General features: G+C 42.7%; 9 protein-coding genes across 24 annotated transcripts in view; 4 read left to right on the top strand and 5 right to left on the bottom strand.

Moving 5' to 3' along the window:
• Positions 1-2,408: 2,408 nt before the first annotated feature.
• Positions 2,409-8,271, bottom strand: OOSP3 (oocyte secreted protein family member 3). The gene is made up of 5 exons (XM_070564018.1): positions 8,199-8,271; positions 6,758-6,936; positions 4,903-5,000; positions 3,265-3,418; positions 2,409-2,781 (listed from the first exon to the last, which is right to left on the bottom strand). Exons 1-5 carry the CDS (start codon positions 8,269-8,271, stop codon positions 2,701-2,703), a joined length of 585 nt encoding a protein of 194 aa, XP_070420119.1. The 3' UTR covers positions 2,409-2,700.
• A 7,292-nt stretch (positions 8,272-15,563) lies between these two features.
• On the top strand, positions 15,564-27,401 carry TCN1 (transcobalamin 1). The gene is made up of 9 exons (XM_070564017.1): positions 15,564-15,727; positions 18,051-18,230; positions 19,089-19,229; positions 20,322-20,477; positions 21,705-21,886; positions 24,012-24,201; positions 25,508-25,688; positions 26,891-27,009; positions 27,174-27,401. Exons 1-9 carry the CDS (start codon positions 15,649-15,651, stop codon positions 27,233-27,235), a joined length of 1,290 nt encoding a protein of 429 aa, XP_070420118.1. The 5' UTR covers positions 15,564-15,648; the 3' UTR covers positions 27,236-27,401.
• A 4,563-nt stretch (positions 27,402-31,964) lies between these two features.
• Positions 31,965-46,088, top strand: CBLIF (cobalamin binding intrinsic factor). The gene is made up of 9 exons (XM_008509895.2): positions 31,965-32,196; positions 32,839-33,015; positions 33,975-34,088; positions 34,524-34,664; positions 36,331-36,512; positions 40,257-40,434; positions 41,851-42,052; positions 44,534-44,652; positions 45,862-46,088. Exons 1-9 carry the CDS (start codon positions 32,118-32,120, stop codon positions 45,921-45,923), a joined length of 1,254 nt encoding a protein of 417 aa, XP_008508117.2. The 5' UTR covers positions 31,965-32,117; the 3' UTR covers positions 45,924-46,088.
• A 7,678-nt stretch (positions 46,089-53,766) lies between these two features.
• MRPL16 (mitochondrial ribosomal protein L16) lies at positions 53,767-58,010 on the top strand. Its single transcript, XM_008509893.2, has 4 exons — positions 53,767-53,985; positions 54,307-54,372; positions 56,302-56,450; positions 57,306-58,010. Exons 1-4 carry the CDS (start codon positions 53,931-53,933, stop codon positions 57,789-57,791), a joined length of 756 nt encoding a protein of 251 aa, XP_008508115.1. The 5' UTR covers positions 53,767-53,930; the 3' UTR covers positions 57,792-58,010.
• A 267-nt stretch (positions 58,011-58,277) lies between these two features.
• Positions 58,278-101,198, bottom strand: STX3 (syntaxin 3). Of its 12 annotated transcripts, none has more exons than XR_011523897.1 (11): positions 101,064-101,198; positions 86,179-86,262; positions 75,330-75,429; positions 73,221-73,295; positions 72,049-72,116; positions 70,479-70,587; positions 69,505-69,578; positions 69,175-69,309; positions 67,110-67,452; positions 60,548-60,630; positions 58,278-59,993 (listed from the first exon to the last, which is right to left on the bottom strand). XR_011523897.1 is itself a non-coding variant. In XM_070564008.1 (11 exons), exons 1-10 carry the CDS (start codon positions 101,091-101,093, stop codon positions 65,846-65,848), a joined length of 870 nt encoding a protein of 289 aa, XP_070420109.1. In that variant the 5' UTR covers positions 101,094-101,198; the 3' UTR covers positions 61,147-63,061; positions 65,816-65,845. The 12 variants fall into 12 exon arrangements, 6 of the variants coding, with proteins under 6 accessions (XP_070420109.1, XP_070420112.1, XP_070420114.1 ...); XR_011523900.1 differs by lacking the exons at positions 58,278-59,993; positions 60,548-60,630 and adding exons at positions 61,147-63,061; positions 65,816-65,929; XR_011523895.1 differs by lacking the exons at positions 58,278-59,993; positions 60,548-60,630 and adding exons at positions 61,147-62,982; positions 65,816-65,929.
• LOC103564925 (uncharacterized) lies at positions 100,827-106,220 on the top strand. Of its 5 annotated transcripts, XM_070564015.1 has the most exons (7): positions 102,007-102,117; positions 102,531-102,595; positions 102,735-102,840; positions 104,621-104,718; positions 105,401-105,419; positions 105,547-105,681; positions 105,807-105,950. In XM_070564015.1, exons 3-7 carry the CDS (start codon positions 102,812-102,814, stop codon positions 105,811-105,813), a joined length of 288 nt encoding a protein of 95 aa, XP_070420116.1. In that variant the 5' UTR covers positions 102,007-102,117; positions 102,531-102,595; positions 102,735-102,811; the 3' UTR covers positions 105,814-105,950. The 5 variants fall into 5 exon arrangements, 2 of the variants coding, with proteins under 2 accessions (XP_070420116.1, XP_070420117.1); XM_070564016.1 differs by lacking the exon at positions 102,007-102,117 and having other exon boundaries at positions 102,469-102,595; positions 102,738-102,840; XR_548184.2 differs by adding an exon at positions 104,429-104,517 and having other exon boundaries at positions 100,827-102,840; positions 104,621-104,674; positions 105,401-106,220.
• A 3,660-nt stretch (positions 106,221-109,880) lies between these two features.
• LOC139074362 (olfactory receptor 10V1-like) lies at positions 109,881-111,140 on the bottom strand. Its single transcript, XM_070564006.1, is given in 2 exon segments — positions 109,881-110,318; positions 110,321-111,140. Coding segments are annotated over 2 exon segments (936 nt in total). The 5' UTR covers positions 111,102-111,140; the 3' UTR covers positions 109,881-110,163.
• An 11,308-nt stretch (positions 111,141-122,448) lies between these two features.
• LOC103564929 (olfactory receptor 10V1-like) lies at positions 122,449-123,439 on the bottom strand. The gene has a single exon (XM_070566063.1). It carries the CDS (start codon positions 123,404-123,406, stop codon positions 122,468-122,470), a length of 939 nt encoding a protein of 312 aa, XP_070422164.1. The 5' UTR covers positions 123,407-123,439; the 3' UTR covers positions 122,449-122,467.
• Positions 123,440-139,234: 15,795 nt separating this feature from the next.
• The window catches only part of LOC103564928 (olfactory receptor 10V1-like), a 4,612-nt gene continuing 1,108 nt past the window's right edge, over positions 139,235-142,738 (bottom strand). Inside the window, 3 exon segments of the mRNA XM_070566102.1 lie at positions 139,235-139,521; positions 139,524-139,685; positions 142,637-142,640. Coding sequence (XP_070422203.1) covers positions 139,235-139,521; positions 139,524-139,685; positions 142,637-142,640 — 453 coding nt within the window.

Genomic DNA, 142,738 nt, shown 5'->3' with positions numbered 1-142,738 from the left:
TATCTCCATTGCTGAAATAAAAACTACTGATTAGTTCACTATTTTCTGAATTTCTTAGCCCCTGGTTTCCATTCTGGAACTAGTGGGGGTTTTTTTGTTGTTGTTGTTTTGGTGGGAGTAGAGAGAGTCTGAATATAATGTTGATATTTAAAGGATGATGAAAATGGCAAGAAGAAATATTTTCTATGAAAGTAACAAGGATTCATTTGAAATGAATGCTAGAAAGGAGAGAAGGTGGGGAAGGCAGAGAGGGAGGGAAGGAAGGAGAAAGATTAAGCAAAGAATAACAACTTTAGCCCTAATATAGAAATCCTTGCCAGAACCCATTACTAAAATAGACAGTAGCAGCTCTGCTGGCCCAGGAAGCTCAAACGTCTGTTCTACATGTTGCCTCAGATCCACACCTGCCTTTCTCTGCCCTGCATTATTGGAGCTGAGAGTCCACAAATTAGGTTTTTCCAGTCTCCCTTTCAGATTCTGACAGCAGCAGGCACTGTCAGTCACTTTCAAATGACACACATCCAGACTCTCTATTCACTAAGTTTTCCTAGTATTAAATAGGGGACAGGATCACATAGACAAGACTTGGCCCCTAAAAGGTTCTATTACAAAGCTCTCAAGAAGATCCCCATGAGCATGTTAAAGAATTTTGCTGTTACTGACCATGGAGTAGTAACTGATACAAAGAAGGGTGGTCCTAAGGGATCTCTCAAGGTTTCGTTCCTAGAATGCAAGAACAAAGACTAACCTCATCCACTTGATCTTGGAGAAAGGTACAGAAATGTTCTACAACAGCCGCCCCCAAAAGCTATAGGCCTGCAATATAGTCAGCTTTCCTCTCTGTCTCCTTGTTGACCCAATGGTGTTCATTTCCACCATGGCTACTAAGTTTTTCTTAAATCAGGAGCTACCAACAGTAAGGGATCACTGTGTTTCTACCGAATTTAAAATATGACGTGCACAATTCAGAAAACTGCTAAACAATAGAACAGTACTGCCTGCATCTGCCAATACAATAACGTCTGTGGGAGATTAGAGTATAAAAAGTACCATTCAGTTCTGGCTTGCCTCCAGCTAGCAAAGAGAACACAGCAATTTGACTTCTTCGGCTTTGTTCTCTTATTCAGAAGATGAACTTGGTAAAGAACACTTTGTAAAGGTGTAGACTAATACAAATCAATGTTACTCAGGCTCTATATCCAAGGCATAATTTAGAAGAAAAGAATATTTCAAACAACTGGTAGATTATAGGGTATCACATTCATATGCCCACCACTCAGCTTTAACATATTTTAACATTGTATATATTTGTTTCAGATGTATTTTAGACCCAAAATATCACAGTGGAGACCCACCCCCTCTTCCACGTGTCCTTACTTAATTCAATTCTCCTTCTTCCTTCGCCTGAAAGAGTAACCACCATCCCCTTGTGTGGTTTTATGCTTTTACTAAATACATACATGTAGCCAGCATTAGTTTTGAAAATTTGGCACACTGCATATTTTTAAGACTTTACAAATGATGTCATACTGGATATAGCATTCTGCAACTCATCTCCAATATTAAATTGACAGACAGAACTATGGCTTATTCTTTGTATCTGCTACATAAAAGTTAACATTTAAACATGTTGTTCTAGGGGCTGGCCCAGTGGCGCAGCAGTTAAATTCACACGTTACGCTTCGCAGCAGCCCAGGGTTCACTGGTTCAGATCCCAGGTGTGGACACGGCACCACTTGGCAAAAGCTGTGGTGTAGTAGGCTCCCCAAGTATAAAGTAGAGGAAGATGGGCATGGATGTTAGCTCAGGGCCAGTCTTCCTCAGAAAAGAGAGGAGGATTGGCAGTAGTTAGCTCAGGGCTAATCTTCCTCAAAATAAATAAATAAATAAAGTGTTGTTCTAAAAGTTTTTTATAAATTAACTCATTTAGTCACTAAAACAGTCCTAGGAGGTAGATATTTTATTCCCATCTTACAGATGATCAAGTGATACATGGAGGAGTTAAATAATCTGCCGATTCACAAAGCTAGTGAGTGGCATGTAATCTGAACAGAATCAGGCTCTGAGACAAGGATTCCAAGTCCAAGATTGGTTTTAAAAGAGACTAATACAGTAGCTAATATTGAGCAAGGTTCCTGGCGTGAAGGTGTGCTTAATTAAGTGGCAGGCGTGAATCACTCGCTTACCTTTCTGAAAGTCCTTTATCAACTCTTTTTTCCAACCTCATCTCCACTCACCATAAGAAGTTAAACTAAAAGAATTCCAACGCATTACCAGGCGTAACCAGCAGTACCTCTGTAAGCGGTTTCTTGAACAGCTACTAACAGTGGGGTGGGTGACAACGATACTTCCACACCAACCTCTCAGCTTAGGCCCTATTCTGAGGTTATTCCTCAGACATCAAGAAGTATAGCCACAAAGACACAGCAGATTTTATTTGTAAAATTATCTCCACATAAAAATTATATACAAATGTCTTATCATAAGAGAATGTGCAAGGGCTATATTGCCACATCGCTTAAAAGAAACACTTCCTAAAAACACGACACATTAGGCACTGTCTCAACCCTAACTTCTAGGTGGCGTCTCAGGAGGTGGCACAGGAAAGTTCCAAAATCTATAGCGATTGGTTTAAAAATTAAATTTAAGAATGCTTCAGCAACCGAGTTGTCAAGATTATCACAGAATCACCTAGAACACCTAGAATGTAGCCACGTTTGCACTCTCATGGACTAAAGAATGAGGCATTTTAGGTAGAAGTGACTGGTAGGATGGCTTCGTCTGCAGAAGAAAAAGACAGATCGTTAGCAAACAGCTGCAGTGCAGCTACTGACAAACGTGGCACAGAAAACACATTGATTAACACTTTGACCAATGAATTTTGAGCATCTAAGTGCCAGGGATTGGAGGAAGATGTTGAGCAGATCTAGACACTTGGCAACTTTTATCTAAGTGACCGATAATTAAAGTGAATGATTTGATTATCAACCCAGATTATGTTTAAACCCAACTGGAGACTTAATTACTCTGACATGATGATTGTGGTGAGGAAGACTTGTCAATAAGACCAGAACATACATAGATATGCGGAAGTCGCATTTTTTTTCCAAACACAATTGTAATTAGTGTAAGACTCATCACATAGCTAGACATTACTTAAACCAGAAACAAACAAACAAACAAACAAACTTATTAGCAGAGACTTAAGCTTTAGCCTTCCTTATATCCACATCATCATGTTCTGTCTCTTCTAAGGATCCTCACCGAGGAGTCTTGGAAGTATGGGATCCAAGGCAATCCAAACAGGCAAGTGTTGCTTAAGGTCCAGGAAGGACAAGAATTGTCAGAGGGAAGACCATCCTGGGACTTTGTGAGATTGCTGTTGGTAGTGCCTGGAGTGTCATCTAAAAATGGCGAGCTAAAAGTTTTAAAGAAGAGAAAATGTGCATATCAGGTTAAATTTTAAAATAACCCATTCAGTCTTGTTTTGGCTTCACCCGTTGCTGTCCACCTGACTTTAACAGGAGCAGTGTTACCACCACTTCCACTCTTCCCACTACTTAATTTTTTTTTCAGGAATAACACTATTAATGGTTCCCCCCTTCCCCTCTCAACATTCTACCATTGGGGAATCTATTCCCCAAGATAGAGTTAGCTCTGATGGCCTTATGAAGAAGTTCCCAGAGACAAGCATAAAGTAGGAGTCCTAGAATCTTTTACATTTTCCATTCATAAACTACTAGGAAGAAGGAACTGGCCACCATTTTCAAAAAAATTGACCTTGAAAATCTTATGAACAGCAGCAGGGCATTATCTGATATAGCGCTGGAAGGTGAGAAGATGGTACAAAAGACCAGGCAGGGTTCCCTCTTGCTGTACACAGCGTCTCCAGGAGTTAGAATTGACTCCATGTCACTAACAACACAAAAGTGTTATTTTACTGATCCTTAAGGTACAAAAAAGTTTAGGTAGTTTTCCCAAAAGCCATAGGGTCAGGGTATCTGTATTAAACAAGCACCCTCATTTCTTTTTTCTTTTTTTAAACTGTTTTTTCAATCAAATTATGCCCACGCAAGCGTACAGGATTTATGTAAGTCACAAAAATTAGAAAACATTAGGTCTTGTATAGAATAAAGAATTATACAACTTAGGTCAGAATTTAATTTTCAAAAAATGTTTGATCTTAAAGAGTAGATACTCAATGCTTTCTCTCCAATTCCTGTTTTTCCAAGCATCTCCTGATCTTCAGAGAGGCAGCTATGTGAGAAGGTGTGTTCAAGTCTTGACTTACCGTTTCTTAACTACCTGATCATGAGCACATCAACCTCTGAGCTTTATTAATCCATTTTAGTATGTCTTAGTAGGGTTCCCCAAAGGCAGAACCTGACAAGGAGAGTTATAGGCAGGTGATTTATTATAGAAGTGTTACCAGTAAGGGAATGGAGCATGCATAAGAGGAAGACAGAGATGACAAAAGAGTGCTATTTCAAGCAAAGTTCTAGCCTCAGTAGAACCTGCAAGAGAGCCCCAAAGTTAAATCCTGCCTCACAGTTTGTCCTTAGATCGGGCAACAGAGCCAGGTGTTCACATTCCCACACCACTCGATGTGAGGATTGGGGGAATTTTGTAAACTCCCAGGCCCAGTTGGGGTCATTAAAAGCCAAAGTCCAGAGAAGCAAGGAAAGAGGCACACAGAAATGGTAGGGGTGGTCCAAGAGGATCCGGGCAGAGCATCTGCAATGACCGAATGACATGGATAAGTATTTCATTGGACTGAGGAATCACACAAAGCGACATCATTCCAAGACTCAAACCAAGCTGAGCTTCACTTTCCAAATGTTTTACTTTTAACAAGTAGTTCTTAGAAAGTAAACTGTGAACCAGCTGACCCATTATACTCACCTGGAAACAATACACGTTAAAGGAATTTTTCCAGTGACTCCTTTGTTTATTATGTTATAATGGAGGGCTGAATAAAATATCACTCCATAGGAGAAAACCTAATGGGACAAAAAGACCTTTTGAATTGAAGTATAGCATCTCACACAGGAGTTTTAAAGAAATTTGAACTAGAAACAGATCAAGATGTAAGATCATACTAAAGTCTCTCCGCATGGATCCTGAAGAGACTGTTTTCACAGAGACCAATAAGAAAATACCAAGTCAGGGTCTTGATCATCAGTGCAACCAGTTGGCATTTGTGGCAACTGAAATCATGAAATTGGAATCATGAATTGCCAGGTTAGAAACAAAGGCTACAACTTCTACTTAATAAATTTATTCTAAGATTTTGCCTTCAAACGTTACCACAGTGCTGGGTCCCAGGTCTCTGGAAAGATTAGACAGAGAGGCACTTTTAATTTAAAACCATAATTAGAGGTTTGTGTCTTCTGAATATATGCATGTTGTGGAGACATATGAAAATTCTATGTTGTGGCAAAATAAAAATCTCCATAATCCTAACACAGGGATAACTTCTGTAAACACATTTAGGTGTATATTTTTCTATTACTCATTCTTACAAAAATAGCATACTGGATTACCATTTTTCAATCTGTTAATTTATACAATAAATATTCTCATGTAAGTAAACTATTTCCAATGACTGTTAATAGAAATATAACATCCAATAACATGGTTATAACATGGTTATTTGTGCACTGTGTTGCTATTCAATGTTGTTTTAGTCAAGAGTCTATAAGTTGTATACGAAGTGTGGAAAATAGATACTATATGCACCTTACTTCTGTTATTAATAGAAATATATTCCATAGTCACTTCCAGTATGATAGAGTCAAGGTCACCAAAAACCCACTTCTCAAACAAAGAAAACTGGCAAAAACTGTCAATTAAATTTTTTCAAAACTCTGGAAAATAACCAAAGGCTTGTAACAATCTGAGGAGCAAGTGTTCAATAAAAATGGTGGGCCTGGTACAATCACAAGAAATACACCAAAAAATCTATTAGAACTAATAAACATCTTCATAAATGTTGCGGGATATAAGATACATAGACAAAAACCAATTGATTTCCCTACACTAACAATGAACAATCTGGAAATAAAATTAAGAAAACAATTCCATTTATAATAGCATCACAAAAGAATAAAATAGGAGAGTGACATCAGCAGATGCAGTGTAGGAGTCCCCAACACTGTCTACCCACAGAAACATCAGTATGAACTATCCACACATGCAAATACCTTCATTAGAGCTAAGGATTCCAGATAGGGATTATAGCCCTTGGGTGGAGCACAGAAATGAGAAGACACATTGAAAAGAGTAGGAAAGACAGTTTCACATTACCCCACTACTGCTCTCCAAAGTCCAGGCCACCCAGCATGGAGGAGACATCCTCCCATTGGAGAAAAGAGAGCAAACACAGGACTTCACAGTGGACCCCAGTACCAGGCCCTCACCAGTGCCACGCCAGCCCCCAGGGACTCAGCCTCCAGAATGGCTCCCAGCCTGCCTCAGTCTCTAGGCCAACCCCCTGGAACCCAGGCTCAGGCCTACCCCCTGCAGGAAATAACATATAAATTAGATTCCCTCAATGGGCCATGAGCTCTGCAAGGCCAGTTCCTGGGTCCCACTGGTCTTTCTACCCTAAAAGTACCAAACTCTAGTGTCATAAAAATGAGCAGGTTCCTCATCTTTGGCCTTGGCTGCCCCTGTCTTGCACTGACTCTAAGCATAGCACCACTGCGAGGTAAGATCTGGGGGTTAGGTTATTCTTCGAAACAGTCACAGCTCTTACCTCTTTCTGAATCCCACACTCGGTGACAAGGTAATTAAACTCATACCCCTGAGAAGTTATGTTCGTTACAGGGCAGCCAATTCCCAGAGACACTTCATCAGAATGCAGAAAGTGACCTTGACCGAGTAGAGTCGGTTCCACCACAGCCCAGAACATAGAAGAGGTACATCCTACGGACACTGCTGGAAGAACCGAGAAAAGAAAGATTCAGATAGAAATTTGTCCTAGAGGACACTCAGAGAAAATTTGAGCATAGACTTTTATAAAAAAAAAAAAAATACCCCCGGAACACCCTTGAGAGATGCAATGTGATCATTCAGATGACGTTGTCACGGTTGTGAGTGAAAAATTAACACCAGGCCAGGCTCATGCAGGCCCTGGGGACAGCCTCCATCTCCTCCTCCCAGTACCATTTCCTGAAAAACTACAGAGTTAAGCTAAATGTGGGATGTTGTCTCTCCTTCTCTTATCGTGTGGGACTTCCCCTGGACTGCAGGAGCCTCAAGCTGTGTGCTGGCCTTGAGTCTGCATGACTAGACCAGTGTAAATGATCGGTGGGACACTGAAGCTGCAGCTTCTCTGTAGCTTCTGGCCCTCATCCATAGCAGACAAACACATCTTTTGTGAGTGAAGGGACAAAGGGAACCACATACTTGGGCACCTGCTGAGTCTGCCAATGAAATGAAGATCTGTGCCTGGTATGTACCCTGCCCTGTATCCTTTTATAAGGCAAAAAGAAGATAGTCTTAGAGTAAATATATTCACGTCTGATACGTCTGTCAACTCAAATCATTATCCACAGTTCTGGTGCCTCATTAATTCTACTACCAGGAGTAGATCCTAAGGAAGTTTTTAGATAGATAGGCAAAGACATGTCCTAGAGACAAAGCTATCCATCACTACAATTTCGTGATAAAGAAATACTAGAAATAACAAAATGTTTATTTTCTAGGTAATACTTCTAGCTAGTGACTTTTTTAATAAGGAAAAAGATATATAGTCTAGGTTAGAAAAGACTACTTTAATATAAGCCATAGGTAGGACACATGGACAAAGTAAGTGGGTTGCAAATAAAACAATAGATATTACAAGATAACTTGATGACTCAGGAAAAATAAGAAGTGAGAATAGAAAAAATGATGAGCTGTTTCCACAGCCTGATTTAGAACAAACACACGATCACCTAGGGGGAGGCAGGTGGCTGGATTATGAGTAGATCAGGGTGGGACATGGAAGAACAAGCTGAAACTTGAAGTAGAGAAACCATTTTCCACAGGTAGAGTGAAGGGAGTGGAGAGCTACACATAAATTAGATAAATCACTTGCTTTCAGGGGAGGCAGAGGGCGAAAGAGAGAAAGCAACACTTCTACTCAAAATAGCATACAACAAGAGGCCCACCAACCTCCAAGAAACCACACCGTCAAACAATAAAACACATACCTGTCTTTTGCTCAAAAAAAGCCAAAATCACACACAAGAGTAAAGACGATTGTAACCTCACAAAATCCTTCATGATGTCAACTGCCAATCAATGACCTCTGAAAAACAAGAAATAGGAAGTGCCCGGCCTGCTCCACTTAATTTTATAGTCAATACCACATCCAGCTGTCTGTATTTACAAATCACTCTTTGCTGACTCTTTTTATCTTCCAGGAATATGTGTGGTGTTTTTTGCTGAGCCAAATTGCTTAATATTTGGAAAATATGGAAAGTAAAAAGAACAAAACAAAAACTATTTATCTATTCAGAGAAAGACTTCTGTCTACCTGCTGAATCTTGACATTCTCCTGCTCACTCCAGTACCAAAATCAGGGGCACAGATAAAGTACCACGAGCAAATCATTGAGAACTGTGACTTCTCCAGCCCCTCCAAAGTTCCTGGGAGAACAAAATGTCCAGGGAGTGTCAATGCATGTGTATTGAATTGTGGGGAAGGATATTTTTGAAGATATTTTAAGCCAGGGGTTTTCAAAATTCAGCAGCATAAGAATCACCTGCAGGGCTTGTTAAAACACAGCTTGCTGGGCTGTGCCCCAGATTCTGATTCACGGCTGGCAGGCAGCCCAAGAATTTGTGTTTCTAAAAGTTCCAGGTGATACTGATGCTGCTGGTCGAGGACCACACTTTGAGAATGACTCACTCAGCTACTATCACTTTAGAGACCACCTAGTTCAATGGCTCCCAAACTTTAGATTAATTATCAAAATTATCTGGAGTGCTATTCAAAAATACTGATGTCTTAACCCCACTCCATTCCAATGGGGTCTCTTGTGGCTGGAAGCTTTAGAGTACAAATGAATCACTGCAGGGTCTTGTCAAAAATGCAAATTCCCAGAGTCTAACCCAGAGAGACAGGGCCCAGGAATCTGCATTTTAAACAATTGCCCCAGGTGATTTGTGGAGGTTCACATTTTGAGAAACTTTGGGCAGATGTCCTCAGGACTGCTGATGAGGGAGGGAGGAAGGCAGACCTCCAACTCTCCTTCAGTTTTTTTTATTTCACTTTCATCTGTTTTACATTAGAAGCTTTTATCTTTTTTTTTTTTTTGAGGAAGATTAGCCCTGAGCTAACATCTGCCGCCAAGCCTCCTCGTTTTTTGTGTGTGTGTGTTTTTTTTGTTTTTTTTTTTTTTTTGCTGAGGAAAACTGGCCCTGAGCTAACATCCATGCCCATCTTCCTCTACTTTATATGTGGGACACCTACCACAGCGTGGCTTGACAAGCGGTGCCATGTCTGCACCCAGGATCTGAACCAGCAAACCCCGGGCCACCAAAGCAGAACGTGCAAACTTAACTGCTGCACCAGTGGGCCGGCCCTAGAACCTTTTTTAACCACCAACATTATAAATCCTCTGCATCTTTTGATTTTAAGCATAAGATCATAATTTCAAATGAGAAATCAGATGTTACTAGGGACTACTCAATAAATATCATCTTTGATAACTCAATGAGGAATAAAAAAATGAATCCAAATCCTCCTTCTCTTCATACAGTCTCCCTGTATTTCCAGCATCTATGTAATATAAACACTGTAAAACATTGATGTTATTTGTGCTGGTAGTCGTGATCTTTTGAGGATCTGGAATGACCAACAAGAAAATAGAGAGAGCAGTCTGACTAGCACGACATCAGGCCAAGTTCCAGAATCAGCAGTCTGAACAAAGCCTTTCCATAAGAGGAAAAAAGACCTTCACCCAATGTAGCATTTCACTCCTCTCTCCCAGTTTTAGCTTCTTCTAGACAGCCACATTTCATAACAGGAAAAAGGAGATGGGATAAACCAGTCTGCCACCATGCCATGTGGCATCACCTTCAAATCTGGGAAGGAGGGACCTGTGCTCAGAGACCCATGCTTTAGGGCCTCACTCTGACCTTCTCCACTGTGCCCTTCGCTGGAGGAAAAAGATGTGTTGGACCAAGAGGACAGGCCACCAAGAGCTCAAACCCCCAGAATTGCCTGCCCACATGGCCCTAGTTTGCTCTGTATAAACGTCTAATATTTATTCCAATGAGATTATCTACCAACATGTGTTATTAATTTATCATTCGGCTTAGGGATCTCAGGCTGTTCCTTTCAGCAAATATTTCAAACCTCTTACTGCATTCTGCATGGTGCAGTAGGAGATACAACAGTGAACAAGAAAGACTCACCCTTGCCTTTGAGGAACTCACAGTCTGGCAGGGAGACTCAGATTAAACAAACACTGTTAAGAAAGAATGCTGCAAGTCACTAATTGCAACTCTCATAAGTGCTACAAAGGGAAGTAAAGAGTGTGAAGGGAGTAGACAACAGGGGGACACAACCAGGTCTGGAGGTACAGCGAGAGTACAGTGAGGAAGTAGTGTTCCAGCTGAAGGGTGAGCAGGCCATTTGAGGGGACAGGGAAAACAAGCATTCAAGAGAGGAAATCCACATGGGCAAATGAGCGTGAGACAGAAAGGAAGTTGGCACAGTAGAAGAACTGAAAAGAGTGAGGCTAGAGCATAACGTGCAAGATAGCGACATAATGCTGGAGAGCTGAGCAAAGATCAGAAGGTACAGGTTCTTAGAGATTTATTTGAAATATGGAATTTTATTCAAAGTGTAATGGCAGCCTTCAAGATTTTAACCAGGAAGCAAATAATCAGAATTATGGTTCTGAAGATCAATGTAGGTGTGAAACTGAATATTCAGAGCCCCAAGAGTCACAGACATATTTTCATTCTATGAGGATTTTAATATCTTTTTAAAAACATTAACAGCACAATGATAAAATATCTCTTCTGCAAGGAAAATTCAAAAATGACATTTTTATAGATTAAAAGTCTTAGGGTAGTATATGTCAAACTCTGTTCCTTGAGAATTCCTTTTCTTTAAATGAGGTCTATGGATTAACCAAGTTTTAGAAATGCTGCCCTTGGAGTTGGATGGAGAAGGACTTGGAGGAGGTACAAGTGACTAAAACAAACATTTGGAAGTTATTGTGGGGGTGTAGAAATTGTGGTAATTTAGACCAGAGTAGTGGCAGTAAAGGCAGAGAGAAGCCGACTGGCGTCTACCAAAAGGTAGAATGTTTGACCCCGATGATTGATTAGATCAGTGACTGAGGGAGACAGAAGCATCAGGCTTGACAACTAGACTTCAGGTACATAAAACTAAGTTGATTGTTATTGGTGAGATACAAGAGTTAACAATTAGGTACTGCTTAGTATGTACTAGGTACTATTCTAAGCACCTTATGGTAACTCATAAAATTCTCACAAAAACTTAGGAGATAGGAAGTATTATTATCTACATTTTACTGATAAGGAAACTGAGACTCAGAGAAGTTAAGGGACTTGCCTAAAGTCACACAGTTATTAAATAGCAAAGATGGCAGCACTAAGGAAGAAGTAAGTTAGCAATAGAAGAAAATTATTTCAATTTTGGATATGTTCATTATGAGACCCCTATGAGACACCCAAGTAGAAATGTAGAGAAAACATTTGGCTATAAGTTGGGACTCAGAAGGGACTCTAAGATAGAAATGAAAACGTGGGAAATATTAGTATATTTGAAGGCTTCAACCTGGATGTGAGAACACCTAGAGTATGTAGCACGAGAAACAATAATAGTTTAATACAAAGCTCTGAGGACATACAACATATAAAGTTTAAAAAAATATTGGTAGTGAGTATAAAGAAGGAGCAGTCAAAAATACTGGGAGGACAATCGGGGTGGAGGTTGATGCTATTGTCACAGAAGTCAAGGAAAAAATGTAACAAAGTAGAGGGGAAAATCAACCATATTCAGTGCTTTTAAGAGGTCAGGTAGAAAAGACAACTCACAGAATGGAAGAAGATATATGCAAATTATATTTGTGATAAGGGACTCATATCTAGAATATATAAAGAACTCTTACAACTCAATAATAAAAAAGACAAATGACCCAATTTAAAAATGGGCAAAGGGGTGTCCCCAGCCCCATGGCCAAGTGATTAAAGTTCTGCATGCTCCACTTCTGTGGCCTGGGTTTGCAGGTTTGGATTCCAAGTATGGACCTACTCCACTCAACAGCCATGCTGTGGAAGCATCCCACATGCAAAGTAGAGGAAGAAGATTGGCACAGATGTTAGCTTAGGGCAAATCTTCCTCAAAAAGAAAAAAATGGGCAAAGGATTTTTTTGGAGTGGTGAAAATGTTCTATAATCAATTGTGGTGATGGTTGCACATATCTGTGAATGTTCATCTCTGTGAATATACGAAAGACCATTGAACCAAAAACCAGTGAAACTACTTTATATGGCTGAATTGTATAGGATGTGAATTATATCTCAAAAAAACTGGTTTTTAGAAAGTGGTCAGGTTGGGTGCAAATTGAAAGCTGTCCATTATATTTGTAACCAACTTGTCGGTAACGTCAGCTGAGGAGTTTGATACAATGACGGAGGGAGAAGAAAACTGGAAAGTTTAAGAGAGTCTTCCAGCCATTTCACTACTGTAAGAGCTATTTCCTGCCCTTCCTCTGCTCAGCTTTGAACCAGAGGGCTGATGCTGGAAACTTCTTTTCCCAGGCCCCTCTACTAACTGGCTTCCAGTTAGGAGTAATCAGTGGGAGGCTGAGTGGGAAGAATTTATAGCTGCTTCTATGGCCTATCACCTTGCTTTCAGGGATGCCTGGGGATTTGATCCTTGGTTAACTGTCCTAACAATATTAACTTAAGGAATTGTTTTGAAATTACATATACCAGGGATAACATAAATGACAGTCCAGATAAAGACTACGTATTGCTTAGTTGCTGTTGTCCTGGAGAATGAGGGCTAATCGCATACACCTGAGGGTCTGTGTAACTGGGCATGTATAAAAGGTGAGGAGGCCCCAGCACTGATGGTTCCCTTGAGCTAAGAATGTCCACGTATATTCAAGCCTCATCTTTCATGGTCGTGGCCATCTCAAGTGCAGAATGACTGGAACATCAGAAGCTGAGCCTGGGACTCATAACACCTCCTCTATGTTGATATTGTGCACGCTGAGTAGTTTCACATCCTGTATCCTTTCTTATGGTAAGTGAACTTGATCCTGGGTGAAGCCTATTTTGCCTCATGTGTTTGATTGTGAAACTGCCGCTGGTGGAGCAGACTGGACGTTGCTGTGCTACTGGCAGGAGATTGGAAGATGGGTGAAGAGGAGGATCTAAGGTATTTCTTCCCCTTAATCTCTTTAAGACATCTCTGGTGTGTCTACATCCTGTCAGACATCCCTATCTTCCATGCTTCCATCACCTCCATTCGCCCCACCAGGCAGAGGGTAGTGGCTACCCACAGTTGCTAAACTCTGGGCTGCCTCATCTTCTCCCATTTACTCTTCCACCTCTTCTAAAACCTCAGAAACTAAGCCCCCATGTTAAATCCCTATGTTGAACTACGTGGTGCATTTTCTGCCTTCCTAACGGGACCCTGACTGACACAGTTCAAAGTAAAAGTGGTCTTAGAAAATAGAGCGTTAAGTTAGAATTCTGGAATTGGATGCTCAGCTATTTTAGTATTACCTCATCGTTAGCAGAAAATGAGATATTAGTCATCTGTGGCATGTGGTGGTGTCACACTACTTAATTTGTGACTCACTGTTTCTTAGGAAGATGCGCCAGTCGAAGGCAAGATTTTTGAAGGTCAGTTAGCTTCTGCAGTTGGCTGTGATAGCAATAATAGTGTTTAAGAGGAATTTATCCTCTGACTTGGTCTCTCCTCGCCCTCTGTGTATGACAGCCAGTTTCAAGTTTCACCTGGGGAACCAACAATTGCCCAACACCATTATGGGTCCACTAGAGATTAGTGAGCATGAATTAAAGATAGGCCAAATCAGCACAATTAGTTGTTTTTGTTCAGCCTCATTAAGCTATCTGGGTTCAGACATAGAACAGGCAGAGAGATATATTTAACCAGCATTGTGCCAATAAAGCATCGGAGAGAGAGAGACTAAGGAATTGAGGGGACATGCAAGAAAATGATTATAAAGATGAATCCTGCAAAGTCAGGTAACTGTGGATGGCAGTGAGGACACGAGTGGGGTAAGGATCAGTCAAAAAGGGCTAGTACCATGGTTCCTACACCTCACAGGGGCCAAACCATGTTGAAAAAGTAAGATATGTATGACATTATCCCAACACAAAACTTAAAACTATCTGAAGACTAGAAGAACAGTTCTCAACTGAGGGATGGCAATTTTGTCCCCCAAGGGAGCATGTAGGAATGTCTGGAGATATTTTTTATTGTCATCACTGGGGAGAGAAGTGCTACTGACCAAGGACGCATGTTTACTCCCTACAATGCACAGCATAGCCCCTCAGAACAAAGAATTAGCTGACACAAAATGTTGATAGAAGAGCGTCACTTTTAAGAAAACTGGGCCTAGAGTCTTTGTTTTATTTATCTTGTTATTCCCCAGCTTCTATTGTGATACCTTATACAGAGAAGATTTTCTGTAAAGACTTTGAAAATGTTATTTCCTGAATGCCTTCTGTGGACTAGAAAATGTGCTAGGTAGGGAGATACAGTGCAAATAGTATGTCATTAAGTCATGATTAAGTCCACAGCTAAGCTGATAAATTCTTTTTTCTCAACTTTATTGAGATATGATTGACAAATAAAAATTGTGTATATCTGAGGTGAACAATGTGATTTTATATATGTATATATTATGAAATGATTACTACAATCAAGCTAATTAACATATCCATCTCCCAACATAATTACTGTTTTGTGTGTCAGGGAAGAGAACACTTAGGATCTACTCTTAGCAAATGTCAAGTATATAGTATATTATTATTAACTATAGGCATTATGGTGTACAGTAGATCCCCAGAATTTATTGATCTTATAGCTAAAAGTTTATACCCTGTGACCAACATTTCCCCATTTCCCCTAGCCCTTAGAAACCAACATTCTACCATCTCCTTCTGTCAGTTTGACTTTTTTAGATGCCATATATAAGTAATATCGTACCATATTTGTCTTTCTCTTTCTGATTTATTTCATTTAGCATAATGCCCTCGAGGTCCATCCACGTAACTGCAAATGGCAGGATTTCCTTCTTTCTCGTGGCTGAATAATAGCATGTTGTATATACCACATTTTGTTTATCCATTCATCAGTTGACAGACACTTAGGTTGAATTCATATCCTGGCTATTGTGAATAATGCTGCTAAGAAAAATTATTTCCTCATTCTCCCTGACCATACTTTTCAAGTCTTCTTCCGGGCTTATTACATTACGTGGACAAATACACTTGACCACACCTCCTGATATTGCTCAATATTTGCTTGAGTGAAAGAGGCTGAGGCCAGTTAAAGGAGGAGCTCTTATTACCCTCTGTCCATCACCTAATACATAAGCCAGCCAAGCCCTCACCATTCCAGTACATTGTTGGAGAGATGAGACAATCACACCAGCTGCCCCTAGTGGGGCTTCTGTTGTTTTCTCTTATTCCAAGCCAACTATGTGAGATCTGTGGTGAGTATGCTTTGAGCTAAAATTACTGTACTGTGATAGTCTCCTGAAGGCTACTGACAGAGGACTTTGTGTAGAGTTAACTAAGGAAAGACCCTATTCCAGTTCCATATGTGGTCAGACTCTATTAGTAATGTAAAGGATGGCAGGAGATGGTGAGGAAAGTTCCACAAGGTGTTGTTTTAAGAGGGATCATAGATTCAATGTTAACTTGACTAACTGTTCTTCCTATGCTCAAATCCTCTCTACTACAGCAACCTTACCAAGTAAATGTCTATTCTTGTTCCTTTTCAGTGATAGAGAATTCATGATCCCAGGAATTTTTCAAGATCATGGAAAGTTATCTTTTGATTTTGAGATGCAATCCATTATTCTGAAGTTCAACCCAGAACAACCCAGGATATTCTGGGTTACCACTTGTAACTACACAGAAAAAAATTATGCTGATAATCTCTTTCAAATAATGAAGACTGCTGTCTTGTGACTATCGCATTTAGATGTTCCAAGCTACACATCTCCCTCCCTTCCACTTTCCCCACAGGACATGGGTACAAGCTTCATCATCTCTCTTCTGGGTGTAGGCTCCAGAGATTGTGTGATTCTATGAAAAATACTAAATATGGAAAAGAAAAACTGAGTTCAGGTCTAGTCTGATTCCTTAGTAGCTGAATGATCCAATGTTTCTGAATATTTTTAGCTTCATCCATAAGTGGAAGATAATTGGGGAAGGGTATTGAAGCAGGTGATTTCTTGAAGTCTGATGTGGCTGTCATGTGCATGATTTCTCTTTTGTAAGTCTTTATCCTGGAATGAAGCTTCAAACCAGTCTAAAGATGACTATGTGGTACCATCTGTGACTACATCTTCCTAGAACTCCGTAGCCTACAAGAAGAGATCAACACCACAGCAGAAAGACTTGTATTCATAAAGCTAAAACACAGAATCTGCCAACTCTAATTTTTATTCCTGCATGTTATTTCCTCTGTTGGATCCTAATAAGAGGGGGTCTCTATGGAGGATTTGAAGTCCAGTTCATTGTACAAAATAATTAACTTTGTTGTTAGTGGTCAAGGAAGCTAATTTGAGTTGTTGACCAGGAACTAAAATGTATGTTTCGGTGCCAAAAAAATCTGCTGAACTGGATGCTTCCAAAAAATCTCAGGGACAACTCACAATTGTCCAATTGTGCCTGTAAAAAACCATGACCTTTCTACAATCACTCAATTCAGATTTTCTTGACTTTCTCTCTTAAAGTGAATAAAGGTGGGCAAGGTAAATCACATTTCCTAGATTCTCTAAGTATAGTGATAGAAACACCAGTTGAGCTAGAAGTAATCATATGTACAGCATTTTACACTTTAGTAAGTGATTTCTTGTGCAATATTTATGAAATAGGTACTAATATCCACAATTTTCAAATGAGGAAACCAAAGATCAGGAAGGTTACATAACTTACCCACAGTCATATGTTACGGAGCACAGAATCCAGCCAAGGTCAAGCTGAACCCAGGGCTCATGTTCTTCTCACTATTCCACTAACCCATAAGATAATCTGGAGATGGGTAGGATTTTCGTGGGATTATGGACAAAGTATGTTTTAAGTGGTAACTAACTACTCTTATTCTCTTCCAGTTCTTGGGGGGGGGGGGGTCTCTGGATTCTCTTTTTACTTCCACAGAATAATGTGACTCCCTCGATCCTTTCCCCTGGGATTTGGACATGTTATAGACTAAAACTGGAGGCTTTTCCATAGGGTGCATACTGCTGAATAATGATCTTGATGTCTGGCCAGTTGGGCAATCATACAATTCAGCTTTGGGGTCAATCACCAATGTAACATAGAATTTTGCCTTCTCTCCTTCAGTATTAGCCCAATTGAGTTAGAAGAAGATGAAGAAGGAAAGAACTGGATCCAGGAAGTAGAAAGGGCTACGGACTGGGAGTCAGAAAACGTGTATTCTAGTCTCAGTTAAGTCTCGGATTACTGAAATTTCTTTAAGGACACCCTCTCTAGGCTTCATATTCAAAATTAGGGAATGATACTAGATCTTCTAGGCAGGACTGAAATTCTGCCAGTACACAATGGTAAGGTTGAAGCAGTCGTGAAAATATTGAAATACTTCCATGCTGGGTGGTAAAGGAGTTATACCTGGTATAGCAGGGGCTCCAGACTCACCTTTGTGTTGTTCCAGAAACATAGCCAGTGACACCTGGATCGGTCTATCTCTGTGCCATGTCTGTTACTAAATATTTTACTATTACCCCTGTTCCTCACCTTAACATTTTCTGAGTGTGTGTTTCTTATCTCTTCCCTCCCCTGCAACAGAGGTAAGCAAAGAAAACTACTTCCGTCTGCAACCTCTGATAAGCACAATGATCAGTTCAAAATATACCAGAGGAATCCAAGCTTCCAATGTCCTGTTGTCCCTCAGACTTGTTGGGATCCAGAAACAAGATACAGAACAACGGCTGATCCAACAAATCGAAGAGAATGTGAAAAGCAGAAGTGAGTGCCCATGTTCTCTGAAAGATTTAGGAAAAGACTTTCCTATCTATAAAGATTATCTCCAGTGAGTCCTAAAAATTGTGGGTTTAAAGTATCCTTGTTACATCTATTCCAGCTGCATAAAACTTGGGGTGACAGAAAGGTGCCTCAAAACATCCATCCACTGCCCCTTACTCTAGAGCTAGGCCTTACTTCTTTGGGTCCTAAAAACTGTTTTCCTTCAAGAGGTCCCAAAGAAAATCAAAAGAAATTATAGAGTCTTATTTATTAATTTGTTAATATTATATAAGCTAGCTGACAGGGATGTGGACCACAACTAAGAAAGCTGACAATAAAGAGGCAACCACAGGGCAATAGAGATGTGGGTTTGAGTCCAGGCTCCACCTTGAGTCTTTCATGGCAATACTGACTCTCAACTTCTAATTAATATACGGGGTAAATACAGCCACCCCTACCTAACTAACAATACTATTGGAAGAATTGTGAGAAGCCCAAGAATTTTGATATTCTATGACATAGAACATACAAGTCAGTTATTACTAACCTGATGAGATGGCACCCACAAAGAGAGAAAATCACAAGGCTTTATTATTTATTTTCTTCTTTTTTCATTTTTATAAGGATTGCATGATTCCAAAAAGATCCATGATTTCATGGGAAAGAGACTAAGATCTAGCTTGCATTTATACAGTACTGCTAGAAAAGGCTCTGCTTTGGAGATAAAGAAGGGAACAATAAAATATTAGTATAGAGTGGAACAGAAGAAAGAAGTGGCAGGCAATATAAGTCACAAAGAAGACAGAGACCAAAAGAGTCATAAGCATGTACATTATTAAACTCGAATACTTTTCTTTTCAGGCTCAGATTTAACTTCAGGACAAGTTGCCTTGATTATATTGGCTTTGGGAGAATGTCAAAACCCTGATGAAAGATTTATATATGATAACAATCTGGTCAGCCAGCTGGAAACAAAATTCCAAGCAGAAGTTGAAAATATGGGTGAGAACCAACTGTTCAGAGACCCTGGCCAATCATGTCTTCTCAACTGATTCAAAACTGTATGAAGTTTCCCTCCACTCTTTCCTTCTCCTCTTCATTCCATTCATCCTGCTATGTCTTTGCAGATCACTTTCCCTTCTTCCTTCTTTCAACACGCATCTTAAATTTTTTCAAATTTGTTCAACTGAGCATTGACCCTATGTCAAGCACTATTTTACAAATGATAATGGACACACACAAACACACAAAAACATGTAGGACACAGTTCTCTATTCTTCCAGGAGCTTGCGTATTAGACAAATAATGAATAACACCAGAAATAGCTGAACAATGCAAGACACCATGTCATAAGTACTAAAGCATCCAATAATAATGCAGTTAGGCACTGCATTACAAAGTTTCAGTCAATGACCGACCACATATACGACGACAGTCCCATAAAATTAGTACCATAAAGCCTAGGTGTGTAGTAGGCTACGCCATCTAGGTTTGTGTAAGTACACTCTATAATGTTTTCACAATGACAAGATCACCTAACAACACATTTCTCAGAAAGCATCCCTGTGATTAAGTGATGCATGACTGTATAAGAACTAAGATGGCCAAAGTACTTTATCACTGAGAAAAATAGATTGACCATGATGGCTTCTAGTGAGGTAACATTGTTGTTATTTCAACTCCCATCCAGTATTTGCCCTATTATTCACTACGTCTCTCCAATACTATCTTCCTTTGAGATGGCCTCCAACCCAGGATTCTACTTATAGTTTCAACATACTACTATTGAAAGTGCAAGAGGTAGGAAGTCTGTGTTCTAGTGCTAACTCTGTAACCATCTGAATATTGGTCTAGTATTTTAACCTCTTTGGTGCTGGGTTTCCTCAGTTATAAAATGAAAGGTGTTGAGTTGAATTTGGTGGCCCTTAAGAGTCTTTAAATTTCTCAGGTTTGCTGATTCTATGAGTAATCTCCCTCTATTACTTACCTCTCTTTCAATGTTAAGAAATAGGAATAAAGTAAGTAGGAAGAGGTTGAAAATGTATTACTCCAGTACCACTTCCATATGTAAGGTATTCATTTTCTCTCTGCCAGGAGCACACAATTGCACTCCACTGACCAACTACTACCAGCTGAGCCTGGATGTTTTGGCCTTGTGTCTGTTCAATGGAAACTACTCAATCCGCCAAGTTGCTGAACTCTTCAATCCTGAAAATAAAAACTATTATTTTAGTGGTCAGTTCTCAGTAGGTGAGTCATTAAACCCAATTCCTTTGGTATAGAAGCCACGGTTACCAGTTGGTCTTGCCCCTTCAGTTTTTCTACCAATAAATACTTAGATTTCTTTTTTTTATATCCTCTTTACCCTAGTCTCCTCAGAAGAGAATTTTCTTTTTGAAAAGAATGGATATTGGGTGGCATTTAAGCCTTTTCCTAGATGTGTAGTATGGTAGAAAGACCTGGTTCCTACCTCACCTCTTCTTTGAGTTATATATTCAATGGATATTAACACTTGATTTTAATTTTCCCATCTTAAAATGAGGATGGATCATGGAAATCTTCATATAAGACATTTTAGGAAATATAAATATTAGAGAAAGGAAATTCAGTGGAATTCACTTATCTTAACCCTTCCTCTTTCTCTAATTTATTGAGACCATTTGTATGTGTGGTTTTACTTGAACGACACAACCTCTGCAGTGACAAGGCCCAATATTTTGATCAACAAAGTGTGTATTCACAATGGAGAAGGAGTAGAAATATTCCAGTGTGCCAGCTTACACATCCAAAAAAGAAGTCCCTTCTAGACAGCTAGTATTAATCCAGATACGCAAGCTCATCTTTCTTCAAGAAGCTCAAAGAAAATCACCATTCAGTATCTCTGGATAGTAAGGAAAATGTGAAATTTATCATACTCCTTTTTCTGTGAGAGATGGGAAGCACCATGTCTAGGAACACGAGGGGAACCAAGTAATGAGCCAGAAAAAAAATAGATCTTATCCTTCCTTCTTCCAAGGGAAGTTCTTAAGGGAAATTCTCTTAAGTGCTATTTTCTAATCAGTCTAATAGAAACCTTAAAACCTAACAAAGACATATTTTGTTTGGTGTATCATCCTGAGTTTTCTCAATTCCTTTGACAACATGGCTGAAAGATGAAAAAAATGAGAAAATCAAACAACCAAGAAGTAAAAGTAGAAGATTGTCCATGTATGTGCACCTACAAGTCCATATGTTTCTACAACCACGATGTGAGTTAGTGAGTACAAGGTACATGGCTACTCAACCTAAAAAAGGAATCTTGAAATATTTGAGCAGTTAGTGCTGGAGAGATGATTGCTATATCTGATGACCAACCATCCCAGCTTGCCCAGATCTGTTCCTCTTTTAGCACAGAAATTCCCACATACCAGGAAACCACTCAGTCTAGGACAAATTGGAATGGTTGGTCACCCTATGACTAATGTTTTTTCTTGACAGATACTGGTGCAATGGCTGTCCTGGCTCTGACCTGTGTGGAGAGGAAAGGGCAGATTGAAACAGATGGAGAGTATTTAAATCATATCAAAAAGCATAAAAAGTCACTAGTAAAAAAGATTCTGTCTGAGAAAAAAGAAAATGGTCTCATTGGAAACAAATTTAGTACAGGAGAAGCTATGCAGGTAAGTCAGAGGATAAACAGGAGACAGAGAAGGGAGTCACGGAAGAAAGCAGTATCTTTATCCTTTCTTATTGGCCTCCTAAGATCTTATTGTCCATTCTGTTTGCTGGACTAACTGTGATTTTACTCATGTGATTCCCCTCCCCTGCATGAAATGTATTCTCCTCACCTTCAATCTTTACCTTGCCATATCCAATGCTTCTATGAAGTTTTTCCTGAGTACAATTTCTTCAGGAAATTCTAGAGCCTGCTTCAACCTACCTTGTTGTTCTATCACATGCAATTTCACACTTTACCATATAGCACTGTTTTGTGCTTTCAACTTACCTCCCAAATTAGATTACTGTTGTGGAAGTAATAAGTGGTAGTGGCAATAACAGCAGCTAGTATGTATTGACATTAACTCATTAATGCACACAACTACTCAATGAGGAAAGAGTCGCTACCTGCATTTCCTAGAATAAGAACATAAGTCATGGAGTATTGGTAACTTGCCTAATATTACAAAGCCAGAAATTGATGCAGACGGAGATGAGACCTAAACAGGTGGTTTCAAAACTCACACTCAGGACCTGCACTGTCGTGCGTATGTTCCTTGAAGCCTGGGACTTTATTCACGCATTTACTCTCTGATTTACTCAACTCTAATAGACACAAGAAGAGGTCAAGGTCTACAGAAAAAAATTTTTACTGATTTTTTAGTAGGAACAGGGGTTTGCCAGGCTGACTCCGGGTGAGAGGACCTTCAAAGGGAGAAAGGACAGCAAGGACACAGACCAAAGGCACAAAAGAACACTATATATTTTAGGAAAGTCAAGGTGTTTGGCATCATCAGCATAGGCTCCTTGGGAAAAATTACAAGATGAAGCTGGTGATGCAAGCAGGGGTCAAGCATAATGTTGTTTGTCTTGTTGTAACTGTTCATGTTGTCAGCTTTGCTAAGTTTGAACCTACTATAAAACAGTCATTTGCCATTCTGGCTGCACATTTAATCATCTGGAGAAGATTTTAGAAAACACTAATGTTTAGGCCCCACACTAGCCAGTTAATACAGAAATTTACGGGTGGAGCATAGGCCTTGGTCTTGTTTAAAAGCCTACAGGTGATATTAATTCACAGCAGGCTTGGGAGCTTCTCACCCGAAAGACAGTTTCTAAGAGGTGTAATAAGTTTAATTTTTTTAAGTATACTGCAAATGCTTGTTAACTACTTGGGTAACTTTAAGAATCTTTGAGAAAAGATGAAAAGTGGAGATTGTTCTTTCCTGGGAAACTACAGAGCAATATGTTCAAGTCCAGCCTATTTTAGTCCTTGCCTGGCTCACTCTAGTACCTTCCTAACTTTTCCTACCCCGTAATTCTGCCCTTTCAATCCAGTTTACATCTGCTGCCTGGATAGTTTCTGTTCAAGAACCCATTAGACTCCCCATTGTCAAGCAAACAATGTCAGACACCTCACTGAAATTCAACCGTCAACCAACCTCCTTTCCAGCCTGCTCTTCCACATTGTCCTGAGTGCTCCCTGGACACCAGTCCTCCCAGGCCAGGAGAAATCCTCTGGGCATTTTGCTAAAATACAGATACTCTCATCATGGCCAGGCCATACCCTGGCCATTCCTACTTTAGCACCTTTGGTCATGCTGTTCCCTCTAGGTATAGTGCTCCTCTCCTTATATCACCTCCTGAAATGCCATCATATTATCAAGTACACCTTCTCCACCAAGCCTTTCCTCAGCCTCACATAGTGTTTAGAGCTTTTCTTCTTTTGAAAGTCCGTGCCACTAGATGCTTCTCTTATAGCATTCATCTTAGGGGCTCCTTTTATAATAGTTTGTCTGTTAATGATATTTCTTGAGTACCTTCCCTATGACAGTGTTGTTCCAGTATTGTAGACACAAGTGAATACAGTAGAGAAAGTCTATTCTCATTGGAGCTGTTATAGTTTGTGTTATTAAGAAATTTGCCCACCCAAACTAGTTTATACATTTCTTGATGAAAGGAAAGGTATCTTAGTGGTCTAAGGTGCCTTATATGTAGTCAATGCTCAATAAGTATTTACTGAATTACTTAGATGTAGGCTTTCCCCTTATTTGAAGTTTCTCTCATTCATTCTCTCTCTCTCATTAGGCTCTCTTTGTCTCATCAGAATATTACAACAAAAATGAATGGAATTGCCAACAAACTCTGGACACAGTGTTCAAAGAAATTTCTCAAGGAGCATTCAGTATTCCAATTGCTGCAGCCCAGATCTTACCTGCCCTGGTGGGAAAGACCTACTTGGATATTAACAAAGATTCTCCCTGTGTCAGTGATCCAGGTATAACACTAAAGAGCAAACTGTTCTGCCTTTCAGCATAATGCCCAAAGCGTGTGAGATTTAGGTGTCTTAGGGACCAAAAGTGACCATATAAACCTCTAAAGCATATCAGTTCCCAGACAGAACTCAGCCCTCCGTAGGTCATCAAAGACTATAACTACCTGAGGATTTGTTCTTTTTTTTTTTTAAGGATTGTCACCTGGGCTAACAATTGTTGCCAACCTTTTTTTTTTTTTTTTCTGCTTTATTTCCCAACCACCCCCCCCCCCCAGTACATAGTTGTATATCTTAGTTGCAGGTCCTTCTAGTTGTGGGATGTGGGACGCCGCCTCAACGTGGCCTGACGAGCAGTGCCATGTCTGCACCCAGGATCCGAACCCTGGGCCACTGCAGCTGAGCGCGCGAACTTAACCACTTGGCCACGGAGCCGGCCCCCTGAGGATTTGTTCTTAACAGGGTAGTAGATGGTGTTCTTGGTTCAAACATTGATAAACAAGGTAGGCTTGAGTAAATGATGTCTATCTCCAATGGGAGGTTTTCTGATTGCTGGACACAGATGTTCTGAGCATAATTCCCACCCTAAACAAAGCATAGTGTCTTTGACTTTCCATTATGCTCAATGAGTGATCCCTCAGGGATATAAGACATCAGTGTGGAAGGAATATGGCAGTATTATAAGAAAATTGCAGCACAACTCATTTATTCCAACAACTGATTTTGCAAGAAGGTATAAGGAAAGGAGCTATTCCTTCTATCTCCTTCATTTCCTGGTTCAGCCACTTACAGGTTTACAGACCTTGGACAAAATGTTTAGCCTCTAAACATCAGTTCCCTAATGTAAGAAATGTGAATGATTACAGTATCTAACTTAGATTCTTGTAAGGACCGGATGAGATAATCCACAGATAATGATTAGTACAGTGCCTAGCACTTAATATGTTTTCAATAAATGTTAAGAAATAAAAAGGCAAAAAAAAAAAAAAAAAAGGGAATCATTATTGTATGCTGTGCCAAAGCCAAAAAGGAGCCTCTGTGAGAAATGGGAAATGGGGCAACAGAATTGCTTAAACGGCTGGGAGTTGAGCTGGACAGGAGCATTCACAAGCCGGTAAGTCTCTGGTTTTAATTTCTGCTTTAGTCATATAAGAGATCTGCCCTTTGATGGATGATACTTTCTCCTTGTAGCAAATCCTCCTCTGCATAAAGGAAAGGAGTCCTCGGATAGGGGGTGTATAGGTGTGCAAACTGTAACATCATTTGTATTATTCTGAATAATAATTCTTCTTTGCTTTTCTGTCTCTGCCAGATTTCAACAGTCCCACTCCTAAGCCTACATCTGAGAGATATACTAACTCACCCTCAAATATCTTAGTCCATTACTCTGTGAAAATCAATAGAACATATTCCACCAACGTCGCCGTGCTAAATGGTTCTGTCTTCCTAAATGTGATGGAAGCAGCTCGGGAAAAAAATGAAACTATATTTCGGTATGTCAGGGTATAACCTAAGGTTAAGGTATTTGGTGTGACTCTGAATGACTCAGTAAGACTATATCTGCACCTGAATACGAAGGACATTTAAAACACTTCTTAATCAGGACTTTTGCTATCCATCTACTTCTCGTGGCAGGGGTTAAATAAAGGAGGTGAGACTGTTCATCTTCTAGCACATAGTAGGTACTAAATTAATATTCACTTAATGGGTGAATAAGTCCCAGGAATCTCTCTTCTGTCAGTAAAGCTATTTCAATAAATAGATTCTCTTGTATTGACAGTTTGTGTCTAGAACAGTGGTTCTTAACTATTTTTGAATCACTGACCCCTTTGAAAATCAGATGAGTGGGATGCTCAGCCCAGAAAAATGAACATATACACAAACTTGGCATTTAAATCAGAGGTTTCAAAAATACCTGGAAGCCTCTCCATGCATCCCCCCCACACCCTTTCAGGAGATCCATGGAACCCTAGATTAAGGTTCTCTGGCCTAGAGCAGTCAAATATTAAAATTGACTTTGCCTCCGAAAAATATGGTTTATTTAGCTCCTTAAACCTAATTGATAATTGTTTATTGTGTCTAATCCTACGATGTAAGATGTTAGAAAAAATCATATATGTGAAAATGTGTGTGTGTGTGTATGTGTGTGTGTGATATAAATGTACTATAAAGACTGCTCTCAAGTGCTCCCAGGAAGGTAATGTTACTAAAGAATGTGAAAGAGACATTGACCACGTCACCTTTTAATAAACACATGAAATATTAATTATTCTTTCCTATTCCTTTTTCCTAAGAGAAAGCTACTAACTTATGATGCCTCTAGGACACGAAGTGAACATTTTCTTCTACTGCTTTAGAGTCTTCAACCATCTTGGGATAGAAGATTAGAAGTTGTTGACTGAGAAGTGTCTGCTATGGAGGGAGGCGGGGGCAGAAACCATGGGCATCGTTTCTCTAATTTAGCGTGGACGGTGGACTGCCTCATCAGAACCACCCAGAGTGTTAATAAAATGTGCAGATTCCTGGTCCCAGCCCAGACCTATGGAATCAAAGTATCTAGGATAGGACCAGGAAATCTGCATTTTTTTGGTAATATGTTCAAGTGATTCTTAGGTACATTGAAGTTTGAGAAATGCCCATAGAGGATTGCCTTTGAAAATTGTAAGTTTCTGTAACCTGTTCACTGTCCCCACAGTTTCACAGTGGAGGAGAGCTCATGGGGCCCCTACATCACCTCTGTTCAGGGCCTAAAGGCCAACAACAATGACAGAACCTACTGGCAACTTCTGAGTGAGGGCAAACCATTGAGCCAAGGTAAGGGAGAGTACACCAAAAAGCCCCACAGAGTGAAGATGCCCAAAGCTTTCAGATGTGAGCGTATGAGCTTTTGTGGGGAACGTGCCAAGGAGTTGGGAGAGTGATATCTAGTATTTGGTGATTCGGTGATCTTTGACCCACCTCTCGTTCTTCCTTTCCAGGAGTTGGTAGTTATGTTGTTCATGATGGAGAAAATCTGGAAGTTCGTTGGAGCACATACTAATAAAATCGAAGCTTCCTCAGCTGTATCTAATCCTTTTGCAGTGGAAATTCCATCTGAAAATTGGCCTCGTGCCTTCCTTTTCATTTATCTCAATCCTAATAGGAGAATCAATAACCTCCCCTTCTCTCTTTACATGTTCAATAAAATATCAACAACTATACAAAAAGAGCATGTTCTAATCATTTCATTACAAAAGGGAATTATTATTAGCGAGAAGACCACCTCAGGAAGAAGTGAAGTAAAAGACATAGACCTCATGTCTACTAAGCTGAGTTCTACTCAAGGTTCCCCCAATAACCACGTGGGTGACCTTGGGCAACTGGGGAAAATGGAGACAAGGTTCTAGGTCTAACGTTGCAGCAGCAACCAATGAGACCACGTAGAAAGTTTCTAGGGAGACTGAGCTCTCTGAGACCCAGAGGCAAGGGAGGAACTAAGTGGACATGTTGGCCTCACGCAGACAGTGAGTAGAAAGAAAAATATTGCTCTGGAAAGAGAGAGAAATGTGAGGCTTATACATAAAAAGTCAGTCCATAAAGTTTCAGGAGTGGTATCATCTCCTCCAGCCATCTTGCTTGAGTCCCATTTTTCTTCTCCTACATTTATTTTCCTTTTATTTCCCCATAAAAATAACCCTGATACTCATACCATCAAAATACATGCAAAAAATTCATATCTGATGTTTATTTGGGCAGAATTCATATTGTTTTAAAAAAAAAAAAAGTTGAATCGTGTCTAAGCAGCATGAGCTGGGTACACTTTATACTGAGTGCCTGAGCCACATGCACATACAGTCAGAAATCGGAAGTGCCTTTAAGATGCCGAAGGGCAAAAGATGCTTCAGATAAAGCATAAAGTAAGCCATTTAAAGCAACCCCCACAAGGAAGATGGCTTCAGGCAGAATTAGTTATTTTAGAAGCGTCTCCGTCATTCCTCCTGTGTTTTCTTCATGATAATCTTAGCTTCCTCCCCTCCACCAGCAGCCCTGCTTCATGGTCAGAGTTTGAACCATCTTCTCCACGCTGCTTTCTGGTACCGATCCTTGACTCTCAGGTTCAAGTCTCCCCTGGCCCTAATGAACTGGCTGTGACTGATGCCCTCATAACTAGACCGCAATGGATTGTTAGAATTGGCACTACTGTTTATCATAAAGAGTGTGACCATAAAGTTTAGCGTCCAACCACAACACCAAGAGTGAAAGTGAACATTATTAATAATGAAATTTGAAAAAAACAGCTTAAGAACTAGGACTGTTCTGGGAAAACCAGTACACGTGGTCAGTTTTGTCCATAAGGAAAAATAAGGAAGCCCAAGCAAAAAAACATGAACACAAATATATCAAAATAACAGAACAGCATTGACCCTGAAATTCAGCAGTGAAGTGGAATCTCAATCTAACAAAGTTGGAATAGGTCCCTTTGAGATCCCTGACTCTCTCTTAATGATTCTAGTTCACCTTCAATAATATTCAGCTAACACCAGTAAAGCACTCAATTTGCATTAGACCTATTTTCCCAAATGTGATTTAGGAGATTATTCTAACTGGTATACTGACATGGCATCAAATAACACTCAGTCACAGAATTAAAAAGTCATTTCCTTTGCAGTTATAATAAAGTCTTCTGATTGGATCAAATATCAGGTCTCACTTTAAGCCGCTATGTTTTCTAACACCTCCCTATACCGCTACAAGCCTCCATTTTTAACAGAGACAGCTGAGTTTCTCCCAGCCAGTGGTCTCTAAGTAGAATGTAGCAACCTTGCTGTCTGATAGAAACGCCTTTCATCTCAGACATAGACACGATGGCTAATGGAACAGTCCCTCAGCATTCCACTAACGTTGGCCAGTGAAACACAGCTCTGGTCACACTTGCCTTACGAGAAGCCCCTAAGGCTTGAGACTATTCCAGAACCAAGACTGAACTTGAGAGGAGAAACTTTCACCTGCTGCCACAGCAAAGAATAATCAGCACAAATGTCCAGAGAGAGTCTGGGCACTTTGAAAGCAAAAAATTAGGCACAGAAAGAAAAAAAGAAAAAAAAGGAAAAAAAAAAAAGAAGCCCAGTCAATGGTTAGCCAAGAATTGCCAAAATATATGAATTAAGTAATGTATGGCTTATGTGGTTCCTGTTCTGCAAGTTATTTACTAATTGAAACAATTGTGTCATAATCAGTCTTGCAGCAACCATGGCTGTAAGTGGTAATTTATAAGGAAGTGCATGTTTAAAAAACAGGCACACCAGGTGTGAATCATCTCAGGATGGTCATGAGCAGGCTCTGGACCAAGGTCAGTGCTATGCTGAGTTCCTAATCCTGTATTAGATCCTTATTGCTGCTGTAACAAATTATCACAAATTTATTAGCTTAATACAAATTTTTCATCATACAGTTCTGGAGGTCAGAAGTCCAAAATGGGTCTCACTGGGCTAAAATCAAGGTGTTGAAAGGACTGTGTTCCTTCTAGAGGTTCTGGGGGAGAAGCCATTTCCTCACTTTTTCCAGCTTCTAGAAGATGCCTGCATTCCCAGGGTCATGGCCCCCTCCATGTTCAAAGCAAGTAATTGTATCATTCTGACCTCTGCTTTCATTGTCATATCTCCATCTCTGACTCTACCTCTACCGCCCGCCTCTTCCACTTGTAAGGACCTCTATGATTACATTGGGCCCACTGAGCTAATCCAGGACAATCCTCCTATTTTAAAATCCATTTATTAGCAATCTTAATTCCATGGTGCAACTTTATTACCTTTACCATGTAACCTAACATATTCACAGGTCCGAGAATTAGGTGGACATCTTGGGGGGGGGGGGCGATTATTCTGCCTACTACTCCTTTATAAAGCATGCAGGGCCCTCCACCATGGAGACCCAAACTATCTTTCTGGTCTCACCTCCCACCATATGCCATATATTAGTTACATATTGTGTAACAAGTTACCCTAAAGCTTAATGGCTTAAAACAACAACCTTTATCATCTCACTTTCTGTGGGTCAGGAATCCAGGGATGGCTTAGCTGGGTCCTCTGGCTCAGCGTCTCTCACAAGGCATCAATCAAGATGTTGGTTGGGGCTGCCTTCATCTCAAAACACGACTGGGGAATGGAGCTGCCCCTTCACGTGGTTGTTGGCAGGACTCCCCCTCCCTGGCTGTTGGCTGGAGGCTGCTTACAGTTCTTCCCCACATGGGCTTCTCCACAAGGCAGCTAAGAACATGGCCACTGCCTTTCTCAGAGCAAGGAGCAAGAAGAGCCAGAGAAAAAGTGCAAGCAAGAGAGAAGCTGGTCTTCTGTAACCTCATCCCATCACCCTTGCTGTGTTATATTCATTAGAAGCCAGGCCAACATACAATCTAGAGAAAGAGATTACACCAGAGCATGAATACCAGGAGGTAGGAACATGGGGTGATGTTAGAAGACGTCTAGCACACCCCAATATGCACCCTGTGCCCTCACCTCACAAGACCACCAACACTCCCCGAGAAAGGAAAAAAGTGCTATAACTCATGTCTTATATTTGTTTATTAATTCACTCATCCAAAAAGTATTTGTTTGATTCCTACTGTGAGCCAGATAGTGTCCCAAGTGCTGGGGACAGAGCAGTGAGGAGTTGTAGCAGGTAAGGGGCACAGTGGGTGTCGGTGGGGGTGAGGCTGTCTTATATACAATGGTCTGGGAAGGCCTCTCTGACACCTGACCTTTGAGCAGAGACATGAAGGAAGTGAGGGAGCCACCTTGAGAAAATTTGGAGGAAGAGTGTTCTGGGCAGAGGGGACAGCAAGTGCAAAGGTGACTGTTGGGTTCAAGGACCAAGAAGTTCTCTGTGGCTGGAGCAGAGTGAGCAAGGGAGAAAGTGGTTGGAGGTGAGGTTGGAAAGGAAACCAGAAGTCAGATCTTACAGGGCCTTGTAGGTCATTAAAAGGACTTTGAAGTTTATTCTAAAGATGGGAGCCACTGAAGAATGTCTCCCTAAAAGGAGCTGCTTAACATCCAGTAGTTAGAAAAAATTAGCCCCCTCCTTCATAATCTCAAGGTATTATTTCCAGTTCTCTGTTATAGGGAGATACATTTTGCTTTATAATATAGCTACATTTCTGAAAAATATATATATGCTTAATAGTTAATATAGGTCATTGATCCTTCGTTTTCTAATTACATACTTTAAAAGATAATATCTGAAAGCCCCGGCATTTGAAATCACTTTCACCTGCAGATCAGGAAAGAAAAATCAAACAAAACCATTTCTGGGAAACTGTGATCCATTGCTTGCCTAAAGCCAAACACCTTCAAAGAGCTTAGGCTGGAATCCAGTGACGTCAATTAAATTAACTGCAGAAAGCCTGACTCCATCTGGCAGACCCTCGCCTGAGAACCTAAAAGCATATTGCAAAGCAAGTGCCTTGGACCATAAAGGGAGGTGGTGCCTTAGGAATCGCCCAAACCTCAATGAAGTGGTCTCTGATCAAAAGCCAGGAGGTCATCTCTGCGGATGTAAAAAGGCCCAGGAGGAGGTCTTGTTTGTACTCATATGTTCGCCAACCTCCCAGTGTAACAATCCAGGATTTTGATAAAGGGCTCATTGTCATCCTTGTCTTCACTGCATACCCAGCCTGTGCTGGGTTTCTCATATGACTGTGCTGCCTAGAAGTGACCTTCAGACACCTTGGAACGTCTGTAGTAGGTAAACTTAGATAAGCAGATGGAAGTAAGTTCTATCAGGGAGAGCAAGGTCAGCACAGGTGGTGAAGAGAGGCTGGCAGAAGGAGGAGCAGGGCAGACTGCTTTACAAAGTGAAGCATACATAAAGAGAAAGTAGAGAAATATTCCACTTGTACACCCCGGGATTTGTGGACAGAAGACGAGGACGGGACAGGAGAGGGTGGGATGGCCTGGTCTGCCCTCTACCTCGTGAACTTTCTCTGGGCTATGGCTGGGTCCAGCACCCAGAGCCGAAGCTCATGCTGTGAGTATGTGTTTTTTCCAAGGAGGCCAAGGGAGTAGTTCCCGTGGAGATAGGCAAAAACCTCAGACACGGAAGTCTGCTGGTGAGAAAGCGGTTGAAAATAGCGATCACTGCAGGGGAGTTCCAAAATGGACGAGTCAGGGTGTGAGTGTGTGTGGTTTATCATTCCTGACTTAACAGCATAAGTTGTTTGAGAGGCAAGTCTATGCATTTCATCTTGAGAGATTGACATGCTGTTGCAGAAATGACGGTTGAGATAGTCAGAGGTTGTTCTGAAGTTACCACTACTAGTGGGAATGTAGGGTACTTGCTGAGGATAGGTCTTATCCCAAAACTTTCATATTTTTCGTGAGTGAGAAAAAAATAGACGCAAGGAAATCAATGACTTCTAAGAATGTGCTAGAAATAATATGAAACCTCTGTGAGGCATATTGCTTGAAGTTATTAAGTGAGAAATCTCTTTCTTAAAGATAAGGGTTATTTGAGAAGATATAGGGAGTAATTGGCCTCAAAAGAAAATCTCAATGTTTTCTCCATTTCTCTTTATGCTAATCCATCTTCTCCTAGAAGATGCAGGAAAGATGTTTCTGCAAAGAGGCAATGAGGGGACAGGGGTTTAGCGAATGGCTTTTCTCTTCTCAGCTGTTCCCTCGGCACAGCAGCCCTTGGTTAATGGTCTACAAGTGCTTATGGAGAATTCTGTAACCAGCTCAGCCTTCCCAAACCCCAGTGTCCTGATTGCTATGAACCTGGCTGGAGCCTACAACTTGGAGGTGCAGAAGCTCCTGACTTACCAGCTCATGGCCAGTGATGCAGCTGGTAAGAAGTCAGACTCCCTCCACATGCTCTCTGAATCTCCACCCCCAGACCCTAGCTCCACATGCCCCCACTCCAATGCTACCTGTGATTGTACCGAAATCATCCATATTGAAAGAAATATGTGTTTATCCAGGGCATTCACAGAGGAGGGCAGTAAAGCTGAAAGAGCTCTCTACACTAGCTGTAACAAGAGAGGGCTTCCAGTTCTGGCTCTGCCACTCATTAACTCTGTGACCTTGAACAGATCACTTGATCCCACTCAACCTCACTTCCTCATTTGCAAAATGCAGACGATTTTATAACAATAACATTAATAGTGACAATCACAATGATAATAATAAAATCTCGCAGGAGTTGCCTTGAGGCTCAAGTTAGCAATAAAGTTAAAATTATTTTGGAACTATTTCATATATGAATTTGTATGGGTATTCTTGCTGCTTTTCTAAACAGACAGCAGGGATTCTTTTTCTTTTCTTTTCTTTTCTTTTCTTTTTTTTTGGTGAGGAAGATTGGCCCTGAGCTAATATCCCTTGCCAATCTTCCTCTTTTTGCTTGAGGGAGATTGTCCCTGAGCTGACATCTATGCCAATCTGCCTCTATTTTGTATGTGGAATGCCACCACAGCATGGCCTGATGAGCAGTGTGTAGGTCCACACCTGGGATCTGAACCTGTGAACCCTGGGCCATCAAAGCTGAGTATACGAATTTAACCGCTACGCCCCCCAGGTCAGCCCCCAGGAACTCTTAATGGAATAATCAAGTCACACAGAGGCCATTAGATTAAACATTTCTTAAGTATTTTTCCATACTTCTTTCCTTAAGAAATATCAAAAAACTATCAAATCACATTATTAAAAAAATCAAAATGATCTGGAAAGAAGCAGAGAGTTCAGCCCTGGCCCCTGGTGCTCTCTCCCTGAGCAAGCCTTTGTTTAACGATTTTTTTCTTTACTCAACAGACCCGACCATTGGTCAGCTTGCCCTCACCATCATGGCCCTCACCTCTTCCTGCCGAGACCCTGGAAATAGAGTATCAATTCTACAGGGACAAATGGAAAACTGGGTACCTTCAAGTAAGATCTCATCCAAAGGGAGGGGAGAGTGAAGCAAAGAGTCCTTCCTGAGAATTTCAAAGCTAGAAAGAAAAGGATGGGAGAGTGGACAGTTAGAGAAAAGACACAATGCATCTCCACTCACGTTCCCTGTGATAATCCCACAAATGGGTATTCACTTCCCATCCAAATGAACTAGAAAAGACAACTATCCTGGGGACACAGACTTATGCCATCACCTGAAGACAGCATCATCCCTTTTATTCTATTCTCATGCCAGATGCCATTCTTATTCTGAGAAACGTTGACAATATCTTTCGCCAATATCATGTCTTTCTTTTTTTGGATAAGTTTTCTAGAAATTTCTATTGAAAAAAGGTTGGGCTTTTCCTTTTTCACAAATGTCCTCATTATGGTAAATGTTAGTCTTATGAGGGCCCTCTATCCCCTCCCAAGGCACCAGTACCCAAGCTTCAACCTTCTATGGACCCAGTCTGGCGATCTTGGCACTGTGTCAGAAGAACCCTGAGACAACCTTACCAATAGCAGCCCGCTTTGCCAAGACCCTGCTGGCCAATTCCTCTCCCTTCAACATGGGTGAGTAGTTAGTTCACCACTTTCAAACACTGTCCTGAGTAGGGAGCATTCGAGGGTACCGAATGGTAGAAGTGGAGGACAAAGTGGGAGGACAAAGAAGGGGGAGCTTTATATGGAGGAGGATCTGGGGACCACGAAAATGTCTACAGATGGGACATACTTAACAAGTATTTGTTCGACATGTGAGGTAAGGAATAAATGAAAGAAAGATAGTAAAACATGGAAACCAGGACGATACTTGAAATGTCTGGTAGTGCCAGAATCTCCATGGGCAGCAATAAACATGTCACCCAATTCAGGAGGTGGAGTCATTCCCAGGCAAATTGTTAAATTATTAAATCAATGTCTAGACTCAGACGTCCTCTGAACTTTCTCTTTCATCACTATTGATGCTTCCACACTCTATTCTTCTCAATGTTCCTCCTTATAACATCCAAATATCCTGTTTCTATTAAACAGCTACTCTCTGGACCCTAAACCCACGATGCTCCCCTTCAAGGATACACTGGAACCATCTTATTCCTTAATTCTGCAAGCATATGGCTGCTTGTAGATGGAAACTATGTCCTTCTTCTGTCTACCCTTCTGTGGATACACCATGTCCTTCTTCTGTCTACCCTTCTGTGGATAATGGTCACTGTTCTGTATAATGCCCTTTGTGAGAGCCACTATTATGCCCCTCATTCATGGTCGTCTTTTCTCCTCTGCCACTCTCTAAGCAATAACAGCATTCTATCAGGTTTTCCCCCACTTATATGGGCCTTATCAGCAATCTCTCATTCCGGGCTCTACTAGACCAACAAGCGAGGTAGATATGTACCCAAGTACCCTCGCTGCAGGTAAACAACATACTGGCCTCTGTTTCCCATCTGGGACTTCAGGCATTGCTGGGGCATCTCTGCAAGTTGAGGAAATTTGTACTTCTTTGCCAACATTGGTCCCAACAACACTGTCAGCCTTACTGAGGTTATTTTCAGATGGAGATTGAGGTGGGGAGGGAAAGATCAACGAAAGAAAAGATGCCATCTGGCAAGCCTTTTATTTGTTCTGGTCTTATCATGCCAGAGATTACACATTCAGTCCTCACATGTTTTCACATGCAAATAATGAAAAAGCTCCTGCGCTGGGTGCTATGAGAGATGCAAAGTTCCCACCATCCAAGAGCTCACAGAGCACAAAACACAGAAGAAAGCATCGAGATAGCAAAACAGGTACAAAAAACAAATGCTAAAGGAGTTCAGAAAAGAGACTACAGCTGTTGTGCTGGCATGACCAGAGGAGGCTTCACTGAGAGGTGGTAATGGCCAGGCCTTCAAGAACTGGTCACATTTTGAAAGCTAAACACTGGGACAAGAGAAGTGGGATTGAATATACTGCCAGTCTACATTAATTAAAAGCATGAGCTGTGGAGTCATACAGATCTGCATTCAGGTCCTGGTGCTGCTACTTACTAGCTGTGTGGCCTTGGGCAGTTACTTAACCCCTCTGAGCCTCCATTTTATCATCCTTTAAATGGAGATAATTATAGGTCCCATTTCACAGATTGTCCCAAAGAGAAAAGGGGTTAGTGTACCTGGAACACAGTAAGCACATAATAAATGTTAGTTGTTCATATTGTGGTGGTGGTGGTTGTCTTATCCTCCCCTGCATCCACTTTTATTCACAGACACGGGAGCAATGGCGACACTAGCTCTGACCTGTATGTACAATAAGATCCCTGTAGGTTCAGAGGAAGGTTACAGAGTCCTGTTTGGTCAGGTACTGAAGGATATTGTGGAGAATATCAGCATAAGAATCCAAGACAATGGCATCATTGGAAGCATCTACAGCACTGGCCTTGCCATGCAGGTAACACATCATTGATGCTCTTCATTGGGTCCATGCCAATAAGCCTAGACTGTAGGATCAAGAGCCTAGGCTTCTGCTAATATCTCTCGGAAAGACCAGCTGGTGGAACTTGAGGTGGGTTCCTTGTGGTGCCTGTGCCTCAGTTTCTCTACTGGTAAAATGCAGGTAAGTGTTAATGTCTCCCTACCTCATAGGTAAAGTATAAAAACAAATATACATGAACTCCTTTCCCCTCTTTGGGGAAAAAAAAAAGGAATAAATAAATCCAAGAAATTGATTGGTTTATTATTAATAATGATCAGTTTGTTCATAATAATTATAGCCTGTTGAAAGTTTGATGTATAAAAAATAAGATATTAAAGTAGGTTCTCAAGAAAATAGTGAATTTTCTGATTCCATCTTGTCAATCAAGTGTCCTCTTTTCAGCCCTTCATCTTGGTCCAAAGAAGGTGGGCTTGTATTCAAAGCGATTTGTGAAAATAATCTAAAGCTGACTGGACATTTAATCCTGGGCAAGCTCTGTTACAATTTCAATCTCATTTCAGCTTCACAAAGAGACCTGATAAACGGCAGAGCCAGGGGTATCTGATCGCCAAGCCTATACTCAGTCCTGTGCTTCCTTAGCAGTGATTCTCAGGCTTGGCTTCTGTAAGATGCTGCTTGACATAGCTCCAAATACAACCTCCCCATTGATGAGGGTTGATTAGGGCAGCATCTTTCCATGGAAGACGCACCAATGACAGTGGGGAGAGATAACCAACTAGAATCAGAAATTAAAAATTCATCTGTGGCCAAATCCTCTAGTCCAAACTAAGAAACGTGTGCTCTAAATTCTCAAAATGCCCTATGAGATTAAGAGAAAAACTACACCATGACCTTTCCAACTCAGAAAGCCCAGGAAACGGAGAACCATGGAGTTACAATGCCAGCCCTATGCAATGCCAGCCCTAAATCTAATATGGCTCTGGACTAGTGTTAGAAAGAAATTCTTTCTTGGGTTGGGGGTGGGGGAATATGGAGACTGTCAGTGATATTCCACACTTTAAAAATTAGCAATGTAATGTATAGTATGGTGACTATCGTTAATAATACTGTACTGTATATTTGAAAGTTGCTAAGAGAGTAAATCTTAAAAGTTCTCATCACAAGAAAAAATGTAACTGTGTGGTGATGGATGTTAACTAGACTTACTGTGGTGATCATTTCACAGTATATACAAACATAGAATTACTATGTTGTACACCTGAAACTAATGTAATGTTACATGTCAATTGTATCTCAACAAAAAATAATTTAAAAAATTAAAATTAAAAAAATTGGCAAAAGGCATAAACAGACCAGAAATTAGTTCATTTTAGCCTAAGAGTAAACACAAAATCCCCACTCCAATGTGCCATTGGAGCAATGAATGAGAACAAAGTTTCCATGTCATGTCATGGTCAATGAAATACTGCCATAGAACAAACGCTGTTTTTTCTGTGGCTGAATCGTACAAGAGCATGCCCAGGGCTCAAATCTAGACAGCTTTGTGGAGGAACAAAGGCAGTCTGGAAGGAATACGTCACGGGTTTTATTTATGACTCCTTGAAAATAACCTCAGTTCACCTTAGCACCAGACAGAGGAGTGTTTGCTTTTGCTAATTTGACTTGGGAATTCTGTTTGGGATTTCATCACCTGCAGGGTACACTCTGATAAGCTGTTCCTGGGAGTTAAAGCTTTTCCATGAAGAGATAGGACCTCACCCATATCCAGATATCATAGGCCACGTGGATTTCTTTTCGGTTAGGATGCATAACCTCTCCCTGCCCTCCTTATGGCCCATATCCAGAGTTTACCCAGGCAGCTTGAAGTCTGAAAACACCAGATGGCCAACATATAACCTTTTTCTAATCTAAAATGTTCTGGTGTGGAAAAAGAAAGCCTCTGGACCTGTAACAACTTAGGTTTGAATCCTGCATCTGTTACCATCTTAGGCAAATATTGAATTTCTCTGAATTTCCTTTTCCTCATCATAACAAGGTTGCAAAGGTATACAAAAATCACAGGCACAACATGGTGTTCCATAATTGTTTGTGGTCTCCCCCGGCAGAGGAGGGTTGACATTCATCTTCATTTTCTGCCTTCACTCACCGTCTTCTAGGTTCTCAAAGGCATTGGCGGGCCATTTCCTCTGTTCTGGAATTTCTCCTCTTTCTTCCATCAATATGCCAATGCTTGCAAGTTTCCTCTGATAGGAACTTAACTTGGAGAGGGATCTGATAAACTTCTTCACGCAAAGTTATGAATGACTTCTCACGGCTGAATGTGTTACTACTCTCTAGAGTGTTGACAGTGGTAATATTTTATCCCAAGGGGGTACATCTCCCATATTGGGATTCGGGAGGTGAGTGTGGGATGTGGACAAGATATGGTTGCTGGGGAGTACCTACCTGATGCCCCTTAAACCAAACTGCCCTGTAAAGGGGCCTCTGGTAAGAGCCACAGTTCATGGTTGCCAAGCTGAACAGTGATGGTCATGTCTGTCAAACCTGCTCAGTTGCTCAAAGTACTGCCTCTAGGTCACAGAGCCATTTCTGACTCCCCTCTCCCTTCTCCCATTTCCCATCCCAAGCTTCAGGTAAATCAGCAATCCCAGCCCATTGACGTGCTCTGGTGGCTGTGATCAGCACAACCCTAAAGGAAGAAGGTGGTAACGACAGCTTACCCATCACAAACTATTAAACGCTTTCGCATATCATCCCATCTGAACTTCAAAGGATCCCCCCAAAAGTATGCAGGAATTATTATTTCTATTTTATCCACGAGATTTAAAAAACTCAGCAAATTAGAATGAATTGCTTGGGGTGTATTAATCAAGACTGATTTTGCAAATAACAGAAACCCAAATAACTTTTGCTTAAGAAAAAAATGGAGATTTACTATTTCACATAAACTGGGGGGTCCAGGGCTGGAGTAGGTGATTTCAGGATTAATCTGAATAAAGGGCTCAAATCATAATATTAGAGACTACTCTTTTTTCATCTCTCAGCCCTGGTTTTTCTCATGGCTTCTTCAAAGTGGCTGAGGAAGATAGTACTAGCAGCTTACTTACTCATATAACCATACAAGTAAGCTCTGAATAACCCCAGCAGGAAGAAAAAATACCTCTCTCTCCCAATGTCTGTATACCAGAGAAGAACTCTGATTAGTGCGTGTGCCTGCCAATCACTGCCACCAAGAGGATAGCACTCTATGTTTAGCCCAGCCCAGGCCATGAGTCCACTCCAGTAGCCAGGGTTGTGGAGCCTCTGGCTGATAGTCTTCCCACGATCACAAAGTGTGTGAGGAATCCACCAAAGGGCATGCAGGACAACCAAAAACAAAAGGCCTACCACATTTAGATGGCCAGGTTGTCCTAGACTAACCTCTCCCTGGAGCTCAGTTAGCCCAGCTCTCGCCCTCATTCTGCATCCAAGAACTCTTAGTAAACACAGAAGCCCTAACAGTGTTCCCTGAATCTGAATGCTGCACAGATATGTGTTGAGTGACTACTATGTGACAGACACTGAGCTAGGTGGTGGAGACGCAGCAATGAACCAGACAGACGTCATCCCAAACTTCGTGCAGCTTTGATTTTGGACTCTGGGTGATGACAAAGATTAGTGAACAAGTCTATCCATTATAAGGCTTATAAAAGCCAACTCTCAGCTATGCTTAACCATTCTCTCTCTCTTTCTCTCTATCTCTCTCTTTTTCTGTCCCAGGCTCTCTCTGTAACACCTGAGAAACCTAAAAAGGAATGGAACTGCAAGGAGACCATGGATACAATACTTAACGAGATTGAGCAGGGAAAATTCCACAACCCCATGTCCATTGCCCAAATCCTCCCTTCCCTTAAAGGCAAGACATACCTAGATGTGCCCCAGGTGTCTTGCAGCCCTGGTAAGAACTCTTAACACCTGCCTCTCCTTAAGTCATGAAGTAGCAACTTATGCAAGAATGATATGTGGATCATTTCTAAGTGGTGTAGGAGCTTATTACATCCATTACTCCATTATGTCCAGATGTAGGCAGAACCACATGTGACTTCCAGTCCCCAAGAATTGTGTGCTAACACACAGCCTTGCCATCCTGCCCTCAGAATTCAGCCCCCATGTCTACTTCATTCATCATGCACTTATCGAGCACCTACCATAGGTAAAGCATTTTGTGGGATGCTGATGGAGAGGGAAGGCCCATGGTCCTAACCATCAAATGACATAACTTCATTCACTCATTTGACAAATGTATCAAACATTATGCAGCATCTTATCATATCTGCTCTTTACAAAGTCAGGAGACAGATATGTAGACAAAAACTACAATATTTGGAAGAATAAAATAAGTATTAAATAGAAATAGAAGCTACATACAGTGCAAAAGCAAAGAAAGTGTGACCAATCATTGATTTTGTGAGCCTAGGAGAAGAACAAAGTTGACATTTCAGCTAAGCCTTGGAGATCTAAATATGAAGTCTTGGTGCTTATAGCACACCAAAGGGATGGGCTGGAATCCTGGCATGCTATCTTTTTATGTAAAATATCTTTATTTTATCTAATTACAAACATAATACACCTATACTTAAAACTCAAATATTGCAGAAATATGCGTTTAGAAAGTGAGAGTCCTACATAAAAATTTTATCACTCCAGAAATAGCTAATCTTTGGTATAGATTCTTCCAACTCTTCTTTCTAATTAAATGCTAATATAAAGCATTATTCATCTTCTGTTGCATGGCCTTCCTAAGACAAGCAGAGATTAATAAGCTCCTTGTCTATCTCAGTGCAGAACCCATAGAGACCACAATCAAGTAAGCTGATCCCCATCATACCAAACACAGCCACATTCACCCAACTCCTTGGGCTGCTTCCCAAGGATTTTGCAACTTTAGCAAGGCGGCAACGGAGTCCTTCATAGGATTTTACACTAGCTGCCCAGGTATTTTGTTAAATGGTCTGAAACTTACCACTTTTGCTTCTAGATTTTTAGGATTAACAAAAACCACAACTGAACAATGAATACATGTAAAATACCACGACATAGGGCTCACAATCCTCCCTTTAGATTACAAATTCTTTTAACAAAATAAATGTTCATTGTAAAACTGTCTGTCAGTTCTTCAGCTACAAGCAATTCTCCAGAATGGAAAGGAGAGCTTCATAGATCACACCAGTTCCTAAGAACAATCCACAAAAGCCCCAAACTCACTGCCATTTCTTGAAATGTTTTCTGGGATGAGTTGCCAGTAACAGAGATTTTCCACCTGTAATACAAATCCCACAACTTTTAACAAATTTGGCCTCTTTACTCTTCACAGATAATGAGGTGCAGCCAACTCTACCCAACCAGCCTACCACTGTTCCCACCTCAGCATCCAACATCACTGTCATATACACGATAAATAACCAGCTGAGGGGGGTGGACCTGCTCTTCAACGTGACCATCAATGTTAGTGTAAAAAGCGGATCAGTGCTCCTTGTCGTCCTAGAGGAAGCACAGCGCAAAAATCCCATGTTCAAGTGAGTGTGACAAGTAACATCCGCCATTCTCTGCAGGCCTAACCTGAATTCCCATCCTCTCTCTCTCTCCTTCCTTCATTTTCTTACTTTTTTTCCTTCTTATAATTGAACAGATCTTTATTTAATAGCCCCTTGAGGGGACTACAATGTACTAACTAGGCAAGGCTCTCATGAAAAATTAAATATACAGGTCAATATATGACAGAGTTTTCAAAACAGGAATTCAAAGGAGAGAGAGTCCATTGTAAGTGAGAACAGTCAAGGAAGGTTCACGGCTTTGGACCACATTCAAAGAATAGATACTAAATAGGAAGATACGGGAGGATGGTATTCCAGGAAGAGGGAGTATATAGAAGAAAACATTCAAGACAGGAATGAGCAAGGGATTCATGATCAATAAGTAGGTCAGCTGGACTAGAGAAGAAAATACAGGACTGAATTAAGTGAGTGATGTCTGGAAGGATAGGTTGGGTGATATTGTAAAAAGTCTCAAATACCGGGCTAAGGAGATCAGACTTCATATTGCAGACAAGCATTACAAGTTTTTGAGTAAGAAAAATCATGTTGTAAAATGTTAATTAGGCTTGAGAATGGGAGACAAGGAGAAAAGCTAAGGCATGACTATAGCAATGAAGCTGTGAAGTGGTGAGGACTTCATCTGGGATAAACAGACTCATGTCAAGGAGGACTCCACAGGCTCTGTGAGTACTGGATGTGGGGGTCAAGAGAAAGAAGCTTCAAAACTAATGATAGAAGTATCAGGAAGACAGAATGTCTTTCACAGAAAAAGACTTTATTCCTTTAGATACGTTTAATTGTGGGTGCTCAAAACAGAAACATTAGGAAGCTTTTGGAGGTACAGAGGAAATCTTAGGAAAAAAAGATCAAAACAGGCAAAAGAGATTGGATAGTCACCTGATAGAGATGATGATCCAAGTTAAGGAAATGCACAGAAGGTGGCAGACACAATGCTCCCAACAAAACCATGAGACAGATCTAATTATTCCCATTTTATAGACAGAACCACTTAGGCCCAAAGAGGTTAAGTAGTATTCCTAAAATCACACAATGTGTAACTAATAGAGTTGAGATCTGAACCCAGATTTGACGCACTCTGAAGCTCATGTTCTTTTCACTACCCTTTCCTGACAGGAAAAAGTCCAGAAATAAATTACAGAGGGGAAAATTAAACTTTGGGGATGTTTTTAGTTTGCAAAAAGATCAAGCAGTAGATAAATATGGAAAAGACTAAACTACAGGACGTGTAGAGGGAAAATGCCAGATCATGAAAAGGAAAAGAGGAAATCCTTTCAAAGGAAAGATGACATGATCCAAATTCTGCAGAGATGTCAAGGAGAAAGATTGACAAAGGCCAAGGAATTGACAATTGAGTGATACACAGGATCTATTCCCAAGGATTCAGTTAAATACATTGTGCCTGCTGCCCACAGTCCAGCTCCATAACTTCCCTAACTTCTATAGACAGATCAGGATAAAAGTCATTTTAAGAATACTTAATTTTCCAGCCAGCCCTGATGGCCTAGCAGTTAAAGTCCAGCACACTCTGCTTCGGTGGCCCAGTTTCAGTTCCCAAGTGTGGAGTCACACCACTCGTCTGTCAGTAGCCATGCTGGGCTGGTGGCTCACATAGAAGAACTAGAAGGACTTACAACTAGAATCTACAACCATGTACTGGGGTTTGGGGAGGGGAAAAAAAAGAGAAGAAGACTGGCAACAGATGTTAGCTCAGAGCGAATCTTTCCTAGCAAAAAAAAAAAAAAAAAAAAATGTCATTCACCCTGTTATTTAAAAAACATAATTTTCAAACAACCCTCTGAACATACTTTACTTCTTCTCCAAGCTTACCAAGCTTAGCTTTAATTTTGCCTGATTTTTCTTCTGGTTGTCAATGTAATAAATGCACATAGTTGACATTTTGAGGGAAAAAACATAAAGAAGAAAAAAAAAGCATCTACAGTCCATCCAAAACCTAATCACTGTTGATATTTTTTATAATTTTGTTGGTGTCTTTTTCTGTGCATATTACATATAGTTATGATCCATCATAAACATAGGACAGACATATTTCATGTAAAATTTGTATCCCACATTTTCACTTACCATGATTGCACAATCATTTTCCCATGTCACTTACAATTATTGAAAGATACAGTGTTCATAACTGCAAAATATTCAATCGTGGATATTCATTCCATCACTCACATAATTATTTACCCATTGTTCAGCATTTACATTTTTTTAAATTTACTCATTGATAGGTTTTCTAAAAAGTCCACTCATTTTCATTTCATTTCATTCCAAGTGAAGTAATTTTTTATTCACTGATCATTTGCATTTTCTCTTTTGAGCATGATTTTATCTGATCTCTAAAGCATTCAGAACGTCTCTGTCTCTTCCTCTTAAGCTTTTATTGCTTGACCTCCAGGGAGATGTTAATCATACATGATTTTATTCTTACAGATTTGAAACCACAATGACATCTTGGGGCCCTCTCGTCTCTTCTATCAACAATATCGCTGAAAATGTTCATCACAAGACATACTGGCAGCTCCTCAGTGGCAAAACACCTTTGAATGAAGGTAAGAGAAGAAAAGGAATCTGGGCATTTCTTACATAGTTTGAAGGCTCCATTCTTTCACTTCCTTACTTAATTCATTCACTCATTTAATCAACAATTGTGAGATTGCATGTGTATATACAATAATTGTATATACAGTGATTACATATACGTACATATGCCTATATTGTGAATATATATACAGTGATTAGATAGATAGATAGATAGATAGATAGATAGATAGATAGATAGATAGATGGATGGATGATAGACAGACAGACTAGATAGATAGAATGGATGGGTGGCTATCTAAAATAGCTTTTCAAAAAATCAATCCTAACTCCACTCTGAGCCAGTGGGAAAATATCCAGTGCACAAGAAAAGTGGATTGATCGACTTAAAGCAATAAGAGCTGAAAAAGGAAAAAGCAGATAATGTGAGAGAGACAAAAGAAAAAAAGAAAAAGACTGAAAAAGTAGTATGTGCTCTAAGAAGACGGCCACTTTGGGATTTCAAACTAAATGTGTATACATACAACAAAAGCACAGTGAATTCATAGCCAGTGGGAGACAAGCATGAGGGAGAGGAGGAACGGCTCTTTGTGTGGTGATGTTCTCTTATTCCACACTCACATCGGCTCTGTAGGTAGTAGTGTCCCTCTTCTTGCAGAGGAAAGGCCTTGAGATCCAAAAAGATTTGGGCCTGGAATTGTCAATCTTTCTGATGCCCGTCTACTTGAAAGCTACTTGTCATCATCTATCTTTCCTGCCCTGAAAGACAAGCATTCTCAACCCACTGCCCTACCTTATTCCTTACAAAATCCTCAGAAATGAACATAAGCCCCTGCCTTGAATGCTCTAACCGGCTTAAATAAGCCATCTTAATAAGAACCGCCATTTACCGCACACTTATTAAATGTCAGGTACTGTATTAGGCACCTGGCAGTCATCATTTCTAATCCTGAAAAGAATTCTTCAGGGTAAATATGTTTAGCGCAATTTTGTGGATGAGGGAAAGGAGGCTTACACAATGTAAGCGACTTGCCCAAAGACATGCTCCATGTGGCAACCTAGAGACTGGAACCAAGGACTCACTAAATCTCAATTTCATGCTCCTTCTGTGCTACTCGAGCTGCCCATTTCACTCCTCTAACAGTGGGCTGATCTTTTGGGAGCTGGGGGTGGGTATAACGCACCACGGTCACCTCATGTTATTCTCTGCTTGTTTCCAGGAGTTGCTGACTACATACCCTTCAACCATGAGCACATCACAGCCAATTTCACACAGTACTAACCACGAGATGGGTGCAGGTTCTATGAAACATCTCCAAAGGATGGCTGGGATTTTTTTCACTTCATTTCAAATCTCTGCAAAAAAGTGGATATCTACGATGCTACCATATTCCTTGTAAAAACATGGAAACCACGATGTAGAATAAATGAGGCAAACTTCCCCTGAGTCTCAGTATCTGTGACTCATAAAAAAAAAAAACGTCCAGCTTCTTAAGGCAATGACTGCCAGTCATCGTTTAAACCTGGGGTGAGGCGAGAAGGGAGAGCCCAGTTGATATTTTTGGAGATTATTCTGACCTTCTTGATTAATTAACCAACACAGTCTTTTATTTCTACAAATGAAACCATATATTTTTTAAAAACTCTTATTTTTGTTACTTATACCAAGTACTCCTTCTCAAACCACTTAGTGTAAACATATATACATACATACACGCGTACAGACATACATACATGAAATGGCCAAAATTATTTCATATGAGACTCCCAGATAGTGCAGAACCAGGTAAATGATTTTACGTCATAACTCTCCCCTTCTATTTCCAATACAGTCACTTACCGCATAACAATGCTTTGGTCAACTACAGACCACATATAGGACAGCGGTCCCATAAGATTAATACCATATAGCCTAGGTGTGTAGTAAGCTATGCCATCTAGGTTTCTGCAAGTACACTCTATGATGTTCTCGTGACAATGAAATTGGCTAATGATGCATTTCTCAGAACATGTCCCCGTCATTATGAGATGCATGACTGTATTTGTTCCAGGCAAAATAAAGTTTAAAATGTACAGTTTTACATAATTTATATATATAAATATATATTGAATATACATTTTGTGTTTAATATGTAATATAAAATTTAATATATAGTATATTTTATATATTAAATGTAGATATACATCTATAACCCCACCCTATATATAATATATAATATATGATGTATTAAATATAGTTTGAAAGAAAAATTTAAGCTTTCAAAGACAATCACAAATCTAATGTCTGCTGAAAGGAGTCACCACTGGTATAAACTTTCCAGAGAAGGATATGAAAATGTGTATCAAAAGACCTAACATATACTCAACATTGACCCCCAAAAAAATCCCAATTCTGAAAGTTATACAAAGGTGAGAATCATAAAAGGACACAGATATACAAGAACAAAATGTCTGCTGGGACAATTAGAGAATGAATCTTAGATATGCAGCCTCAATATACTTCCCAATTTTGTGTGAACCCCAGACGCAAACAGACTTAGCTGCCCTGTCACAGGTCTCCCCTCTTGGCATCTCAGAGCAAGAACCTGCTCTCTGGTAACAGTCTGGCTCCCAGGAGAATAAGGTGTGAACCACACAGGTCCAGGTCCTCACCCCAAACATACCTATTAGGTAAGTCACTGTACCCCAGAAAAAGGCCAGGACTGTTGCTGTAACGGAAGGAACTCTCAGGGAGGGGTGAATAAGTGCTCTCATAACATATCATAATGTTTATAATGTGGAAAAAAGGGAAACAATCTAGATGCCCAACAAAGGGCAACGAATAGGTAAACCCTGGTGGATCCACATCTTGGGATACTTAAAAGTCACTGAGTCATGTTGAAGATAACCACTTGCTGACATGAATAGACGCTCATGATGCCTAGCCAAGTGAAGGGAACAGACCACACAACGTTACAATGTCATCCATATCAGAGCGTTAGAGTGGTTATCTTTGCAGGATAGAATTATTGGTGACTGATTTTGTTTGCTTCTCTGCTTTTTAAGTTTTCTCCATTCAAAACATAATAATTGGGCAACTGGAAAATGGGGAAAAAATTATTTTAAACAAAGATGACTTTTTCTTGTTTAACAATAAATTAGGCAACGAAAGGAAGACGTGTGTGTGAGAGAGAAAGAGAGTATGTGTGCGTGTAAGAGTCCCACTCTTGACTTTTGCTCTACTGATAGAAACGGGAAGAACGAGACGGGCCTGGGAAACAGTAAAGAGGGGAGAATCACAGGTTGGTTTCACATATAAAAAACTCGTTTTAGCTACCTGCCTAGTAATTAACTGACTCTGTTCATCTGTATTGGCAGGTGTTGGGGACAGGAGAGTGAGGTTGACATTGAATCTGCTACGACAAGTTGCAATTCTGCTTTGAGGAAATGCCTTAATAAAATGAAGCCTGTGTGGGCTCGTTTTTGCATAATACCTAATGCCCAGGTATACATTTGGTCACAGTTTCAGTGACTATAAGCTCTCTTGTGACCTCTACTGGCCATGGCTGGTGAAGCCTAAAGTTTCCTTAGGACTGCGGTCAATCACACAAAAATATTTCTGTGAAGATGCAGGGGAGAGGGGAGGGGGGAGGGAAGATTGCTACCAAATACTTTCCCCCCATTTAAAAATTGTACACAATTGTACCTGCCTTTAACTAGATACATGAATGACCTATAGCAAGTACACAATTGCGGATAACACACTGACAAGGAAGGGGAATGAAACAGATGACTCCTCCAGCCCGTTCCAAGTGAGATCCTATAATTCTTTGAAATATCAAAAGCCTCGAGTCTCACTCGGAAATGCAAATGGCTCTGAGATTAAAATGAAAAAAAAAAAAGAATCTAGCCAAGAAAATTAAAGTGGAAAGGGAGAAAGACCGGAACTTAACAAAATGGTTCCAAATTCTATCTTGAAGATCGAACTTGCTAAACATAGCCACGAGGTTTTTTGTAAAGTGTAAAAATGTAGAATTTGATCACACATATATGAAAATGTGTAATAACACACATTATTATGACATAATTATGACAATAATTAAAACAGTGTAGCACTGGTTTCAGAGAGAACATGGGAACGGAATGTCAAAAGAGACCAAAAAACTTATGCTGGGTGCTTGCTTTGGCAGCACGATTATAAAGATTAGCATGGCCTTGTGCAAGGATGACACACAAATTCATGAAGCGTTCCATATTTAAAAAATTCCGTGCCAATTTAGCACATTATAAAGTCACATATTAAATGAAGATTTTCTTTTTTCACTTTTTTTTTTTTGAGGAAGATTAGCCCCAAGCTAACTACTGCCAATCCTCCTCTTTTTTGCTGAGGATGACTAGCCCTGAGCTAACATCCGTGCCTATCTTCCTCTACTTTTTATGTGGGACGCCTGCCACAGCATGGCTTGCCAAGCGGTGCCGTGTCTGCACCCGGGATCCAAACCGGCAAACCCGAGCTGCACTTAACTGCTGCACCACCAGGCCGGCCCCTAAATGAGGATTTTCAACTTGGAAAAAGAATTAAATTACATTCCCTACTTCTGGCCCTTATGAGCATATTATCAGAGTCAAAAACTCCTAAGAAAATTACTGGTAGATTTCATTGCATAAAAATTACAAATGGTCATACTTCAAAAAAGTAAAGGACACATTGAAAACTGGAAAAAAAGAACTGAAACATATACAACCAAACAGGAGTTAATATACTTAACATATGACAAGAGTTTTTAATCAACAAGAAAGAAACGAACAGTACAATTGAAAAACAAAGTACACAAGCAAGCAAATTACACATGCAGAAAAACAAACAGACAGAAATATATGAAACCAGAGATATGAGAAAAAGTTCAACATCACTAGTCATTTAAAAAAATGCAAACTATCCTACAACCAGTATGCAAGTTATATTGAATAGGACTCAGAGAATGCTAGAAGAAATCAACTTTAGTTTGTCCTGTAGCTGCTTATCCAAATCAACTTGGTAAGACCAGTGTTTTGCATTTTCTCATTACTCTCTGATTTTTTCTAAAAAAAGTTGTGTTGTCACTTCCAGTCACAGAAAATATTCTCATTTCAGTAACTAAAAGGTCCGACACTGTGTGATAGTCAAAACCCTGAATTTCATTTAAAGGTAAAGCTGCTCCCCTCCCCTAGCTCAGTCCTGCTCCAGACAGAGAGGTAGTAATGAAAGTAAAATGGAGAGGAGGGGTCTGTACTTGCCCACTTTCCACTTTGCACGGGGCAAGTAAGATCTTTTCTGCCCCTGATCTCTCACCTCTGTTTCCGACCCCTCTGGGACTGAAATGTGTCCCCTTCTCCTCTTGCAAAAAAAGAAGTGTTGGAGTCCTAACCCCCAGTACCTCAGAGTGTGACCTTATCCCGAAAAGGTTCTTTAAAGAAGTAAGTTAAAAAGAGGTAATTAGGGTGAGCCCTAATCCAATACATGGCATCCTTATAAACACAGGAGATTTGAACACACAGACACACGTGCATAGAGGGAAGACGATGTGAAGAGACACAGGGAGAAGACAGCCATCTACAAGCCAAGAAGAGAGGCCTGGAGTAGGTCCTTCCTCACAGCCCTGAAAAGGAACCAACCCTGCTGACACCTTGATTTCAGACTTGTAGCCTCCAGAACTGTGAAGCAATCAACTTCTGTTATTTAAACAACCTAGTTTGGGTTACTTTGTTACAGCAGCCCTAGCAAACTAACACAGCACCCAACAGCAGAGTCCTGCCTGGGAGGCCCAGCATCTCACTTTGGAATATGGAGATTACCACATACCTCGGGGCCTCAGGCAAAACTGAGTCATAAGCAATCCTGTTATAAACATAACATTGGCTTTTTCACCCTTCACATTGGCAAAGCTTTAAAAGAACTATAATATGCTTCCTCAGCAAGGGTGTGGATAAATGGGCACTCTGATACATTGTTGGTGAAGGGCAATTTTGTGCAATTGTACAAAGCAAAACGATTTTAAATGAACATTCTCTTTGATCCAGCAATTTCTCTTTTTGGAATCTTCCCCAAAGAAATACCAAAACAGTACCAAAAGGGTATGTTTAAGGATGCTTATTACAGCATGGTCTATAATAACAGATTTGTAAATAACCTGACTGAACCACAATAGAGAATCGTTGCTTATGGTGAAACCATTCATAGGAATACCATGGATACAGTCTGTGAATGCCAAGACAGAAACAAGAACAGTTGGCATTGTTCCCTCTTCTTGGTCAGACAGTTAAGGAGTTGATCCATTCTTTGTTCCTGTTAAGTTACTTAATGAGAAATGCTGGAAATAACTCTCCTGTAAAACTTTAGTAATTCCCCAAGTTGGGATTGAATCCAATTAGCTTTAAAGTTCTCGAATATATGTATAGACACATTAATTTTTCTCATGGCAGTAAGGTAGAAACCCAACAGATATTTGTTGAATGAATGAAGACTTTTCTATGCCTCATTTCCACCACTATCATCTACAAAATAGGAACCTAATAAGATAACCTATGTATGTATATATGAAAGCCCTTTGTAAACAGAAAGTCACTCCAGTATGTTAATTATTAATCTTGTATTAGGGTATGTTGTCTTCTGTTGTGGAAAATTCTATGGTACCACTGCCCTTTTAGAAATGCTCTACACCACAGAGAAGCTAAACTGATGAAGACAGTAACATTAATGACCCCCTTGAGAAGGTTCTGTGGGCTTCCTGGAGCAAGGAAATTCCATAGTGACTTATTATATTATGATACTATGATTAGAATTTGATAAGCAAAACCCAATCTGTTTATCAAAACGAGATAGCACACGTCTGCATCATTTATGTCAACAACCAGACCTGGCAGTAGGCTACCGATTTTTGTTATCTCTTGATTTTAAAATAAGCAGTTAACAACTGATGTGCCAGATAATTTTTATACAGGTGGAAAATATATATATAAGTCCCAGTGGATGCAGGCCTGGATAATCCAGAAAAAATGCCTTGTACCTATACTCAATTTTTAAATTTTCAAAGTGCTCACAGAGCACTGATTCTCAAACTTGACCAGGCAGTAGAATCACCTGTGAGACTCGTCCACAATAGGAATTCCTGAAACCCACCTTCAGAGTTTCTGACTTACTAAGTAGGGACCAGATATTTACTTTTCTTTCTTTCTTTCTTTCTTTTTGGTGAGAAAGTTTGGCCCTGAACTAACATCTGTGCCAATCTTCCTCCTTTTGCTTGAGGAAGATTGTCCTTGAGCTAACATCTGCGCCAATCTTCCTCTGTTTTTTGTATGTGGAACACCACCACAGCATGGCTTGACGAGCAGTGTGCAGGTACAGGCCCAGGATCCAAACCTGCCAACCCCTGGCTGCCTAAGCAGAGTGCACGAACTTAACCACTATGCCACTGGGCTGGATCCCAGATATTTACATTTTTAACAAAGGTCTCAGGAAACTCTGACGCAGGTAGTCTGAAGACCAACTTTCGGGAGATTTTAGCAAACCCACTCCAGTAGAAGTAAATACGAACATCAAGGTTCCTAGCCCTGCTTTACATCATATTAGCTGTGTGGCAAATCATTTAATCTCTGAACCTCAATTTCCTACATATAATACCATTGAAATATCACAAGAGATGTGTAAATAAACAGCTGTGAGGAACTCAAGGCGTGAAAGCCATTTTCAGAGATCAGAGAAGATCTCAGGTCCCTGCTTTGATTTTTCCCAGCCCTTTCTTTACACTTCTCTTCTGACATCTCAACACTAGCTATTTGTATGCTCACTATATGGTCCCTACATAAATATAAATTCCTAAAGATTAGAATCACTGTTTTTTCATCTTTGTATCTTCCATCGTACCTAACACAATTCTTGCAAAGAACAATAGACATTAGTAAAGTTACTATTTAAATGCAGAACTTTGAGTATACCTTTTGGTTCTTTTAAAATAAACAATGAGGTGGAAGTTTTAGGGCATCAGAAGACTTAGACACCAATCAGACAGTGATTGCACTGCCGCCTTATTTTCCACCCAAGACAGGATTATGCAATGTTCAGCTGGAGATTTTTAAATCCTTGAGCACATTTAGATCTCCCACTTTTGGTAAAAGGGAGGGGTGAGCACAGAAGAGCTGCCCAGAATCTGACACCAGCTGGGGGAGGTAGGAGGGCACAGTTGACCGTTTTTTTAGATCTGCCCTTGGGACAGAAATGATTGTCTCTAATAAACTCCATTAACTCTTTTGAGGTAGATTCAGTGTGAAGATAGTCCAGAAGTGCATAAAATTCTGGACAGGGAGAGTTCCCTCAGTAGTTCTGCAAGCATTACAGGTTTTATTTGTTGCTATTTATAAAATTAATCCTTGGGGAAAGACCACACAGACATTTAGCATGATTTAAGTACAACAGACATTGGTCTCAATTTGCTAATCCCATTTGCGTCCTAAAAGCTCGGAAAAAGATCATCTTTCATTCCAAATATGAAAAAGCTTCAGGCACGTAAAAACGATTTGTCCAACATCCTCCAGAACAATTATACATTATTTCATTTTAACTAGACATCAAGTTATGATATTGCCCAGTCACTGGGGTCTCTGGAATAACACACACTGTGCTCAAATTCTGACTGTACTGTTTTCCTGCCGTATGACCCTGCGAAAGCTAAATCCTTTGACCCTCGGGATGAACTCTGCAAAATGGATATAATGATTTACTTATCTCGTAGATTTGTTGGGAGGTAAATGCAATGATAAGGTATTCGATGCCTGACACCTTGCAAGCGCCCAGTAAATGTTAAGACAATAATGAACCAGTGGGATTTTCCTAGTCTTTGAGGGCGCCCCTAGAGAAGCGGCGTAATGGAGCGAGTTGTAAAGAACCAACTTACTCCGTGAACACAGGCTTTCTCAGCGCCGGACCCCGCGGAAAGCACTCCTCGCCCTGCCGCCCTGCCGCCCTGCCGCCCTGCCGCCCTGCCGCCCTGCCGCCCTGCCGCCCTGCCGCCCTGCCGCCCTGCCCTACTCTAGACAAAGACTCCAGAACCCAAGAGCACCACCAGTGCCGGAACCCAAGCACCGAGGCTCCGAGTTCTTCAGCTTCCGCCGGGACTCTCTGCGGAGTGGACCGGGGCGCGTGCAACTTCCGGTCCCACGCACCGCCGTCCGGCGGCGGTTCTAGCGTGACTCTAGAACGCAGTGCTGTCCGCCCGGGTTAAGGTCGTCGCCGGCGTGGCTGCGGGAAGCCCGGCGCGGACGGACGCGGGTGACCATGTGGCGGCTGCTGGCTCGGGCCAGTGCGCCCCTCCTGCGCGTGCCTTTATCAGGTCGGACGTCCCCTTGGTCCTTCACAGTCTTCCTTTTGGTCCTCCCTGCCCCCGTCCTTCATCCCGCAAACTCAAAGGCGGCTCCGCATAGGGTGGCTGAAGCTCTGGGAGGGGCTGCGCTTTCCCGCCGTAAAATTCGTGCAGAAGGGTCGCAGGCGTGCCTGGGGGTCGGCGCCCAGAGACCCCGCTGGCCTCTTTAGGAGCCTGATTGGAACCCGCGTCCCATCCCTCAAGACACCTCGGTCAGGAGTGTCCTTAGCCCAGGTTGCACTAGGCTCTGGCCTTGTCGTCGTCCTCTTTTAACTTGGTTTGTCTTTGTAGATTCTTGGGCCTCCCCGCCCGCCAGTGCTGGCCTAAAGACGCTGCTCCCGGTGCCAACTTTTGAGGGTGAGAGCTTATCTGTCGTTTTCATGTTTATCTTTTCTCTGATGGAACCAGCAGAGGGTAGATGAAGATGCCGGGGTGGTGGTGTGCTTATCCAATCCCCATTCACTCGTTCACTAATACAGTATGCCAAGCAGAGCAGTGTTCTAAGCGGTAGAGATAAATCAAAGAACAAAAGAGACCCAAAAAAGGACCCTGATTTTATGGAGCAAATGTGTAAAGGGATCTTCCCTGTGGCCCACGGTGCACCCTCCGCTAGGGCTAACTGGCCTCAAATTTGGACTTTTGATGTTCTAGCCAAGTGAGGTTACATATATGTAGTCATTTAACAGTATTATGTGAAAAGCATTAATTTGTTAAACATAAACATTTAAGGCAAGCCACTTTATAAAAATATATTGGAAATCTCAAAAAAACAAAGAAAGGGCCTTGACCTCTGAGGGTGTTATCTTCTATACGTAACCCTTAAACTACTACATGCTCTGGAAGTATGTATGGACTTGGAGGCGAGAGAAAGCTTTACTGAGTTTCTCTACAGCTGCGTGTAGAAACTGGGCAGCAGTTTCTGTAACCCTGAATAGACCACTAATAATTTGATATTCCTTGAAATCTCCTGTTTTGTATTTGACTCCATCATACAATCATGATTGTTTTACTATAAAAATGTTTTAACTGACTTACAAGTTAGTAATTTTTTTTTGCCCAAATTGTCAAAATCTCAGACATCATAAAGACACCCAGCCCACATTTCAGCCCACCCACTCTCACTCAGCAAGCTGTTGCACGTTGTAGGAAATGTACAGTTCTCAGCATGAAAAGCCTTTGCATAAATAAAGGAAAGAGCATTGATCTAAAGATTCCTAGGTTGTGAGTTTGCCAACAAGAATGTGGCAGAGCAGGAGAACTTAGATATTTTCATGTACAATATAGTATTCTTTCCACTACCCCCATTAACAATCAAAGAGGTGGTGTGGTCGTTTAAAAAAAGCAGTGTCATGCGGTCTGGCTTTGCCGTTTTAACCAGATGATCTAGACCAAATTGTAAAATGTCTAGGCCTCAAGTTCCTTTTCTATGAGATGGAGAACAATACTACCTGCCTAATGTTCTGTCTCTTGATCTGAGTGATAGTCTTGTGGGTGTGTTTGTGTGTTCACTTTGTGATAATTCCTTAAGCTGTACATATTTTTATTTGGCCCTTTCATGTATGTGTGTTAAACTTTAAAAAGTTAAAATTTTAAAAAAGGAAGCCCTAAAAAATTGCCCAGGCAATGAAGTTGTTTTAAAAGGTTAAATAAGGGGGCCGGCCTGGTGGCGCAGTGGTTAAGTGCGCACGTTCTGCTTCGGTGGCCCAGGGTTTGCTGGTTCAGATCCCGGGTGCGGACATGGCACCACTTGGCACGCCATGCTGTGGTAGGCGTCCCACATAGGAAGTAGAGAAAGATGGGCACGGATGTTAGCTCAGGGCCAGTCTTCCTCAGAAAAAAGAGGAGGATTGGCAGCAGTTAGCTCAGGGCTAATCTTCCTTAGAAAAAAAAAAAAGATTAAATAGGATAATGCATGAAAAGCATTCAGCTCAGAGAAAAATGTTAGCTAGTGTTATTCTGCGACAGTCTTATAGCTCTATGCCTTCCCAAACAGTATCTTTTATAGTGTTAGGCACAGAGTAGGTATTTAGTAAGTGCATTTTGGTTTGAAGGTTAAAACTTTGCCATCTTCAAATGTTCAGAAATACTTGCATTAACTGTTGTCATTGCCAAAAGATTCCAGTGTCAATAAAAGCATCCACAAGAAAAACCCAATATACTTTCAAAATTATTGGTCAGTGGTAACTTTAAGACTTTCACCTGATGGTTATAAATCTTTCTAGGAAGAAAATGAGTCCTTTGAGATGTGTAGTTTTACGTATTCTTGGTTGTCTGTGCTCCTTTTAGATGTTTCCATTCCTGAAAAGCCCAAGCTTAGATTTGTTGAAAGGGTACCACTTGTGCCAAAAGTGAGAAGAGAACCTAAAAACTTGAGTGACATACGAGGACCTTCCACTGAAGCTACTGAGTTCACAGAAGGCAATTTTGCAATCTTGGTGAGTGAGTTCAGCGTCAAGCAGCCACAGGATGGAAGCCAAGGATTGGCAAAATGTCATATTCTTTGAGTTAATCCTCGTCTCTTCCTCCACAGGTTTTATTAGAAGTGCCACCAGTTGCTGTTTACACTGATGTGCACCACCCAGTAAACATTTGAGTTTGTATCTTTTTTTAATGTAGAGTGAAAATAATGTAAAAGCAGAAGGAAGAGGTTACCTAACTTACCCCACAATCAGACCATGAGATCTTCTTAAGCCTCTGCTAAAAATAACACTATCCATGACTTAAGATGTGGGACAGCTGTTTCCTTACTCATCACGTAGCTTCCATGATGACTTGGTGTCAGTAGTGACAGATGGGTGTGGTCTAGGGTTTATTTCCCATCAGGCAGCCAGAGTGATGTGACTTCAAGTCCTCTTCCCACAGCCTGCGTGAGCAGCCCCTGCCTGCCTCAGAACCTCATGGCCATTGCCCCATTCCTCCCTCTGCTCCAGCCACACTGGCTTCTGCTCAAACTCACCAAGCCCTTTGCTTTGTCAAGATCTTCAGATACACCATTCCTCTGCCTGGAACGTTCGTCTGTTTTCCTTTGGCTAGTTCTTACTGTTCTGGCCTCAGTTTTAAATGTCACCTCAAAAAGGCCTTCCCTGGCTATCCATTGAAGTGAGTCCACCTTTGTTCTCATTTATTACTGTACTCTAGACTTTTCCTCCATGGTACTTATTAGAACTTATATTTTTATTTTTATGTGTATCATTGAAGCCACCGTGACTATGAAAGAAGAGACATAAGAATAGAGCCCATGAAAGATATCTAAATCCCCATGTGTTTCTAATTCTTCCATTCACTTTTAGGCACTGGGTGGTGGTTACCTCCATTGGGGCCATTTTGAAATGATGCGCCTGACAATCAACCGCTCTATGGACCCCAAGAACATGTTTGCCTTGTGGCGGGTACCGGCCCCTTTCAAGCCCATTACCCGCAAGGGTATGGGACAGCGCATGGGGGGAGGCAAAGGTGCCATTGATCACTACGTGACTCCCGTGAAGACTGGCCGCCTCATAGTAGAGATGGGTGGGCGCTGTGAATTCAAGGAGGTACAAGGTTTTCTCGACCAGGTTGCCCACAAGTTGCCCTTCCCAGCAAAGGCTGTGAGCCGTGAGACTCTAGAGAAGATGCGGAAAGATCAAGAGGAACGAGAACGTAATAACCAAAACCCCTGGACCTTTGAGCGCATAGCCACTGCCAACATGCTGGGGATACGGAAAGTACTGAGCCCATATGACTTGACCCAGAAGGGGCGATACTGGGGCAAATTCTACATGCCCGAACGTGTGTAGTGAGAATGTGAGAAATAAACGTACACAGGCTGTCGAGAGAGAAGGAATCTGCATTTTATTCCCCTCAGCCTACCCTTAAAAGTCTTTGGGTAGCTCTGATGTCATACCCAAGGAGCAGCATATGAGTAGATGATTTCTGAAAAATTGTATGATATCTGTTGATTTTTTTAAAAAGTGCATTTATATTAAATAAAGTTTGAACATCACCTCAGGATATAACTTCTCACTGGTCACTCAATCCCTTAAATATTTAAGAAACAGGCCTGATTGACTGTTAGGATCTCTGGGTCTCCCTACCTATACAATGAACATCTCTAGGGATAAGGGAAATGTTTGCATCTCAAACCTCTCATGCAAGCTGAACTTAATTATCTGTACTACGTCTTATATAAACACACTTCAGGAGCTAGTTTCTATGTATTTTAGTAGTTACAAATACAAACTAACATTTTTGGACAAGCAAAGAAAAAAACAACAGTACATTGGTTAATTGATTCAACAGATATTTATTAGTGCCCAGCTACCCATCTTCTCTCAATCTTGGAAGGGGAATGTTGGACAATATGGCAAGGGACATACCTTTGCCTTTTAGCAAAAGGAACTGATAAAAACAGAGGTTGAAATTGTGCGGCCTCAGGTCTGAAACTGAGGAGGGGGAGAGTGTCTGGTTCTAATACAGTGCAGTGTGCCACACAGTACTCGCAGTGGCTGCTGGATGAATGAGGGCCCCACGTGATTCAGATCCCCAGTCTACCAGCTTCCTGTTTGCCTTTAACAGGATTAATCTGCTTTTCAGAGAGAGCCAGCAATAGCTTTCTATCTCCTATTCAAACTAAAGGGAATACAAATTGATAGAAATATTAAACCATTTGCTTTTGAAAATGGGTAGAAAACAGTACACTGACTAAAAGGTCAAAATTTTTATGCCACTTTCTTAAAAAGATCTCCAGCAAAGAAAATAATTTACTTTCGAAAGTACAAATTTATCTGAACAGTTGTGTGGTCCTCGTGTTGTATACTATTTTTCATGTATTTGTAGTGAACCTCTTATAACATCACTAAATTGCATTAAAACACATCAGAACCTTGAAGTGGGGACAGTGTTTGGAACAGTTTCTTGTACACACGTTGCTGGCCAACAAGGTCAGCTCAACATGAATCAGATAAGAAGTGATGTGAGTGATAGCCTCGTTTCACCTTTGTGACCTACCATCTTCATCTCTTCTTTTAATGATTCATAGAGCATGGTATTGATGACTTTTGGGAGTTCAATCATGGTATAAACCTGTTAACTTTTGTTTTAGGTCCACGTTTAGTTACTGAATGACAATCCTTGGCCCAGCCACCTTCACAGAGTGAGAGGTCATTGATAGACAGAACTCCACCATGACCATCCATAGAAAAAGGACTATATGTCGTGGTAATGGGGGTTCTGTTGTAGTTTTGCCTAAGTGGATCAACCCATTCCCAGGCATTTTTACACAGCCCCTGATACTAACAGACCATTGCCCATTGATGCCTTAAAGGGCTTAAGAGTCAAAACCAAGGACTTGTCCATGAGTGGAAATCAAAGCTTAATTATAGGGAATTAAGTCAGTAGATGCTGGAGCACCTATAAGTGGCAGGCACTGTGCTGAGCACTGGGGACACAGCAGTGAGCAAGACATGCATGGTGCCTATCGTTAGTCTTCACTTTAAAGACTACTGGACCCCGAAGAAGGAAGCAGAATGTAGGGTTGGTCAAGGGTGAGGCCTAGAAGAACCTGAGGAGCAAAAGTAACAAATGCTCTGATGCTGATCAACTTACAGCAGTTAAGATCCTGATGAACTGGGTATGCTACAGTATCTGCCTCTTCACAGCCATAACTTCACTGCGGGCTGTAAGTTTTATTTCCCGAACAGGTACCAGGTACCTATTATGCTTTCTTCTCACCATGCAGGCCATTCCTTTAAACCATCTTCCTAACCAGCCATATATTGCTGAACTCCCTGTTCCTTCACCCCCGCCCGCCACCCAATTCCGTACTGTCATAAGTCTTCCTTTGCATAACTTTCAATAGGTAGTTGATTGATGCCCTGTGTCATAAGAAGTTTCATAATGGAAAGAGGAGTAGCTGCTGAGGAATCTGCAGTGGAGAAGTGATGGCACCACAGAGGTGGAAGAAGGATTAAAAATGCCAGTCGAGGATCCATCTGTGAGGGCTGAAGGAGATAGCAGAAAAGTGGAGGGAAAAAAATCACAGATTATACAGCAGGATGTCTGAGGTCAGGATCACCAAGTCCCTCTTCTGCTGGGGTAAGAGATCACTCAACCTACAAGGCTGTGCTAACTTGTCCTAACCCTGTAAGGGAGGAAGTTCATTTACCTTGGGTTTACCACGTGGCCCTCTTCCAAAGACTGCTTCTAATGTAAGAATGAATTGTTTCTCCTTTTGCTATTCCCAGATGCAATGGCCCAAATTTGGCTGCAGGAAATCAACATCCTTTTTTTTTTGATCAACATCCTCCTATAAAGCATTCTCAACAAAGCTGCCAGACCTAGTTAAGGAATAGACTGCCACCTTCTGTCTCCCCGTCTACCTACTACCAACTCATTCTTCACTCATTTTTCTATGAAACATCTCTTTCCTTAGTTTTCTCCAATCTTTATTCCAGCCCCTAACCCCACTCAGATTAGGGTACCTGGTGACAAACAATGCCCTCAGGACACTTCAAGTAAGTGAAAGCAGGCCTGACCCTCCCCACGGATGGCTCACCTTTTTCAGGCAAATATGCCCCCAATGGTAGAAGCTAAGATGATCGCAAGGATAACACAGCAAATCATGATCATGATCTTCTTCTGCTCATCCAGACAAGGAAAGAAAAAGCACATGAGAAACAACATCACTGTGCACACAGAGTTCCGAAGGAAAGGAGACAAAAGTGGATCAAGACAGGGAAGAGGATATGAAGGAAATGGGAGATGGATCTGGCTTCTAGAACCCAGAATGTGAAGAGAAATGTCACTTCTAGGTGAGAGGTGCAGAATTAGATCAAAAGCAATCTCAGAGGATGTTTAGTAGGTGGTTCTGCCTTCTAGACACCATCATGTCAGAGTTACCCCATTTCCTCCTAGAGGCAGATAGTCTCAATGAATTAACCAAATTCTCTTCAGGGGAGCACCTCAAATCTGAAACTCAAATGCAGTTACACTGCAGTCTGAGAGTTGAACCATTTTCAAAAACTGGAACTTTTGATTCATCTGATCCAGAGACAGTTTAAAAAGATTTTAACCCCTTTCCAAAACCTAAACAAAAACCACCACATGGGGGCACCCAATCCCTAAGTGTTTTGCAGGGAAATAGAGCCAGAACCGTTTCACAATCGATATAAAGTCATTTATTTTTAAATTAGCAATAAAATAATCGAGTTTACATTTAAAAAAAATACAAACTACAAAAAAACCTTCACTTGTATTCCAAAATAGAAGCCGCAGGCCTCAATCTCAGAGCAGAGGCCTGTGATTAGAGCTTGTCTGCCCTTGTGGCTGGAGCCAGTCCAGTGTCCGACATCATAGCCTTGGGCAAGAGGGCATCCTCTGGGCTCTGTCTGAGTGCTGGGCAATGACTGGAGTAAGTAGCCTTGGTGAAGGAGGCCAGTGGGCAGTGCCTGGATCAGGGTGCTCACCCTATCCTAGAAAGCCTTAAAGTCAAAGCTGAAATATAAATCAGGCAGACTGCAGAGACCAGCAGGGAATCTAAGGGGCTCAGCACTGGGTCAGCCCAATCACTACAGTTGAAAATCTCCCGGCTGTTCCCTCCTCCATAACGAGAACTGGGGGAGACAAGAACCCATCAAGCTTATTAACCTGGGAGCAGGAAGAGCTACTCAGCAATCCCTGGTCTCCCCTAACTCAGCCCTGGACACAGGACATCCCAGAGGTCACATGAATGATATCAAATTGCTGTGGGATGTTCTCAGGACAAGCCTGGCCTAGGCAGCAGGTGGGGAGAGGTGTCAAAATTTGTCACAACTGTCCGCTAAGGAGAAAAACTTAATGGGGATCAACTTAGTTCTCACCCCAAAGATCTGTGATTCTCCCAGTGCTCATCCAGAAGACAGCAGGTTTCTCGATGGCATGGGGAGATCATATTTCTACCATGATTCATTTGCAAATAAGCAAATGTCTCTTAGCTAATTTTTAGCCTAGCTCAAGGTTATTTTTTTTTTTGAGGTTATAATATCCTCCACTTCTAGCTTCCTACTTCCTGAGAGACACGTGCATATATACACATACACCTCACACACATGATTATAAAAAATACATCTGGAACACATGAAATGAGTGACAATACTCACACCAGCCTGAAACATTTCCACAGCCTGAGACTCAAGCACCTTGTCCCTGGCCCAATTTTAAGTGCCTGGTTATTTTTGGCCTCAAGGCAATGGCTTCACAAAGCATCGCTCTAATGGTGAACAGCCACTTTCCAGGACTCAGACATGGAAACAAATATCCCACACCCTCTGCCGTTACAAATGGTAACCTCAGACGACTGCATCGTCCTGGTGCCTCCTTGAGTAAACATGAGAGAAGACAACATACAGATCGAAACTGGCCACCAAGCTGAACATGCTAAGAGCTTAATTTGAGATTGAATTTCAAACAAGTCACTTCTAAGACCAAAATGACATCTGCCAGTCCCTCATATTTTCAGCATATAGCGACAACAAACTGAGGATTGGGATCCTGCCAGGTAGAAGACTCAGGTTAAGCCTTATTTTTGCCAAATTTGGAAGAATCCTTTTGCTTTGATAAAGACACCCCCCCTTAAAAAAAAAATACATTGCAATTTCTCAGAGAAGAATACTCCATGAGGTAGAAAATTCAGCACCTTGGGAAGGTCTGAAACAGGCTTTCCAAGGTACAAGGCATAATTTGACACATCAGAGGGAAAAAAGAGAAGCTGGATTGGTTCATACAGTCCGGGAAAGATGGTACTTCAGAGCTGGTGGGGCAGGAGGAGGTTTTGGGGAGAACTCAGGGTTGCATCAGGTAGATAGGATTCCTCCAGGGCTAGACTGTTGTTGGGTCAGGTCCAAGGATGGTGACAGGGAAACAGATCAGGTCCCACTCTCTCTCAGGAAGGCCATTCAACTCCATTCCCATCTGAAGACAAGGGTGGCCACCAGGTTGCAGTGAAGTCGGGTTCTAAGAGAGGCAGGGGAAGGAGGAGCTGATCAGTGCACAGGAGGATGGTGGAGAGCAACACTAAGAATCAGCCACCGACCTAGAAGTGGAGAGGAAAGATCAGAAATAAATGCAAAAAGGAGAACAATGAAAAAGTCAACACTAAACCTGAGAAATCCAATAGGCATACTCAAGACAGGACCTGGAATTAAATATCCCCCTGTACAAGAAACAAAAGGCCTATTATATGAGAGGGAACAACAGAAAGATCTCTGGGCCTTCTAGAATCCTTCACACAGGCTGTCACAGACCCATAGAAGGACTTGTCAGGAGGGGGGGCAGGCTCAGTGGTTGAAAAGACCTATTCTCGCTGCGGGGCCCACATCAGCACCTTTCAAATACACATTTGAGCTTTCTGGTACTAGACTCTCCTTCTCCCTTACTCCTCCCCTGCCACCCACTTCTCTTAGAAGGCAGAAAGGCACAGTGAAAAGAATATGGGAAAGTTTGGGGGTCATATTAGGGCTGCTCCACCTTATGAGCTGTGTAGGCTTGGGCGAGTTTCTTTACTTCATTGAGCTGCAAAGATCATCCCCGTCTGAAAATGGGGATAGCGTTATTATCCTAGAGCAGCAGCTGGCACACAACTGGAGCGTATAAATGTAAGCTGTCTTCCTTCCCTCCTGTTCAGAGACCTCTCCCTCAGGTCACATGGAGGGACAGGGGAGTCCAGACTGAAGTAACAATCAGTCCTGACCTTATTAGGCAGTATGGAATACACTGTGGTAAGCAGCTCAGCTACTGCCCAGCAACTTAGCATCTTAGAGATCAGATAAGCCAACTAAAAACAATATATTCATCAGTCTCCTCATTTTAAAAAATGATTAATTTACATTCTGAATTCCTGGACTTAGGAATAGTAAGGGACACTACGAATTTGCAAGACATCTTTCATCCAAAGATATGGAAAAATATCAATTATTATACCTTTTCTTAATTTTAACTTTCCGATGAGACAGTTACAAGTCACAAAAAATCTCAAACTTTACAAGCGAAAACACATCAAGGCCTAGACTCCAAATATCATGAAAAGAAAAATCAATTGGTTGCCTGTAAGAGGTTGATCATCCCATTGCTGCTTATCTCTCAACAAGAAGGTGGATGTCTAGTGCTGCAATAATCTTTCAGATGCTCTAGTCTATTGGAGGAGGGGGAGGAAGCAGCACATTGAAGCAAAAATAGAGTGAAGAGGGACCAGCCCAGTGGTGTGGTGCTGAGTCTGTGCACTCCACTTAGGCGGCCCAGGCTTCACGGCTTCAGGTCCCGGGCACAAACCTACATACCAGCCTACAAACTGCTCATCAAAGCAGGCTGTGGTGGCATCCCACATAGAAAATAGAGGAAGACCGGCACAGATGTTAGCTCAGGAACAATCTTCCTCACCAAAAAAATAAAATAATAAAGTGAAGGATCAGCTCTGGGTATCAACATGATAGTACGGACCAAGTTTTAAAATATTTATATCTATTACATCTGTAACTTGACTTCTATGCATTTATAATAAAGAGAAAATAGAAATGAGAAAAATATTATATGTTAGCCATACTGTTAGTTATAGAAAAACAATAACAACAAACCTCCGACATTGGTGAAACGTTAAATAACTCAGAGTATATTCACAATCTTGTGTTGAAAATTAGATTCACAAAGATTTCAGTGATGTGAAATGATGCTTTTCGTTTTGTAACGGGGTACAAAACTATAGATAATCTGGTCTGAACTATGTAAAACTACATCTGAGTGTGTGAACATGCCACAAGGTCATCAGCAATAATATTAAAAATTAATTCTGTTCACCTTTTCTGTGTTCTATAGGTCTCTTTTTAAACAACACCTACTATATTTTATTGAGAGAAATAATATTTAAGAAGTCACAGAAGTCTTAACGGTCCCAATAACTAGATCATTCTTGTCATGCTACTGCTATGCACACGAAGCCCTGAGACAGTGGTCAGCTCTAATCTTTTTACCAGATTTTAAAGAAATAAATGGCCTAAATTTTAAAGTCACTATCCTCTATGGTTCTCTAGACTTTGCAGACAATGACAAATGGCTACCTTGTTTTACAAAAAGAAGCTGAGACGTAATAAAGAACTCTTCTAGGTCCACTATCAGCTGTGTGTTCCAACTTGCCCTGTTACTTAACTTCTCCTTAAGCCTGAGTGTCTGCATCTGTAAAATGTGGATAATAACAGCACCTACCTCAGAGGGGTGTTGTGAGGATTCAGTGATATGTGTAAAAGGTGTTTAGTACATCATCCGGCACAACTCAACACTCAAAAAGGTCAGCTACAACATCATTCGATATCCACCCAGTCAGCCACAAACAAAACCCTACCGACCTAAGTCCCAATCAAAGCTTCGTTTACATTGAAAAGGAGACAGAAAGCAAAGCCCAACATCCATGAAAGTGGGTAAGAATTCAGAAGACAAAGCCCAGATCCCAACACACAGATTGTACCCAATTGAGCAGCATGCTTGCCGGCTAAGGAGAATGCAAACGAGGTACTCAGCTATGCGAGGAGAGGTGGCGAAACACACTGCAAGGCCAAGAGCAGGGACGGAATCCACAGGACAGAGCAATCCACAAGCAGGAGACCCGACCCAAGTCCTGCAGCCAGAACCTCAGAAGAGAATTCTAAGGAGATGAAAGGATGCGCAGGCTACTGACAGTTTAGAGAGCTCAGTGTGTCCAAGGACAATCGCAAAGGGGAAGAAGTGCAAGTTGAAATCCCAGACTAATTTCTCAGGAGGGAGCCAATCAAGAGTCCCCGAGAACCTTCCATTTACTTACATTTCAGTGCAGCAGCCTCTCAGGCCGCCCTTATTTCAGCCCAACGGACAGTCCAATAACCAACGCTAAAATGCCCAGCAACACAACTACTACCACAATGATAATTATCAATTTCTGGAGAGAGGGACAAGAGAAACAAAAACAAGTCATTATTACAAACAACCAAAAAGCAATCATTCATCCAAAACCCAGCCCCTCTCACCTCTACCTAGAAAGCATCTTATCAATTCAAATAAAAAGCCTACATCTCTACATAAAGACATTCCGTGAGGATATTTTATATTTCTTCAGTTACTTCTTGGCTAGCAAGGCCAGCAGATGGAAATACGGAGCTTGGTCAGCTCACAGTGCAGTCTTGTATATGTGGAGAGATATAAGAACATCTACCCTGAGGTCTCCAAGCAGCAACAGGCCAAGATATCACGGGATTAATTTTTCCTTTTCAAGAAGGCCCATGAAGACATTGTTGACATAGTCCTAACTTCAAACTTCTGTCCGTCTCTCTCCTAATATACACTCCACCTGTCAGACCCAGTACAGTGACTGGGGATCAGAAAGCATGAGTATGGTCCTGTTGTGAACCAGCCTGGATTCATCCGGTAAAATAACCTCCCAGCTCTCTAAATCCCTGCACAAGCAATAGGGAAAGTTGGAAGAAAAACAAGGAAAGGAAGAACAAAAATATGAAAGCCCAGGAGAAATAGTCAACAGTCCTCAAGCAACAGGGCACCAGAAGGCGGGAAATACGGTGGTACGGTGGGAAGAGCATGACTGGAATCTAATTGAATCCCACTCCTCTACCTACTAGGTGGCCCAAAGCCAATGACTTAACTGCTGACCCTCAACTGTGTCACCTATAAAGTAGAAATAATAGGTGCTCCATAAGATATGAGATGATGTTTACATAGCAATCAGCACAGTATTGGGTTCAGAGTGGGGAAGAAGCAGCGTGGGGCTTGGCCTACTGGAGTGGAAGACGATGAAGAACAGAGGAGTCAAGCATAATTTCTCAAAAGTTCATGAGTCATGTCCAGGAGAAGATAGGCAGCAACCCCTGGGCAATGCATCCAACCTACAGAACTGCCTTCAAGGGTGGGTTCTTGGGTAGAGAGCCCGTGAGCCAGATCCATGCAAGGCACACCCAGGAAGGAAGGGCAGCTAGTCTCTAGGAAAGGCTGACATAGGTGTTTGGATGAGGCCAGGATAGAGAGGGAAGGGATGGGCTCACGGACACAGGTGGGGATGACCAGAGAGAGGAGAAGCAAGTAAGGCCAGCTGAGACTAAGGTGCTCACCCTCCGAGCTTCACTCTGATACTTGACGGCCTTTTTGGTATCTGCCACGGCCCGCTCCACGAAGCCCACTGACTGGTCCATGTTGTTCTCAATACGGTCAATCATGGCTCCCTTTCCCCCGGTGCAATTGGTGATGGCAGCAGAAACAGAGACAGGGAGAGGGAAGCGAGAAAGAGCGAGAGACAGCAAGCAAAGTGGACTCTCTTCTCTGAAGGCAGCAGGAGAGTCTCACCTTCCGGGCCTGACCCTTGTATTTCACGGCTCTTTTAGTTTCCTCCCGTGCCTTCTCCACGTGGTCCACCGTGTGCATGACATTCAACTCTATGTTATCTAACATCTCGCCCTGCAAAGAACAGACACTAGTCACACCCAATAAACCTACCCCAGGACAGCCCTAGCTAATGTAGGGAAGGATTCTCTCTCGTATAATCTTCAGTGCCGGGAGGAACATCTAGAAACCTTGACAGGCAGCCTTCCATAGGGCATGCTTTCACATTTCCACGTGACTACCTATGGGTCCCCAGTCCTCGGTGGCAGTCAGTCATTCAAGAAACAGTCATTGAATTACTTCCCTGTGACAGACACTGCACTGGGCACCTGGAGCACATTGTCTACATGCCTGGTAACTATAGATACATATTCTGAAAGATTCCACTACCACCTTTTTTTTTTAACTAAGCATATGAGGAGAGAAACCAAAATAAGAGTATCTCGTGTTCTTAGGGCATTACCAGATGCTGGCCCCTCCCTGCTCATTCAGACCTGAACCAAGTTCATTCTGCCTGAACTGAGTTTGTTCACTACTATAGAAGCGCCTGGCACATAGTAGGGGCTCAGTACCTGAGAGTGGGAACATTTGCTTTCTCTAAGAGATATTCCCAGGCCCCTGAAGTGACAGACATTGGGTTTATCTAAGCTATGTGGTTAAGAGACCACGGTCTCAATAAGATTTCCAACCATTTCCCAGCTTTTACTTCCCGACAGGAAGCTTGGTGACTCCAATTAATTTCTGGGCATCTCAGGATAGGAATTCCCCTCACCCACTTAGACATTCCTCAACCCAACCCATGGCTCTATGGTGGTCTATAAACAGAGTAAACAGAGAAAGGCACTTACCACCACTTGAATCTCAAACCAGTTCCTCGCAAGGCAGTGTGGGGAAAAGAATGGAGAGTGGGGATGGACGGACTTGAGAAACAGTCACAAAGGCCAGAAGGGGGCGGAGGAAAGGCACCTGAGCCCTGAGCAGGGAACTGATGTCAAAACCACATCAAGCCGTGCTCAGGCATCAGGTGGGTTCTGCAGTCCTCTACGAAGGAAGCAGTTTTCAATCCTTTCCAGGTGGCAGAGCGGCTCATGGCAACAGTGGCACAGCACCAGGACACTGTGGCGTGTTTCGCTGTGTCATAAACTAGGAGCCATCTGACTATGCGAAACCAATACTATACGCAGGTGACAGAGACACATCCCTGAGCAAGTGTCGTCGGAGACCAAACAAGCTGCCAGACTCAACACCATGAGTGTTTCAGGTGTTTCTGTGAATATTACTTTGCTATTCCTTGATTCTTTTTCTTGTCTGCTCTTGTTCCTTAGCAAAAAGTGTCAACATTTTTGGAAAAACACATACAGAAGAAAAAACAAAAATGGAAAAAAATAAAAACCTCTGTTAAACCTAACTTTTCACTGTGAACTGGGGAAGAGATCACATGTTTTCAGCGTCACCAATGAATCAGTTCATATCAGGAGACTTTTAAGGCATCATCATTAAGAACCCATATCACTAATTAAAAAAACAGAGAGAGATCCTGAGGCCTGAGGGAACTAGGGACTTGACAGAGCACATCCAAGCCCATATTAACTAGAAATGACTTCCAGGCCAAAGTGCCAGGTAAGAATGACAAGGCTGAGGCTGCCCAAAGTGTCAGATTCAGGAGTACATTCCCTTCCCTGGGATCCTGGAATTCTGTTACTCCATCAGACAAACTCCCAATGATTCTGCCACCCCACCTCACCTGGCTTTTCAGGACTCTCCTCCCTCCCCACATTGGTACCCACTGCTGGTTACCTGATTCTCCACCAGCATGGCGATGTCCATAAACATGTCATGAAGCTCCTTGATGCTGCTCTCCAGCCTCACGATGTCCTTGTGCCGTCCCTCGATCTCACTGAGGGCTTGCTTAGAAATCTGAGAGTCAATGATCTACAACAGGCCACAGGAAGACAGACCATCAGCCACTATCCCCGCCATGGCCTCACAAACACGCCTACAGAGCTCCTCGCACCCCCTGCCTCCCCGCAAATGCAGCCCAGCCTTCACTCGCTGACTGCGTGGAGCTCCACAGTGGCCTCCCTTCCCCGTGACAGGGGCGTGCATCCCAGCTTGTAAGTCACTCACCCCAGAAGTGAAGATGGCAGGGTTTCCACTCTCCAACATCTCCTCCAGCTCCTCATCTGTGGTCTTTTTGCCAGCTTTATAACACAAGAAGGAGAGCATCAAATCTAAGATCAAAGGACACCTTTTCAAAAGTCCCCTGAAAATTAGGAATATGGTAACTTTGCCATGGGTTTTACAAGTAAAGACCATGGACTTTACAACACTCCCCCAATAGCCTCCTGACTCCTCTTTCTTCTGATTTCTCCCCTAATCCAATCCATCCTTAATACTGTCAGCAATTACCTTCCTGAAGCACATTATCTGCCCACATTCCTTCCCAGCTCAGAACAGTTACTGGCCCCATTCACTACACCACAGAGTCCAAGGCCCTCAGGACAAGGAGCCAGTTCCTGGGGGAGCCCTCCCTCGATCCTTCTTAACTTCACACTGCTGACTCCCAAATGCACCCTTTTCCCAGGCCCTGGAACAACCTGCCACTCCTGAACACACCTGCTTTTTTCTGCCTACGTCTTTGCTCATACAGTTCCCCCAATTAAAGCACCTTGCACTCTGCTGGGCCCTGCATTCCATGTGACTAAATTCCTAGAGGGCATGGCTTTATTAATTTCTGTATTCCTCACAGCAATTAGCACTGCACCTTTTATTTCATAAATGTTCTTTGCTCTCAAAAAGGCAGCAAAAAGATGTCATGAGTCCCCAGGAGAGCAACCGTTTAGCAAGTGTCTCCCCTCTAGGTATGAGGAAATGCTGGCTCCCACAGGAACAAAATTCCTGTGTCCCCCTTCAGCCTAAGACGCGGCATCGAGGATGTGCAGGTGCTATGACGCCTGTCCTGGGCTTGGGCACAAAATATGAGGTGGAACCCACAAGCAGGGGTGCTGCTCCCTCTCTTGGGGTCTCACCACTTGGGACGGACAACCACATGGCAGGAAAAAGTGAAGAGGCACAGGCCAAGCTTCTAACCTAACACGTACTGATTTCAAGCTGCCGCTGGATTCGCCCCTTGCTGCGCTCACGGAAGTCCACCTGAGCCTCGTTGTATTTGGTCATCACCTCCACAAACTTCCGGGAGAGGACGGAGTGCTGTGGGAACAGTGTCAGATGCAGTAAGCCCCCAGGAGGGGAGAGAGAAGGAAAGTCCATCACTGTTGCAGAACCCTTCCCCCACCCCCACAGAGCCTAGTCCACGACAGCACTGGACTTGGAACCAAAAGACCAGGTACAAGACTCAGCATTTTGGCTTCCTAACTTTACACCATTGGGAGAATCAGCTGGCCTTTCCAAAGCATGTTTGCAGCATCTGTTTACCTGCCCCGCTGACCTCATATAGTAATTGTGGGGCCAAAGGAGATATCTCTGTGAATGTCAGAGCCCTGCTTTCTGAAGCTGCCAGACTCCCTTCCTACATCCAATACCTGCCAAAGATCCTTGAATTCTTACTCAAACTGAACTTCCCAACTTTTCTTGCTTCTAACCAGATGCACTCACTCAACAGCCCTGGGTGCCTAAGCTCAAATCTTCATAATAAGTTTTATTCCTTGCCCACCTCTCAGCATCAAGCCCAAGTGGTTTCTCCTTTGGAAAATCACCAATATTTATAGTTTTTTCAAACCCACTACTACTATGCAAATTCAGACGAAAATCATTGCAAAAGTCCAACCAGGGACACACCTGTCTCTTGCCTCTTCCTGACTCTGATCCAGCTTTCAAATGGCTACCAGATTATCTTCCTAACAGACTGCAGACTGAACTAAATGCATACAGACTACTTGATCAGATCAAATTCCCTAGGCCAGGAGTCAAAGACCTCTGCAATATGGCACTATATTCTCTACCAAAAACTCAACGTTCTTTTTTCTCCAGACAGGCTGTTCTCTTCATGTCTGCCCCTCACCCCCACCCCCATCACTGCTGCTACACACACACAGACACAGACACACACACACACACACACACACACACACACACACACTCAGACACACGGCTTCTGCCTCCACGCTTCTACCCTCTAAGCCTGTCCATGTTGGCACTCTTGCCCATCCAAGGCCCAGCCTCCTCTGCCTACCCCCAATTCTTCCCAAGACCTTTGAGTGCTGAGAGCACCATGCATTTGATTATGTCTTCTTACAGTGCTCTCCTGTTGGGTCTTATGTAACAGTTTCCTTATGCTACTTGAACAGCATGCCAGGTCTTTAAGGACAAGGATCATATCTTTAATGACCGCTGAAGAGCCTAACTCAAAACTGTACAACTAATGACCAACAATCTTTAGAGAGAAGACTTCAATTTCCTCACGTATAAAACAAGAAGACATACTAAATCGTAAGATGTGCTCTGGGGAGCCTTAGGAAGTTCTTCAGGGGCCTCCTCGGAGGAGAGTGTGAGAGAGGAGCCAAAAGGACTGGACTCCACCCCTATCCCCTGTTTCAACCCGGGCAGCTCCCCTTTACCAATTCTTCGACATGAGTTCCAAATAAGAGTTGTATTTAAAATAAAATAAAACAAAAGTTTGGACTAGATGGTTTAGACCAGGGAAAATCCTACCTGGGATTTCCGAATCCGCAGGTCTGCTGACGACCGGACCTCGTCTTCTTCAATATGCCTCTCCATGCCTGGGGAGAAGAGAAAGGTTATTCTAGCAGCATGTCTGCTGCTCTCTTTCAAGAAACACACTTTTCCATGAGAACCTCCTTGCTCACTCTCACACACCCAGCCCACGGAGATGTAACAATAGGCAGGTACAATCTCAAAAGGTCAGCTCACATCTGAGTCACAGGACTTGCATTCCACACCACTCACTACTACCAGGTCTTCTCTGAATGTATCTTAGCACAGTTGTTACTAGCATGAGTCTTTGTCACCAAAAGACCTAGGCTCGAATCCTTGCCCTGCCACTTACTAGCTATGTGACTTTGGGAAAGCCACTTAATCTCTCTAATGTTCCTGTTCTCTAATCTGTAAAATGGAATAAACAACAGTGCCTCCCTCACAATACTGATGTGAAGATTAAATGAGAACGTACATAGTGTTTGACACAATGGCAGGCACATACTGCTATTATTGGAAGCTCTTACTGATCACCTCCAACTCTAGCCCCATGAAAACAGGCATTGTGATTTGTTTTGGGGGAAGAAATGACAAATCGGGCTGAGCAATGCTCCTTTCAAATCGGGCTGAGCGTGCATTCACCAAATACAACTGGGCAGGAATGCAGGCTACAGCCAGGGAACTAAGAAACCTTTTGGGCCCACAGGGGAATTGAACCGCTGACCATGGCTTCACTGAACAATGCTCTAAATTGAGCGGGTGGGGTTGGGGGTAATGGGAGGGTGACATACCAAGAAACATCTGTAGACTGAATAATATATCTGCCATCTATAGATCTCTAACATTATTGTTCATATGTATGTAAGTGCTGGGGAAACAGGACCAGTAAGAGAAAGAGTAGAGGGACTAAGTTAAAGGACCATGTCACACAAAGACTCAGAGGCTGAAAGTGCACTTTATTCCTAACTTCAATTCTGGACTCCTTCAACTACAGTCATGATTCAGGAAAAGGTAGAATTTCTAGGTCATTCCAGGGAAAGTGCCCAAACCACAAGGAAATATGGAACAAATAGGGTCCCTTCCATCAGCATGAGTTTCAGTCCAGAAGAGCTGGACCCTGTGGATGGGAGGTGGAGGTGGGGAGGCTGTCCCCTCTGTTCCCTTCTTACTCTTCAGTTTATTCCGGACGTTGTTGGCCCTTTTCTTGATCTCAGTCGTGAGCTGCTCTAGGTCATCCTTGGTTTCTGGATAAACGAAGGCAGGGGGAATCAATTAGAAGAGACTGGTTGCTTTACGAGCTACGATATCAACAGAGGAGGGGGGAGCCTTCTCAGGTGCCCATGGTCCAGAGTATTATCGATCCCAGTCTGCTCCCCAAACATCTGTCATTAGAATCACACAGAGTTTGTTTTTAACAGGCATTTCCGGGGGCTGGCCCCATGGCCGAGTGGTTAAGTTCGTGCGCTCCACTGCAGGCGGCCCAGTGTTTCGTTGGTTCGAATCCTGGGCGCAGACATGGCACTGCTCATCAAACCACGCTGAGGCAGCGTCCCACATGCCACAACTGGAAGGACCCACAACAAAGAATATACAACTATGTATCGGGGGGCTTTGGGGAGAAAAAGGAAAAAAATAAAATCTTTAAAAAAAAAAGAAAAAGGCATTTCTGGGGCTGGCCCCATGGCTGAGTGGTTAAGTTTGCATGCTCTGCTTCGGCGGCCCAGGGTTTGGATCCTGGGCGTGGACATGGCACCACTCATTAGGCCATGTTGAGGCAGAGTCCCACATGCCACAACTACAATATACAACTATGTACTGGGGGGATTTGGGGAGAAAAAAGCAGGGGAGAAAAAGGCATTTCCCAGGCACCCCATCTCAGACCTATAGAATAAAAACACCCAGGGTTGGAGCCCTACACTCTGCCTTTTTAACAAGCCTTCCCAAGTAATTCTCGAGCACACGCAATTTTGAGAACCTGGCTTTTAGAGGAAATGGTCTGGTTTACCATGAGGGTTTCAGCTCAGAAGGCAGAACAGGGTCTTATGGGACTTCTGAGGAAGAGAGATTTCAACCAAGGCTCATCAACTTAGAATCAAGCAAATATTTATGACATACCTACTGTGTGTACAACGCCACCCTAAAATGTGAGGAACGAAATAAGTATTAACTACGACCACTCATTCAGAAACCATCCTTTGGCGCCTACTACAAGTCTGGAACTGAGCTACAGACTCAGACCTCAGAGCAAAGATACAGATCCTGCCTTCAAGCTGTTCAGGGTGTAGTGGGGGACAAAGGACACAGTTCTAATATAAGTGCAGAGTAAAGTGTGAGTTCTGGTCGAGGCGGGCATGGGGTGGTGATGAAGAGCCCCGCGCACAACCTGGAGGGATCTGGAAAGGCTTCTAAAGACAGATGATAGTAGGACTGCATCTGGAAGAAGAACTAAGAGTTAACGAGGTAGAAAGGAGACTAAAAGCTGAGTCTTAGGGAGAAGGAACAATACGTAAAAGACATGAGGAGACAACAAGCATTTGGGGAACAGCCAAATTGAGTCTGGCTGCAGTGCAGGTCACATGGGGAACGATGGCAGGAGAAAAGAGTGGAGAGGAAGCCAGAATGTGACCAAGACAATTCCCATATGCTCTGCTAAAACATCCCAACTTTAATCTTAAGGTAATAGAAAGCCACTGAAAAATTTAAGGAGTGAAATGACAATATCAAGCTTATTCCTTGCCTTTAAGCAACCTAAAATATAGCCCTAGACCCTACTCTAAAAATGTGAAACAATTAGTGGGGGAAAACGTCTGCTTTGGTGGTGGTAACAAATAGGAGTTTCGGGATGGGAGGGATAGATGTGACTGTGAACCATTTTGGAACATCTCATCGGAAAAAAAATGGACTTGATGAGGTAGAACTCAGAAAGGGGGCTGAGAAAGCATTTCAGGCAGGGGAAACAGCACAAGCAAAGGTGCAGAGATGTGACAGAGATGAGGTATGTGAGAAGCAGGAAGTCATTGCTAGTCATGGGAGGGAGGAGCTGGAAGTAGAGGAAGGTTTCGTTGAATGGATTAAGTGGGACGTGAAGGGAAGAGCTGACCGGGGCTGGGCAGTGTGAGTCAGATAGGGCAAAGGAGAATGGGGGGTGGGAGGACATGTACATTGGTGTAATGTAATGCACACACTCCCATGCTGTCACAGAGGGAGGAAAACAAGGCTGGCTCAGCCCCAGTGCCAGGGATCATTGTTGGGTGACTCAGCTCTGAGTAAACACTCACTTGGCTCAGGAATTGGTGCAGACAGAATGATACTGTAGAGTTTCTTCGCCTCCTCCACATGCTCTGAGATCTTGTCAATGTTGAGCCGAGTTTCCTCGATCTATAATTAGAAAGACAATAGCCTTGTCATCAAAGAGGAAGAATAAATCCATGAGTGAGATAAACGTTTAGCAGAGCTCCCTGGGGAAAGCTGCCCACCTTCTGGGTTTGTGGAAGAAGATGATGACTGAAAAGTCTTCTGCTTCCCAGTGAGTATCCTTTCCACAGTCAGATGAACTCATCTCAACAGAGCAGTCACTGAAAATCCATACCTACTGCTCCCGGAGAGGAATACACTGTTCACCTTGGATGGGAGGATTCAGGCCAGAGCCAAGAAGAGCCAGGAGAACCCATAAAGAATACTCAGAGGGAAGAGTCAACCAACCTCATCAAGCAGATCCTCAGCTCTCCCTACCCCAAAAGAGGGAAGAGCAAGAGTGAGGATGGAAGAGAGGGAGAAAGGAAAGAAGGAAAGAAACGAAAAGAAAGAAGTGAAAGGGAGGGAAAAAACCTAGAGACTGAAAAAACACAGAGAGAAGAATGAGAGGAAAAGAAAGTCAGAAACAGAGAGAGAGAGAAACAAAGCAATGTCTGTCTCAGGAGAGAGCCGAGCTCCTCTGGACATACATTCTGGTGAAATGCCTCTTACTAGCTGATTCTCTGACATGTGCAGGACCAGAAGCTCGAGCACGGACTATTTCTGCATCTTTCTAAGGTTCCTGATTGTACAAGGCATGCATCATAAAATATTTTTGCAGCAGCACTTCCTTCCCAGGTAGAACACCATCCCAAGACACTGCTGCACGGGCAGTAAGTGCAGCCTCAGCTCGCTCTTCAAGGGCCCCAGCCACCCAGCACGGGGTGGCTCATGCAGTGGTGGAAGCACATGTGCAGGGAGCGGCATGTGCCAAAAAGACCTCAACACCCACCATAAACACCGGCCCTGTCTATCTGCTTTACTTCCAGAATGGGTGGCAAGGCAACACTGCAACAATTTACAAACAGAAGTCCTGTAAAATGCCATACAGTAGGATCTTAACATCTGAGAGGAAATGAAAATACAACTCAATATGCAGCTTCCAGCATCCCTTTCTTCCAGTGAATAATTCACTCATCTTTAAAAACTTGATCATAGCTCTCCAAACTGCACAGAAAGCAGGAGAAAAAAAATTGAGTTCTCTCACCCTCGAATCGGTATTTTTGCCACTGGAGCAGGGGATGGCTCCCCTCTACAAATATATTGGCTTTGATAAACTGTAGTTTGAGAGTAGAATCACTTGCTTAATGATGTAGAATAAAATTTCAATGTAATAGTATCATTAGAGTACAAATACAAATAGAAGTACAAGCTACCCAAACATTTGTGAAGCATTTTAACAGCTGGTAACAATCCGTAGTACTGTTTCGCATCAGTACCATTATTCACATGAGGAAACTAAAGGTTAAAGAGGTCAGAGGTCACATAGTTGGTGGTAGGGACAGCACTCAAAGCTCTCCAGACTCCAACTGGAACGCTTTTTCCATTAGATCTAAGACTTAATTTTTCAGCTTCTCCATACTGTTTCAGTTTTGGCAGACTCCCAAGCCTACCCAACTATAAAAAGGGCCTATGTTCTCACCTGTGAATGCTGGCAGCCTCTAGAGGTGTAACCACCTCAGAATCAGGCCCTTGGGTGACCCAGAGGTTGCTACCTTCCCCTTCCCTTCCCTTTTAGCTTTCACATCAAACACTGGCTCCTCCTACAACTCATGAAATGTCACTGCATCACATCATGTTTCCACATCCATCACATGACCGTCTTGCCAAAGCAATTACACTGAGAAAACCAGCTTTCTAGAATAAAACGTACATACCATCTTAAAATGAGTTCAACATATTTTAACACACCATAAAGGCCTTGGATTTTGCATGTTCGATGGACTGGATCTCTTGGAAAATACATTCTGGAATATTACTTCATGAACTGAAGAGCATCCTGACCCAAGTTTCATCAATGGTAGAAAAAAACACAATAGGAAGCTGCTAGGATGAGAGTGCTGGCCTGAAGCTCAGAGTCACTCCAGACATCTGAATGGAGACTGGATGTGGACAGGAGAACTAGGCCCTGGGTACTCCACCCTCAACCTGCCTGCAGGAGTCCCCAGGCCCAGGGAGCGTGTGCCTCCACTCCCACCTCCACTCATCCTCCACCCATCGTAGCTGCTCTCTTTTGCAGGTCCTCCTCAACCTCTCCATTTGGAGGCACTTCAGGGACTTTAGTCAGTTCCAAATAATGACAGAACCCCTTTAGGACTTCAGGATGGGCAACTGGCCAACCACAGAGGTTTCTTTTTTTGAACTTTGTGTCTCCGTTTTTTCTTGGAAGTGTTGGATTTCCTCAAAGGTGACTTTCTGGGTATTCCACGGTGGCAGCTACGTACAATTAATTTCCTTTTGTGCATCTGCCAGATAACCAAAGACTCATGGTGGGGGGGCGGGGGGGGAACCTTGTAGGAAATCTACAAGTGCTGAATCTATAAGCCCAAGGGCTATTTGTGTGTTTGTTTGGGGTTATTTTAAGTATACTGACATTATCCTGCACAATAATATATTTAAGAACCAAGAAACAATGTCCTTCAGAGTACTTCTGTGAGGTCGCCATCACTACCTCCCTTTTATGCAGGAGAACCCTGTGGTCAAAGAGGCAGAGGAACTCACTGGAGGCCATACTGCGGAGAGAGGCAAAACCGAGGTTTGAACCCAGGCATCTGTTAGATACCAAACCCTATCTCCTAAACCAGGTAGAGGTGCAGGAACCAACTATGGGAGGCATCTCGATCTTCTCTCCCAAGTCCGTGAGTTTTCAGCCTGTGTCAGCTTAATGTGCATGTTCAACTCACTGTTCTGTGAGATTGGCTCAGATGCCCTTCACTGAGATCTGTGCTTTATTTCTCTGTTCTCTAACCAAGGCTCCCCACAGAGAGCTTTTTACACAAGGAACGCACAAGAAACGGTGCTGATGGAAAAAACCAATCTGAACTTTTTTCTCATCACCATGCTAAATTTGTAGCAAATACAGACAGCCTCAATGCCTGCTTACCGTATGCTACTTTCCAAAATGTATTTTTCAATGACCTGTGATTAATGCAGCAATCCAGATAGTATAGTTTAAGAAAATACATTACAATCAAACAGATGGGGGTTCAAGTTTTGGCTCCACCTCTTAGCAGTTTTATGACCTTGAACAAGCCACTCCTCTCCCCTCCCCAAGCCCTGGGCCCCCTTCTCTTATCTGTGAAATGAGGATCATCATATTTCCCACCTCCTAGAGTTTGGGGGGAGATTAAATGAGATAACACATGTCAAATGCTTAACACAAAGTACATACTCAATAAAGGAGATGATGATAGTGAAAAATACAAAAATAGCCAGCAATTACTGGACATTTATTCTATGCCAGATGCTACGCTATGCCTTTACAAGCACATCTCATTTAACCCTCACTGCAATCCTAACATCAACAAAATGCTCTGCGATGTTATCAGGAGCCACCCAAGGAAATCAAGTAAGGACAGCAAGCCAACCACTCTTCACAGTGAGTGTCTGCCTCATGCAACCAATTATAATTACCACAGCATACTGATCACCATCATCTAAAGGGAGGGGCTTATTTTCAAGGCATGGATGGCCTCTTCCCTCTGGACCTAATTAGCCAGTGGAATCTAATTAGACAATGGAAAGCAGAGAAAGTACCACTTTGGAGAACTGGCAGATGATGTGGTGTAGGTAAAAGCCTTTGCCCATTCTACCTAAGAATTAACCTCTGCCTTCCCTAAGCTCTCATGTACCTTGTACCTCTATTTAGGCACTAATTCCTGCATATTTACTTACTGAAAATGTATTATGTGGCCCCATTTGGTGACAAAAGTAATGAGGTTCTAAAAGTCAAATAAATGACTCCTTTTCACAATTCACCCACTGTTACTTTTCCCCACAAATAGCATAATCTAAAGCAGTCCTTGTATAACAAGTTCTCAGTCAAGTTCTCCTCAATTTGTTTGCCTCTCTGCTTTGGAAAACAAACAAACATTGACAAGAAGGGACAGAGAGAGGTCTCAGCCGAACAAGAAAAGTCAACTCTCAGGGGTCTTAACAAGACTAGGACTAGTGTTTCAACTCTCCTTTGATGAATGAAAAGAAACAAATGATCTCAAGTTATAATGCCCAGTGAAAACGAATATTCTTGGACAATAATCTCAAATCAATTAAGTGTATTTTGGCTTTGCATCACTCAAAATTTAGTCAGAAAAACAAAAACCTTTCTAGTTACTTTAACTAAAATAATAACAGAGGGAATTCTCTACACAGAGATGGAAAGGCCGAGAAGCCAGAGGATGGTGAGGCAGTCTGGAAATTACAACAGCAGTTTGCAGGGACAAAGAGGGAAGACAGGGTCACCAGAGCCTAAGGCCACAGCCCCTCTGATGGGAGCCAGACCATGGTGGAGTTGACCAGCAGAAAGGGGACCAGGAGGCAGGGTCAACCGAGTGAAAGTTGAGGCCGTGGAGGAGACATGTCTGGGGACGAAAAGCATGCCTTCATCCCTCCTCCTTGAATCTTCTGCCAGTGCTCCACACTTGGTCAAACTTACCAACAGCCAGTTTGCAAGAGAACCTGGGAAATGAGTTCCTTGCAATATAGAACCAAACACAGGAAGGGCAGGTAGGAGACCTGAGAGCAAATAGGCAAATGACAGTCAAGGGCTTCCCGCCTGCCTATTGCAAGAGCCCAGAATGCAGAACCTACAAGCTCCCCTAGCCATCCAAGTATTTGACTTAAAGAACGAATAAAAGAGGATTTAACCTGCTAGATTTGACTTAATGCCTAAATTTCCACATTACATTCACTTTGAGGTTCTCAGCTTAAAAATCACACCTGCCTAGCAAATCCTGTGCCTTCAAGACTGCTCACCTCCCAGTTCCTCTCAGCAGGCACTGCTCCACCCTCCAAAGTTCCACAGCACTCTGCCCACACTCTACCCTCTCTCACTTCTTCTAGTACTGACTCAGATATCCCCAAGGGTTGGGCCATGTCTTGTTCCTTTTAGACGACTTGATATCCATCATTGTGCCAACCACGTGCTGTCACTCGTTAGAAGTTTGTTCAATGAATAAATAAATGAATACAAGTGACCTCAGGAGACAAGCATGCTTCATACACCACTGCAAAATTGTCTCACAGGTTTTTTTTAAGCACATCCAAAAAAAGCCACTTTAGGGGCCAGCCCGGTGGCTCAGCAGTTAAGTGCGCACGTTCCACTTCAGCTGCCTGTGGTTCACCGGTTCGGATCCCGGGTGCAGACATGGCACTGTTTGGCAAGCCATGCTGTGGTAGGCGTCCCACATATAAAGTGGAGGAAGATGGGCACGGATGTTAGCTCCAGGGCCAGTCTTCCTCAGCAAAAAGAGGAGGATTGGCAGTAGATGTTAGCTCAGGGCTAATCTTCCTCAAAAATAAAAACCACTTTATAATAGCATTTTCTGAAATGTATTCCTTCATCCTTGTTAACAGAAGTTTCATGTCAGAAAGGGTTCTGTGAAAAAAATAAATGCCGAGATAGGCAAATTAAGCAGGTTTCTTTGTCACAGGACTTCTTGGAGCCTTTAACCAGTTCCTGTGCATTTTAAATCTTCAAGGGAGGAAAACAGTAGGAAGCATCTCTCAACACATTTGATCACAGATGTCTTTTTGCATCTCACACTGCCATCCATGACAAGCACTTTGACTAATCCACCAAATAGCCATCCCCCTGGCCCTGCCCTTCCTTGTTAACAGAACTCTGTGTTTGGGCAGCAACGCTGCCAGGCCCAGAGGATGAATCATGATCGGTGCCATGGCAATCCTGACAATCCTGTCCCTTGCTAAGTACACACCTTCCTGGCCTCCCCTCCAGCTAAGAGTGGCCATAACCGTGTGATTCATTGCCAGCCAATGGGCCACAAGTGGAAGTCAGCTTGGAGGATCTGGGTAGTTTCCCCCTTGATAAAAGGATTTTTGAACTTTTCTAACTGCCCCCTTTCTTTTTTCTTTTTTTTTTTTTTTTGAGGAAGATTAGCCCTGAGCTAACATCCACTGCCAATCCTCCTCTTTTTGCTGAGGAAGACAGACCCTGCTAACATCGGTGCTCATCTTCCTCTACTTTATATGTGGGAAACCTACCACAGCATGGCTTTGACAACAGTGCATAGGTCTGCACCCGGGAGCTGAACCAGCGAACCCCAGGCTGCCAAAGCAGAACATGTGAACTTAACCGCTGCGCCACTGGGCTGGCCCCTAACTGCCCCCTTTCTTACTGCCTGCAATGCTGGCAGAGGGTGATGCCATACGGAATTGTGACTCTCTAGTGGTTTTAAAACATGGCACAAATTCTTTAATGCTCCTCCCACTGAGAGGTGGTATCTATGTATTGCTCTCTTGAATCCGGCAGGCTTGTGACTGCTTCCACAGGAGAAGACAGTAAAAGTGATACGCTAAATGACCTCCATAGCTGGAACACTTGCCTTGGAGCCCTAAGCCTCCATGTCTCAAACCAATGACCCTGAGTCAGTCATGGTGAGAAGCCCAAGTCACAGAAAGAGGGCAAGTGTAGATGCTCCAACTGACGGTCTCTGCTGAGCTTTCCAGAGTCACCCTAGTCCAGGCACCAGACGTTTGAATAAGAAAGTTTCTAAGAGTCCAGCCTCTGGCAGTTCAAGTCTTCCCAACTAAGGCACCAGAAAGTGTGGAGCAAAAATACACCTCTAGTGTGCCCCGTCGGAATTCCTACTCCACAGACTACACCAGCAGTACAAAATGGTTGCTTTACACCACAAACTGCTAGGGCGATTTGTTTTATAGCAATAGACAATCAGAACAGACTCTCTCTCTCAATCCTAAGGGAAAAGTCAAGAGGATCAGAGAGATGCTGACTACAACCCCATCACCCCTAAGTCCAGACCCCTCCACATGTGAAACAATTACATATCCTTATTGCCTAGCCAGTCACTCAAAAACATCCCTAAATGACACACCATGCAGCTGCTCAGGGTCCCAGATTCAGGTCAGAGCTCTCATCATCTTTCCCAGGGGCTGATGCATCAGCCAACTGACTGGTCTTTCCGTTTCTGGCCTTTCCCATCCTCCACACACTGCCACCAGAATGATTTTTCTAGCCCACACTCTGATCCCATTATTTCCTCCCTTAAAAGCTCCAAAGGCTCCCCATCGCTTTGCAGCGGTTCATAACTGCAGCAGGCAACAGAACCATCTAAAAGAACTTTCTATAAGTCCCAAGTCTGAGCCATTCCAGGCCCTCTGAATCAGGCATGTATACGTACAAAAAGCTCCCAGGAGATTCTGATGGTCAAGCCGAGGTAAGAACCACGAAGCCTTTCTTTACCTTCCCCTCCCTCTTCCTCCAGGCAGTACATAATGCTCTGCTGTGCTCCCACGGTACCTTGTTCACATTTCTATTATTCCGATCACCCTCATCAGATACAGAGACACCAGAGAGCAAGGACCCCGTCACAGAGAATGGTGTATCCCTAGTATTTTACACGCTGTCTGGAAGACAGAAAGCACCCATCTATTTTGATGAATGGATGAATGGATACAAAATAAACCCCTAACATCTCTGCCTTCTAAGGCAAGTCTGTTTGCTCTGAAACTTTGCCACTTCTGCTAACTAAGCAAAACAGAGCAAGGAAAATACAGACAACCGCAAATTAGACAAAAATTTGAGGTTTATCATTTACCAGACCCTGGCTTACTCAGGCAAGGAGACCTGAAAACCCAAGGCCAATTCCTTTCTGTAACGACCAAGAAGGTGGAGAAACCATTTGAGTTTTACAGTGCAAAGCACATTCTCCCAACTTCCCGGTCCTGTGACTGCATCTACACCTTGCAAATGCCTCTCGGACCAAACTGTGATTCACACTGACAGTCCTCAGCAAATAACTGCAGGCGACCTGCTTGCTCCACGCATCCAACAAGCAAGTTTAACATAAGAGTGCCTTCCCAAAAAATCTACTTAGTTACATGCTGCAGGATGTACTGGGTGTGTTCCCCGGTCCCATACAGAGGGAATCGTCCTCATTTCCCCCAGTGCTCCATTACCTTGAATGTACTTCCCACTTTCAAGGGTATTTCCAGAGCACGTTCTATAAAATAAACTTTGTGGTCTTCTTATTCATACATACATAGGGGAAGAGAATGGTGATGAGAACTACAATTTCCTGAAGACAGATTTATTGCATGTCAGGCTCTGTGCTACGTACATACTTATACTTTCTCAGTTTATTTCTAAGAACCAGCAGGTAATATGGCTATTCTTGTTTTAGAGCAAACTGGGGTTTAGAGCAGTTAAACAACTTTTCCAAAGTTATACCGTTGGTAACGGGCAGAGCTGAGACTAGACCAGGCTCTGTGGGGTCCCAGAGCCTGAAGGCTCTCTTTCCACGACCCACTCCCTCCTCTCTGCACTCTATCAGATGAGAAAGAAGGAAAGTAACATTTACCTAAGTCCACACTAAGCATTTTCTGAGTGTTAGCACCTTTAATCCCCACCAAATCTGTGGGGTAAAGATTCTTCTCCCCATTTCACAGATAAACCCACTGAGACTTAAGAATTAGGAATGAAGTTAGAGAAGCTAAGGAATGTGCCCAAGATCACAGTGGCAGAGAAGGAATTAATTTCAAAGATCATACTCTTTCCACCCCACCATGCTGTCCCCTTCTCCATGCTAAACACGGAAGGGTTTTTTTTTCCCCTAAAGGATAGAAAAGCATTTAACAAAGAGAAATAAGGAAAGAAGCAGCCCTCAAGATCTTGTTAAATCTCCAAAACAACTCTCATCCATCCAGTACTTTCCTGTTTAGATAATGCTTTCCAGATGTGTGATCTCATGTGATCCTCACAACAGCCTTGAAAGGTAAGTACCACCATTCCCGACTTCCAGAGCAGAACTAAAGCCCAGATGGGTTAAGTAACTTGACCAAGGTCAATTGCAATTAAGTGCTTAAAGATGGACTCAGACCATGTCCTGAAGGCGGAAGCCCACCATCTTCCCACTTTCCACATGGAATATTGCCTCTCAGGTTTAAGAGAAGAAGTAGAACATCATTCTTGGTGAAGATTCCTTATCTTAGAAAAGAAGTTCTTTAATGTATCTGGTTCTCCAAGGCAAGAGCGGAGGGACAAGCTACAACGACGTCAAACATCTCCTTAAGTCCACCCCCGCTACTGAACAGAAAGACATTTTCCTTCCACAATCCACACCTGGAATGACACTGAAAGTCACAAAACTCAAGTATTGTTTGATCTCACTATGACCCCCTGACCAAAAGGACAGACCCACCCATAGGGAGGGTGGGGATCTGTGGAGCGTTCACAGCCAACTTCCCAATCAGGACAGAACACACTCAAGTTCACTGTTAAACCTGGTTATACGCTAACAGATGAATAGGCGTGAACCACCAAGCCCCGCTCACCCCATTTAGACAAGAACTAGAGGATGACCCTTCCACATCAGAAATCTCAAAGATGGGAAGCACCCATGTTCTCTCTGCAAAAAGAATACAATGCCTCTTGTCTTCCTTCTAAGGAAACAAAAAGCCTAAATAAAGAAGCCATAGTATGGTGGCAGAAACTTCAGTTACTGAACTTTTTTGTGGTTTTGTCTATTTTTTGTCACTCATGAGCATATGTATTTCAGATGCTACACTGAATGTTTTATAAACATTATCCAATTTAATCCTCCTAACAACCCTATGGGGAATTATATTACCAATCCCAATTTATAGATAAGGAAACCAAGCATATTAAGAAATGTTCATTAGGACCAGCCCGGTGGCACGGCGGTTAAGTTCACACGTTCTGCTTCAGTGGCCCAGGGTTCGCTGGTTTGGATCCCAGGTGCGGACATGGTACCGCCTGGTAAGCCATGCTGTGGTAGGCATCCCACATATAAAGTAGAGGAAGATGGGCACGGATGTTAGCTCAGGGCCAGTTTTCCTCAGCAAAAAGAGGAAGATTGGCAGCAGATGTTAGCTCAGGACTAATCTTCCTCAAAAAAAAAAAAAAGAAAGAAATGTTCACAAGATCAACAGCTGGTCAGAAGCAGGACTGAGATGTGAACCCAAGTTTACCTGGCTCCAAAGCCTGTGTTTCTGTCCAGGATACACTACCAGCTACAGACTTTCCACCACTCACTCTCTACCCTAGCGCCTTCCCAACAAGGAGCTTCAAGATCAAAGGGTACGTGAAGCTGCAGACATGGTTCTAGACGTAGATCATCTTTGCCCATGTTGAACTTCAAAAAAATACATTGGTGGTTTCTTGGTTTCTCAGTTATCACCAAAATTAAGTCAAAGGGACTGAATTTTTGGAAACAAATCTGATCTATCTGATTCACAGGCCGAAAGATGCAATGATTTTTACGCTTGTCACTGGGAGCCCGTGGTTGATTCTGTATTTAAATGACGTAATTTAGGCAAGAGAGGATATCCTTAAAATGTTGTCATGGAGCATAAGACTTTAAAAGCATCTCTTCAATTACATAAAATTTACCTTCCGCTGACTTTCTCACTAAGATTAAAAAATGCAAATCCTCCCACCTAAGTTTTGAAGAGAATCTTACTGTAACCTCTTGGTCTGGTCACTCCACCCCAGCAAAAGACTGACTTCCCTCTGCTGCCCTTGAAAGATCTGAAGTTTTTTTATTCTTTACTAAAGGAAGTTGTGTTTCCTTATGTACATTCAGGAAAAAAAAAAAACACAGGAAGGTCGCCTACCTCAGAAAAGAACTCATCCATGAAAGCTGTGTTGTCAATGGCAATCTCGACCTCATCGGCATCATCATCCTGTGTCAGCTGCTTCTGTGGGAGACAAAAGGGAGCAGGATGAGACTAAAAACACAAGGAACAGCTAACAGTATTGTCACTAAGGACCCGGAGCTCTATCTATATTAAGCATTTTTTCATATGTAATCTCCTTTAAAACTCAGAACAGCTCTGTGATGGACCAAACTCTGACGTCACACATCTGAATTTAAACCTTAGCTCCACCACTTACTGCTATTTTGCAGGGAGGCCAGGGGAGGAAGGGAGGGAGGGGCAAGTTACGAACCTCGCTGTGCCTGAGTTTCCTTACCTGTAAAACGCTGAGAATAACACTACCTACTTCATGGGGTTGTTTAAGAAATAAATGAGATAATGAATATAAAACACTTTCACACAGTGCCTGGCAAACCGGAAGTACTCAGTAAATGCTACGTTTTGTTGTTGGTGATGGTGGTGGTGGTGATGGTGACATTACTATAACTCATTCCAGCTGGAAAACCTACAACAGAGAGGTTAAGTAACTTGGCCAAAGTCACATAGCTAAAATGTGGGGACAGGCAGACGTTAGCCTGTCTTTTGGATTTGGATTCCATATTCCTAACCCCTTCTCCACAATGCTCAAATGCATGATCCCCCCCATACCAGGGATCTATATTAGAACACTCTCTAGCCACAATTCCTCCAAAGCACTGGCCTCAAATCCTCACAGCAGGAGCAAAGATTTTCCTGTTTTCAGAAACCACCTGTTACAAAGGAAATAGCACTGTGTGTTGTTCCCTGTCAGAGCTCATGTTTATAAGGAAAAGGAAGCTGGCCCCCAGCTTTCTTAATCTCATTCCGCTTCGGCTGCAAAATCACAAAATGGCTATCTAAAGAAGTGCTTCCGTTCCTACCCAGCGTCAAAGGCCTGAGCTGTTCCTACATTCTTCCCAAACGCTCGTCCGAGACTACTGCCTCACTGCACATTTCTAAGCACACAGGCAGAAGTGGGTGTTAGGAGCGGAGGCCAGGAAGGGGTAAACCCCCCTGGACCTGCTTCTTCACAGCCTTCAGTGGCCTGCGGGCTTCTAGGCCAAGACATGTCACTCTCCAAGACTCCGAACTCCACAGGCAATGAAAGCCACCAGGGGCCTCTTTTCTTCATCCACTACGAGCCCCCTGATCTGCAATAGGAGATGGAGTTACTGGGAATTCCCAACAAAATTTGGGACTCTTTAGCCATCTGGAGAGTCTCTTTTGACTGGGTCCCCCATCATCTCATTCTCTGGAAGCATCAGCAACCCATGCTTAAGAGCCACATTCAAAGGAGTTGAGTTTGAGGGCACTGCTGCTACAGCCCCCACAAACATCTTCCTAAAACTCAGAGCTGATCATGTCCTTCTGCCAATTAAACTCATTCAATGACAGCTCATCTTCTAGGATTAAAAGTCCCAGTGCCTAACAGAGCACATGGGCCCCTTAAGATCAGGCCTTATCCACATTTTTCCCTCTGTGATGCACTCTGTAGACCAGGCACTTAGAACTCCTTGCATTTCCCAGACATACAGTTCTTTCATAACGCTGAATTGTCACATAAGGACTTCTTCCTAAAATGCATTTGTCCAACTGGCAAAATTTTACTTAGCCTTTACAATTCAGTCTCCAACAACCTTCTGTGTCCATCTTACCTGACACTCCCCACCCCTGCAAAATTTAAAACCTCCTTAAGCATTTTGTGCAAACTTTCCGCAGCATCCATCATAGCCCTCTTTAATTATCCCTTATCCATCTTTCCCCATTGACTACAAACTCCTGGAGGATGAGGGTGGCCTTATGTATGTATTACAGTAGATATTTCAAGTGCGTGTGCCTGCCCAGGACACCTGCCTTTGTGGAGACACCCCTTACCTTCCCCACATGACGCTGGGAAGGTTATCAGTCATGACCCAAGCTCTCTGAGGAATCTGCATGCAAAGCAAACAGAGAGCCAAGTCAAGCAATGGCAGCAGCCAACAGAGACATCCGCTCGATTCCCAGAGCTACCCTCGTTTCTATCCTTCCTAAGCCACCTGTTGGCTTGGAGCGGGTTCTACAGATCTTCCCTAAAATTCTTTCAATGAGCTGAACAGTATTCTTCTAATATTTTTTAATTCATTTAGCCAGAGTCGGCTTTGGCCGCTTCCAATTAAAATTACTTGTACTTGTCAGTAATTGATTCCACATGTATATTGAGCATTTACCATGGACTAGACATGTAACAGAAATTGAATCAATTTTAGCTGAATAAATAACTAGCTTCCAGAGACCAGCAGCCTGGATTCACCCAGCAGTTTCTAGTTTGAGACAAAATCCTCCCTTTAGCAACTATCATTGTTACTTGGGCCTCCATCTCCCAAGAAGGATCTGTGTGATCCCCACTGGAGACTAGGATCCCAGCCTTCCTCTAGGAAGGTGAGTTAACAAGCATTTGTTAAGCTTTTTCTCTCTTCAGAGGTCTTCTAGAGACCCACACTGAGGGGAGACACTGCTCTATGTGTATGTGTGCACACATAACACCCAACACACTCAGACACACACAAGTGTGTCAACTTGTTCTTCAAACAGGCCCACGTGCTAAGGATGGATTAGGGAATCCATCACAGGATAGATTAAGGGAAGTTTCCAGAGACTGCAAACTACTGTGTCCCGGAACATGGAAGGCAGGCACCTAGTTATTCATCATGACATAGATTTTTGAGACCCCCCCCCCCCAGAATTTATACAGGGATTCCCCACATCCAAGGTTCTCCATGTCCAAGATGGCCACCTCTTGGCTTTGAGCAGGCACTAATCCACCTCTGGTGAGAGAATGTGTGAATTCGGAAAAGAGAAGTCTTTGGTGACTCACAACCCAGGTCCAAAACCTGCTGTTACCAGTTACTGGCTGTGAGACCTCAATCAAGTCCCTTACTGCTCTGAATTTTTTACCTATTAATGGTAATAACACCACATACCTTAGGACTTTTACAAAGATTGGAAGAGATCACATATAAAAAGCTTCTAGCCCAATACTGGGCATGTACTAAGTGCCTAGTAGATGTCAATTTCCCCATCAGCTAGCCATAAACCTGTGACACCTGAAAGAGTGAGTTCTCCTCTACAGGAAATTCTCCACACTAAAGGCTAAGTCAATAAGATAGGTCCACAGCATCCTGACAACCAGGATTCTATAACTTGCTCCACCACATACTAGTCACGGAGCCTTAAACAAATAGTTAACATCTCTGAGCCTCAATTTCCTTATCTACAAAATAATAACAATAGCATCTACCAGAGCTTTTGCGAGGATTAAATAAGGTAATATTTTAAAGCTCCCCATGCAATGTATTGCACATAGTAAGAACTCAATAAAGCTACCGTATATAAGATCGAACCAAGTCAATGACTCTATAGCTTTAACCTGGATCTAAGCACCTTTAAAGAGGAAAGAAACAAAAGATATAGGACTTGTAGAGCTGAACGCAACCTTACGGATTCCTCCCTTAGAGATGGGGAAACCAAGGCCTGACACCAAACAACGAATTACTGACACAGCCAGGAATAGAACCCAGGTTTCTTGGTTCCCATCTTCCCACAGAGAGTTTTTCCCACTGTGATGTGCGGCTTGCAAAAATATAAAATAACAATGTCAACAACAGCAGCAAGAACGTTTAATCCAGACCAGAAAATTCAAGGAAGAGGCCATCATCACAGGTTATGTGACACTGGAACTACCACCAGGCTTCTCCGGAAGGGGATCTACCAGATCCCAGGGCAAGGATTCCTTCCCTTCTGACACAGCGGGGCTCTTCCAGACCAAGAGGTCTCAAGGACCCCAAGGGCAAGGAAAGCACACAGTGCCCTTTATCTTCAGCGCATATGACTGCACACGGCCCAGAAGAGAACTTCAGCATCTTTATCAAAGGATCAAGATGTGTGGTAATAGGAACGTTACAGTAGCTACAACATCAGTGGCAGTAAAAAGTGTCCATGAGAACCACGAGCCCAGCCACCACTTCCTGTCCCCACCCCACCCCGGGCTCCTGCTGTCTCTCCCGCCAGGAGATGGGAGATATCGCCAAAGACTCAGGCAGCACTGAGCTAGACCCCAGGATCTATCGTCCACTCCGCCTCTCAGATGGGCCCCAAAATTCATGGAGAGCAGCCAGGGCTACGACCTTCTCTCTGGACAGAGAACGAAGAGTTCAGAGGCCCAGAACTCAACACGAAGTGACTTCATCTGCAGTTCCTCTCACTCAACACTGCCTGCCTTTCTCTCAGCTGCCTTCTCTATCATCTTCAGTCTATTCGACTGTGGGTCCCTCTTCTTTAGCTCCTTTAATAAAAATATTTGCCACCTATAAAGCCCCTATGAGGTACTAGGTGGCCATCACACTCTAGCCGCTTCCCATACACCATGTCAGAGAACCCCATCTATATTTTGTAGTCGAGAATCTGCAGGTCAGAAAAGTTCTAAGTTATTCAAGGTCTCCCAGCTACTAATTTGCAGAGTCAGGGCTCAAGCTTAGGTGGCCTGTCCTAAGTCCTTGCTTATTCCACTGTACCCTGCTCAAAGCAGCCTACCACCGAGAGCAGTCGGGAGCCAAGGAGAGCCACTGCCCAGCCCTCTAGAAAGCCGGGCTGGGAGAGACAGGCTGTGGGCTTTGGGGCCACCACTTGTCTCTATCAAGCCTTGGTTGTCTCACCAAGAAAGGAGCTTAGCTTTCCGATGTGGCTTTGCGGAACCCCAGGAAACCTCAGACGTGCCTCAGGAACCACCCAGGGAAGTCAGGGGACGGGGGAGCCAAGCAGGCGGGCCCCCACCCCTCTTCAATCTGCAGAGCTTTACTTTTATCTGCTCTATACTCTGGGGTGGAATATAACATTTTGTTTTAAGAAAGAGGCCTGTTGTCAAGAAAGAAAAGAAAAGAAGAAAAAAGGAAGGAAGGAAGCTTAGCTAGCTGGAAAAGCACTGAAGCGGATGAATGGATGCCTTCTAAGGACAAGAGAATGAACAGAGTCCTCCCACTCCTTTCCCAGTCAAAACATGGCTGCACCATAAGTTTAAATCATCAGCAATTCCTTAAGGGTATTACAAATCAGAGCAGTGAGACAGAAAGAAGGGACAAAGAAAGAAAAAAGAAGCCATCCCAAAGGAAGAGGTCACCAGCTCTCTCACAGGTGCCAGACCCCAGGACAACGATGGGGCCCAGGACAAGATAGCAGGCTCAGGAGCCCTCGGAGGAATGTTTCTTAGTGAGGAAAATAATGACAGAGGGGAAGGGACATCTGGTCCCTAACTTCCCACAGCAGGGTATTAAAGGATTGGGGGTATCGGGGGCCTGAGCACTCCTGGCCCCAGCAGGTGAGCACCAATTCTTGCGCCTCCTCCTCTCCACATGTAAACAGCTCTCTGCTCAGGAGACACACACTCCTCTTTACAAACCCAGATGTTCTCCCAATAGATTTGATTCCAAGAGACAATGACGTGTGATATTTCTTGTCCTTGCTGCCCACCTCCTCCTCCTGCCTCCCTCCAGGCTGAGGGTCCGTGGATCCCCAAAGACAAACACCACCACTTCCAAGAATTACACACACATACACACGAACACACGCCCAGGCACACACTGCCCAACACCTGGTTTTTCCAGTCCCTCGTCTTTAATTAAAAGAAGCCAGAAATTCTGAGTAAGCCTCTTGGCTCCCCACAGGCACTCGCTGCTCTCTGAACCCACTTAAAGAGTGAGAGGCAGGTGGCCCTTCTCCGACCCCCATTCTCCCTCCGATACTGTTCTCTCTTCCAGTGAAACCCTCCCAGACAGAACGCTTCCCCTTTCCGCTGCACTGCCTCTTCCCCAACACGCGTGTCAGATGAAGCAGGAAGAAACAGCTGGGTAACGCTACCCTAGGTGAGCCTCGCACTTCTACTTTCAAGATGATGTTCTAGCTGAATGATTTGAGGCACACTTGGCCCTATTTGGAAGATGAAGACACTGAGGAATAAACTCATTACCAAAATAGCCCAAGGCCAGTGAGTTAGTGGACAACTGGGGAGGGCCAACGTCCCCAATGACCCCACTGCATATATTCCGCCATCACAACACTGCTCCTAGATGATCCGTGTGCACTTGGTTGCAGGTGCTCTCGTGGTTTCAAATCTATTGTCTAATTGTCACATCAACCCTGAGGGACAAATACTACTTTCCCCATTTACAGATGAGGCCCCTACTTAATTAGGTTAAATAACTCATCCCAAGTGACTCGGCTAATAAGTGGCAGCTTTAGGATGCACCAGCAGGTCTGTGGGAGCCCAGTACCACGTTCTTACCCTCTACACTCTGCTTGAGGATGCCCTTCCCACTCTGGCTTGGTAACACACCCTCACGTAACGTCAATCAAACTAAATTGGACTAATCTATATGCATAAGTGAAAAAGACAGCAGTGCATATAATCCTATGACTGTGCGTGTATGTAGAGACACATCTGACTGCCTGAGTTGAAAACCCGGCTCTGCCACTTAGTAGCTGTGTGATCTTAAACAAGTTAACCTCTCTGTGCCTTGGTTTCCTCATTTCTAACATGAATAATCTGCTCACAGAATTGCTGAGGATTAAATTAGTTCATACATGTGAGATGTTTAGAGCAATGCGGGGTACATATAAAATGCCCAAGATCATGCCATCTAAAGCAGAAAATCAGGCCTTCTTTTCCCTACAGAGTTTCTGCTGAAGATGTACCTCTACTGCCAATTCCCCGAAGGTGACAGCAGGACCCATAGGATGAACTGAAATCTAGTTCATTTATTTGAATGAAGTCATTTTTCTACTACAGGCATTTAAAGAAACAAAGCTCCCTGTGAATTCTGCTTCTGCTCCGTTCTCACAAATTTTCGTATTTACTGCTCTCACTATCACTCATTTCTAAATAGTCTGTCATTTCCATTTTGATATCTTTTTAACCCAAGAGTTATCTGGAAAAGTTGTTTTTAAATTTCCAAAGCAAGTAAACCTGGGGAGGACTATTATTGTATTGTTAATTTCTAATTTTATTACACCACTGTCAGGGATCATGGCCTAAATGGCTTATTATTCTGTGGAATTTGACATTTTCTTTGTCTTAAGATATGGTCAATATTTTTTAATCTTCTATGTGTGTTTGAAGAGATCTCGCATCAAAGTTTCATCCCCATGTGCCATGTTATTTTCTATCTGCCTTTGCTTCTCAGGAAAGCAATGAAAGTTCACCTAAAGAAAGGAAGGAGAAAAAAACACAACAGGAATGCCCTCCAGGTAGATTTTATCTACACTGATGAGTAACCTTCGGTAAAGGAGGTTAATTCATCCCGAATCACACAGCTAATAAGGGACAGAGCCAGGACTGGAACGCTGCTTGGTCCAACCCATTGTTCACAGTGCATTAACTCAGGGATCTTGCAGTCCCATAACCACGACCAACACCCACAACATCCTCCTTCTCACTACAAGGTCCCATCCAGAGTAACAGACTCACTTGTTCATTCATTCGCCCAACAGTATTTATCGAACATCTGTCATTCGCCAAGCAACAGACACTGTAGATACACAGACCAAACTCAGCACCCCCTGCTCCCCAGGACCCCACTGTCTCAGATGGGAGGCGGACAGACACCTGGGTCATTACAGCTCCACGAAGTGAGTGATGAAGACAGTTAGTACAAGGAATTGTACACCCAGGAGAAGACGGGGTGCCCAACTTCGTCTGAACTCAAGGCAGAGCCTGGGGAATGTGGAGCCTATTAGAGAATGTCCGCAAAAGTGACTCCTGGGGGAAATTCTGAAGGCTGAGTGGATTTACCCAAAGGATACCTAGAGGAAGGCCACTGCGGTGAGAAGATCACGCCTTTTTCCTGCTTTCTCTCTCATCCCTGGAGCCATTAAGGAGAGTCAAAGAATACCTTCTGCTTCCCCCTGGAGGGCTCAGGTCCTCTTTCAGTCCTTCCTCCCCCACCCTAGCTTCTTCACTCTCTTCTGACTTCCTCTCCCTCCTCCTCCCTCTCTTCCTGGCCCCTCAACACCCCCACAGCATCCACCTGTCAAGGATTCAGAAAGGAGGAAGGAATGACATCTTCTTCCCCATTCCATCCTCAGCCCTCTCCTCAACCCTTCCTTTCAGCCTCTGTCCCACAAGCCCCCTCCCCGTCATGGTCCTTCTAGAACACTTCACCAATAGTTATAATAGGTAACATTTTTTGAGTACTCCGCATGTGCTGAGGGTTCTTCTGAGATGTGTGCTTTATATTTACCAAAGCATTTAATCCTCCAGGGACCCTCCCCCTCTGACAGCTGAGAAAACTAAAGCATAAAGATGCCAATTAACCTGCCCGAGATGAGTGCCTGAGCTGGGAAGAGACCACGGGCAGCCAGCTGCAGAGCCTCTTTCTTGACCATCACGGAGCGATGCCTCTGCACAGCAAGCCCCACCCCAGACGCAGCGTGTGGCACTGGCCACCGGGGATGCACGTCCAAAGCACTAAAAACCAGATGCCTTATAGACAAGGTCAGGAAAAACAAGATCGAGAGGCTGTCACAGGCCAGAGGAGGCTAAGGAAACATGGCAACTAAAGGCAATGGGGTGTCCTGGATTGGCTCCTAGAGGAGAAAAAGGGACATTCGTGGAAAAACGAGTACAATCCAAATAAAGTCTGGAGATTAGTGAACAGAACCAATACCAGTTTCTCAGTTTTGACAAATGTACCATCATAATGGAAGAAGTCAGCAATGGACGAAACCGGGTGAGGGGCAGACAGGAACTCTGTACTATCTTTGTAACTTTTCTATAAATCTATAATTAGTCTAAAATAAAAAGCTTATTAAAAAAAAAGAAAAAGCAAATCTGAGGCCAGACCAAGTCGCCCTAACCCAGAGAGCTAAACAGACCCAGACAGCATACGCTCCACTAATCTCCCTAAATAGGGGTTGAACTTCACTCACAGTCTCCAGACAGAGACTGGGGAACATCGCCATGGAAACGGGCCAATGCCAGAAAACAGGCTGACCTCACAGGGAGCGAGCGGGTGGCGAGGGGAGGAAGTTGCAGCCTGGTATAAAGGTGGCTGGAGATAAGGCCCCTGGGGGACTACAGAATCTCCAGGTAAGTTCATTTGCAGAATATCCCCATTCATCTACTGGATGGCAGGGTTTACAGCTTTCCCGGCTGTGGGCTGGGAAGTGAAAAGACACAGGGAATGAGGCATGAGGGGTCTGTGCTTTCTCAGAGAGTAGGACCCAACAGGGCAGGCAGCTTCTGAAATGACAAGATCACGTGGCTGCTTTTATATATCACCAAAAATTAAAGAGTTTAAGGAAGCCCCAGGGAAGGCATGGTAAATGCTATCAGCTCGGGATCTGGAAGCTTCCCTGAAGTGATGACACTGGAACTGAGCTTTAAGGGATGTATAAGATTTTGCCAGGAAAAGAATGGGGTAGCTAGATTTTCACTGTAGTAGCCACATCTTCTCCTTCATTGTCGTTCTGAACAGGGGCAACCCTCCCTGATGTATTGGGCTGGGGTTTTAGGTACAGTTAGAAGCCTTGGAACTCATCGGTCCTTGTCCTTGAGGACAGAACCAGTGACCTCTGGCTTTGTTAGCAAATTTATGGGTTCCCTGAGTAAATACAGCACTTCAGGCAGGTAAAGTTTTACCACCTCTCAGGGAATGGATTGGGAAGAGTAAGTCTTAATGATGAATAAGGGACGTGCAAGGGCCAAGCTGTTGTTGATCAGTCAACAGACAAATGTTGAAGAGATGATTGCCATGCAGAGTACTAGGCTCTGGGGCCCCAGAGGAACACCCTCTCTGCCACCGCAGCAAGGAGCATCCAACTGTAGTTGAGGAGACGATCAAATATAGCGTAGGGTGACGTCAAAAAGCAAGACAGCCATGATCAATTCATGATCCCACCGCTTCCTAGCTGGGGATCTCAATCAAATCTGCACCTCAATTCCTTTACCTGTAAAATGGGAATAAGACACACCAACGCCTCGCCTTGCAGGGCTGAGAGGATTAGAGACAAGGAATGGCAGGCACGTAGCGCACGTCCTGTCCGATAACAAATAGCTGCTCAATAAATGGTCATTGTGACTGTAGTTGATATGGTGACAACAACAAATAGAACCATCGATCTTAAAGACAACAGGATCTAGGAGGCAAAGAGTCCAACTCACAGAAAAACAAATGGAAGGTAATTTCAAGCACACTCCATGGTAACCAAAAACCCAACTGACAACAGAAGAAAGGTATTTTGCTAGAAAGTGATAGACAGCCCATGCGGGCTGCTGGAATGGAGAGAGAATATTCTAGGCTGCAGTTAGGGAGCATTACCTGTAAAGAATGAGTTTGGAAGATGGGTAGGAATTTTGACAGAAGCGGAGAGGAGCACTGAAAGGGAGAGAGATCAACATGGACAAGCATCTCTCCCTTAGCTCCGGGCAGTCCCCCAGCCTCCCCCACACTCTCAGGAATAAAAATAAAACTAATCCCCTTCTTTCATCCAAGCATGTTCTCTTCTGGCCTCTGGCTGATGGGTCTGTAATCCCTACTCAATCCCTATCACCCTCATCTCAGCCCTGCTTCCCGTCTGCTCACAGCAAAACAGCCATCCCAGCAAATGAGTCCTCCCAGGGAGAGAGGAGAGGTGAGGAAGAAATCACCGACTAGTAAGAAACCTTATCACTAAAGGATGGAATCTGGGTGAAAAGACTCTCAAGTTGAATCTCAATGACGAGAGTCTCAAGTTGGGATATTAAGATTTGGTTATGATCCAAAGCACCTGGCACACAGTAGGAGCACAATGTATACTTATTGAATGAATCAAGCCTTACAGGAGAAGTATAGCTCCATGTTTCTGATGGGGTTCCGCTATAACCATTACCCTGAGGAACTCTGATCCCACAGAGATCCCAGAACTCCAGATGGGGAAAGAGGCCAAGGACAAGCCCTTTGGGATGCAAGACACAAGACAGAAGAGAAAGAGTAAAAAGGAAGTCTGGCCTTTAGAGCCTCAGGCCATTGATTTCATTAGTGTGACCCTACGGGCACTGGCCTTGGAGGGGCCAGTACATCCCAAATTATTTCCAGTTCTCCAAAAGTCAATCTCCAAGGGGGTCCAAAGTCCTTGACCTCTTTCCATACATCACTGGCTTCTCATCTATCATTATCTATCTTTGATCTGGGGGGTTCTTTTTTCATAAAATACATCCCTTTGTTTTCCCTATATGACCATTTACTCAAAAGATCAGGACTTCACATAATAATTTTGCCTATAAGGCCCAGCAGGATGAGGTCAAAAGGATAAGGATGAGCAAGCCCAGCACAAGGAGGTCCAAAAGCACTCACAGTGGTATATATGTGAAGCACGAAAAGGAGAGTGGTTGAGAAAACCCAGGATCCTTGCCTTTCTTCTTAGGAGACTCTACATGCATCTGAAAAGATTAGACTTGAATCTTAACAAGGATTTGAAGAGGAACCTGAGCTCAAGCATCCATTCTCCCAGGAATCCTGTCCCCATGTCCCAGAGGCCAGCCAACAGGGGCTTCCTGTGGTAGCTTCTACCACAAGGATGCTCTCATCGTATCTGTTTCTTGTGTGTCTCCCTAGCAGACCGTGAACTTCCTAAAGTCCAGGAATACGTGTTAATCACCATTATACCCCAGCACCATTGTAGGGCCTGGGGCACAGCAGGTGCTCAGTAAATGTTTGCTGAGTGAAAAGAGGGCCAGGCAAGAAGTCCGCGGACAGGAATTGTCTGAACTCAGCAGATTCAAAGTTCAACTAGTGAGAAATCAGCATGAACCGCCTCATGAGATAGGCTGGGTGTATGCACTGCACATTCCAGGCAAGTCTGTCCTCCGTCACTGAAGAAGCAGGCTGCCGAGGACGCCTGCCAGGAGGAGCAGTGCAAGAGATAAGATGAGTCAGGTCTTATGACCACGGCCTCAGGAAAGCATGCCCTTCGGTGTGGACGCTGCTCTCAGCAAGTCGAGTTTGCGGAACTCACATTTACTGTGGTGGATGATTGCCACCCTCACGATGACCCTATGGGGAAGGTATGATGATCCACTTTACAGGTGCAACTCTGACACCTCAGTCCTACGGACTTCGGAGTCTCACGGTGCTCAGGACAGGCTCACAAACAATGAAGCATTCTGGAGAACCACACATCCTCAGGGATGGAGGCCTTAAATCTCCTTGGTGGCCTCCCCTCCCTCAAGGAGATGCTCAAATTCCTACATCATTCAACAGCCTAGCAAGCTTCTTGCCTCCCTCCCAGGCTCGAGGAGGGAGCCAGCCCAGCTCTCCGGGCAGCCCATCCCATCCTCGGGCAGCTCTGACCAGTAAAAATGCTTTCTACAGAGTCCACATTTCTACACATCAACTTCACATCTTCTTCTCGTATCTACACAGAGCAAAGCTAATCTGCACATGACAGCCCTCCAGCCATCTGGAGACTGTTATCACCTCCCCTCCCCCAGGGTTTAGAAAGATCCCACAGAAGGAGATTGCACAGGCAGCCGAGTGTGAGAGTGTGAGATGGGTTCGGTGCAAGTTAACAAATGTCTTGCCTTTGGCTGATAAAAGGAATCAGAGAGAAAATGGTAATCTTGTTGCAGAGAGGGCAATCTCTCTCCTGGGGGCCAGAGGAGGGGGGCAGGGGAGGCAGGGGCAGAAGGTGGGCTAGAAACCAAAATCCATATAAACTTTAACAACAGTTTTCTCTGGAAATATTAATATTTTACTAGTGCCAGAAGGGGCTTCTGAGATCAACCGAAGTCTTGGTTTCACAAAGGGGGTATAGAGAAGCAGAGAGGTAAAGCGACACAAAGGAACGCAGCTATTAAGGGGCAGGGCCACAATTAGAACCCTTGGCACCGGCAGTCCAGGTCCTCTTTGAACAGTGTCACCACCCATCTCCCTGCTCCAAAGCACTAGGGCAGCACCGGTGATTTCAGAACAGCATTCCCATAATAACAGCACCGACTATAGTCTCACTTCCACCACATCCCCAAGAAACGTAGGGAGGACACAGAGCATTAATTCCACTTTACAGTAGGTACCAACGAGGCTTGGAGGAGCAAAGGGACTGCTTGGGTTCCCCAGCAATCTGAATTAATCCTTGGAACCCAAAGCTCAGGGAGAACTCTTGGCTATTTGTTGACAATCTGCTATTGAAGGGGACCAAGGAGTATCCTCCTCCGGAAATGGATTTCCTAACTAAAGGAAGGGAGCCGCCACTGCCTGCTGTTCGGTTTTGCATTGTTCTATGACTGCTGAGTGTGCCGATCAGGGAAGAGCTGCAAAGCCACTCTCCGTTTCCTTTCTGCCTCCCAACCAGTGTGCTTCAGGGAGAGAGTCTGGGTGCCTCTCCTGATTGTGCCCTGACCAGCTCTGTGACCTGCAGTATCCCTCCCACCCAGGCTGAGCTTCGGTTTCCTCATCTACAAAAATAGGAGCAATAAACTCCACCCTGTAACTGGGATGTTGTTGCAGGAGGCAGGGAGGCTCCCCCCACAATCAGCAACTGTCCCTCTGTTTCTCTTACTTCCCCATCGCCCCACTACCCAGAGCAGGTGAAAGGGTCATGAAGGTCTCGCCCAAAACAAGGGAGGAGAAAGAAAAGCAATTGTGACACCATCCCAGGAGTCCCTCACACTTGTAGGAGGCCGGGGATTTTTCCAAGGAGCTTTTATGGTTATTAGCATAACATTTACCATCTGTTAGTCCTGTATGTGTCATGCACCATACAAAGGGCTTTGTACGCTATCTTGCTTTTAGTCCTCACAATCACGCATCTTAAAGATGACAAAACTTAGACTCGGGGGTTAAAGGACAGCTAGTTAGCCATGGAGCCAGAAGGCAACCCCAGTTCTATCCAGCCCCACGCTTCCCAAATTTTAGTGTGCTCCTGAATCACTGGGGAGATTTGTGAATAATCAGATTCTGATTCTGTGGGTTCAAACTGGAGTCTAAGCTTCTGCACTTCTACCAACCTTCCAAGTAGATGGACTACTTTGTATCAAGGGCTGGATTTTAAATTCCATTAAGACAGACTCTGTGTCACCCAATCCCCAGGGCTTAGCACTGGGCCTGCCCCACAGAATGCACTCAATAATTATTTGTTGAATGAGTCAATGACTATCCAGCTCAAAAAACTCAGGTTTAACACTTGTCTATACCAAGTGTCACTGCGTCATTTGATCTCATAACAAATCTATAAGGTATGACCATGAACATCTGGCAGATAAGGAAACAGAAGCTCAAAAGAATAAGCAGCCTAAGGTTTTACAGCTTTTGTGCGGCAGGGCTGGAGGCGGTCTACCTTCAGATCTCTTGCCCTAACCACAGCTGTCCCGAGGATGCGGGGGAAATTAATAATTATAGCCCGTCGGATGGCGAGGAGCTGGACCATCCCGGCACGTGACCAGCTCACAGCTCGGAGGTCACCCAGGAGCTCCGAGCTGCTCCGGGGGAGGAGGCAGCCGGGCTCAGAGACAAGGCGGACAGGAGAAGGCTGGTCCTGGGCACAGTGCCAGGCAGCAGGGGCCAAGTGGTGATGTGACCCTTAACCTCACAGAGGATCCCGCCAGGCCCAAGCACCCCCCGGGGACCCCAGCTCCGGAGAGAAGCTGTCATCCAGGGAAACCGCAGCCTAGCCAGGAATCACCCAGCGCACGACCGCAGACGGTGGGGAGGGTGCGGGATGCGGCCGGACTTGGGGAAGGCAGGCCTCGCGCCCGGCCCCGATTGGGGAGCGAAGGGACGCCCCTCGGCCGCGCAGCTGCACCCCAGGAGCGGCGGACTCACGGCCTTCAGCTGCTCCAGCCGGTCCTTCATCCTGGAGCCCCGGCGCCCGGCGGCAGGTGAGCGCGTCCCAGGTGAGCGGCCGGAAGTGGCGGCCGGGCCCGGCCAGGGCGAGGGAGCTCGCGGCGCAGGCAGAGGCGGGCGGCGGCCGCCGGCGAGGAGGAGCGTCCGAGGCCGCGAGAAGCTCCGCCGCGCCGCCCCCTGGGCCCCGCCGGCGCCGCGCGCTCCAAATCCGCCTCCCGGCCGGCGCCGGCGCGCACGCTCAGCCGCCCGGCGGCCCGCCCCTCACCTGCGCCGCGCCCCGCGCCCCTGCTTAAAGGGCCCGCGCCCCGCCGCCAGGGGCGCTCTCACTCCCCTCCCCCAGCGCTGGGTGCCTCCTGGGACCGGAGAAGTCCGGGGAGAGAGCCCAGCCCTGGTAGATCCCGCCGCTGGGCCGAGGAAGAGCGAGGGGGTCTGTTGGACCTCAATTCCACCCTTCCCCTTCGACAGCCATTCACTCCCTGCGCCAGGCTCTGTGCTGGGATCCAGCCTCAACAGACTCATTCATTGCTAGGCGCGGACAACGTCCCGTAAACAAAGAACACTCAGACATTGTGGATTGAGCTATAATAAGTGGGAGAAAGAGCTAATTCTAATTCTGCCTGGAGGAAGGGCACTGCAAGTCATGGAATTTGTACTGTCTAGGGGACTGCATATTGGAGCTGGAAGAGGGTTTTTCCAGAGGAAGTAACTGGAGATGAGGTGGGACGGGGCAGGCTGGGACGAAGAATTTGGGCTTCTTGATGTTGGCAATTGGGACCCCGCTGAGAAATGCGAGCAGTTCTGTGTTGAAGTCAGAACACCTGCCACTAGCAATTTGTACAACTTTGGGAAAGTTTCTCTAGGGGACCCCGCTTCCACATCTATAAATCAGAGTACCCACTTCACAGTTTGCTGTGAGACCTGTGTGATAGAGGAATGACTGATTCGTCACCTATAGAGCAGGGTTGTGAGATAAAGATGTTTGTGTAGGAAAGCTTAAGCCGTTCTCCTCTGCTACGTGGTGTAAAGATCCCAGGTGGGTTGTACCTTCTGAAAACGTGGGCGGGTTCTTCGCGCTGCCCCTCCCTCTTAACCCCTCTCCTCTCCCCACCCCTACCCTCTCTTCCTTCTTCCTTATTTGTGTTCTTTCTTGGGAACAAATGACATATCCAGCAGAGAGTGACGCTCAATAAATGAGACTGTACGACGATTCAATACTCAGGAAAAGAACGTGCTGTATGCATTCAAGTTAAAGGGCTGTAAATATTTTCGTAATTCTAACAGAACTTTGCCCTCTTCTGCGATCTCAGTGTGTGCTCGGTGCTGACTTCATCCCCTCCCATAAAAATACTGTCCGTACGCGGTGGAGCCCTTGAAACCCTGCCCTTCTCAGCCCTAATCCTCGTACTTTAGTCCTGCACACTTCCTTCTACCCTATGCGCGCGCTAGGTGGAGTCTCCGGTCCTTAGTAAAGGGAAGGCTTCTTCGCCCCCTGGTGGTCGTAAGTGGAAAAGGTGAGTAAATCAGAAATCCTGTCCCCCCACCCCTGCTTCCCATAACAAATTTTCGTTAGTCTGGATAGCTAGGTCCTCGCGCTTCAGGAAAAGAGATTCTCCTGAGGGAGACAGCTATGTGAACAACTCTTTACGTTAGAAGTCTGAAAAGGGCAGTACGAATCGGGAGTAAGGATCAAGGATGGCCATTCAGCCTCTGCCGGAACACATCCCGGGATGGAACATCCTAGTCCTCCTGGGAAAAGGTAATTGTTTTTAAAAGGGTAAAATCATGACTCTCATACAATTATAAAATGAACACACATCAGAGATTTTGTTTAACTTATGAAGTAATGAGGAAACCCTGTATTGGGTTCAGAGCAGAATCCAAAGAGCGGTATAGGCAATCTGGAAGCCTGAAATGAGTGTTAATAAATGTAAAACTGGCTTCCGTAGCAGGGGGCAGATCAATTGCATCTCCATCAGAAGAATTTCATTTGCATTTCATGTGTATTACTGTCAGTTTTCTACAATTTACAGAATTGTAAAAAAGCCACAAGACCATCAAAGGCACAGACTTTTATAAAATCAGATAACCCAGAAAGGGGCATTGGACAAAGCGTAGTATGCCATAGACACCTGGTAATCTTTTTTTTTTTTTTTGCCATTTTAATTTTTTCGCAGTTTTTCCAGACATTCCCAATGTAGTTAAACAGTTACTACTGTTGTTAAAAAGTTTTTTGTTAAACGCAATGAAAATTTTCCTCCCTGTAACTTCCACTGCTATTTCTTGCTTCCTGCCTCTCTCTAAACGTTTAAGAAATTTAGTCTGTCCTTCACAAGATGGGCTTTCCATGAAGGGAGAGTTGTTATGGGACAGGAGGACAATTGCTGGACACATAGCAAGGAGGCCTGATTTCTAGACGCAGAGTTTCTGCCACAAAATAGCTGTCACTTGATCACGCAAACTATTTTCTCACCCGTCAAATAAGGGGGCTGCTCCCACTATGATTCGCAGGCTTTTCAAGATCGAGAATATCATAAATGCTTTATTTGCATTCATGGGTCTCTTGTTTTGAAAGATTCCATATCCCTAACAAAATATATTTATTAGGTAATAAGAAATTTGGTTTCCTCAAACTGATAGATACAAATAGATTGGTGGTTGCCAGAGGGGGGAAGAGAGGGGACAAAAAAACGGGTGAAGGTGTTCAAAAGGTAAAAATATCTATGGATGTAATGTACAGCATGATGACTATTAACAATATTGTAGTGTATATTTGAAAGTTGCTAACGGAGTAGGTCTGAAAAGTTCTCATCACAAGAAAAAAATTTGTAACTGTGTGGTGATGGTGTTTTAACTTACTGTAATCATTTCACAATATGTACAGATATCAAATCATTACATTGTATACTTTAGACCAATACAATGTTATATGTCAATTGTATCCCAATAAAACTGAGAAACAGAAAAAAATTTGGTTTCCTATGAGAGAATGTTTCCACGAAGAAAAAAAAAATGATCTTTTGATTAGCCTATGTGGCCATAACAGAAATGACTATATGATTCCTTAAACTTTTTTTTTTTTCTGGTGAGGAAGATTGGCCCTGAGCTAACATCTGTTGCCAATCTTCCTCATTTTGCTTGAGGGAGATTGTCCCTGAGCTAACATCTGTGCCAGTCTTCCTCTATTTTGTATGTGGGACGCCACTACACCTTGGCTTGGCAAGTGGTATAGCTCTGCACCCAGGATCCAAACCCACAAACTCCAGGCCCGCCAAAGCAGAGCCTGAGAACTTAACCACTACGCCACTCAGCCAGCCCCCTTTAAACTTTTTAAACATTGGAAACAGGAGAAAGAGCCCTTTAACTGCAGCTGGATCCAGGAACCCAGGCGGGGAAGCATCAGCAGAGTACTTTTATTCTGGCATTCTATGTGAAGGTAGTTATTCTAGACTTCAAGCCTTCTTTAAAAGTTCTATTAAGTATGAACCTTATATTGTTAATTTCATATTAACCTATTAATATTTGCTCTTTCCTGACAGGCAGAAGTCTGGGTTCTACTTGCAAGTTGTGTACAATAAACTGAAGAAAATCAGGTGCTGTGGGACAAGGGACCCGGGTGAGGGGAGTCCTTGGGCTGGTAAGAAAGACTCTGATAATGACTCAAGTGCACTATAGGGTCTCCACGTAGGTGGACAGTGACTTAAGGCTCCAGGCTCAGCAGGAGCCGCTTCTGTCTGATGTAGTTTCATTTTTCTGTGGTACTCTGTTTCCCACCCATTAGGTCTTAGTGTGGCCTGTTTCCCCATTAAACATAGTCAGGATTAATTCAGGGGTTCGTATCTGGGTCATAGATAAACCAGCCAACACTTCATTTCACCTTTACGAACAAACCAAAGACAGAATCCTGGGATGTGGGGGCTCCGCTTCCCTGTCTTTCCTGCCTCTAAGCCTGTTTCTTCCTCACTGGAGGAAAGGACTGAGCCCTACCTCTTCATGACCTCAGGGGCTGCTGTGGAGCAGGTGAGACCACTGTCTGCCTGGTGTACATCGAAGCAGTGTCTCCAGGGTGTGGTGTTCAGTAGAAAGAAATAAGAGAAGCTAGAGAGTTGAGGGGAAGAGGCTTTCTGTCCCCCTACAGCAATTCTTCCCCACTGCAGGGGGGGATAGAGAATAACTAAGACAGAGAATAAACTTCCTGACTTGCAGTTTTCCCCCTCTTACAGTTTGTAATAGATTTTTATTGTTGCATAACACATTGCCCTGAAACCTAGCAGCTTGAAACATTAAATATTTATTATCTTATCGTTTCTGTGATTCAGGAATCCAGGTGCAGCTTAGGTGGGTGCCTCTGTTTCAAGATCTCTTACGAGACTACAATTAAAGTCTAAGCTGGGACTACAGCCTCATTTCACGGCTTGACTGTGGAAGGATCTGCTTCCAAGGTCACTCATGTGGTTGTTGGCAGGAATCAGTCCTCAGGTGCTGTTGGACTTGGTTCCGTGCTGGCTATTGGCTGGAGGCTGTCCTCAGTTCCTTGCCGTGTGGACCTCTCTGTAGGGCAGCTCACAACATGGCAGATGGCTTCCATCAGAGCAAGGAGGTGAGAAAAACAGAGAGAACGAGAAAGACAGAGAAAGAGATGGATGGAAGCCAAAATGTTTTTGCAATCTGACCTCAGATGTGGCATCCTGTCTCTTTTGTCATATTCTGTTCATTAAAAAAAAGTCATTAGGTTCAGCTCACACTCAAGGTGAGGGGATTACACGACGGAATGAAGACCAGGAGCCATCTCAGTGGCTCCCTAGGACACAGCTCAAATCTGCTCTTTCATCCCGTGTCAGACCTGGACAGCTCTGACCCATTCTCCAAGCCTCAGAGTAGATGCTTTACCCTCCAGGATTGAGTTAATGGTCCTTCAAGCATGCCTCTGTGACACCCTGGACTTCTCCATCATAGCCCCCACCACAGCATGTCATTACCTAGCCACTGGTCTGCCTCCTGCCCCTTCTGTAAGCTCTGTGAGGACAGCCACCTTGTCTCTTGTCTTCACTGATGTGGACCCAGACCCAAGCATAGGGCCAAAACATACTGGGCACTCGGGGTATGTTTACTAAATTTATTAAACGACCGTTCTTATAATATGTCTTTGCTGTGTCTTTCTTCTGATTAAAATTTATCAGTAGCTTCTCGTTACAAAGAATAGAGAGTCCAGACTCTCCTTAGAGTAGCATGCAAGCCCTTGCCCAGTCTGGCCCCAGTCCCATGGACTATTCGTCCCTGACACACATGGCCCAAGCATCAGCCTCATCAAACCCTCACCTCTTCTCCGAACCTGTTGTGCCCAGGATTTCCCAACTATCCTTGCCTCACATGTCCTTTTCCCGTTTCATGTCTGGCAAATCCCTTCTCCTCCTTCAAGACCAAAGCCTTCTCTAGTTCACTCAGGTTGTCTCCTTGGCCTCTCTGCCCACCCACCCCCAAAATCACTTGTTCAGATCTCTTTTTAAAGTGTACCCTGTGTTGTCTTATACCTAGTGGCTTACACATCTGTCTCCTTGGCTAGACCATGAACTACTTGAGAACCATGACCGGGTATTATAGCATTCACCTTTCAGGACGTAGATGCGCTGCAAACATCTGGAGAGTAGAGAAAGAATAGTTGGCTACTTACACACACACACACACACACACACACATATATACACGTGCTCCCTAGAGACGCTTCTCTCCCTAAGGAAGAAAGAAGATCCTTCCTGGATCCTGGCTCTTAAACTAAATGCAATTGCAACTCCATGTGTCTTGAAGGATGAACTCTATGTCACTGAATTGTGTTTAAAATAATAGGTTTTGTTTATAAAGATGTTTTATATCATGTTGTTCAGAGGTTTTCCTAACATGAATCTGCATATACCTAGGGCTATGATTTAACAATATAAATAATTTTTGCACCGTGTAAATATGTTCTTATTTTTATACAAATTCCTCAATCCCTGGAGCCCTAAAGCTCATGGTGGACTCTACAGAGCCTGGTAAGGACGTGGGAAGATGCAGTGGGGAGCCTCATGCGCAGAAGCCTGCTGTTGCTTCTGAGCTGCAGAAGACACGTCTGTTGTTTGCAACACCTGCTGCGAGTGACAGGGTGAACACAATGGAGCGCCGGTGAAAGGCAATTGAATAGTTATGGCTTTCAACGTTTTGTAGTTAAGAAAATAAGCCCTCAAGTGTATTTCTCCATTTGGATGTTTAAATGACCATGCTGAATCTTTTATTGTACTTTTACAGTTTTTCTTTTTTTTTTGTTCTTCAAGATCTCACAATAACTTGGGGAGATGGAGTAGATATTATTATCCGCATTTTGTCATGAATTAAATTAAGCACAGAAAAATCGGGTGATTGTCCCAAGCTCTCTTAGGATACTGATAGCATGCTGGGAGAGGTGTGGTTTCCTGCCCAGGTGTTGAAACCAAACCGCCCAGATCAAATCTTGGTTCTACCTTTACCCCCTGTGTGACCTCAAAAAGTTAGTTGACCTCCCTGTCTCAGTTTTGTTATCTGCAAGCAGAAAAAATAACAATACGCATATCATGGGTTTTTGTAACAATGAGTTACTTTATGGCAATAATTAATTCCTTTATTCAGCCACTTGAAAAGAAGCCTACTAACCCATGATAACTACATTATTTTCTCAGACAGCATGGAGAACTGAAAGATGCCCGGAATATTTCAACCACCAGTGAAATAACCCTCTCGAGACTCAGCCTCAGTGAAGGCAGCATTTTCAAAGTAAGTTCAACAGGATAAAACATTTCATGAGACACTCCAAGGAGTAAAAGAGTTTGGTGGTGACAGAGTTCAGAAAACATGGTGAAATGCATCCTTCCTCTTAGAAAGTCATGACTGCACGTTTGCAAGTTACAGGCACTGAGTAAACCTGCTAGTCGACAACTAGTTTTAGTTGATCAGCACAGGATTCTTCACACTTGTTTGACCATATAATGTTTAGTCCCTTCAAACACCTGTTATTTGACAGGACCAGTGCCCTACAGATAGCGCTGAGCTATAGAATGTTGCATTAGAACATGGGAGCGGCAGCAAGTGTCTGCAAGCGAAGCAAAGATGATCCTTTTAGGTTCTTGTTTTTGAAAGGAAGAAGGTGACATTTCAGTTCTATATAATATGAATTCTGGTCATAGTTTCCATCTTTTAGGCCTGTGACTCAGAGGAAAAAAAGAAAAATACGTTTTATCACTTTTTAAGCTTTTCCAGATAAGGAAACAGAGGCACAGAGAGCAGACTCCCTGTTCCTGTGCCCTTCAGTTCCCTCCTTCAGAAATGCCTTTCCTGTTTCTCTTTGCACACCCGGAGACCAGGAGACCTGTCACGGTGCGGCTTGAATGCCACCTCCCCCACCAAACTTGCCTTGATTCCCTTCACTGTCCCTCCTCTGGAAGCTTCTAGCATTGTTATCACTCGGCCATTGGTGTAATCGTGGTTTATGTTCTTATATCTCATCAGACTTTTCAATTCCTTCAAGGCAGCAGCTGCCTCTTACTTACCTTTCCATTTCCTGCTCCATCTGCCACATGTGGTGCGTAGTACATAGTAGAGTTCAATAAATAATTGTCTACCATCTTGTTGAATGAATAAATCACTTGGGCAGAATAAATCAAGGGGCAGAAGAAGGGATGAGCTTCCTCTACCCGACAAAGAGATGGTAAACCATGTATGCTCTGATGGCGTTGCCTGGAGACAAATGATCATCATGAAAATGATCACCCAGCTACTCAGAGTCACATTAATGAGTCCTTCCCCTCCTCACTGTACCCAGTCAAGGTTTGTCTTTGTAGAATTAGCTTTGCTCTACCTGAATCCACATTTGAACCAATATGACCTTTCTCCTACCCAGAGATGCTAAATTAACAAATGTTTTCATACCATGCGTATATAACTAGTCCATTTGGGATACTATAACAATACCATAGACAGTGGCTTATAAACAACAGGAATTTCTTTCTTACAGTTCTGGAGGCTGGAAGTCTGCAATCAGGGTGCCTGCATAGTTGGATGAAGGCCCTTTTCCAGGTCGCAGCCCTCTCATTGTATCCTCACATGGCAGAATGGGCTAGGGAGCTTTGTGGGGTCTCTTTCATAAGAGCACGAATCCCGTTCCTGACAACTCACCCCTCAGGACCTAAGCAGCTCCCAAAGGCCCCACCTCCTAATACCATCACATTGGACATTAGAATTTCAACATATGAATTGGGGGGGCGGGGGGACTCAAGCATTCAGACCATCTCAACAGGGATAGACAGAAAGGGATAATATGAGATATGTGAGTGTGTTTGTGTGTGTGTGTGTCTGTGTCTTTGTGAGGGACAGAGAATGAGGAGGAGGATAGGGAGGACAGAGGCATGGAGAGAGTTATGCAGAGGCAGACTAATAACAAAGTCAGAGATTGAGATGGAGGTGTATTAGCTCCAGGTATAAGAGGTTAGAAAAGAGAACCACGCAAACTTTTAAACTCCAGTGCTTTCCCCATCACCTTTCCCTGGAAGAGAATTTAGGATTAAAGATAAATAATTCAAAAAGACATAAACTCAGCATTTACACCATGGGAATCATGAGAGAGTGGTTGGGGCGGTCCCAGTTTCATTTGCATCCTATTCTTGGCTCCGCCCCTGCCCAGAAGGTGCAATGTTCAGGCCTGATGAGTACCTGAGAACTACATCTGGAGACAAGTCCAAGGGAGAACACAGACATTACACATGATGATGAGGACAGTGATAACAACCTTCACTGCTGCATCTCCCTTTAAAAGTCACAAAGTATTTTTACTTATGTATCTTTTGATCCTCACAACTGCCCCAAAATATACGTCTTGTGGGTATTTTAATCCCCATTTGAGAGATGAGAAATCTGAGGCTGAGAAAAGAAAAATGACTTTTCAGAAATAACATAACCAGGAAGAAGAAACAGTACAAAAAATGACCTCTTAGCACTCATCTCCTCGTCTTTCTGAGAGCATACCCACTTGTCTCTACCCAGCAACGTGCTAGCGGGACATCCAGGGTGTTCCTTGTGTTTAGGGCAACAGAAAACTCATCATTGCTCTCTTCAAAGCATCCTTAAGCTCTCTGTTCCTCATGCTATAGATCAAGGGGTTCAGCACAGGGGTGATGAATGTGTAAACCACAGACACTACCTGGCCCCTCTCCGGAGAGTAGCTGGAGCTGGGGCACAGTAGATGAGGCTTCCACATCCATACTGGAGCACGACCACAGTCAGGTGGGAGGAGCAGGTGGAGAAGGCCTTTTGCCTCCCTTCTGCAGAGTGGATCTTCAGGATGGCAGCCACAATGAAGGCATAGGACAGAGTGATCAGCAGGAAGGGGATGGTGAGGACAGTGACACTGACCACAAACAGAGTGGCCTCATGGACATGAGTATCTGCACAGGCCAGTCTCATGACAGGGAGGACATCACAATAGAACAGGCTGACTTCTTTGCTGCTACAGAAGGGGAGTTGGAAGATGAGCACAGTCAGCTGCACGGCCAAGATGAACCCAAGCATCAGAGATCCCAGGGACAGCTGAACACACAACCACCAGCTCATCATGAGAGTGTAATGCAAAGGGTGACAGATGGCCACAAACCGGTCATAGGCCATGATGGCCAGCAGAATGCAGTCAGCGCTACCCAGGAAGATGAAGAAGAACATCTGGGTGCCACAGCCAGGCAGGGAGATGAGGGTTCTCTCTGGGGACAGGATGCTGGCCAGAGTCAGAGGGGCAATGGTGGAAGAGTAGCAGACCTCCAGAGCTGCCAAGTTGGCCAGGAAGAAGTACATGGGGGTGTGGAGAGAATGGTTGATCCAGATGATGAGAGAAATGGAGACGTTGCCGCTGATGCTGACCAGGTACATAATCAGGAAGGTCACGAAGATCAGCATCTGCACGTCGGGGAGTTTGGAGAAGGGGCGGAAGTGGAAGTGAATCATCCCAGTTTGGTTTGCATCCTCCATGTATTCAATGCATTGGGCCTGCTAATGGCACAGGCACTGCCTCCTAAGGATAGATAAAAGTCAGGACACAGTGCTTCCCGCAGGATGACCCATTCAGCTCCTGGCCTCACCCTTCTTTCATCTCCTCAACCCCAACCATCTTTACCTCCAGTCTAAATTCACAAACTCACTCTTACAACAATTTTCATTCTTGTAATCACCTAGAAGTAGTTCATCATTGAAATCTTTTTTTAAAATTGTGGTAAAATATACATTACCATAATGTTTATAATTTTAGCCATGTGTAAGTGTACACTTCAGTGATATTAAATACATTGGCAATGTTGTGTAACCATCAACTGTATCTATACCCAAAACTTTTTTATCATCCCCAACACAACCTCTGTACCTGTTAAACAGTGACTCCCCGTTATCTCCTCCTCTCAGCCCCTAGTAACTTCTATCCTGCTTTGCGTCTTTATGAATTTGCCTATTCTAGGTAACTCATATAACTAAAATCACACAATATTTGTCCTCTGTGTCTGGCTTATTTCACCAACCATAAGGTTTTCAGGGTCCATCCATGTGGTAGTAAATATCAAAATTGCATTCCTTTTTATGACTGAATAATATTCCATTGTGAGTGTATACTACCTTTTGTTCATCCATTCATGTGTTCATGGACACTTGGGTTGTTTCCACCTTTTGACTGTTGTGGACAATGCTGCTGAGAACATTGGTGTACAAATATCTGTTCAAGACAGCACTGAAATCTTAAGCCGCAGCATACCATTCTGAGACCTTGAATATCTCTACTCCCTTAATCCCTTGCCTGATTGTCAATAGCACAGCCTCTGGTGTCAAAATGTCTAGTTTCTGGTCCATAATCTTCCAGTGACCAGTGGTATGATCCTGAGCAATGTGTTGAAGCTTTCTGCTTGAATCTCTTCATCTCTAAAAATAACTATGGGGCACAACTCTTGAGATGGTTGTAAGAAGTAAATGTGTCTGGCCCCTCGTAAGTTCTCCATAAATGTTAGCAATAATCATGAATAGTATTCTTCTTCCACATTTTCAAGACCACCTCGATGTCTCCAGTTCTCTTAGATAAGCTCCCTTCCAGCTTTACTCCCTGACCTGTCCAACGGAGACCTGTGGGCCATCTCTTCCATTAATCTTTTGCCAATATTGTCACCATCCTTGGCTCCATGACATTATGCCCACCCTGTTACCCTCTTAATAGCCAACATCTCTATTCCAGGCTGAACATGACTAAAGAAGATCACAAAATTCTGCTGACTGTTACCACATAGGGATAGAGTGGCATTATCAACCCCAACACTGTCCTCAGTCCTATGAGTCAGCTCCTCTTTCTAGTCCCAACAAGACTAATGCAAAATTCCCTGGTCCTCTCTTCTGCAAACTCCTACTTCAGTAGATGACCGGCCTCCAACTTCACAGAAAAAATGACAGAAGTTTCCTGGAGGCAACTCATCATCATTCTCACTACCTATGGACCTATAACATTCTCTGCCTAGCCATACATCCATAACACATTCCCTTATGCCTCTGTGGACATGTCCCTTCTTCTCTGCAAAGCTAATGGTCTCAGTGCCTCCTGCTTCTTCTGGGACTTGCTCCAGAAGTTATTCCCTTATCTCCAATATCTGCACTTGTTCCCCTCTTTTACCACAGCCTATCTAGTTTCCATCTTACTCTCTCTGACGGCTCTAATGAAGGTCACCAATAAGTCCCAAATTACTGAATCCAGTTGCTGCTTTTGACTTGATCTCTGTTGCATTTAAGGCTGTTAGCTACACACTTGTTCTTGAAATTCCTCACCCATGGCATCTGTTATACTATTCTACCCAGATTCTCTTCCTACCTCTCCGGACACTCGGTTTCCATCACTTTCAGAGACTGTTCTTCCTCTTGGTGGTTCACAAAGGGAACGTTTTGTTGATTATTCTAGGTCTGCCACCCAGATCCACTCTCCACCCTGCTCTGCCCCATGGCAGGCTGGTCACGTAGGACTGCATCAGCCAGACTCCCTCACCCTGTTGCTTCTGGTTGCATTTGGCCAACGAGAGCTACTTGGAGGAGAATAAAGGGTAGCATAAAGAGAGGTAGGGTGTTTACCACACACACACACAACCACTACCCATCCTCCCTCTACCACCACAGTTCTGGTTGGGTGGCCCATCCTCCATGGCTCCAGGTTTTGCTGGCTCCAATAACAAAGTTCCCTCATCTTGTCACTTCAGGCCCAAGGGTGGAAACAGCTTTGACCACTGCTAGTCCCTGAGTGCCTCACCATCCCTATAGGCACCCTTAATTCTGCCCTCTGCTCTGTAAATGGTCCCAACCTTAAATGCCAACTCCTGTCCATCATGACTAGGATACAGAAGGTTTTAATAGGTGATTGTTGAACACATACAGAAAAAGAATCTTATCTTTCAATTTATTTTAGAATCTCTTCATTTGGTTTTCTTTCCTCTGCAGGGATCGGTAGGAAAGGATTTCAGGGCAAGTTTATGTGGTAGCCAAAACTACACATCCAAACTACAGACACACACCACACCACATCTACCCCAGAAATGGAAACTGACCTTCCAATGATTAAGAACTTCACGTGCCACAGTAAGGGGGAGAAATACTTTGCACCCTGAGTTAAAGCAAAACTAATGGGATCCCCCTGACTGGTTTTGGACCCCCAAACAAATATATTTTTGCTGTGTTGATGTCTGAAGATATGTCATGACCTTTGCAAATATGATAACCATGTAAGGATGTTGTTGTTTTACACCATAAACAGAATAATTTTACCTTAATATCCTTGCTAACTTGCAGTTTTGTCCTTTGAATATTTGTTGTGTTTGCATCTGGCAAGCCAATCCTTTTAAAGTCTGACTCCCTGCTTGCTTTGCAAGTCAAATTTTTCTTTCCTTTCCTAAATGCTTCTGCCTCTGTACTGTCATCTGTTTGTCACAGCTTTATGAAGAGTAGGAGGGTTGGAAGATGGGTGGCTTCATGGTAGGAAGATTCTCATCTAGAAGTTTCCAAAACCATTGTTCTTTGAGAATCTTAATTCCTTTTCTGGGAGCGGCATCAGGAGCACACACCTGCCTGCCTCTCTCTTTATGCAGGGTAAGTTAAGATGCCCAGCACACCCTCTACCCCAAATATTTGATCTCTGTGAATTAAACACTCAGGGGACAAGTCAGGCTCAAGGAAGAGAACTACTATCTATAACCAGAGATCTCACCATCTCTTTGCTGATGTGTTTGCCTCTGTGTTCACTTGGTAATTTCTGTCTCATCCATGGGCTCTAAGCTCCGCGTGGGCAGGGACCGATGGGGTTTTGTTCTTCACTGATGCCTGGGGCATAGCAGCGCCCTGGGCGCTGTATAACTCTGTATTGACGTGAATGCTGGACATTTACTGAGGCTCTGTCAATGCCAGTGACTGATACTCAGTACTTTCGAAGTAGAAGTAGTCCTCTTGATTTTAGTTATCTGATGCTAAAGGGGCATATCCTTTCTGGAGAGAAAGTCAGCAATTTTCAAAAACAGTTTTTAAATGTTATTGCATTGAATCAGTATTCTCACCTTGAAGGCGCCATCCTGAGGAAAGAGTCTGGACTATGACACCAAATGCATAAAGGCATGTGCAATACGCTTTACTAATAATTTTTCTAAAAGGAAACAAAATGAATGCTTAACACAAGGTAAGGTTCCAGTCACTGAGGTATATTCATATAATGAAGTATAAATTCCAGTAAAATTGTTATAATTAAGAGGTTCGATAAAGTGAGAAAGTGCTTATAATATAATATTAAGTGAAGAAAATGAAAAGGCAAAGTTGCATCCATAGCGTGACACCAATCATCTCACCAGCCTGCAAGGAAATAACAAACTCTTAATGTTGTTTTTGAGAGAAATGGGAGATTACCATTTTCTTCACGCTTTTCTCCACTTTTCAAGTGTTCTGTAAAGAATATGTGTTTATTTATTTTATTTATAAAACTGTTTTTGATTTCTAAAATTCCCATTTGAGAGACAAGCAACTAAAGTTCCACAACACACCCCTAGTTATACGACCAGTAATTGTGGGAACCAGGATGAATGTCTGGATATGGACAGAAAAGCTGCACTCTTGCCAATGAGAAAGATTGTGCTAAACCTTCTGTTTGTTTGTCCATTTCCAGACATTTTGCACTCTTGACTTCAGCTGAGTGTGTTGTATATTGACTCTTCTTTCCCTCCTTCCTTTCTTCAGCTCTTTTTTTCTTTAAACTCCTCTCTTCTTGGAGTCAACCCTTTAGATTTGGCTCATCCTTCTAGAGCATTGAGATCTTATGGAGAATTCCATTTCTTTACTCCAACAAATAATCAATTTCTCCCACCATCATCTACAAATTTAATGAACATGGTTCCCAAAGTTATGACTGTGCATTAGACCATAGCTCCTGGAATCCACATCCTTCAAGCATACTACCCTCAATATCCCTCAAAGTTCTTCAGAACGTCAATCAGTTTTCATGCAAGCTTAGAAATTAAAGGCTCTCGTATGGCATGTCTTTAGAACACTTAAAAAACTCTAATGAATTCCATTGCAATAAACAATCACATTGTTTATTTAAGAGATGTTCAACATTCCTTAGATAAAGAGTCATCTGCATTCTCAAGGCATTCCCCAAACCCTTAGCCAGACACACACAATTCTGGGAGCAGAACACACAAATATCTCATCCTACTTGACTGTAAGAGGCACATAATTCATGTTTCTCTTTTTGCCTTAGCTTCTAGGAAGCCCAAAAATAAGTTTTATATTCAAGTGCTTAACATTCCTCAGCCCCAGGATCTTATATTGCTATTTAATTTTTGCCTTTCATACTGTGCAAGTTGATTTTGATCTCACTGTAGCTAGGGTCTTATTGTAAGGCACTTTATTTTTAGGAGCATTCAAAGCATCATAAGTATATTATACAAATAAAAATTTATTCTTGCCTTTTGTGTCCTCAGTCAAGGCATTGAGGAGTGAATGAGAAATCTCTCCATTCTCCACTCCCATGTTTGCTCCTTCTCTGGGGTCTTCTCCATGGGATAAAAATGACAATACTGTGAGCTTGATTGTAGCTAAATGCTCTCTTCCATTTCTGCTTTATTCTCCCTCTGCTGCTGCACAATTCCTTACTTCTTGAAGGTTGAATGGGGAAACTCCATGTCTCTTCTTACCCAAGAAATATAAACCCTCAGCCACGTTGCATCCTCTTTGATGAGTCTCTTTGGTGGTACCAGTGCTGCCTTCAAATATTTGGAGAACAGTCACAGAGAGCATTTCCTTTCCCATAAAGACCTTGGCATATTCTCCTACCCTCTTCCTTCAAAGGTATAATTAAGAGAGCTGTTCATGTATTCACTTGTTTAACACGTATTTATTAAGCACCTACTATCAACTAGGCATTGGGTGTGTAACTTGGAAACTGAGTAGATTACACTGTGTTTTCTGGGTGTTGTAGCAAAGCATCTACTCCTCCTACAAGGAGGGTGGACAACTCTTTCTCACTACTCTCAGGCAACCTAGGAAATTGGTCACATTTCTAGGGAGAGACATACTTATCCTTCTCTCACTCTCAGGAGTAGAGTGTCAGTTTTGAAGACTTGTCTGTTGTTACTGCATTTGGCATAAAGTGTCACTTCATTGGCTCCGGGAGGTTAAAGTATTGTTCAAATTTGTTTGTGACTCCACCCCAGGAAGCCCCTCAGAGGATCAGGAAATCCCAAGGTCAGTAGTGCTCATTGGTCCCTTCCCCAGCATCTAGACCACACAACATTCCATCAACCTAGTCTTCCCCTTACCCTCCTTACCTTCTGCCTAGAGAGGCTGGCAACCACATCCTTCCCAGAGGCTGAGTGAAGCACAAGCTGGCATCCTCTCCTTAATATCTTGGGAAACACGGAGACCGAATCTCTGAGAAACCACCCAGCACGAGGGGTAGCACACATCTAAATACCGTTAGCTTTTCCCTTCTGCCTCTTCTCAAGGGAAGAACGTGGGACTTTGGGACTTGCAGAGACAGAGTCCTGGCTTCTCTCTCACCTCTCACTCTTTCTCATCTCATTTCTGGATGATTCCCTGCTTACTTTGATTCACTAAAACCCCAAGAGACTAAGTTAGCTTTAACTTGACCATCCCCTGTAGGTCAATATTTGAACACAAACAGGAGTTGTTTGGGGATGTAATGTTCTAAACTAGTTTGTTTAATTGCTACTAGACTTCACTCTATTTTAATTGTTGTTTAAATTTTTACTCTCCAAGTTGGAGGGAGCTTAGCAAGATATAAAGTTTTAATTTATCCAAGAAGACGTTAATTTGGTGCCCCTAGACAAGTTCTAAGAATCCTTCAAAACTCAGTGAAGTGTCACCTGTTAAATGAAGCCACATTTTGATACACACACCTCCCCCAACTTTCTTCCAAAAAGGAAAATTCACATCCTGCTTCATGTTCTTGGTGGCTTTGTGCCCACCCCAATTATAGCACTTATCACTCTGTATTGCGTTCATTATATTACTTGTTATTCCACCCCTACTAGGATAGGTCCTCAATGGGAACAACAGTTAACTAGGTATTGCGTTACATTGCCTAGTGTGGCGCTAAGCGCCTAACAGATGCCTGGTATTCATTGATTGTAGAATGTCATAGTGCTAGGTGTTCCTTTATTTAGTCACCAAATCTTGTTCAAGACTCTACCCCACTCCCTATAAATGAAGTGTTTTGTACCAGTGGTTGACTTTGAACCCGGTCAAGGCTACTATGAAATGTAGGAAAAAGATGTTCCAAACTTCAGTCATTAATGAACAACCTTCACAATTTATGTTTTATCTGAGTTGCTGATATTATATACTTAATGTTTTTCATGACTTCAATTCAACTCACACCTTTTTTGTTGCATAACAACGTGTATTGTACCAGTTATATTTTTATCTCTCACTTTCAAGTAAATACAAAAATATTTAAATGCTCTTTCATGTATCACCTAAAATTTTCATTTTGGGAACAGTAGCTCTGAAAACTCTGGAAACATTGTTGAAATGAAGGTCTACGTGTGTGTGTGTGTGTGTGTGTGTGTGTGTGTGTGCGTGTGTGTGTGTGTGTGTGTGTGCGTGCATTAGAGAGAGAGAGGGGGGAAGGGAGGGAGGGAGAGAACTTGACAGGAGTTTGTCAAAGGAATCTTGAAAGAAAAATGCAGAACAGCTCCTGAAGAAACATTCACCAGCCATTTGAGAGTCTAACTGTGTGTATACTGAGCTGGAACATATTTCAGAGAGGATAAGTGGTCAAGTGTCCACTCAGAGAAAACCAAACAAAACCGTTCTATTGCTCTAGAGCGGAAATTGCAAGTTGCCGGCTCACATGCTACAAACAGGCCGTGGACGGCTTTTCAGATGGGCTGTGTTCAAGGGTTTGATCATGCTGCCCAAAGCTTCAGAATTCAATGCAGCAGTTTGGCTGCCATGCGTGAGTCGGAACTCAATTTGCTTGGAGTCTAGACCCTTTCCACTGCAGCCAGAGTCGCAGTTGTCTCTGAGTGACACTGCAGGCAATTTGACATTACTTTATTAATTCCAGCAACACTAATATTTTTAACCTTTCTCTTTCTTCTTTCTTTAAGTTTTCCATTTTTTTACTCCCAGTTCCATTTCTCCCTCTTTCAATTTATTTTGCCTTTGTTTCTCTTTTTTTCTCCTATAACCCTAACTATGATTGTCTATTTGCTGAATTATGTGTCTGTACCTTATAGATGCTAAGTTAACATTCATTTTTTCAAAACTGCAGGAGAAATATCTACTGACTCCTAAGCAAGTGACACCAGCCTTTAGTCATTTTGGATCCTTCTCCTAGAATCAGACGCCAGAGAGTTTTGAAGGGAAACTGACTACTGTATCCAAGGAGGCCTTGAGGCTATTTCTATGACCAATGCATCATTTTCTCCCAGGATGCTCTCTCCACATTCCCCACTGGTTCACTGAGTGCTTCCAGCTGACCCCAACATTCAACCCGATTGTCCCAAATATGACCACAAACCACAGAGGAAATAGTTGGCAGATATGTGTTGTGTCCCTATGGGCTGAGGGGGGTCAGCTAATCTTGCTGTTGATACATGAGGCCTTGACCTTTATCTTGACCTATCTCTCACTTCTCCAGGAAGATTAAACAGAGACACACTCCAGCAAATAGTTTGTGGCCCCAAAGATCATGTTCCTTGCTAAGAGCAAATATCAGGAGTGGTGAACTCTGAATTTCGCTGCCAAAAAAAGATTAAGTCATTTGGTTTTTGCTATTCTTTCTTGAAGTTTTTTTAGTTCGTAGGTCAAACTTACTTGGGTGACAATCCAATCTTAATATATATTTAAAAAGACTTGTGTTCAGTCGTGCGCAGAAGGCCATGAGTCTAATGGGTTGCGTTTTCAACCCACAGCCTGAACAGACTCATTTCATCATGGCTGAGGGATCATTTTGTCTGGTACAACATCCCTAAATATTTGCTTTTGATCACTTACACAATTCTCTCCCTAAGAGTGTTCCCAGAAGATTATCTTCATTGGGTTCAGTTAATTAGGTGTCAAAGAAAGAAAGAAAAAATTTTCCTGAGGAAATGTTTTTGGAAGCCACAGCCCTACAAAGATTGCTGTGCTGTTGACATTCCCAAGTAATGTGCTTCTGAATCCTCACGAGGAAGGCAACGTATGTATATTTCCTACCCTTAATTAGCCATGAATTTTTTTCCCAGCCCATCTGAAGGAAGTAGGCTCTTGAAAGTAGGCCAGCATTATAGAAATGCTAATTTACTCTAGAAGAGAAGATGATGCAACATCTTATGGTAACTCCTTCTCAGCAGGTTTTGAGAATTCTAACATCTTTGTGCTATTGGCAATTGGCACACGGCACACTTACCCTCTTAGATGGCAGTCATCTAAATAAGGTAAATAAATTTTAGGAAAAGCAAGAAATGGATTCTATTTCTATGGAGCAATAGAATCAAATGAGACTCTGGTCACCTGAGATCAGACACTGCAATTCATAAAGTACTTTTATATCCACAATCTCACTTGATGATCTTTTCAACAGGCCTCCCAAGCAGGCTGATTTTATAGATGAAGACACTGTGGCTTCACAGCCAGAAAATGGACACACAGCAACAAAGAAAGAGCAAGAGAACTTAAAGCAATTCTGGAATCTTGGGTCTTTTTCCGCTTAGCTTCTAATCTTTCATACAGTTCATCCAATTTTCTTTTCCATGTAAAAAAAGTTGTTTGATCAGTAATACCCAGAAAGAGTCAATGTGCTTTAAGCAGCAAGAACCTTGCAAGTTCTTCTTCTTTTAGAGCATCCTTAAGCAACTCGTTTCTCATGCTGTAGATCAAAGGATTCGGCACAGGGGTGATGAACGTGTAAACCACAGACACTACCCGGCCCCTCTCTGGAGAGTAGCTGGAGCTGGGACACAGGTAGATGAGGCTTCCACATCCATACTGAAGCACGACCACAGTCAGGTGGGAGGAGCAGGTGGAGAAGGCCTGTGCCTCCGCTCTGCAGGGCGGATCTTCAGGATGGCAGACATAAGAGAGAGTGATCAGCAGGAAGGGGATGGTGAGGATGGTGGTGCTCACCATATAATTTGTGTGATAATTTAACATTGACAGTTTCACTTATATTTCATTTTAATCTTATAACACCTTACCGGATTTGTTGGGCATGGTTTTATTCTTCAACTCTGCAGTTGAGGAAACCACAACTCACAGTTCTGCATTGACGTGTCCAAGTTTGCACAGCAGGTCCATGCTGATCTGGGATTTTAAATCAAGACTTCTGACTTCATATTTCATCTCCCTTCCATTAATGTGCATGAAAAGCAAGAAGAGAACTTGAGTGTCAACAGGGGCCCATCCAAAGTTGAGTTAGAGCCTGGCTGACTTTTTTTAGTTAAAAAAAGGGAAGCATTTCTTAAATAACTATCTCTTATAAACTAGTTGACAATTAGTTGAGGCTATTATAACAAAGTACCATAGACTGTGTGGCTTATTAATAACAGAAATTTATTTCTCACACTTTTCGAGTCTGAAAGTCTGCGATCAGGGTGCCTACATTGTCAAGTGACGGCCCTCTGCCAGGTTTCGGACTTCTCATTGTAGCCTCACATGGTGGAAGGGGCTAGAGAGCTCTGTGAGGTCTCTTTCATAAGAACATGAATCCTATTCATGAGAACCACCCAGCCCCCTTGACCTAAGCAGCTCCCAAAGTCCCCACCTCCTCACACCATCACATTGGGCGTTAGGATTACAACATATGAATTTGAGGGGGACACATACATTCAGACCATCTCAACTAGGGATAAACAGAAAGGGAGAATATGAGATATGTGAGAGAGAGTGTGTTGTGTGTGTGTGTGTGTGTGTGTGTGCATGCATGTAAGAGACAGAGAATGAGAGAAGAAAGGGACAGAGAAGGGAGAGGAGAACAGATAGGCATGGGGAGAGTGATACAGAGGCAGACTAATAACAGAGTCAGAGATTGAGTTGGAGGTGAATTAGCTCCGGGTATAAAGGTAAGAAAAGGGAACTACCCAAACTTTTAAACTCCAGTGCTTTCCCCATCACCTTTCCCTGGAAGAAAATTTAGGATTAAAGACAAATAATTCAAACAGACATAAACTCAGCATTCACACCATGGGAATCATGAGAGAGGGGTTGGGATGGTCCCAGTTTGTATCCTAGTCTTGGCTCCGCTCCTGCCCAGAAAGTACAAGGTTTGGACCTGCTGAGAACCTGAGAACTACATCTGGAGACAAGTCCAAAGCGGAACACAGAGTTTACATGTGATGGTGAGGATCACAGTGAAGTAATAATGACCTTCACTCCTGTACTTCCCTTTAAAAGTCGCTGAGTATTGGGGCTGCCCAGTGGTGTAGTGGTTAAGTTTGTGGCTGCACTTGGGCTGGACCTACACACTATTCATCAAGCCATGCTGTGATGGCATCCTAGATACAAAAAAATAGAGGAAGATTGGCACAGACATTAACTCAGGGGCAATCGTCCTCACCCCCCCCCAAAAAATCACAAAGTATTTTTATTAATGTATCTTTTGATCCCCATGATTGCCCCAAAATATGGGTCTTGTGGGCATTTTAATCCCCATTTTAAAGATGAGAAATCTGAGGCTGAGAAAAAGAAAATGATTTGTCAAAAATAACCAGGAAGAGGAAACAGTATAAAAATGACCTCTTAGTCCCCGTCTCCTCATCTTTCAGAGAACATTTAGCTCTACCCAGCAATGTTCTCTACCCAGCAATGTTCTAGCGGGACATCCAGGGTGTTCCTTGTGTTTAGGACAAGAGGAAACTCATCATTGCTCTCTTCAAAGCATCCTGAAGCTCTCTGTTCCTCATGCTATAGATCAAGGGGTTCAGCACAGGGGTGATGAATGTGTAAACCACAGACATTACCTGGCCCCTCTCCGGAGAGTAGCTGGAGCTGGGGCACAGGTAGATGAGGCTTCCACATCCATACTGGAGCACGACCACAGTCAGGTGGGAGGAGCAGGTGGAGAAGGCCTTTTGCCTCCCTTCTGCAGAGTGGATCTTCAGGATGGCAGCCACAATGAAGGCATAGGACAGAGTGATCAGCAGGAAGGGGATGGTGAGGACAGTGACACTGACCACAAACAGAGTGGCCTCATGGACATGAGTATCTGCACAGGCCAGTCTCATGACAGGGAGGACATCACAATAGAACAGGCTGACTTCTTTGCTGCTACAGAAGGGGAGTTGGAAGATGAGCACAGTCAGCTGCACGGCCAAGATGAACCCAAGCATCAGAGATCCCAGGGACAGCTGAACACACAACCGCCAGCTCATCATGAGAGTGTAATGCAAAGGGTGACAGATGGCCACAAACCGGTCATAGGCCATGATGGCTAGCAGAATGCAGTCAGCGCTACCCAGGAAGATGAAGAAGAACATCTGGGTGCCACAGCCAGGCAGGGAGATGAGGGTTCTCTCTGGGGACAGGATGCTGGCCAGAGTCAGAGGGGCAATGGTGGAAGAGTAGCAGACCTCCAGAGCTGCCAAGTTGGCCAGGAAGAAGTACATGGGGGTGTGGAGAGAATGGTTGATCCAGATGATGAGAGAAATGGAGACGTTGCCGCTGATGCTGACCAGGTACATAATCAGGAAGGTCACGAAGATCAGCATCTGCACGTCGGGGAGTTTGGAGAAGGGGCGGAAGTGGAAGTGAATCATCCCAGTTTGGTTTGCATCCTCCATGTATTCAATGCATTGGGCCTGCTAATGGCACAGGCACTGCCTCCTAAGGATAGATAAAAGTCAGGACACAGGGTTCCCGCAGGATGACCCATTCACCTCCTGGCTTCGTCCTTCCCTCATCTCTTCAACTCCAACCATCTTGTTCTCCAGTCTAAATTCATCAACTCACTTCTACAACAGTTTTTTGCTGTTCTAATCACCTAGAAGTAGTTTACCATTGAAATTTTTTTTTCATTGTGGTAAAATATACATTACATAATATTTATAATTTTAGCCATGCATAAGTGTACAATTCAGTAACATTAAATACATTGATAATGTCACGTAACCATCATTTCTATCGATATCAAAATGTTTTTATCATCCCTAGCAAAAACTTTGCACCCACTAAACAATGACTCCCCATTATCTCCTTCTCCTACTAGTCCCTAGTAACCTCTATCCTTCTTTGTGTCTCTAGGAATTTGCCTCTTCTAGGCAACTCATAAGTAGAATCATACGCTATTTCTCCTCTGTGTCTGACTTGTTTCACTGAGCATAATTTTTCAAGGTCCATCCATGTGGTAGTAAACATCAAAATTGCATTCCTTTTTATGACTGAATAATATTCCATTGTGAGTATATACCACCTTTTGTTCATCCATTCATGTGTTCATGGACACTTGACACATTTTGACTACTGTGAATAACGCTGCTGAGAACATTGGTGTACAAAAATCTGTTCAAATCAGCACCAGTATACCATTCCAAGAAATCAAGCCTCTCTACTCCCTTAATCTCTTGCCTGGTTTTCAATAGTACAGCATCTGGTGTCAAATCGTCTAGGTTCTAAATCCTTATCTGCCATTAACCAACGGTATGATCTTGAGCAACTTGTTGAAGCTTTCTGCTTCCATTTCTTTATCTATAAAAAAAATTAGGATACAACTATTGACTGTTGCGAGAAGTAAATGTGCCTGGCACATAGTAAACTCTCCATAAATGTTCGCAATAATCATGAATACTAATGTTCTTCCAGTTTTTCAAGACCTCCTTGATGCCTCCCGTTCCCCTACCTAAGCCCTCTTTCGGCTTTACTCCTTGCCCAGTCCAACCAAGATCTATAATCTGTCTCTTCTATTAGTCTTTTGCCAATATTGTCACCATCCTTGGCTCGTTGACATTATGCCAACCCTATTAACTTCTAAATATCCAACATCTCTATATCAAGGTTGAACATGAATGAAGAAGTTCACAAAATTCTGCTGATTGGTGCCACATTAGACATAGAGTAGCATTATCAACCCTTGCACTGTCCCCACTCCTCTGAGTCAGCTCCTCCTTCTGTTTCCAACAAAGACTAGTGCAAATTTCCCTGGTCTCTTCAAGTCCTCTCTTCTACAACCTCCTACTTCACTGATAGTAGATGACTCAGCCTCCAACTTTACAGACAAAATGACAGAAGATTCCTGGAGGCAACTCATTGTCATTCTCACTAGCTATGGACCTATAACATTCTCTGCCTAGCCGTATATCCATAACACATTCCCTTATGCCTCTGTGGACATGTCCCTTCTCCTCTGCAAAGCTGGTGGTCTCAGTGCCTCCTGCTTCCTCTGGGACTTGCTCCACAAGTTATTCCCTTATCTCTAATATCCGCATCTGCACCCCTGTCTACAGCAATTTTATTTTCCATGTTTAAAAGCAACCTCCCTCAACCTTACATCATCCTCTGATGCCTCCCTGTCTCCTTCCCACTAGAACCATTTCCTATACTTTCTTTAGCACAGCCACGTGGTTTCCATCTTACTCCCTCAGAGCATTCTAATGAGGTCACCAATGACTCCCAAATTACTGAATCCAATAGCTACTTTTGACTTGATCTCTATCGCATTTGAGGCTGCTGGCTACTCCCTTTTCCTTGAAATTCCTCATCCATGGCCTCTGTGATACAATTCTACCCAGATTCCCTTCCTACCTCTCTGGACACTCTGTTTCCATCACTTTCAGAGACTGTTCTTCCTCTTGGTGATTCACAAAAGGAAAGTTTTATTGATTATTCTAGGCCAGCCACCCAGATCCACTCTCCACCCTGCTCAGCCCGTGGGAGGCTGGTCACTTAGGACTGCATCAGCCGGACTCCCTCACTCTGTGGCTTCTGGTTGGATTTGGCCAATGAGAGGTACTTGCAGGAGAATAAAGGGTAGCATAAAGAGAGCTAGGGTATTTACTACACACACATACACACACTCACAAACACACAACCACTACCCATTCTCCCTCTACCACCATGATTCTGCAACCACATTTCTGGTTTTGTGGCCCATCCTCTATGGCTCCAGGTTTTGCTGGCTCCAGTAACAACAAGGTTCCTTCATCTTGTCACTTCAGGCCCAAGGGTGGAAACAGCTTCTGCCACTGCTAGTCCCTGAGTGCCTCACCATCCCTTATAGGTGCCCTTAATTCTGCCATCTGCTCTGTAAATGGTCCCAACATTAAATGTGAAGTCCTGTCCACAAGGACTAGCATGGAGAAGTTTTAATAGATGATTGTTGAACACATCCAGAGAAAGAATCTTGAATTTTGATTTATTTTAGAATCTCTTCATCCAGTTTTCTTTCCACTGCAAGGATCAGTAGGAAAGGATTTCAGGGCAAGTTTACATGGTAGCCAAAACTACACATCCCAACTACATGCACACACCACACCACATCTACCCCAGAAATGGAAACTGACATTCCAATGATTAAGAACTTCACGTGCCACAGTAAGGGGGAGAAATACTTTGCACCCAGAGTTAAACCAAAACTAATGGGATCCCCCTGACTGGTTTTGGACCTCAAAAAGAATATAGTTTTGCTTATTTTTGCTGTGCTGATATCTGAAAGTATGTCATGACCTTTGCAAATATGATAACCATGTAAGGATGTTGTTGTTTTACACCATAAACAGAATAATTTTACCTTAATATCCTTGCTAATTTTTAGTTTTGTCCTCTGAATATTTGTTGTGTTTGTGTCCAGCAAGCCAATCCTTTTAAAGTCTGAGTCCCTGCATGCTTTGCAAGTCAAATATTTCTTTCCTTTCCTAAATGCTTCTGCCACTGTATTGTCATCTGTTTGCCACAGCCTTATGTGGGGTAGGAGACTTGGAAGATGGGTGACATCTTAGTAGGAAGATTCCCATCCAGAAGTTTCCAAAAGTATTGTTCTTTGAGAATCTTAATTCCTTTTCCGGGAGCGACATCAGGAGCACACATCTGCCCACCTCTCTCTTTATGCAGGGTGAGTGAAGATTCTCAGCACACCCTCTACCCCAAATATTTGACCTCCTTGAATTAAACACTCAGGGGACAAGTCAGGCTCAAGGAAGAGAACTATTATCTATAACCGGAGATCTCACCGCCCCTCTAATGATATGTTTGCCTCTGTGTTCACTTGGTAATTTCTGTCTCATCCATGGACTCCAAGCTCCATGAGGGCAGGGACCAATGGGGTTCCATTCTTCACTAATGTCCAGGATGTAGCAGAGTGCTGGGCTCTATGTAACTCTGTATTGACGTGAACATTGGAGATTTACTGAGGCTCTATCAATGCCAGTGGCTGATATTCCGTACTTTTCAAGTGGAAGTCAGCTGTGTTTTAGTTGTCTGATACCAGAGGGGAATACACTTTCCTGAAAGAAAGCCAGCAATTGTTGGGATTTTCTTTTTTTTTTGTTTGTTTCAGTTAGGAAGATTGACCCTTAGCTATCAGATGTTGCCAATCTTCCTCTTTTTGCTTGAGGAAGATTGTTGCTGAGGTAACATCTGTGCCAATCTTCCTCTATTTTATGTGGGATGCCGCCACAGCATGGCTTGAGGAGCAGTGCTGGGTCCATGCTCAGAATCCGAACCTGCAAACCCCAGGTCAGCAAAGTGGAGCACACCCACTTAACCACTATGCCACTGCCCAGCCTCGAAAGTCAGCAATTTTCAAGAAGAGTTTTTAAATGCTATTGCGTTGAATCAGTACTCTCACCTTGAAGGTGTTATCCTAAGGAAAGAATCTGGACTACGAGGCCAAATATATAAAGACATGCCCAATATGTATGCTTCAATGAGTGTTTAAAAAGGAAACAAGGCAAATGCTTAACAAAGGGCAACATTCTAGCCACTTGAGGAATATTCATATGATGTATTATTATATTGCCATTAAAATTGTTATACTTGAGGTTCAATAAAGTAAGAAAGTGCTTATAGTATAATGTTAAATGAAGAAAATGAAGAGACAAAGTTGCATACATAACATGATACCGGTCATGTGACCAGCATAAAAGGAAACAATAAACTCTTAATGTTGTTTTTAAGAGAAATGGGAGATTACTATTTTCCTCATGGTTTTCTGCACTTTCGAGTTTTCTGTAAAGAACATGTGCTTATTTTTTAAATTATAAAACTGTTTTTTGTTTTTAAAATTCCTGTTTGAGAGACAAGGAGACTGAAGTTCCATAACACACCCCTAGTTATACAACCAGTAATTGATGGAACCAGGATTAATGCCTAGATAAGGACACAAAATCTGTGCACTCGTCAATGACACAGTCCAAGATTGTGCTAAATCTACGTATTTATGCATGTATGTGTTTGTTCATTTCCAGATATATTGCACTCTTGACTTGGGCTGAGTGTATTATGTATTTACTCTTCCAGCCTTCCTTCCCTCCTTCCTTCTTCTCTCTTTTTTTTCTTTACCCTCGTCTCTTCTTAGAGTCAACCTTTTAGATTTGGCTTATCGTTCTAGACCATTGAGATTTTATGGAGAATTCCACTTCTTTGCTCTAACAAATAATCAATTTCTCCCCACCATCATCTACAAATTTAATGAACATTTTCCACAAAGCTCTAGCTGGGTGTAAGACCATAGTTCCTGGAAGCCACATCCCTCAGCATACTACCCTCAACATCTCTCAAATTTTCTTTAGAGTATCTATTAGTTTTCAAATAAATTTAAAAATAAAAGGCTGTGTGGAACATCTCCAGAACACTTAAAAACTACAAGGAATTCCATTTCAATAAACAATCACATTGTTTATTTAAGACATGTTCAGCATTCCTTAGATAATGAGTCATCTGCAATTTCAAGGAAGTCCCCACACCCTGCACCGAGACACACAAATTTTGGGGAGCAGAGCACACATATATGCCATCCTACTTGACCATAAGAGGCACATAATTCATGTTTCTCTTTTTGCCTTAGCTGCTAGGAAGCCCAAAACTAAGGTTTATATTCAAGTGCTTAGCATTCCTCAGCCCCAGGATCTCTGTTGCTATTTAATTTTTGCCTTTCATACTGTGCAAGTTGATTTTGATCTCACTGTAGCTAGGGTCTTATTGTAAGGCACTTTATTTTTAGGAGCATTCAAAGCATCATAAATATATTATACAAATAAAAAATTATTCTTGCCTTTTGTGTCCTCAGTCAAGGCCTTGATGAGTTAATGAGAAATCTCTCCACTCTCTATTCCCACGTTAGCTCCTCCTCTAGGGTCTTCTCGATGGGATAAACATGACAATGCTGTGAGCTTGATTGTAGCTAAATGCTCTCTTCCATTTCTGCTTTATTCTCCCTCTGCTGCTGCACAATTCCTTACTTCTTGAAGGTTGAATGGGGAAACTCCATGTCTCTTCTTACCCAAGAAATATAAACCCTCAGCCACGTTGCATCCTCTTTGATGAGTCTCTTTGGTGGTACGAGTACTGTGTTCAAACACTTGGAGAACATTCACAGGGAGCATTTCCTTTCCCATAAAGATCTTTGCATATTCTTCTACCTCCTTCATTCACAAGGTATAATTAAGAGAGCTGTTTATGTATTCACTTGTTTGACAAGTATTTATTAAGCATCTACTATCAACTAGGCATTGGGTGTATAACTTGGAAACTGAGTAGATTACACTGTGTTTTCTGGGTGTCTCAGCAAAGCATCTACTTCTCCTACAAGGAGGGTGGACAGCTCTTTCTCACTACTCTCAGGCAACCTAGGAAATTGGTCACATTTCTAGGGAGAGACATACTTATCCTTCTCTCACTTTCAGCAGTAGAGTGCCTGTTTTGGAGACTCATTGGTTGTTAGTGTATTTGGCATAAATTGTCACTTCACTGGCTCTGGGAGGTTAAAGTATTGTTCCACTTCATTTGTGACTCTACCCCAGGAAGCCCCTCAGAGGATCAGGAAATCCCAAGGTCAGTAGTGCTCATTGGTCCCTTCCCCAGCATCTAGACCACACAACATTCCATCAACCTAGTCTTCCCCTTACCTCCCTTACATTCTGCCTAGAGAGGCTGGCAACCACATCCTTCCTGGAGGCTGACTGAAGCACAAGCTGGCATCCTCTTCTTAATATCTTGGGAAGTATGGAGAATGAATCTCTGAGAAACCACCCAGCACTGAGGGAAGGACACATCTAGATACTGTTAGCCTTTCCCTTCCATCTCTTCTCAAGGGAAGAACGTGGGACTTTGGGACTTGCAGAGACGGAATTCTGGCTTCTCTCTCAACTCTCACTCTTTCTCACCTCATTTCTGGTGAATTCCCTGCCTACTTTGGTTCAATAACGCCCCAAGAGGCTAAGTTAGCTTTTATCTTGACCATCCCCTGTAGGTTGATGTTTGAACACAAACAGGAATTGTTTGGGGACGTAATATTCTAAACTAGTTTAATTGCTACTAGACTTCGCTCTATTTTAATTGTTGCTTAAATTTTTACTCTCCAAGTTGGAGGGAGCTTAGCAAGATATACGGTTTTAATTTATCCAAGAAGACGTTAATTTCGTGCCCCTAGACAAGTTCTAAGAATCCTTCAAAACTCAGTGAAGTGTCACCTGTTAAATGAAGCCACATTCTGATACACACGCCTCCCCCAACTTTCTTCCAAAAAGGAAAATTCACATCCTGCTTCATGTTCTTAGTGGCTTTGTGCCCACCCCAATTATAGCGCTTATCACTCTGTATTGTGTTCATTATATTACTTGTTATTCCACCCCTACTAGAATAGGTCCTCAATGGGAACAACAGTTAACTAGGTATTGCATTACATTGCCTAGCATGGCGCTAAGCACCTAACAGATGCCTGGTATTCATTGATTGTAGAATGTCATAGTGCTGGGTGTTCCTTTATTTAGTCACCAAATCTTGTTCAAGACTCTACCACACTCCCTATAAATGAAGTGTTTGATACATTGCTTGACAATGAACACAGCCAAGGCTATTATAAAATGTAGGAAAAAGATGTTCCAAACTTTAGTCATTAATGAACAACCGTCACAATTTATGTTTCATCTGAGTTACTGGTATCATATACTTAACGGTTTTCATGACTTCAATTCAACTCACTCCGTTTTTGTTACATAACAACGTGTCTTCTACCAGCTATATATTTTTTTTATCTCTCACTTTTAAGTAAATACAAAAAATGTTTAAATGCTCTTTCATCACCTAAAATTTTCACTTCAAGAACCAGTATCTCTGAAAGCTCTGGAAAGTTATTGAAATGAAGGCCTACAGGTGTGTGTGCGTGTGTGTGTGCTCACGCGTGTGAGAGAGAGGGAGGGAGGGAGGGAAGGAGGGAGAGAACTTGACATAGTTTGTCAAAGCAATCTTGAAAGAAAAATGCAAAACAGTTCCTGAAGAAACACTCACCAGCCATTTGAGAGTCTAACTGAGCTGGAAGATCTTTCAGAAAGGATAAGTGGTCAAGTGTCCACTCAAAGAATACCACCCTGCTCTAGAGTAGAAGCTGCAAGCTGCTGGCTCACATGCTACAAACAGGCTCTGGATGGCTTTTCAGATGGCTTGTGATCAGGGGTTTGGTTATATTGCCTAAAGCTTCAGAACGCAATGCAGCAGTCTGGCTGCCAAGCTTAAGTTGGAATTCAATTTGCTGGGAGTCTAGACCCTTTCCACTGCAGCCAGAGCCACAGCTGTCTCTGAGTGACACTGCAGGCAATTTGGCAGTACTTTATTAATTCCAACCACACGAAATATTTTTTTCTTGCTTCTTTCCTTTTATAAGTTTTGAAAATAATGACCCTCATTTTCTGAAGATGACTGGGTTTTTAAAAATTATTTTATTGAGATCATATTGGTTTATAACACGTTGTCATTTCAGATTTACATTATTATATATCAGTCTCTGTATAGACTATATCACGCTCACCCCCCATAGTCTAGTGTTTATCCATCACCACACATATGCACCCCTTTACCCTTTTGACCACACCCCAACCTCCTTCCCCTCTATTAACAACTAATCAGTTCTCCTTATCCGTGTGTCTATCTTCCAAGTATGAGTGAAATCATAGGTTGTTTGTCTTTCTCTCTCAGGCTTATTTCACTTAACATCATACCTTCAAGGGCCATCCATGTTTTTGCAAATGGGACAGCTTTGTCTTTTTTATGGCTGAGTAGAATTCCATTGTGTATATATACAATTTCCTCTTTATCCGTTCATCCACTGATGGGCACTTGGGTTGCTTCCACCTCTTAGCTGTTGAGAATAATGTTGCAATGAATATATGGGTGCATAAATCTCTTTGTATTGTTGATTACTTGTTCTTTGGATAAATACTCAGTAGTCAAATAGCTGGATCATAAGGTATTTCTAATTTCAATTTTTTGAGAAATCTCCGTACTCTTTTCTATGGTGGCTGTGCCAGATTGCATTGCCACCAGCAGTGTATGAGGGTTCCCTTTTCTCCATCTCCTCTCCAACACTTATTTCTTATCTTGTTAATTACAGTGATTCTGACAGTGATATCTCATTGTAGTTTTGATTTACATTTCTCTAATTAGTGATGTTGAACATCTTTTCATGTACCTGTTGGCCACGTGTATATTTTCTTTAGAAAAATGTCTATTCATGTCCTCTGCCCGTTTTTTGATTGAGTTGTTTGGTTTTTTATTGTTGAGTTGTATGTGTTCTTTATATATTTTGGAAATTAACCCCTCGTCAGATATATGATTTGCAAATGTTTTCTCCCAGTTAGTGGGCTGTCTTTTCATTTTGTTCATGGTTGCCTTCACCTTGAAGAAGCTTTTTAGTTTGATGTAGTCCCATTTGTTAATTTTTTCTTTTATTCCCCTTGCCTGAGTAGACATGGTATTTGAAAAGATACTGCTATGATCAATGGCAAAGAGTGTACTGCCTATATTTTCTTCTAGGAGTTTTATGGTTTCAGGTCTTACATTCCCGTCTTTAATCCATTTTGAATTAATTTTGCTGTATGGTACAAGATAATGATCTACTTTCGTTCCTTTGCGTGTGGCAGTCCAGTTTTCCCCACCCCATTTATTGAAGAAACTTTCATTTCTCTATTTTATGTTCTTAGCTCCTTCGCCAAAGTTAGCTGTCCATAGATAGGTGGTTTTAGTTCTGGGCTGTCAATTTTGTGTGTATGTTTTTGTGCCAGTACCATGCTGTTTTGATTACTGTAGCTTTGTATATATTTTGAATTGAGGCATTGTGATGCCTACAGGATTGCTTTGGCTATTCGGGGTCTTCTGTTGTTTCATATAAATTTTAGGATTCTTTGTTCTGTTTCCATGAAGAATGTCATTGGCATTCTGATTGGGATTGCATTGATCTGTAGATTGCTTTTGGTAGTATGGACATTTCAATTATGTTTATACTTCCAATCCATGAACATGGAATAGCTTTCCATTTCTTTATGTCTTCTTCGATTTCTTTCAATAGTGTCTCATAGTTTTCAGTGTATAGATTGTTCACCTCCTTGGGTAAATTTATTACTAGATATTTTATTCTTTTCATTGCAATTATAAATGTGATTGTTTTCTTGACTACTCTTTCTGCTAGTTCAGTATTAGTGTCTAGAAATACAACTGATTTTAAAAGTTGATTTGCAACTTATAAAACTTACTGCAAGTTTGATGTAGTTGTTGATTATTTCTAATAGTTTTCTGGTAGATTTTTTAGGGTTTTCTATATTTAGGATCATCTTGTACACAAGCAGTTTCACTTGTTCCTTTCCAGTGTGGATACGTTTTATTTCTTTCTCTTGCTAATTGCTCTGGCCAACACCTCCAGTAGTATCTTGAGTAGGAGTGGTAGGAGTTGGTACCCTTGTCTTGTTCCTGTTCTCAGAGGGATGGCTTTCATTCTTTCACCATTAAGTACAATGTTGGCTTTGGGTTTGTCATATATGGCCTTTATTATGTTGAGGTACTTTCCTTCTATACCCATATTAGTGAGAGTTTTTAATCATACATGGATGTTGGATCCTGTCAAATGCTTTCTCTGCATCTATTGAGATGATTGTATGATTTTTATTCCTCTTTTTGTTAATGTGGTTTATCACACTGATTTGCAGATTTTGAACCATCGCTGCATCCTTTGTATAAATCCCACCTGATCGTGTGAGGATTTTTGCATCTATGTTCATCAGCAATATTGGCCTCTAGTTTTCCTTCTTTGTCTTGTCCTTCTCTTGATTTGCTATCAAGGTAACGTTGGCCTCATAGAACAAGTTAGGAAGCATTCTGTCTTCTTCAATTTTTTGGAATAGCATGAGAAAGATAGGTATTAAATCTTCTTTGAATGTTTGATAGAATTCTCCAGAGAAGCCATCTTCTCCAGGACCTTTGTTTTGGGGGAAGATTTTGATTACTGTTTCAATCTCCTTACTTGTGATTAGCCTGTTCAGATTCTAGATTTCTTCTTGATTCAGTTTTGGGATGTTGTATTAGTCAGAATTTATCCATTTCTTCTAGGTTATCCAGTTTTTTGCCATATAGTTTTCATAGTATTCTTTTATAATCCTTTGTGCTTCTATGGTATCTGTTGTAATTTCTCCTTTTTCATTTCTAATTTTATTTATTTGAGACTTCTCTCTTTTTGTCTTAGTGAGTCGGGCTAAGGGTTTGTCAATTTTGTTTATCTTCTCAAAGAACCAGCTCTTTGTTTCGCTGATGCTTTCCACTGTCTTTTTTGTTTCAGTTTCATTTGTTTCTGCTCTAATTATTATTTCCATCCTTCTGCTGACTTTGGGCTTTGTTTGTTCTTCTTCTTCTAGTTCTGTTAGGCATGGTTTAAGATTACTTATTTGACATTTTTCTTTTTTTGTTGAGGTAGGCCCATATTGCTATAAACGTCTCTGTTAGTACCACTTTTGCTGCATCCCACAAGAGTTGGTGTGTTGTGTTTTCATTTTCATTTCTCTCAAGGCATTTTTTTTATTTCTCCTTTGATTTATTCATTGATCCAATGGTTGTTCAGTAGCATGTTGTTTAATCTCCACATATTTGTGAATTTCCCAGCCTTTTTCTTGTAGGTGATTTCTAGTTTCATAGCATTATGGTCAGAAAAGATACTTGATATGATTTCAATCTTCTTAAATTTATTCAGGCTTGCCTTGTTTCCCAATATATGTTCTATCTTTGAGAATGTTCCGTATGCACTTGAGAAGAAGGTGTATTCTTCTCTTTTTTGGTGGAATGTTCTATATATATCTATTAAGTCCATCTGGTATAGTATTTAATTTAAGGCCACACTTTCCTTGTTGACTTTCTGTCTGGATGGTCTGTCCATCGATGTAATTGGGGTATTGAGGTTCCCTACTATTATTGTGTTGCTGTCAATTTCTCTCTTTAGGTCTGTTAATAGTTGCTTTATGTACTTTGCTGCTCCTGTCTTAGGTGCATATATATTCATAAGTGTTATGTCCTCTTGGTGGAATGTCCCTTTTATCATTATATACTGCCCTTCTTTGCCTCTCATTGTCTTTTTTATCTTGAAGTCTGCTTTGTCTGATATAAGTAAGGCAACACCTCTTTTCTTTTGCTTGCCATTTGCTTCTATCCCTTCACTCTGAGCCTATGTTTGTCTTTAGATCTGAGATATGTTTCCTGGAGGCTGCATATTGTTACATCTTGTTTTCTAATCCAGCCAGCCACTCTATGTGTTTTGACTGAAGAATTTAATCCACTTACATTTAGAGTGATTATTGATATATGAGAGCTTAGTACTGCCATTTTACCTCTTATTTTCTGGTTGTTCTATATTTCCATTGTTTCCTTTCCTTTGTATTTTGGACTGCCATTTAAGTTTGGTGGTTTTCTGTGATGGTTTTCTCAATCTTCTCTTTATTTATTATTTGTGGCTCTGCTCTGATTTTTTTGTTTTGTGGTTACCATGAGGTTTGTATAAAAGTTCTCATAGAAGAGATAGTCCATTTTCTGATAGCCTCTTATCTCCATTAGCCTAAGAAGGTTCCATCCCTTTCCTCCTCCACTTCTGAGTTATTTTTGCCACAAATTATTCTTTTTTGTGTTGTTAGTTTGTGACTAAATTGAAGTGTTTATAGTTACTTTTGATGCTTTCCTTCCCTTTAACTTTTATGTTATTATTAAGTGTTTACTAACCTATTCTGATACAGAGCTATAATTTTCTGATTCTATATGTCTATTTATCTCCTTGCTCAAGGTTATGTAAAGGTTTGCTCTTTAGTTTCAGATTAGTGGGCTCCTTTCAACATTTCTTGTAAGATAGGCCTAGTGGCAATGAACTTCCACTTTTGTTTATCTTGGAAAGATTTTGTTTCTGCGTCATGTCTGAAGGATAGTTTCACTGGATAGAGTATTCTGGGCTGAAAGTTTTTGTCTTTCAGTATTCAGCATAAATCATTTGATTCTCTCCTAGCCTGTAAGGTTCTCCTGAGAAATCTGCTGAAAGTGTGATAGGGGTTCCTTTGTAAGCTATTTTCTTCTGCCTTGCTTCCCTTAATACTTTTTCTTTATCATTGACTTTTGCCAGATTTAACATTATATGCCTCGGAGGTCTTTTTGCACTGATGTAATTAGGAGTTCTATTGACTTCACATACTGTAATTCCACTTCTTTCCTCAGATTTTGGGAGTTCTCAGCTATTATTTCTTTGAACAATCTCTCTTCTCATTTCCCTCTGGAATACCTGTAATCTTTATGTTGCTTTTCCTAATTGAGTCAGATATTTCTTGAAGAATTTCTTCATTTTTAAAAAATCTTAGTTCTCTCTTCTCCTCCACCTGAAGTATTTCCTCTAATTCACTGATTCTGTCCTCCATAACATCAGCTCTGTTTTTTATGTTTCTAGATTATTTTTTATCTCATTAGTTGTGTTCTTCACATCTAGAACTTCTGTTTGGTTTTTTGTTTTAGAGTTTCAATCTCTTTGGTGCAGTATTCCTTCTGCCCATTAATTTTATTCCTGAGCTCATTGAACTGTCTTTCTGAGTTTTCTTGTAACTCCTTGAGTTTCTTTATGGCAACCATTTTGAATTCTGTGTCATTTAGATTGTAAATTTCTGTGACTTCAGGATTGGTTTCCAGAGACTTGTCATTTTTCTTCTGCTTTCCAGTGTTACTGTTGGTTTTCATGGTGTTTGATGAATTGATCCTTTGCCAGTGCATTTGTGGTAGCATCAAGTTACAAAGATTCCATCTGCCACCACTTGGTGGAGACAGGAGCTGTTTTCACCATCTGATGGAAGGTGTGCTGGTAGGGCTGATCTGAATTTGTGCAGGCTGGCTGCATTCACTTGGTGGGTCACTCACACACATGCAGGCAGGGCTTCTGTGCTCCACCAGCAGCTCACTCTCCTGTGAGCATGACCACTGCTCTCAACAGGAGACTCGCTGAGCTGCTGTACCAGTCAGGAGGGGAGAGGAGCTTTCTTTCAGGCATGGGACAGCTCTGCACTCACAGGCAGTTTGGCTAAGCTGCTGTGTTTGGTGGGTGGGGCTCCTTCATGGCGGCTGAGCCACTGCCACTCACTGGGGAGCATTCCCACAAGTGGGGCCACCAAGGCAAAATGGGTGCTCCCAGGGGCAGGGCTATAAATCCACAACCATTTGCAGGTGGAGCTGCCCCTGCCTCCTCTTATAGTCATGCCAGATGCTGTATGAGGACCTGTGACCTAGATCACTGCCACCGGGGAGGGGGAGGGGTGTGCTTACCTAATTCCACTGCTTCCTGGGGATCTGATCCACTCACCTTCAGATGTATAGCTTCATGAATCACTCAGGTGCCCTGTTGTGCTGTGTAGCGGACCCTGCATTGGTTAATGAATGTCCATTTAGTTGTAACTTAGAGGGGAGAGACAAAGGGAACAACTCACTCCACCACAATGCTCTGCACAAAACATTTTTAACCTTTCTCTTTCTTTTTTCAAGGTCTCCATTTTTTTCTCCCAGTTCCATTTCTTTCTCTCTCTATTTCCATTTCTTTTGCCTTTCTTTCTCTCTTTTTTTCCCCTCTATACCCCTAACTATGGTTTTCTGTTTGCTGAATTTATTGTGCCTGTACCTTATAGGTACTAAATAAATATTCATTTTTAAACAGCTGCAGGGAGAAAAATCTAATGACTCTTTAGCAAGTGGCACCAGCCTTTAGTCATCTTCTGATCCTTCTTCCTGAATCTGACTCCAGGGAGTTTGGAAGAGAAAAATGATAGTATCCAAGGAGGCCATGAGGCTATTTCTATGACCAAGGCATCATTTTCTCCCAGGATGCTCTCTCCACATTCCCCACTGGTTCACTGAGTGCTTCCAGCTGATGCCAACATTCAGCTTGGTTCTCCCAAATGCAACCACAAACCACAGTGGACACAGAGGGAAGATATGTGCTGTGTCTCTATGGGCTGGGGAGGGGATCAGCAAATCTTGCTGTTAATAGATGAGGCCTTGACTTTTATCTTGATCTACTTCTCACTTCTCCAGGAGGATTAAATAGAGACACACTCCAGCAAAGCAATGTGGCTCCAAAGATTGTTTTCCTGGCCAAGAGCAAAGATCAGGAATGGTGAGCTCTGGATTTCACTACAAAAAAAATACCATTAAGTCATTTGGGTTTTACTATTCTTTTTTGAAGTCTGTTAGTTTTTAGGTCAAACTCACCTTGGTAATAATTAAATCTTAAAATATATCTAAAAGAACTTGTGCTCAGTCATTCGCAGAAGGGTGTGGTCTAACAGGTTGCATTTTCAATTTGCTCATGTGTTTTACTTTCTCACAGCCTGGACTCATTCCATTCAGGACTGAGGGACCATTCTATCTGGTACCATTTCCCTAAGCACTTGTTGTTGGTCATTCACGCAACCGTCTTCCTAAGAGTGTTCCCAGAAGATTATCTTCATCGGGTTAAGCTAATTAGGTGAGAAAGAAAGAAGGAAAGGAAGAAAGGAAGGAAGAAAGGAAGAGGAAGGAAGAAAGAGAAAGAAAGAAAGAAAGAAAGAAAGAGAAAGAAAGAAAGAAAGCGAATTCTTGTGATCAAATGTTTTTGCAAGCCACAGCCCTACAAAGATTGCTCTGCCAGAGAACTTCCCAAGTAACATGCATATGAATCTTCAAGAAGAAGATAGAGTATGCACTTTTCCTACCCTTAATTAGCCACAAAATTTATTCCAGGCCATCTGAGGCAAGTAGGGCAGCATTTTAAGAAATGCTGATTTATTCTAGAAGAGAAGATAATACAACTTCTTATGGTAACTCCTTCTCAGAAGCATTTGAGAAGGCTAAGATCTTTGTCCTGTTAGAACTTGTCACAGTTGCCCTCTTGGATGGCAGTCATTCAAATAAGGTAAATAAATAAATTTTAGGAAAAGCAAGAAATGGATTCTATTTCTATGGAGCAATAGAATCAAATGAGACTCTGGTCACCTGAGATCAGACACTGCAATTCATAAAGTACTTTTATATCCACAATCTCACTTGATGATCTTTTCAACAGGCCTCCCAAGCAGGCTGATTTTATAGATGAAGACATGGTGGCTTCACAGCCAGAAAATGGACACACAGCAACAAAGAAAGAGCAAGAGAATTTAAAGCAATTCCAGAAACTTAGGTATTTTCCTCTTAGCTTCTAATCTTTCATACAGTTCATCCAATTTTCTTTTCCACGTAAGAAAAATTGGATTGATCAGTAATATCCAGAAAGAGTCGATGTGCTCTGAGCAGCAAAAGACTTGCAATTTTTCTTCTTTTAGAGCATCCTTAAGCAACTTGTTTCTCATGCTGTAGATCAAAGGATTCGGCACAGGGGTGATGAATGTGTAAACCACAGACACTACCCGGCCCCTCTCCGGAGAGTAGCTGGAGCTGGGGCACAGTAGATGAGGCTTCCACATCCATACTGGAGCACGACCACAGTCAGGTGGGAGGAGCAGGTGGAGAAGGCCTTTTGCCTCCCTTCTGCAGAGTGGATCTTCAGGATGGCAGCCACAATGAAGGCATAGGAGAGAGTGATAAACAGAAAGGGGATGGTGATGCTGACTATATAATTTGTGTGATAATTTAATGTTTACAGTTTTACTTATATTTCATTTTAATCTTATAACACCTTACTGGATATGTTGGTCAGTGTTTAACTCCTAAACTCTGCAGATGTGGAAACCACAATCACAGAGGTGAATTGATGTGTCCAGGTTTGCCCTACTAGTCAGTGCTGATCTGGGATTTTAAACCAAGACTTCTGACTTCATATTTCATCTCTTTCCATCAATGTGGGTGAAGAGAAAGAAGAGGACTTGGGTGTCAACAGGGATCCATCTAAAGCTGAGTTACAGCCTGCCTGATATTTTTAGCTAAAAAACAACGGAAAAATTTCTTAAGTAACTACCTCCTGCAAACTAGTTTGGCAGTTAGTTCAGGCTGGCATAACAAAGTGCCATAGACTGGGTGGCTGATAAACAACAGACATTTCTCACAGTTCAGGCTGGAAGTCTGAGATCAAGGTGCCAGCATGGTTGGGTGAGGGCCCTCTTCCAAGTCACAGGCTTCTCATTGTATCCTCATCTAATAGAAGGGGCTAGAGAGCTCTGTGGGATCTCTTTTGTAAGAGCACTAATCCTATTTATGAAGGCTTCACCCTAAGCACCTCCCAAAGGCCCTACCTCCTAATGCTATCACATTAGGAGTAAGATTTCAACATGAATTTTGAGATTCAGCGCATAACAGACCACTTCCTTCATCCAGCTAATGCCGCTAGGAGTCCCTGAAGTACACTCAGACCAATGAGTAAACACAATTAAATTCGAATATAAGGACATTATTTTGTACCGTTCAAATCTAATTCTACTGGAATCGCATTATGAACTGGAGCAGGCTAATGGATTTGTAATGAAGGAAAAGCAAACCTATCATGTCCAAATCTTATACACTAAGTATGAAACTTCTTGGCATACTTATTACTGGCAAACTTATTATTATTGCAGAATATATGTATTCCAACTCTTTGATAGAACCCAAACCAGGAACTTTCTCTTCTCCAATTCCTGTCAAGACCTTGGTCAAATAAGATAGCGTTTGTGGAGCACTTTCTAAAAGACACACTGGCCAACCAGGATTTAACAGTTTAGGTCCCTAAAATCAGAGGCTGTTTCATTTTATTGACTGCGATCTTCCCTTACAGAATTTCCTTAAGTGACTTGAACAACAATGTCACATCATCAGCTTTACATTGAGAATTAGCCCTAGAAAATTCATTTCATATTTACTGAATGTTGTAGTGGTTAAGGTCACAGCATCTGGAGTGAGACTCTGTCAGTACTTACTAGCTGTGTGATCTTGGGAAAATTACTTAACCTCCCTGAGTCTCAGTTCTTTATGTGTATAAAGGGGATAATAAAAGTACCTTCCTCATAAGATTTTGTGGGAATCAAGTGAGTAATATGTACTAAGCACTTAAAATCATGTCTGGCACATACTTCAATGCTCAATAAAGGGTAGCTAGCATTATTATTATAATTGCTGGTATGTTGTTAAATATGCTATATTCTCCTTTGAAAAGCTGTGGGAAAAGATTCTATTATATCTGAGATTTAACTCCAAAAAAAGCGTTAGATTTCTCCATATAGTAGTATATTATTATTATATGAACTCTGAAATTCTCAAATTTAATTATATTTTATTCTTTCCCTTGGCTACGAGGAAGCTCAGACACCCATAGTTGACCACTATATAAACTGCAGAGGCGCACGTGGTCTGCATTTCTACATAGCAATCTTACCACTGTATTCTTTATAATCCTGCCTGAATTTGTCCTGTATCCCAGTCTTCTTGACTACATGTTTTCAACTTTTGTCTTTGATGTATTTTTAAGCTGGTTCACCTCTTTTGTGGAAGAATAATGGGAATAGAATAAATTAAAAATAGTTAGAGAAGTAATTTACTAATTTCAACAAATAGCATTGCTATCAACAAAATATTTATCGAACCTCCACACTAGCACTGTTAAAAAGTACTTGCATGCTCCTTCACTTCTCAATGTTGCTGTCTTGTCAAAGGCCCCAAGGATTCTTGTCGTCAGGTTTCCACACTGTTTCCCCCATTTTTCCCCTTTCTTGTGTGTAGCACAATCAGATCCAGAACAGGGTGGTTTTATCATCTATCGCATTTGCAATATCAAGAAGACAATAGGATTCTTTTCTTTTTCTCTTATTAACAGGCAGATATCTTGGAAATATCCTACTCTCATTCCTCCACCAGCGTCCATACTAGCCCTGCTCTTTGCCTATTCTGGTTTTGGGATTCTCCCACAAGGATCACAGAAGCCAAACTCCTGTGACAAGCAGCAGCTGACTCTACCATTTTGGGAAGGGCTGATAAGGCCATTAGGAAGGCGGGACTTGAACAACTCCATGAAAGCTGTTCAATTGCAAGTGACTGAGGACTTCAAAGAAATGTATATATATCATGGCTTATTCTGTACTTCCCTAGTATATTTTTACACACCCATTACCTCATTTGACTGTCATTCCAACCTCTTGAGATAGGAGGGCTTGTGGTTATTTTTATCCCCTTTTTATGTAAAGGAAAGATCAGGGCTCAAGTTTGTGTCTCGATGCTAAGGCTAAGTATTTACTATGTGAACAGCACTGCGCCGGAAAATACAAAGAAAGAATAAACCATTTCTCCTGCCCCAAGGAGCCCTGTAGATTTATTATAGAGGTAATACGCAAACATATGAAACTCAGTTGTATAAAAAGAAGTATAATTTTGTGAAAAGAGAAGAATCAGTGTCAGAGTGGTCAGATGGATTTTATTAAGGCAGTGGGACTTGAACAGGCCTTACAAGAGAAAGGTCAAAGGATATTTGCATATGTGAATCCATTGCATTTGCATGCCTTCGGGGATGCAGCCCCTTAAAAAAGGTAACAGAAGGCATCCATTATATGAACTGCTGTCATCACTCTATCCATCCATTTGTTCACTGTTTTCTTCACTGACCTTCCTGTGCTGGTCCTTATTCTAAGCGCTATGATGAGAAAGGAGGCTGGTTAAGTAGGCAGGGGCTAATCCAGGGCTTCATCATTGGAATCTAATGA

The sequence above is a fragment of the Equus przewalskii genome, chromosome 11 (assembly GCF_037783145.1).
Source record: "Equus przewalskii isolate Varuska chromosome 11, EquPr2, whole genome shotgun sequence".
NCBI classification, from domain to species: domain Eukaryota; kingdom Metazoa; phylum Chordata; class Mammalia; order Perissodactyla; family Equidae; genus Equus; species Equus przewalskii.
This window is presented reverse-complemented; position numbering and strand designations above follow the sequence as displayed.

Excerpts from the sequence above, each read along its gene's own strand:
- MRPL16 (XM_008509893.2), top strand. The coding sequence starts at position 53,931 with ATGTGGCGGCTGCTGGCTCGGGCCAGTGCGCCCCTCCTGCGCGTGCCT. Across the intron at positions 54,373-56,301 it reads CCCGGTGCCAACTTTTGAGG|ATGTTTCCATTCCTGAAAAG; the intron begins GTGAGAGCTTAT and ends TGCTCCTTTTAG. Across the intron at positions 56,451-57,305 it reads AAGGCAATTTTGCAATCTTG|GCACTGGGTGGTGGTTACCT; the intron begins GTGAGTGAGTTC and ends ATTCACTTTTAG.
- OOSP3 (XM_070564018.1), bottom strand. The coding sequence starts at position 8,271 with ATGAAGGATTTTGTGAGGTTACAATCGTCTTTACTCTTGTGTGTGATT. Across the intron at positions 6,937-8,198 it reads TTTTTTTGAGCAAAAGACAG|TGTCCGTAGGATGTACCTCT; the intron begins GTATGTGTTTTA and ends TTCTTCCAGCAG. Across the intron at positions 2,782-3,264 it reads CATACTTCCAAGACTCCTCG|ACGAAGCCATCCTACCAGTC; the intron begins GTGAGGATCCTT and ends TTTCTTCTGCAG.
- CBLIF (XM_008509895.2), top strand. The coding sequence starts at position 32,118 with ATGGCCTGGTCTGCCCTCTACCTCGTGAACTTTCTCTGGGCTATGGCT. Across the intron at positions 33,016-33,974 it reads CATGGCCAGTGATGCAGCTG|ACCCGACCATTGGTCAGCTT; the intron begins GTAAGAAGTCAG and ends TTTACTCAACAG. Across the intron at positions 34,089-34,523 it reads GGAAAACTGGGTACCTTCAA|GCACCAGTACCCAAGCTTCA; the intron begins GTAAGATCTCAT and ends TCCCCTCCCAAG.
- STX3 (XM_070564007.1), bottom strand. The coding sequence starts at position 101,093 with ATGAAGGACCGGCTGGAGCAGCTGAAGGCC. Across the intron at positions 72,117-73,220 it reads CGTCCGGAATAAACTGAAGA|GCATGGAGAGGCATATTGAA; the intron begins GTAAGAAGGGAA and ends TCTTCTCCCCAG. Across the intron at positions 69,579-70,478 it reads CCAGCGGCAGCTTGAAATCA|CTGGCAAAAAGACCACAGAT; the intron begins GTACGTGTTAGG and ends TGTGTTATAAAG.
- LOC103564929 (XM_070566063.1), bottom strand. The coding sequence starts at position 123,406 with ATGGAGGATGCAAACCAAACTGGGATGATTCACTTCCACTTCCGCCCC.
- TCN1 (XM_070564017.1), top strand. The coding sequence starts at position 15,649 with ATGAGACAATCACACCAGCTGCCCCTAGTGGGGCTTCTGTTGTTTTCT. Across the intron at positions 21,887-24,011 it reads GTACAGGAGAAGCTATGCAG|GCTCTCTTTGTCTCATCAGA; the intron begins GTAAGTCAGAGG and ends CTCTCTCATTAG. Across the intron at positions 27,010-27,173 it reads GGGCAAACCATTGAGCCAAG|GAGTTGGTAGTTATGTTGTT; the intron begins GTAAGGGAGAGT and ends CTTCCTTTCCAG.
- LOC103564925 (XM_070564015.1), top strand. The coding sequence starts at position 102,812 with ATGGAACATCCTAGTCCTCCTGGGAAAAG. Across the intron at positions 102,841-104,620 it reads CCTAGTCCTCCTGGGAAAAG|GCAGAAGTCTGGGTTCTACT; the intron begins GTAATTGTTTTT and ends CTTTCCTGACAG.